Consider the following 144179-nt stretch of genomic DNA (forward strand, 5'->3'; position numbering starts at 1 on the left):
CAGTCAGAGGGGAACCAGTCAGAACCAGTCAGAGGAGAACCAGTCAGAATCAGTCAGAACCAGTCAGAGGAGAACCAGTCAGAGGAGAACCAGTCAGAGGATGTTTGCAATCTCTGTTTGGGTTTACTGATGCTCCAGCACATTTTCATTCCCAGGGTGTCAAACACCAAGGCTTTCTCAAAGCCGTCGGCGTTAGCGTCGTTATGAGACGTACCGGGCGTTGCATTAAAACACAAACCAATGATCTTTTTCTAACCTTAACCAAGTCGTTTTATTGCCTAAACCGAACTAATCGTTTCACAACGTTAACCACGTGGCATTGTGCATTTCTGCAAGCGTGATATGAGACTGAAATCTTTATGAGACTCATTTTTAGTTCAGAAACATCAACACTCAACGTGTCCACGGTTTGCAGAAACATGACCTTTCTTTCCTGGCGACTGGGTCGGTGATTCTGTATGAAGCTGTTCGTTGTGTTTCTTTTGTGTTTGAACTGAAAGTTTGCTTTTCTTTGTTAAAAACTGAGATTGATTTTAGTCTGCTCTGATATGAACTTCTCCAAAGTTATTCACAAACCCAATTGATGAAGGTTTTTTCTAGCTGAAAGAGTAACATTGGCTCAGGGCGGCTCATTCTTTACATTCTTTACAACATAACAAAGTTGGCGGTCTGATCCTGCTCCTCCTCTTCCTCCTCTTCCTCCTCTTCCTCTTCCTGTCTGCATGGTGAACCGTCCTTGAGCGAGACATTGAACCCTAAGTTGCTCACGACGGGCCGGCCGGCGCCTTGCATGGCAGCTCCACCACCATCAGTATGTGAATGAGTTTGAATGAAGTCTGTTGTTTTGATGTAACTTTTTCTTCTAACACAATAATAATAATAAGGTGCTAATATGAGTCATGTAGTCGGAGCAGCACACAGGATTAAAAACACAAAGAGTCATGAGGCTCTGCTGCTCACTCCACAACCTTCAACTGGGAACTTTTAGACTGAAATCAATTAATCTCAGCTCAGTCAGAGAAATCAGACGGAGTAAATCCATAATGAGCGTCTGCCTTTATTACAGAGAGATGGCAGGAAATAAAGGAGAGAGAGATATGCAACAAATGTCTCCGGTGTCACAGGGGTTGGTTCATCATTTATTATTTGTGATTGGTTGCCATGCTGCTGGAGGACGTTATATGAGGCAGGTCAGAGGTCAGACGCTGGAGAGACAAAGGAGAGCAGATATGGATGCATTAGAGAGACACAGTGTGCTGCACACAAATAAAAAGATCTTTTCATGGACACCGTGATGGATAATGTGAGATGTAAACGATGACCCTCATCCCTCAAGTATCCTGGTTTACTTTTTGTTTGTGTCTGTTACCTATATATATATATGTATATATATATATATATAACCGATATGAATCATAACCGACATCGAGCTCCGTGCACGGCTGTGAGAAGAAAACCAGAGCGGACCTGCCCGAGCCAATCTGACCACGCAGTCCAACGAGCAACACTGTGGGGAATACAGTCAAGCTCACCTGGGATTCATATAAGGCCTTCATCCTTCTCTGGTTGATTGATAACCACGGCTCTCAGGTTGTGTTGATAGTACCAGGACCAGGACCAGGACCAGGACCAGGACCAGGACCAGGACCAGGACCAGGACCAGGACCAGGACCAGGACCAGGACCGAGGGTGTTGTGGTTCGTGGCGGCCTCCGGACTTTAATAAACTTTTACGGAGAGTGTAGGGAGAATCATATTCCCAACTCGTCAAGTACTGCTGCTCGGTCAGCGGCCCTATGCTTCAAGCTCTGACGCTCTAGGTTCCCGTCTAGCATCCGTTTTGGACGTGTCAGTTTCCTCTCGCAGCCTGTTTTTGAACGAAAAGTCCTATGAAAGCCTCGATAACGCGCGAGGTATTTGACATGTAATAAGAATGCCTTTCTTGTTTTTGGCGTGTCATTTGTGCACATCAACATAAATATGCAACGCTCAGCGCTAGTTACGTAGAATAACAAAGCGAGAAAGCCCACTTATGGCGGTCCAGGTGGGGGGGTGGATGGGTCAAACAAACACACAACTCTTAACCCGGAGGCCGGTGTTTTGATTTAGTTAGTGACGTTTGTCACATGTTTTTTTGTACTTATGTTTTGTTGTTTCCGTACGTATTTTGCCTAATTTACATACTTATTTGAAGCTCAGACATGATGTTTTTCCTAAACCTAACTAAGTTGTTTTGTTGCCTAAACCTAACTGAGGATGTTATCATAGTTTCTGCTCATTACATGCATACAGTCTATTTTCAAAATGAACTTCCAACGTATGTTTACTTAGTTTTTAGGTTGACTTACACAACAAAACTACGTAATGATGTTTAGGCAGCAGAAGTACTTGGAGAAGATCATGGTTTGGGTTCAAATAAGTATGTCTGTTACGTAAGATAACTGTGCTTGTTACGCAAATGCCATTAGAAAAGGAAGTTACATAACAAATCTATGGTAAAATAAGTCAGTGTTGACTTGGCCTCTTGAACATCTGCCCGACGCGGACCTTCTCTGACCGTCTAACAATGATGCAGATGGGTTTACATTGAAAGCCTGGTGTGTCTCATACAGACACTAAAGGGTGCCTCAGTGGGTCAGTATACCAACATTGACAAAGCGTTGGTATTTGATGAGTCGGGAGTGAGAACCGGTTGGAGCTGTCACACGATGTCCAGTTGTCTATAATGCTCTGTGCTCTGCAGAGATGCTGCATTGTCTGCAGTCAGTTTGGGTCGGAGGTGCAACATTCCTTTGAGGAAACTTTGTTAACATACTTTCTTGTTGGCGACCGTGAGGAACTTCTTTTTCAAAGATGTGCAAATTATTTTTGCTGTGCTCAGAAATGTTTAAGTGGCTCTTCAGGAAGATAAAACTCTTAAAGTGCAACCTTCAAAAGAGACTCTTACAACTTACAGAAGGGTGACAAACTAAAGTAAAACCTCAACAAGTTTCTCAAGAACAGCTTCACTTCTTTGTGTCATTCTTCCTAAAGATGTGTATCCTCATTTGGTGTTTTGATGGTGGTGGTGGTGGAGAGAGCCGTCTCCTACAGGTGAGCAGGTGTGTTCATATGAATCATTTTCACACACATCAAACCTGTAATCTGTATGGAAACAGCTTGTTATGTTCCTACTGTGAAATAGTTGCTTTAAAACCTCCTTTGTCCGACACACAGACCTGCCAGGATATAAACGATCCCTTCACTGCTAACAGCCGTAATCACAGCCTTTGTGTGTGTGTGTGTGTGTGTGTGTCAGCGTCCAGCAGCAGCAGCACCTGTAGATCTGTGTGAGGTCTTGATGTCCTGTTAGTGGTTTGTCTTTGTAAGGTGTCTCTTAATGATGAGCTGCGGTGATGTGCTCGAGCGCTCATCTGAATCAATACGGCCTGGACCTTCCTGTGCTAATGATTAAAGCCGATCGCCCGACACATCCAGAAAAACACAGAGTGGCACAATAACTAACAGCGTATCGAACACTGAATCAAAGCGCTGTGACACGATGGATCCGCTCCGGTTGGCATTACACGCCGCCGTATCTTTCAGTGTGAGTAAATGTGATTGAATGTGTTTTCTCCCTTTCAGAGGCCATTAGCAGGCCGATAGTGATCAGTGGGGTTTACATCACGAGTGGTGGCTGCTGCTGCTTATCTAATGGCCCACAGGAAGAAGAAGCCATTAGCAAATTAGCAAGTCCATCCTCGTCAGGGCTATTAGCCCCGGCCTTTATTTCTCTGCTCACAAAGTTACTGAGAAACACTAGATGAAGACCGCTACGCTGGGACATAATGACGGGACTGCTCTTCATTTCCTAGACGGGTTCGTCTGACGGGAAATCTATGTTTGAAGATACGGCACTTCTAGTAGGTGTGAAAAAAATACCTAACCAAGCAATCACACATATTACAATAACCCCCACCACTCCTCTTAAAAACATCAGATGAAAGAACTTTTCTTTGCTGTGAATTTGAGAAGGATCCCTCACTGTGTAACTTCCTGTTTCAACAGGGATTACATCCTGTGAAGAAAGTAAAGAGGTAATTTCATGGTGCCTTCCAGTGTGCTGAGAGGAAATCCAGGGTCACTAGAAAGAAAGAAATGAAAAGCAAGTAATGTTCAGGGGTAGATTTCTATTCCTGGAAGGTTTCCCAACACATATACTTCATATAATACTCACTCAGAAAGAGCATGTGTTTGTGTAACAGGTATATCTGTACTTTTCCAGATGTGGATTTCAGATTCAGGAACATCCCTCCCCTCTCTAACCCTCATTGCATTAAAAGCTATACGTGCATGTGATCTGTATGAAATGTAATCTCATAGTTTTGTAATCTTTAAAGGAGCAATATGTAGTACTGATAGCTAGCGGTCCAAGCTGTGGCCCGTCCGCTCCTCTGGTGGGACTGATAGCGCAAGTTTTCACAATTTGAAGGTTACCTTCTAGACATGACCGCGTTAGCCTCTGGCTAGCAGTAGTCGGAATCACTTCGCCGGCTGTGTGTCTCGAATACTTGCTGCCTTCATAACCCCGCTGCTCACGGACCACAGAGAGGCTTCTCAGGTCGGGTAGAATCTAACGTTAACGTTATCTCTGTTGATCCAGTTCCTTAGCTTGCTTCCATGGCTGCAGACGGCTGTTTGTGAGCTTCACATGTGGTAACGGGGTGTTGGGATGAGCAGTGGACGGGATCACACCGGCCAAAACAAAAACAGACGCTCCGGACCGGAATGGAAATCTCAAAGGAGAACATGAAGGCTGTAGCATCGTATCGTATCAATTTAGCATGTTTCCTTAATCTCTGATGACATATAGTCATTTTATGATTTATTACAGTAAATATATTACATATTAGTCCTTTAAGAAACAGACATTGCAAGCTTCCAAATGAAATCCATGTATAATCCTGCAGAGCATGGGAGAAGAGCATGTGTTATATTCTACCTCCCCTGATGTGGAGGATGTTGACATCTGGCACAGAGAGCTGTTTTATGGTTGTACTGCTTCATGAGGCTCTCTGTAACTCATTACAGAACGCATTAAAGAGGAGAATCAATAGACAAATATTGTGTTTGTACTCTCTCATCCCTCTAGACAGTATCTGATTTTAAGTTGCCACGACAACCACATCCGAGTTTAACCGGAGGCGGACCAGAAGCCGGCGTTCAGGCGGTCTCGGCCTTGTTTAGTCAGCACCAGAGTTCAACTGGCAGATCTCATCAGCAGCTCTGAACAGGCTGCACCCTGAGAACTGTTGTAGCAGGAGGCCGGTTCTCCTCTCCGGTTCAACAACATGTACAAGTGATTCAATTAGACCGTGGGAAGACACTTTGGACTGTACAAATCCTTCTGTTATCCTTCTAATGAAGGGCTATGCATCAGGTTTCTATACATACAGCTTGATATGTTCTTTAGAAATGAGCCAATCAGTGTCACAGTTTATGAACAAGGATATAATGCTCCAAACATGGAACCAGCATCATAACTTTAGATGAAAAAAGGCCACATTATGTGCTTCATTGAAATACAGTTTATTAGTCCAGAGGTTCCCAATGTCCCAGTCCAGCCCGGTCTCATGGTATAGCGTGTAACAGACTCGCCTGTCCACCAGAACAAAGCATGGCATTGTCACGTTTTGTGTCGTGCAGAAGAAGGTGCAGTGTTGCAGAGTTATGTAGTATATAAAGTCCTCTTTATGGTGGGCGGGTGGGTCCAACAAACACAGGACTTTCAAGCGGGAAACCTCTGTTACATTTTGTAGTGACAGTTGTCCCGTGTTTTTCTGGACGTTCTGAAGGTTATCTGTGATGTGTTTTCCCTCCTTTGCACATCTACACACCTGCTCTGAATCAGCCTCGTTTGTTCATCTCCCCGCCCGTTCTACTGCCTCATCACCTCATTCCCCTCACCTGAGCTCCTCCACACCTGCACGTCATCCGCTCGTCAGATCACTTTGCATTTAAGTTCTGCTTTACAGCTCAGTCTTTGTTGGCTCCTTGATTTTGTTATGAGATGTTTCCTGCACCGAACCTTGAGTTCAAATGATTACTCAGAGTTCCTGTTGACTGTGTTCTCCTGCGTTTGGGTCCACCTGCTCAACTCTCCCAGTACCGGGCCTCAGAACATCTGCTATCAGGCTGCAAAGAAATGACACATTTTAGCAAAAAAAAAGATGAAAAAGAATGTATAGGTTTTTATAGCCTGTTTTGCCGTTATGACCTTATCTAGGCACATTGTGCACCATCTCCACCCCTCCATCTCCACCATCTCCACCCCTCCATCTCCACCCCTCCAACCCCTTTTGGAAAAGTATTGACAAAAAGTCTCGTGCTCTGAAAGAAGTCGCTCGCTTCTTAAAGTCCCAAACTTGACCCAACGATAAAGCTCAGAGGTGATCTGATCTGTTTCACACATCAAACTTTCTCCTCTCCCTCCTCTGAGTGGCTTATAAGAACAAAGTTGGTTCAGAGAGAAGAGGGACGCGAGGTCGTCACCTTCAACCTGATCTGATTGGCTGAACCGTTGGGCCTCGCAGCGGGTGGGCGGCCTGAGTGGCATCATCCTGCTCTCGGGGTCCCAGTGTGTCGGGTACATTTCCTGCGCTGCCCTTTGGCTCTCCCTGTCACCAGTGTGTGTGTGTTAGACGATGACAAACCAGAGCAATTAGGAACAGAAGAATATTCCTCTCCCAGTCACTCATCGATTTCTTTCTCTGTGTCGCAGCAGCAGGGCCACACGGAGACTTTTCAGGACCCGAAGCAGGATTACATTTGATGTCCCCCTGTATTAAAAAAGCTGTCAATCAATTCAGGAGCTGGTAGCAATCTTGTCTTTTAAATTTCAAAATGAACTCCCCGAGGCTACATCTGAGATTAAACAACTGAAGATGATTTTTCTTTTCTTTTATAGTGTGGTTGTTATTGATTTATTTCTCTGCTTTTTAGTTTCATCGCGCCGTGCCACTGAGTCACAAGCTCTCGCTGCACTGAAAAGCGACTTTGAAGGCGACACGTATTGGCATATGGTTAGGGATGGTTTAATTTAATTTGTGTGGTATCTTACAGGTCCCCTGATTACCACTGTTTGGGAGTTAATTGGTGTCGCTGAGCTCTCTGAGGAGAACAGAAGGCAAACTGACGCTGGCACACACACACCTCCAGCTCTTTTTGTTTTATTGAGCAGAGAAATGCATTGTCTCTTCATTCATCAAACGTGTCAGATCACCCCAAATTAAATCCAAGCGCTCCCCCTTTTTTCTTTTCATTGGGAACTCCAACTACCTGTTCTCCGACGCTGATGCAGGGAAATGTAGGCCAGGTCCGCCCGCCAACACAAACCTGCCCAGAACGCTGTTTACTGCTTTTCTTTCTTCTCCTTTTTGACTCGTCTCCAGTTGGTGTTTTCATTTGAAATTGAGTCGTCTTGGTTCAGAGTCAAACTGGCAGAAGAAAGCGTCGGTATTCGGCGGCCGGCGATCAAAAGTAAAAACGATGGCAGGACTCATTCATCACCGCGTGGCGCTGCTTTGAACGAGGTGGTCATCCAGGTCTGAAGTCACCGCCAGCCCATTAGTGAAAGAGGACGATCAGCAGATCCAAAAACTCCACTAATCACAAGCTGACCGCCGCCAAGAGAAGAAGCCTGATCTGAGTATACAAACATATGACTGCTGAGGAAGCAGGAAAAGGATCCAATCATAAAACTACTTCTGGTTACAAACATAGAAACCTTTTGCACAGAATAAAATGTCAGCGTAAGACTGCACAAACAAGCCGATGCACAGACGAGAGATGTGCACATGCATGATGAAACTCTGCTCCTCGATGCAAATTAAAACATACTGTGTGTTGCTGAATAAATGAAAACATGAGCAACCGCTTTTCTAACCTTGGATTATTTTCCTGTCCTGAGAGTCCTGCCAGAGGAAACGGATACCTCATTAAAATCAGCTGTAGCTTTCCAGCTTTAGCTGTCCTGCTGCTGAGCTTTAAGCTGCACTAATCAATAGTTATTCATCAATGGACCAAATGACTCTGTGGAAGGGGACAGGTGTCACCTGTAGTGATGATCCTACAGAAACTCTGCAGCTCTTCTCTGTTCTTATATGTCATATATATGAGTATTTCTCTCGTTTTCTTCCTGTAAAACCTTTTCATATTTTTATATTGAGGGGCAAAAGGGGCAACATTAACTTCAGTTTCCAGGCTATAGATAATAGCTAATAGAGTGATCCAGGGATGACGTATATCTGTAGTTTAACCAGGAAGTTAGCACCGCCCTGGTTCCCTCCACTATAACGAGGCTGTAAAGGAGGACGAGTCGACGTGATGACGTTTAGTCGTCTAATTTAGCCACTTTGTTAGCAACCGCCTTCTTTAAGACACTTACAAATGTACGAGTGGGTAGTAGTAGTAGTTACTGACGTATTTTAGATCGTAGAACAAAACGTTGAAGTCTTTTCTGCTTGTGTTAACCACAGACTTTACTTCAGGCATCTAACTAAAAACCCATTGACTTCCAGACGAGGGAACATATGCTGACTCATATTGGGGTTTTAGGACTCATTCCTGTAGCTCTCTATAGCTCGTTAGTTGTGGTTTAATAAACCAGCAGTCGCATAAAAAGGTGTATGAAAGACACGATAATGCACGAGGAATTTAGCGTGCAAAAAGAACGTCCTCATCCAAGTATGTGACGTAGTTTCCGTACTTATTTGAAGCCTAACCATGATGTTTTTCCTAAACCCAGCTCAGTGGTTTTGTTGCTTAAACATAGCAGCGGATGTTGCTGTAGTTTTGTTGCGTGGCGTACACATGACATGCAGAAAGCCTGTAATGCGTTCTCATGACACACAGAGAGAAGAGAGACTGGGTTGAATAGACAGCTTTAAAAAATGACCTGCAAATGTCACATCTCTCAGTTTAGATGATGGTGCGGTCTTTATTCTCCAGTAACGCTGTTATTAAAACCCCTCCGCTTGTAAGCTACAGTTAACAGAACCCGTGTGTCTGTGCTGCTGTCGACTCAGCTGTCAATCAAACACATGCACCAGCCCGCCCACTCAGAGGCTCGGAGGCAGAAGAAGAAGCATCTCTGATCTGATTCCCCCTGTTCTTTAAAAAGTACTAACCATACAAATGTTTGAAGGTCCAACTGAAATCACATAATCGTCCCTTTTTGCAGTCAGTGTACTTTAATTAAATGTCACTTTCCTGCTTTTGGTTTCCGTCCAACGTTTGGAGGCTGAAAGCTGAAGAGATGCAGCAGTTCTCTCCGTCAGACGGCCTGTCAGCGCTGATATTCAAACTGCTGCAGACAGACAGTAAGAAGGACGGACGGACTGACGGGCTGGTAGGCAGGCCTCAGTGCTGCCAGCTGCATCAACATGCAGAACGGCATTCTGGGAGGACAGGGGAAGAGAGAAGGGAGGCTTCAAATTGAAAGTGGCAGCCGTAGCTGAACTCCAGAGCTGTTTGTCTCAACAGGAGGTCAGAGGTCACCAGCGTCTGCAGGTCCTCTTCTCCTTGAGGTTTTACTCAAAGCTGAACCACAAAAGATGACGGCGGCGGCGGCAGCGCTGTGGTGACACGACTACTCTGACGTGATTCTCTTTGCACGCTTTTTATATCTTCCTGCATTTAAGAATTCATCTCATTATCGTCAAACCCCGGCGGGATTTAGATAACTTCCTGTCGTGTAGAGTCAACCTCCAGCTCATCCAGCGCCTCACTGTCACTCGCCTGCGTCCCTACATGTTTAATGCCGGTACAAGAGTTCTGCATTTACAGCGTTTGGCAGCACGCTGTGACACCAGGCGGTTATTACCCAGCTCCCTCCCGCCTCTCCGTTTGGCTGTAGTAAACATCCCCCGCCTCCCAGGCCTGCTCCGACGCCACTGTTTGTTTCTGTTTCCAGATTGTTGACACAGAAACAATTATGTTTCTACACTGTAAAAACCTCCATTATGAAGTCACTTTTAATCTCTAATTTCAGCCCAGTCTCACAGCAACATGTCCCCGACCCGCCTGGCCACCTGATGAGAGCGTGTCAGTGTCAGGAACGCAAATATTACACCGCTGCATGACGGTGTTTTCCGTATTGACGTTACGTTTCTGTACGTGTTTTTATTAATTCATATACTTATTTTAAGCCCAATCATGATGTTTTCCCATAACCTAAGTTTTTGTCTTGCCTAAACCTAAGTCAGTGGTTTTGTTGCCCCCTGCTGGTACTGCACATTAATACAGGCGTGTAATATTCACGCCTCTGTGACACACTGTCCTCTGGTGGAAAAACAGGTCTATTACATGCTTTGGCGTGATAACAGGTTAGTCATTTAGTCCTTAAAGTCTTTTTTCCTTTCTTTTCTGAGAATACTTCAACTTGTGTCCAACGTAAACCAAAATGTTTCAAGTATTTTTATATATATATATATATATATATATATATATAAATAATACATCAGAAAAAACCCCAGCATCTGTCATTTGTCAAACAATGAAAACAACTTGAGTTTTCCTGATCAGTGACCTCTTAAGGCCGTGTGGATGATGACTGTTGTCTCTGAGAAGCAAAGGTGGAACTAGTGTGATGTTTGTGATGCTGAAACCACAAGTTGGTCCCAAACTGTCCCTAACTTGTCAAAGTTTGAACTGGAACTAACAGTCATGTTAAACGTGTTAGTAACACAGTTTGAAAGCTCTGAAAAATAATGTTGTTCATTTGTGTTATTTTAGAAATCAGCTCTGAACAACCTGTTTGGGTGTTCAGCTTGAGGGACTTGTTGAATGTGTGAAATCATCAATATCAGCCAGCCGACTGTCGCGTCTCAGAGTTCGTAGCCTCTCATCAACACATAAATGCAGCGTTACAATGGTGTTCTGGGTAACAGCAGGGGTGCCAGCGTGCACACCTCCCAACTCATCGCGCAGGGTGTCGAGAGAGCTGATTGGTTCATCCAACTCCTGTTGAGTTAAGACTAAAAGAAACAATGAAAATGAGTTTTAAGACTTCACAGAATCATTTCATCGTCTTTGTGTCAATCGGCGGCTGCTGGAGCGGCAGACGTTTCTAAATGATTCACACTCCAGCACTTCAGCTGGATTACCTCACTGATAAGATCACTGATAAAAAATAAACCAAGCTGCATTCACTGTGATGGATCAGCCATCTGCAGCAAGTTTCTCTGCAGTCCTAGAAACTGAACTCAAATTAAATTAAACCAAAAACAAAAACACTTTGATGTGTAAAAAACACCAACTAGACTTGTGTGTTTCAGTGGACTGTAGCTGTGTTTTCTTTACAAGAATACTGAACATGTTATGTAAGAACAAACAATCTGTAATTTTCTGATAATCACATTCATCCTGTGCTTCTTCCTGAGGCTGGAGCCGGTTTCCAGCTTCCAGCTTCCAGCAGCAGCAGCAGCAGCAGCAGCAGCAGCAGCGATGATGAAGTGGAGCTGTGATAATTTTGCTGTCAGCGTTATAAACAGGGTCCACTGAGTCTGACCCGTGGCTCAACACACCGCCCATGAATCAGCCGAGCCCCGTAAACATTTGGGCAATAAATAACTATAATTAAAAAGTACTGGTTATTGCATAAATTAGGTAATCAATTAGGCGGCGTTTGGTATTCATGCGCTGCCTGCTCGGCCTGCAGTTTGACTTATTAGTCTCTCTGAGGCTCTGCTGAGGTTCACGGAGATTTGGGAGTTGGTATTTTTTCATGCCTGTGTGTGTTTGTGTGTGCTACACTGAGAGAGAGTAATACTGCTTCTGCTTCTTGCATTTACTGTGTAAACACGAGGAACAAATCTCCATGTTGACCAGATAGCTAGTTCATTACTGAGTCTTATTTTTGGTTGATGATGTGAGACTACTCGTTTTCACAGTTTACATTCTTACACCAACTCTTTTTTCCATTATTGAGATGCACACATATTGTTTTTTGACAACCCAGTCTAACAGGAAGGTGTATAAATACCAAGACATTCCATCATGAATACGCATTTTAGCCTTATGTGTCATTTGTACGCCAAGCTAACGTCCACAGTTAGGTTCAGGCAAGAAAACCACTTAGTTAGGGTAAGGGAAAACGTCGTGGTAGGGCTTAAAATAAGTACGTAAACTAAGTAAACTACAGTATGTACGGAAACAAACCTCAATAGAAAAGATGCGTCGATCATCACATGGAAAATGTTACTAACGTAACTTTAAAAAACAAAACGAAGGTCAAGACTGGTCTGCTGGTTAAAAGTCCTGTGTTTGTTGGACCCGTCCATTGTAAGTGGTCTTTCTCTCTTTTTATTCTACGTCACTAACTCTTATCGTAGTATTTATACGTGGATGTGTTTACATTATAGTCAGTTAAGGATTTATTGCACGCTAAACGCCCTGCGCATTATCGTGGCATTTATATGCCTTTTCACGTGAGCAGGCTGTTTGTTGGGTTAAGGGCAAACAAATCCCTGACTTAGGAACTATTTTGTGTCTATTATTGATTCTGTCAAGTCTTAAAATAAATGGGAAAAAATGCTATTTAAATGTATAATAACTCAAACTGTATAGATGAGAATGTACTTGTAATTTATATAGTCTGAAAAGTGCCTTCAATTGCTCGGCATGGAGGGTGTGTTGAAATATGCTATTGGGTTGCATTATGGGAAATGTAGGATCCAATGTTTTTGACCCATACTAGGGAGTTAAAGTCAGGATATCTCAGCTTTGCTGCACATATTTTGAGAATTCACTTCGCTAAAATCTGTCTCTTGTAAGACCCCCACCTTTATGGCAGTCTGATACTAAATCACTGGTTACCCCCGAGACAAACCAACTTGTTTGTTTAAGTATGTTTTGGAAAGTAGTGTCTTGAAACAAGACAGAAAATAATCCCACTACCCTGACAGACCCAATGAGGAAACTTAAACTCTAAAGTATGTGCTCAGGTGTGTCCACGTTTCCTTAAACTTAAAATTTTTCTCGATCTTAAACCTTTGAGACTTTTAATTTTCCTTTGAAATTTCCCATAAAGTGTCTTTAAAAATCCACCTTGTCTGATGTCTTATTATATATTGTGTATCATGTTGTTCCAGCTCTTCATTTGATGTTTACATGAGTGAAATATTTCACCATTTCAATTAAATTCATCCTGACACATCTCTCCATTAGGATTTAAATAGCGTTCTGTGGGTTTGAACGGAGCTGGGCTGCACAGCGTGGTTTTTGTAAAGATGGTTTGAAGGCTGAGGAACACGAGGCTGAATTAACTTGTTAAAATGAACTCTTGATTTTTGCAGTGTTTGCTTTTACTTCCCCTAAAATGCATCGCAAACAGGTTTCCATCGAGGTTTTTTCTCCCGCGCTCCTCTCCCATGGTGCACCTCACTTAGAGAACATGAATAGTTGATGGAGAAAAGAACAACAATTGTTACTTAAGTCTTCATATAATATTTAAAGGACAAGCGCGGCAGGTCTGCAGCGGCGGCCTTGTAACCGAAGGCACTGAGGAGTTTCGTGCAATTAACTGCCGGGGGGGGGGGGACTGGAAGCAGAAAAGGAACAAAGGAATTAAATGTGTTTTTTGGGTAAAAGAAGAAAAATAAATATATTAATGCATCATTCAAACTGCTCCCTTCCCCCCTTCATTTAACGGCAGCCTCGGAGAGCTCTGCTGAAATAAAAGTGGAGTCGATGAGCGTGTGCGGAGCCGACAGATTGCCTCATATCCATGCAGCGGGCTCAGCCCACATTAAGAATGGCCTCGGCGTCTTCTTCCTCCCTCTAAAGGCTGCTGGAGCCTTGGCAGCAGCTGCTTTTGTTTATTCTGCATCTAACATGTCCTCCCCCAAAAGTTTACCCTTGATCAACAAGCATATTAGGTTATGCTAATATTAGTCGTCATTAGAAACCTGCTCACGGCGCCGGTTCCCTATCCGCTCACTGACTCATTTGTTTTGATTACTCCGCGTTCCCTCCCAGCGAGATGTAGCGGGCGGTGGCTCCGCTGGGCAGCGTGGGCGCTGCTAACAGAGGTCAAGGGTTAAATTCTGCACATCTATATTATTCGTGTTAGCTTTCAGCTAATGTGCAACTCCCACCTTCAGCTCTTAAACATGACAGAGGTGCACTAATGGACAGCTGGAGGGCTTTAATGTACTGAAGAGCAGCGAGCAGCCGACAGCTCCGGCCTCCGTCTCTGCAGCAAAACACACACAGAGTGCAGAGCAACAGCAGCCAGAAAACAAACATATATAACCAATCTAACCCCTCGTTTAGGCTATTAGAGGCCCGCAAACAAGGCTTTCTTAGAAAAAACTCGTACGCAATGAAGAGAAGAAGGAAAGAGAGCATGATGCTTTTTCCTTCTCAAAATATTGACATATTTAAATTAACTTTGTGCAGAAAAATCAATCAACAAATTCAAATCAGTCACAATAAATGAAGCTCGTAAAACTGTTTCTCCATATCCACACAAATATATGATCCGTACACAAAATATAAGCTACTATCACTTCATTCAAAACTGAAATGATGACTAAACATTACCAGAGGAACCCTTATTACAATCTGTGGACTAAAGTCTACGTGGTAGTGATGTGACAGTGAGGACATTATCCCAGCGGTTAATAAACTTGTGACAAAAACGGTGTTACCGATTACACCGGACATTTTACAAGAAAAGATGACGCTCAATATCTGTACTTTGAGCTTCACCGTTGGATGGCGGTGTGTCTGGTCTCTCCGGTAGAGCTGTCGCTGCGGTGCTGTAGGTTTCCACCTGGCGCCGTGCAAAAAGCATTAACGTTACGGTTCCCTTATAGCAAATAGGCACTTTTGCTTTTTGCTTTGACACCAAATATCCTCCGCCATCGTCTCGTCTGTCAACTCTCTCTTGTCCTGTGTGTGAAATCTGACTCCTGCTGTACGGAGCAGACACTCACTGTCAGTTTGTAGCGTCCGTCATCCAGCTATGTATTGATAACACGGCGCTGATACAAAAACAATTAACTAAATGGGTTTTATTTCTATAAAAAAAGCAAAGCATCGATGTGGGCGGTGGGTGAGTAACGTAATTGTTGTGTGACTGAACACCATGTAACACCGGTAACACCGGTAACACCGTGTAACACCGGTAACTCCGTGTAACACCGTGTAACACCGGTAACTCAGTGTAACACCGTGTAACACCGGTAACACCGTGTAACACCGTGTAACACCGTGTAACACCGTGTAACTCCGTGTAACTCCGTGTAACACCGGTAACACCGTGTAACACCGTGTAACTCCGTGTAACACCGTGTAACACCGTGTAACACCGGTAACACCGTGTAACACCGTGTAACACCGTGTAACACCGTGTAACTCCGTGTAACACCGTGTAACACCGTGTAACACCGTGTAACACCGTGTAACTCCGTGTAACACCGGTAACACCGTGTAACACCGTGTAACTCCGTGTAACACCGGTAACACCGTGTAACACCGTGTAACACCGTGTAACTCCGTGTAACACCGGTAACACCGTGTAACACCGTGTAACACCGTGTAACACCGTGTAACACCGTGTAACTCCGTGTAACACCGGTAACACCGTGTAACACCGGTAACTCCGTGTAACACTGACTACTGTGGCAAGCCTAACATATGGCATTCCTTTCTACATACTTGAGTGTGCTTTAGATCTGGGACTGTTTGGATTTGAGCCACTCAGTTCTAATAAAGGAACATCTTAACGCTCCAGCATACAGGAACATGTTAGACAACTGTTTCCTGTTTCAACATGACCACGCCCCCGTGCTCAAAACACCAGTTCCATAAAGAAAAAGGTTTTCCTAGTTTGGTGTGGAAGAACTTGACCAGGCACAGAGACCTCACCTCAGGATGAATGCACAGGTGTCCACATACTTTTGGCCATGTAAGTGTAAAGGCTATTTGTTTCCACTTGTTCTAAAGAGAACTAGAAGACTCTAACACGACTCTGTTTGTCTAATAATGAGGTGACTTTTGCACCTTTTCCTTCAGGCGTCAATGTGATTTTGAATAAAGTTTTCTCACTTGTGGAACAGAACTTTGGTCTGAATGTGTCTTTCTCTCTTTCCAGCATTAAAATATTTAACTGATTCATATTTAAGACTCATTAAAAGTGAGGTTTTTGCATTTTGCAGCATCCTCCATAAAATGCAGAAGTGAAGAAGTTTTGTGGTCGTGGCCCCGACAGCTCGGCTCTGGAGCGACGGACTGAGAGCTGCTGGTTCACTCATTGTGTCCCTGCAGGCCTCTTCCTCTTCCTCTCTCTCTCTTCCTTTTCTCTCTCTCTTCCTCTCTCTCTCTTCCTCTCTCTCTCTCTCTCTCTCTCTGTGAGATTTTCACACAGTAAATCCTGAAAATCGCCGGCGAGCGGACACGGCAAAGACAGCGGACATCATCGATGTTCCGCTTCTCCCGCTAAGAACTAAATCCATCATACAATGTATTCCTCTCTCCCTGTTTTATTTGTCCCCCCCCACACACACACTAACGGAGGCAGACTGTCCGACCTCGTTCAGAGCTGTGAGGGATCAGCAGGTTTTCAGACGTCCTGTTATCAGCTTTTGTCTTCTTGAGAGTGTCAGATGGAGAACATAAGGACTGAACTGTGTGTGATCATTCAAAACACAAACACTCCACCACCTCCAGTACAGCACGGTGACAGCGTCGGGTTTAAACACACGTCTACAGGATGGATACTTGCACTGCAACAAAAGCCCTTAACTTTTAGTCTTAAATTTAGACTTTCTAAGCGCTTCTCCTGAACGCTGCGAGCAGCCAAGTAATCGACCCGCTCCGAACGGGCACTGCACTAGTACATCCAATTACATGATCCCTTCCTTAAACCCCTAGTCCACCAGGAGGCCTTAAAAAAATCGGCGCGGTTCTTGTAGCGGCGTATCCATCCGTGGAGATGTAGCAGTCAGGGGTCGCTGATCGCTGAAGAGAAAAGGATGCCAGGCAGTGCTAAACGCCGCCTTATATACTGAGGTAACGCACGCATTCGGTAGGCACGTCCTGATTGGCTGGCTACGTTCATGTAAATATCAGCGGGCGAACACGTGCGTTTGATTGGAGGAGAGTATTACTGGTAGAGTCCAGTACGGTGCAAAGCCTGTGGGATCTAAACCAAAATCCAGTAAATGACCTCCATTCACCACCTGTATACCCCCCGCCCCCTCCCCACCTCACCGTACTCAATGTCACGGAGTCTTTTGTGAAAAACCTTTTCGGTTTCTTTGATCCACAATCTCCCAGAAACCTGGAGTGGGCGTTCAGTTTGGCAATCATCCGGTCTGTTCTGTGCACATCGATCAGTCTGGTTTGGATCGACCGGCCCGCGGGTCAGGGACAGTCAGGACTGCAGAAAGAATCATTGGTACCAGCCTGCCCTCCATTCAGGCCCTGTACACCTCCAGAATCAGGAAACATCTGCAGACCCGTCCACAGCCTGGACACAAGCTATTCCACCTTCTGCCCTCTGGTGGGCGCTACAGAGGTTACTGTATGCTACTGTACACAAAGCATGAATTATATATTTATAGTGTAAAGCACACACTATGAATCATGCACTGTAGGTAGACGTGTATATGAGTATATATACTGTACATAAGCACCTACTTCATGTGTGTATATACAGTAACCCATTCCATTAGCCTTCCTCTCTGTATGCCAGCTCTCTTTGCACTCGGCTCTGCTGTATTCTCGTCTCGCCTGAAACGAGGACATCCTGTTAAAGTGCTACAGAAACACTCTCATAGCAAATATTATCTGATGTTCACAGAAGAAGAAAACCTCCAGGGTCAAACATGACGGCGTCTATCTGAGAGGTCCACTTCCTGTTCACCACCAGCGTAGTATCTGCAGGAAGCCTGGGCTTGACCCCCCCAGATTAAAAGCCTCCGTCGCTGCTCCGCATCCCTTCCACCTTCAGGGGAGAGAAAGTTGTTCACTCTCACAAATATTGATCTGTGTATCCGTGGATCACAGGCAGACAACACGCCGAAAACACACACATACACGCACGCACACACACACGCCCAGCGAGCAGGGCGGCTTTTTGCTTTATCTGGGATTTTCTCCCTGACAAAAGAGCTCATGGCGAGCTCGTTAAGGCGGCTTGTGGAATAAGGAGGGCGGCTTTGCTCGTCCCCGAGATGGAAGATGAATCTGAGCCTAATGACCTTCACTGACAGCCGTAATTCTATCAGGACCCAATCAGCTGCAGCAATTAGGTGCTCTTTGTGAGCCGGGGAAAGGGTGTGTGGATCCTAACCGGGGTCAATTAGAGAGTATAGAGCCGCCGCTCGACTCCCACTACATCACTCTGTCTGTCACCGGCCCAACAGCCTCCCCTTCCCCTTTAATCACATAATATAAATGTATCTCACTCGCCCTCCCTTCATCTCTCTTTCTCTCCCTCTCCGTCCCCAGGCAGCTCCATCTTGGTCAGACAGATTTTTTTTTTTAAATCAGTCTTTTCCTCGTTCTCTTTCCAGCTTCCTGTCGTGGCCCCGGAGGTTATCAGCCACTGCAGCAGTGAGTCGCCTCTGTTCACTTTCTCATTGTAGTCCATCTGTATGTTCATGCCTCTGTACGTTAATACATGCTTTCTGTTGTTCTGTCACATTTGCATATCAATGTTTAGTCTTCATGGCGAGCTGTGACCTCACATCGCTGCTGCTGACTTCAGTCTGAGGTCCTTCTGATGCTGCCAGTCCATCTCATTACACATGTTTGACTTTTACTACTGAAAAAAAGTAATGCAACCCGTCGCCACCTGGTGTCACAGCCCATTCATATGACAAGGCGTATGAATGCCACGGTAATGTGGAAGGCGTTTAGCGTGCAATAAGAACACCTTTCTTGATTTCTGCGTGTCATTTGTTCGCCATGGATCCTGTACTGACTGCAATCTAGACACATCTGCATATAAATGCTACGGTAAGAGTTAGAATAAAAAGAGAGAAAGACCACTGGTGGTTGTCGGGTCCAACAAACACTGAACTTTAAACCAGGAGAGCGGTGTTCCAGACCGCTGTTGACCAGGGCCTTGTTTTGTTTTGTAAGTGACATTTGTCACGTAGTTTTTATTGACATTTGTGACGTGTTTTCCGTGGGTGTGTTGAGTTGTTTCTGTGCATATTTACATATTTTAAGCCCAACCGTGACGTTTTACCTTACCCTAACTAAGTGGTTTTCTTGCCACACCTGAATCTAACTGAGAACGTCTGCGTGGCGTACAAATGACACTCGGAAAGGCTAAGATGCGTACTAATGACACATGGAATGTCGTGGTATTTATACGCCTTCCTGTGAGATCGGGTTGTGTATTAACATGTGACCTGTGAATGGATATCTTAAAAGGCAAAGATAAATATTAGACCCCATACAGCCACATGACTTCTCTTAACCTGGGACAGTTTATCTCATTTGCATATTTTTGGGCAGGAAAGCGAAAACAAAGCCACCGGACTCAGTCGAGACTGAAACATGTCATACACAAGACTCAAAAGTCAAAACATTGTGATTGATTCGATGATTTTTAAAGCTGGAATCTATTTTTTTTTTCCCCAAAACCACGAGCAAACTGTAGAAAACACAAACTGGGCTGTAAATGAGGATTGTTTTATAATCAAGTTAATACAGTTTGGGGTCATTCACGACTCAGCTTCAAAATTCAATTTGAATTCTACAATTTTGTTCTAAACTTTAATTAAATGTTTCAAATATGAAGCCTGAAACCTGTTCTGTGATTTCCTCTTATTGGTTATCTAAACTTTACTTTGTTTTATCTGATTCTGAAGACCAGGCAGACTTTTGTTCTCACTCTTTTTCATTTGGTAATTAACTCTTTTTTTGTATTCTTAAGAAAAAGATGGACAGTGGAGTTTTCACTGTTAACAGATTGTTTTTCATTTACACAAAATATATATATCCTTAAAGCCATTTTATTTCTCATAAAACCACATTGTTGACATTGACTTGTGTTGTCTCCTCATTTTAAAGACACATGACCATCACTAACGGTTACAGTCGACATAAATCAGCACGACATCACATCTGAGCTCAACACTACGACACATGTCGCCACTAGTACCCTTACGTTAATGATGATGCATTGTCCTGTCCAGAAGGATTGACGGTCCCTGAAGGCACCACGATGCTGAGAGGCAGCGTAATAATAAATTCCGGAGCTGCGTTCCTCTTCAGATCGCCACGTGTTCCCTGCAGGAACGCTCTTGTGCACGTTTCCATCTGCGACGATGGCGAGCGCATCACTCAGCTGGCTGCATGGGAGCACTTCAGGAGTAGAGAAGAAGAAGAGGAGGGGGAGGAGCCCGCCAGGGACGTCGCTACCCAACAACCACAATCACCAGCAGAGGAGCGTTCGGAGAATTCTATTATTTCTTCTCCTCAAAACGCGCGTTGAACCCATCTGCTGCTGTCAGGCACCTGACATGTGACACCTCCTGAAGTTTCTGACAGAAAGCAATATTACTCTCTGACACCACGTGTGGTTGCATTGTGAGAAGTTGGCGGCAAAAGACAATGTGTATGTTGTGGCGGACTGCGTTTACGTCGGGTCGGGTCACATGAGGGACCTTCAGCCGGTTTATCTCCAACGCTACGCCATCCAGCAGCTGAGGGATTTGAGTTGTGTGTGTGTGTGTGAGTGTGAGTGTTTTGTTTACCTGCAACCCTTCAAAAACAGCTAGCGTGCAGAGTGAGGTAAATACTAAAGAAGAGGTAATTGCACACAAGGGGACGAGTGTGTGTGTGTGTGTGTGTGTGTGATGGAGTGCAAATGAGAGCCGGTGTGTTTATCTGTGTGCAGCAGCGTGTTGAGCGTGTGCAGAGAGCTGTGTGTTTCACACCACCACAGAGTTGGCACAGGTGTCAGAAAAAGTCCGTAATTAGCAAACAAACAAACAAACAAAAGAGCGTGCAACTAAAGGAAGTGAAGGGAGTGAAGGGAGTGAAGGGAGTGGGCGAGGAGGAGACTGTCACCGGAGGAGGAATCACACGACTAAACACCGACAAGCACGAAGACGAGAGCGCGACGCTGATTTGAACTGTTTTTTATCTGATAATCAAACAAGGAGACTAAAGACTGCAGACAGCCCCGTGAGCTGAACGGAGGAGACGCTTATTGAGTTCCTGTCTGAGTTGTGAGGTGGGAGGTGTTATTTTGGGTGGATCTTGATGTAAAACACACATTTATGTTGTCAGAAACAATGAGAGGGGAGTGACAGGCGAAGCTCTTCAAGTCTTGGAAGAACATGGAACTCTCCTGGTTGAATCATCAGTTCAAAAGATGAATCCATCTGCGTTAGAAAATATCTTTGATAAGAAGTCAAAGGTACAAGAAGCAACTACGACTCCCAAGGTGCATTTCAGCACCAAACGTCCAGCTTAAGATACTGTTGATGCGCTTCGCTAACAGCGAGCTGAAGCTAACAATAACACTTTAAATGAAACATTCAGGTCCTCTTGTCTGCATGTCGACGAGTCCTTGAGCGAGTCACTGAACCCCAGGTTGCTCTGCGGGCGCTTTACAGCAGCTCACTGCTCCTGATGCTCAGGATGGGTTAGATGCACAAGTTGAATCTTGAGACGTCGAGCTGTGTGATGATATTAATGAAGTTTAAGTTTTAATTCTGGGTCCGTTTCAGATAAACTCAACAACTATGGAGACACTTTTTGTTCATAAATGCAAAGTCAGTCACTCATTCTGAGCATTTAGCTCTGATTCACCATGTCATACTGACAAAACCAACCATGAAATAATAAACGTATGAACCGTTAACTTCTCCTGTGTTTCTGTGTTGAGGAAAGAAAACTTAAAGAAAATACATGCCTTCAAACTCAATATATAAAAACTAAATTAAAACTAGCAGACACACTCTGAACTGAGTTCTGAGAAGATAGCTCCAGAAATAACCTCAAAGCGCTCCTGAGCACGCCCGCCCGCTCAGGCCCCGCCCACCCTGACCGCCCCGCTCTAACTGGGTCGGCGAGGTTGGCGAAAACTAATAGTGCATCATTTTTAATTGCCCCTGTATGCGATTTCCTGACAGATGCAATCACCGCTAATTAGTTACTGACAGCATTATCAAGTTCTCGTCTTGTACGGAAGGGGCCGGCCCCTCAACGCCACGCCGCCAAATTAAAGTGTTGTGAACTAACGAGCACGTAGAGGCGCCAATTAAAAGACGGCGAGCGGCTCGTGCTCCGGCTACGTCCCCGAGGTTTCACATGAAAGCCGGGCTCTGCTCCACGAGACGCCGCTGGAAGGAGGAAGAAGGCTCCGAGACAAGAGGCGACGAGGGGCCCTCTCAGCTCCGGACGGTTTCTCACTCAGAAATATTTCAAGACTAATTGGTGCATATAAACAATGTGTTTGAGACAAGGCCGTGAACGCCACACGGAGCTAAAGAAAGACTCATTTTCACACCTTCACGTCCCTGAGATGTGACCTGCACTCATCTGTTGATCGTTGCTGCTGGTTATCTGTGTTGCCACCTCTCTGGTTTATAGTCGCTAATAAACACAAGAGGTCGTTGAAGTTCATGTTGTAGACTTTCATACTTTAGACGACTACTGACTGGTCGCCATTAGCTACTCAAAGTCTCCAGTGGTGACTATTATTACTCTTTAGTCATGACTGTGAGGTAATCAGTAGAACTCCTGCAGGAATGTGTACCTGCACTTATTTGATTGTCTGCTGCAGCAAAAGTTGAGACAGGTTTAACTGTGTTATTGTTGCTGTAGCTGTCTGCATTGGCACTGAGCTAAGTCTGGTGTAGAGCTGAGCCTGACAAGCTTTGGATGTCCTAAATGAGATCACAGTACATTACTGTCACTTTTATTTTTTCTCTTCTGCTCCTGTGTTGTAGTACTCGAGGTTGGTCCGGTCTCAAGACAACGTCTTGAAGGTCTAAGTCTCGTCTCGGAATCATTTTTACTCAATCTTGTCTCAGGCAAAGAGGACTCAAGATTGTATTTCAAGATTGGTCGAGACCACAACTGAATCACTAAATTGCCTGAGCATTGTCTGATCAACCTATTTGTTAACATCATTACTGTGATTGGCTGTAAAACTTCCAGCTTCAAATTCAACCAATAACTTGGACTCATTTCTAATTTGAATTTTGTGTTACTGCTGTCAAGAAGGAGATATCAGCCAAGTCTCCAGTAATAAAATGTGGCTACCTAAAAACACACATCAGTACTAGGACTCTCACTGGTCTCGTCTTTGTCTCGACTCGGTGTCAAACCCTCAAAGTCTTGGTCTTGTCTCGGTCTCGATACACTTTGGTCTTGGTCATGAAGTAGTTTCAGTTTAGGTAGTCTTGACTGCAACACTGCAATTGTACTTCTGTTTTTACACATTAAAACCACCAAGAAAAAGTTAATTTCTTTGTATCCAACAAATAAATCATCCCGTTTAAATCTGTTTAATTTGCAGTTTCTGTTTCCTTGTTTTGGACGAGCATTCGGTTTCTTTTCCTCTTGAGTGTCTTTGCATGCGAGCATGACAATGTCAGCACGACAACATTGTCATCGGAGCATGCTACTGTAACATTAGCATCCAGCTGAGACTGAGGGAAGTTGAGCGTGACACGCTGAGTCTGAGATGTCCACCGTACAGAAGATAAACTCTTTTCATTCAGGGAACAAGCCTGGACAAGCCTCGGGTCAAACGTGCCCCTCTGGTGGAATCAAACAGCAGAGTTGTCTATCAGTCCTTCCTCCATCCTTAACCTTTCTGAGTCCACACTCTGTTCATGTTGTGAAAAGTCTCTGATTTGAAGCGTTCAGGGAGGCTGAGTCATTTGATTCAATGTTCATGCCAGAAATCTTGATGAATGTGGCTCTGACATCTGTGGAACATTTCAGAATCAAAGTTTAGCCCTCCCCACACACACACCTGAGTCATTAATAAATCTGGGCTCCTCTGACACTCTCCATAGTCATATAAACATCCACTGCTGCTGCATTCTTGTTCTCACTGCTTTTATCACACCAGTTTAATCACTCTGCTGTTTTATCACCGCGCAAATAGACCGAGCCCGAGTGGAACGAGGAGAACACAACGAGCCAGTGAATGCAGCGGCGAACGCTAACGGGCCTCTCACAGAGACCTTTAAATCTGAGGAAAAATACATGACTTCATCCATAAAATCATCCCTCACTCCTCTCAGCCGTAGCCATTAGCGGTAATTCAGCTCTCAGCTTCCCATCACAGCACACACTAACTGCACCTCCTGCCCCAGAGCTCGCAACTAAAACAAACACTCCGGGTTTACTGAAAAAAGAAAAGCCCTGAAAGCGGTGTGGCTGTCAGTCGGAGTATTTTGCATGATGTATGAGGCTGGGATGAGTGTGCACCTCGCTGTGACTCTAAATAATTAAGGGAAAAAATGAAAGCTTCAAACGTTGTCTTTACAGAGGTAGCGTGACTCAGCGGTTAATCAATGCTAACAGGGAGTGTCAGGGGACCAAACAGATCAATTCCCCTGACGGAGGGAGGGAAGCCGGCTTCAGGCGTGACACTCTGATAGACTGACAGCCAGCAGAGGGATGGAGGGATGGAGGGATGGAGACACACAGCTTCAATACAGGATGATGCAGATACAGGAGACAAGATGCACACGGATACGTCTGAAGCTGCATAATGTAAAAAGAAAAAGAGAATAAAAAGGAGAAACGGTGAAAGCTTGGAGGTAATTTCCGTGTCTGAACTGATAACTGCTCGTAGCTGATACAACATCTGCTGCAACACATTGTTTTGCTGTGTTATTATCTTGACGCATTTTTCCATTTTGGACAGACCCACCTGTGTAATTTAAAGGAGAAGGCTGGTATTATATGATGTGTGTCAGACAAATCCCATAAAAAGAGCCAAACAACAACGTGATAATCTGTCTCTCAATACTGTCTCACTTCCTGTCTGCCGCTCCAAATCCCCCTGGTTCCTACTGAAGATGTACATCTTTAAAAACACCTCGCATACATATATCCTTTCATTTATTTAAGGAAGGATAAACCGTTTCCTAAAGCAGCTGGTCACTGTAGTTTGTAGCAGCCGTGACTCAAACAGGAGGGAACAGTGCACTTATTGGGGACTATTTTCAGCAGTGGATTAACACACATTTGGTGCTCTAGTGAGTGTTTTTGGCAGCAGGACGATGTGTGAGGGATTGACCGAGCTCAAATTATACTTTCTGTGTCTGCTGAGCCACGATGGTCAGCATGAACCATCCAGCAGCTTTCAACTTGTTATTTTTTATTGCAACAAAGGACCATAAATCGATGTAGGCACGGCCATAATCAACTGTTTGACGCTCTATTCATTGAGTAGTTGTTTTTACAGTTTATAATGTTTCCTGAGGTAATAAATCAAGTGATAAGCAGGCTTCATTTTGAGGCCGGTCTGTTGTCAGGCTAATAAATAGGCGTAATGGGTCAAAAGGGTCTTAATACACCCACCAGCAGGTTTTATCATCTATTCACATGGTAGATCACAAAAAGAAGGTATAAAAGAACACAACAGAGACCTCTAGAGACCGTAGTAATTATAACAGGAACAGAAGAGGAAGTCAGGTGCTAAAAACACAAGATTTTCACCACGGAGACCGAAGTTCACATCCCGTGTGAAACCAACAATGTGTAGTTGTCTTTGTATTAGTAATTTTAACACAAAACACAAAGTTTCTCCCTAAACTTAACTGTTTTTGGTGCCTAAACCTAAAGATGTTGTAGTTCAGTTTATGTTTGTGGGATATGGTGCATATTGTGCATATAAACTAGTCCCAGGATCATATTTTTTCATTATGTTGCATAAATGCATTAATTGCAGCTCTTAATGGATTGACTAAACTGATTAAAGGATCCTTATATGCCCGATCCTCATGTGAATTACATCAGCTTAATACCCTTCATGATTTATCCTGTGAAGTTGCATCACACGAGTCTAACAGATTATCTTAAACTGAATCAATGTTTCCCATGTGACCTTTGGGATGAACTCTAAAACAAACCCACACTTTTATTCTTCCTTTAACATGTTCATCTCCACACGCTAACCACGCCGCCGCCGCGCTCCCCCTCCGACAGCCTTCCTCCGAGCCGTGAGAAACATCTTCTGAGCGGATCACCGGAGGGGCCGCTGAGCTCGCCTCTTAATTCCTCCGACAGCGGCGTCGCTGTGATACCTCTAAGAGGCGAATCCCCGTCTCTGTTCTCAAGCCCGACAATCTCCACGGCACCCCGCGTCTGACTCGAATACCATCTGAGAGTTTAGAACGAGGCCGGAGCGAAAGAGAGGAGAGAGAATCAGAGGCGTGTGGTATTTGTTTGACAGGTACATGTCTCTATAGGCCAGTGCCTTTCCAATTTAAGAGGCCCTTAAGCTGGGAGCAGCAGCTTAACATTATTCTCTGTGAAGAGGAAAAAAAAAACACTGCTCTCTTTTTTTTCCCCTCTCTCCTCGCCGCTTTCAGAACGGGCCCTGCCGACCCTTCAAGGACGCTTTGCTGCAAGTGTTTCATCATTTGGTTGAATTTTAATTATTTTCCAGGCTTGTTAAGTCCCGCAGCGGCGGCGTTGAGCATTCGCTGTGAAGGAAAAGGAAGCGAAGTGACAAAAGGTATGAAGGGAAGACCAGGGGGATGACGCGGGATGACAAAATATTTCATTAGCCTCTGAAATGTTGGCTCACTCAGACATCCAGAGCTCATCGGCCTCACCACCAGCGGCACCGTGTGAGGTTTGACCGAGGCGCGGACCTCGTCTCTGCAGGACAAATCTGCAGATAATTAGGAAACCCCAGCTGTTAATAAAGGATCACACTGGTGTTTAGTTTAACTAAAGATCTCGCCCACTTACCGCCGACCTTTCTCCTCGGCAACCATCGGTTCATTTACACACAAATCAACGAGCGCAGATTGAAATTCTCTGCAACAGGAACATCAAAGTTTTTCTTTTCATCTCGCTTTCTAATGAAAATGGAAAAAGACAAAATGTCTTCTGGCTCTGAGTGTCTGTAATGCTCATCACATGACTGTGAGTGTCTGTAATGCTCATCCATGACATGAAATCAGTTGTTGGGTAAATGATAACATGAAGGTACAAATTGACTTTTCTTACCACTAGTGGAGCAAACTATAACGTTTATCTTGAAGGCGATGGAAGAGGGTCAAATTGTGACCTTAATCAAAGGGTTAATCCTCTCTCTGCAAACATGGTTACAACTTTTAAATGTTAGCTGGAGCTTACGGTGCAAACTGATTAGCATTTGAGACTGCTAAAGCCAACAGGTAAACATGCTTACAGTGAGATAAATGTAAATGCATACAGCAAATCTCACTGTTTGACCAACTGAGCGGTTCCTCTGCTCTCCTAACATTAAAGTGTTTCCCTCTCTTCAGGATCTGAATATATAGTATATATTTGCACTTGAATTATATGCATGATTTACTTTATTTACTTTTACATTCACTCATAGAGTCGTTTTTTTTTAGGCTTGGCTGAAATAAGTTTGTAAAACCATATTTAATGTGATCTCTACATGTCCCACTAAAGGGTCCCAGTGTTACTGAGGTCTGGACCAGTCAGGATATGATGCTGGCCTGGAACAAGAAACCTGCTTTTGGTGTATGAATAAAACGCCAGTTCCTTCAGTCATTCTGTGTTATCACTATGCATTTTGGTTTTTTTTTGCATGTGATTTCAGCACAACCACAACAATATTAAATGTTAAGAGCAAGTGCTCCGGAATTCAGGTGACGTAGTATAAAGAGAGAGGAAGTGGACATATGGAGGAGGACGGGGTGGATGGGTGGGTCAAACAAACAGAGGGCTTTCACGCGCTGCTCATGTCAACGTTAACCACGCCTTTAAAACTGCGACTGTGCATCCGTGTGTGACGAGCTGGGAATGAGAACGGCACGTTAAATGACAAGACATGACAGAGGAAATGTTGTTAAAAAGTGTGGTAATATTCTTTCCCATAGTTCACGTTGGGTGGAGTTACTGCTTCAGCTTGTAATTTGTGTGTTGATGTGTCAGAGATGTTTCAGTATATTGTGTAGATGCTGTCTGTGTTTGGATAATAAGGGCTAATCCAGGCTTCTGTTTCACATAACTGATGTGATCCTGAATAAGGTGGCTGGTAGACTCTGTGGCCGGTAGACTCTGCAGGTGGATGTGTTCAGACTCGTTGACGTCACTCTGCGTTTGGACTTGAGCCCGCTGCTCTCCTCCTAACCCCGCTAATTACCACTCTTTAATTGTCGTTGCCAATTTACCCGTGACCACCCCCCACCCCCCACCCACCCCCCCCCTCTTCATTACCAAACCACCACTACCACCAGCAAGTTAGCCACTCTGAAATTAAAAGCCCTCCGTGACCAGAGCCGAGGGGTTCTTCCCAGAGGACTTAACTCCTTAAAGCCTCCAGAGTTTAATCCTCATGAAATGAGCTGCAAGCTCTGATATCTCACCCCCCCACCCCGGGGCGAGCCAATGGAGTGCTCCGTACGGCACCGGCCAGCCTCTCCCATCAGGTGACATCAGCATCAGAGAGGCCTGCGGCGGCCCGGCCCACCGGCGAGCAACGAGACGCCGGTTTGAGCCGCTTTTTCTGCCTCATTAACAGTCGGGTCACACCGCAGCCGAGCTGGACTCCGGCCATTAGCCCGGCCGCGATTAATGGCTACTTAGCTGAGGCAATTGAACATTACGGGACAAGAGAGGAGGTGTTGACTGCAGTGTATGAGTCTGTTATGTGGCACTATGAGCCTTCCAGATATACTTTACAATTATTTATTCTGTGAGAAGCGAGCTGCAGGGAGGAGAAATCTATCCGTCTCCTCAGATGATGAGTAATGCCGTATCAGCATTCTCCACACAGAACCTTATTTCATCTCTTCTTTTTTTTCATTTAAGGTCCCACATATCTATCTATCCATGCTGAGTAGACATCTCAAAATCTCAAAACCAATTTGGCATTATCTCCATCACGGGCGACCCCTTAAATTTGCATCAGTGGAGTGGGTTTGGCAAGCAATTACCCCGATGCAGGACATCGGTAATTTGACGAGAATCTGCTCTGACAAGTCTGGACGCAGCGGAGGAGGCGTCCCCCGGGGGAGACATGGAGGGAGGGAGGGAGGGCAGAGAGCCGGCCTGCAGATCTACCGGAGAAAACATGAGGACTAATGCAGCAGCGAGATAACAGAGAACGCCAGGAAGGCCTGCGAAAATCTCCTCGAGTCATAGATACATGCAAACATACAGCAGATCTGTCAAAACATACAGTGAGACGCCAGCTGAGCTCGCCGAGGTTTACAAGGTCGGTTACTCTGCTGAGTTTCTGCTCACATTCTACATTATTGTCCTGGAAGTCCACTCATACAGAGAGCCTTTTACAGCAACACTCATACAAACCTCTACATGAGATGTATTAAGTTAGTAAAATAATAATAAATATACAAGTTTTATACCTGTTTTGGTTGACGAAGGTTTTTCCAAAGTCAGGAAGGAGCACCTTTTTATGGCTACAGTTTTAAAGTGCATCAGTTTTAATTGTGCCTTCTACTTGTTGTCACTTTTAAACCATCATATTCACAAGGACATTCATATAATCCTCCCCATCATGCATCACAACAGTTAATGTATTCAGGACAACTTCAGGAGTAATATTTTGATCATGCATCCTTATTAAAATATCATCAATTTTGACTTCGTGCCCAAAGTTGATCTTCATTATTTGCTGTTGTTTATTGGACCCACTCAAAAAATAGATGATCCATCTCACATAGGCTATTTATCTAAAAGAATTAAGGCTGAGCCCTAAATGTTGATGATTCAGTTCATCAGTCAAAGAGCCCCCAATCCAAACCTCATGAACTGAATCATTTGCCTTTTATTTCCCATTGCATTATTGCACACTGAGTAGTGTAGCAGGAGAACAGCATGATGGGCTGCTAAGTTTTACAAACAGCCTCGACTCTAAATGACTTAACTGCAAACCAGACTGTGATTGAAATGCAGAAGCATGATTGTCCAGCTGGTTTGAATGTTATCAGGTCATTAACCGGGGTGTTATCAGTGGTTATCAGCCTCATAGATGTGGGTCAGAAGGGGCCTGCTACACCCACTAGTAGGTCTTATTATTGATTGACTTATTCTATTCCTTCTTCAGGGATCGACCAAGACGACAGCGAGCATAGTAATGATGACGGGAGCAGAGACGGATGTCAGGCGCTGTAGTGTAGACAACGTGATACACCGTCAAGGGTGGAGGTCGGGGGTGATGTTTTGTTTGTGTTCAAAACGTAACATTTCATTCAGTTCAGAATTGTAATGATGACGACTGATAATGCCCCTTTAATCAGCCGATAACATTTGAAATGGGAGGATTGAAACGAGATGCACGCTTTAGATGCACGCTTTTTTATTTCTCGTGCACATTAAATGTTTTCACATCACAGGTGAAGATCAAGACACTAAATTAAGAGCGTCGCAGGTCAATCATGAGATTCAAGTGGCTGCTCTGCTGCGCTGGACTTTAGTGAAACTGGGCAGAGACCATGAATAATATTATTAATAGTATTAATCAGAATTTGATATAATGCATGCTGTTGAAAATGAATCAGTTATAATGTTTAAGAACAAACAAAAAGGGAAATACGGACCAATAGCACATAACATGATGTGTCATGTGACTTCTACAGCGCTGTAGACTCAAAGAGAAAATTATGATTTCGGTAAATATATTTTTTAAATGAATCATTTAGTAAATTGCAAAAAATAAAGACATATCCATCAGCAGGTCCAAAGAGACATTCAGTTTGCAGTGATATGAAACAGAAAACATCTTCACATTATAGGAGCCAGAGGTTTTACTGCAGAGATGACCTGAGCTGTTTGAGGTCACTGCCAAAAGATGTTCAAATGAAACATGTTTGAAGGTGTAACATGTTGAAACCTGTCCACAGTGAGGTCTGTTGATCTTCCAGAATAACGGGGACATTGTTGTTGGAAAGACGCTGCTCATAACTATTCCTCTTCAATGCAATATCCCATTCACCTCCACTGTATCGGGGTAACGGCATTTCAAAACCTGCAGCACATAGAAGTGCAGCGGCCTGCATGAAGAGACAGCACCGTGGGTTAAGTGGTGAAATAGATGTTGTGTAATTTGGGTGAACTGACCCTTTAAATGTAAATGTAATCATGATGGAAGCGTCCTTTAAAGGCATCAGAGCAGCTTTACCTTCATCAGAGGTGACGTCCATCAACGCTGAATGGCTTCCTGTGAGCAGCGGCTGAGAGCTTTATGACCGAGCCGGAGACCTCGCTCAGCTGCAGGAGGAGGAGGAGGACGGGCTGCTGAGGAGCAAAGACACGAGACGCAACAACGAGACGGTCCAGACGGAGGGAGGGACGACCTGTATTTATAATAATACTTAACTGTATTATCACATACATAACAGGGTTAGAGTGCATTAAGTGCAGGACAACAAGAAATGAGTGTAGAGATGTGATATTGGATGAATTATAGATAGCAATAACTAGAAGGACACTCAGAGAGCACAGTCCTTCTCCAAGGCTGATTCGCTCCCTTCCACCAAGTTCCTCCCAGTTTCATGACAATCAGGTCAGTCGTTTTTTTCTGTAATCCAAACCAAAAACATGACCTCCATGGCGAAGGTAACGATGGCTGCAAAGACGTGCGTTTCAAATCTTCAGCTCAGAGAAATGCTCTGCTAAATGTTCTAAAACTCTGTGAATTAAAGTTATCATGTCATTGAGCTGTGACAAGCTTTGTTTTAGACGGAGCTCCTGAGGCCATGCTACTTTCAAATGATTCTAGCTTTCCAACATCGTCGACCCTATCTTTAAGGGGAAGTTCCAGTTTTGAACTCTTCTCCAGTGACCGTAGCTCCAAAAGACGCTAAAAGTTGCCAGATGGCATCAGACGCTCTTTTGCATATCGGTGAAGTCATCGTGCATCATTTGCATAAAGCTTAGTGGTTGTGTCGGCTGACTGTGCACGGCAGGGTGGTCAGATTTCCTCTGAAAGGAGTGGAGGAAAAGCTTAGAAGTCTATCATAATGGAAACACTCCACAGCCTCTACACTGAAGTACGGTTTTAAAACGGTTGCAGTCGTTAAACGGCCTTGTTGCTGACAGAGGAGACAAAGACAGTCAGAGGAGACAAAGACAGTCAGAGGAGACAAAGACAGTCAGAGGAGACAAAGACAGTCAGGACCACATGGACATATTTATTCTGACATATTTCCAACAAATGCCGTCCCTCAAACTGCAGCTCCGACGTGGCTCCCAGCTCGCTGTGTTTTGTGATTCTGGTTGTTTCTGCCGGAGCTCAGCGCTGCAGCAGCTCGTCCTCCTCCACTCTGCCTTTAACAGTTTTCTCTCTCCAGAGTTCAGATGCTCAGACAGGTAGAGAGTGGGATTCCTGCTGATAGCAGGTGCTGCTGTCCTCTCCTCGGCGCTAAGTGCCTCCTCCTCTGCTCTTCCATTTTCATATTTCCACGCATGGCCGCCTTGACATTTAGTACAGAGGAATTGACTGTTTTCAGGGACTCTCGGGGGAGCGCTGTATTACTTTGTCCTGTCAGAAAAAGATGTCACGGAAGGAAGGTGATGTCAGTTCCGCCGGGTTGTTTATTGAATTTACGGCGCCATTATTTCGCCACTCAGCATGATTGTATTCATATTATACCCCATCCCACCAAGGTCGCCGGCACGCCGCTCGCCTGGTGACCTTGCGCTCGGGGCCCCTGGGGGGCCGGGTTTAACCAGAGAGACAGGGACCCTTCAGCTTTCAGCTTTGATGGACAGTCAAATAAAGCTGGAGCTCAATGACACACCAATCAGCCCGTGTCAGAGCCGGAGGAGAGTGGCGGTGGCGCCGGCTGCTGCAGCGGCAACGACGAGGTGAAAACAGGCGCTTTAGACCGCCGACTCAACAAAGACTGACTGACTTATGCCCTCACAGGGCGGCCCTCGCTGAGGTCACGCTGCCTGGAATTGCGGCATTGATCAGCGGCGAGGGTGACAATGTGTTGTCGTTGTCTGACCACCAATCACAGCGAGGAGCTCCATCCTGCTGAGAGATGGAGGTGCCTTCAGGGTGAGGTCATGGTTCCTGTTTGACTCTGCAGCCGTGACACCAAGTCGGTGTCCCGGTTATGAGTCTGATCCTTGTTTTCATCATATTCAGGATCTGATGCTTACGTGAAGCACAGACGACCGGCTGCTTTATGTCCTGAACTCATCGACTGAGTTCGGTTTTAAATTAAAAAAGTTTACAATCACTTCATATCTTTATCTGCCAGTTTTAGTTGTTTTAAGACTCAATTATAGACAAAATATGACTTGATGAGGAGAATAGTCTTCATCCTTAGAGGTTATATTGTTTATAGTGGAGTTCAATATCAATGATATCATTTTAAAACATTAGCATGCATTTGTTTTTAATCAATCTCCATCACCTTTAAACATCTACCTCCAGTATGGTCCCACAGTAACCTCACAACTGATTCATCATAAAGAACATTACGTCTCTTATTTTCCTCACTAATGGAGAGAGCATCAACATTAATAATTCAATTTTATACAACATTAAAAACACTATAATTTTTATGAATGTGGTAAAATAAACAGAACGTTGATGAAAGAGCATCGGAGCTTTATTAAATAGAATCATGTAGCGTGACATTTTAATGACATTTAGCATCACATCTCATCTTTGTTCTTGGAGGTGATTCAGCCGGAGGTCAAAGAAACAGACCTTTTAAAGAGAAAGAGGAAAGAGATTCTGAATGGATGAATTAGGATCTGTAGTGTTTCTGTAGCTCAGATCTTCTCTCGTCTGGACTGCGGTTCAGAGAAGGTTTGGTGAGAAAATCAACATGAAATATAAAAAGTTGATACAGACAAAAAAAGGATTTTTAAATATTTTGAGTTTTCTTTGCTGTCCCTCCGGCAACCAGCGCCGTCAGTTCACGTGACAGTGACGTCGTTCAGGCTGGTTTCATACATCGTTCTTAGCTTTACCTACGAAAACTAAATGCACTGTAACTTGTGGATTTATCCCATAAAATCCATTTGTGTGTAATTCACGTAATCGTGAACTCGTTTTATAAAGAGTGCCAGACTTTTCGCCAGGAGACCGGCGTTCGTGTCCCGTCTGAAACCAGAAGTCAATGTTGACTCATTTGCCACATTACTGACGTTCTTATATAACGCCACTTCTGGAGTTATTTTAAGTGCATTAATTGGCTAACTAAGGATGCATTTGACACGGTTTTGGCTGACTCTGATCCAGCCGTATTTATTGGAGCCAGAGTAAACGACCGATGTAATGCAGCAGAGAGAGGCCGAGGCTGCGTCTGCAGCGGGGAGGAAATGAGCAGCGAGGACCCTCCAGGAGCCGGGCTGTCGAGAGCAAACATCGACTTTGCTCAAATCGTGCTCCGATTCTGCCGTAATGAATATCAGCGAGGGCAGATTTTGTACTGGAACAGAGGTGTGCTGGAGACCTTCTTCAGGATCCTGAAGATAATCTGGAAAAGACAACCGAGACCAGACGGGTATTTTTGTCACCTAACACTATTGATAGCTGTTTTGTTGAGTTGCCTCTTTGCTAAATGCTGAGTGAGTTTAAGTTGGGCTTTTATTGTGAAAGGTAAAAACGAGGAGTGCCGTTGACAATGTGGAAAATAATAAAGAGTTGTTGCCATCTTGGTTCATGCTGGTTCGGACTACAGAGCGTCCATGTTTCTATTTTATTACCTGCACAAGTAAAGTCGCAACTCTGCTACACTTTGGTCGGGCGTCAGTACGCAATGCATCCTGGTACATGTAGGCACTGTTGGCACAACATAGCATACACCGAGGACTTTATTGCTTCAGCTGACTACATTTACCAACAACACTGATTGGACATCCACATATAACGAGGCGATTTGTCCCTTTAACTTCTCCTTTTACAAGTTGAGAAAAGATGAACCGCTGGAGATCACACCGAAACACGAAAAGCATGTTTTAATTTGAATGTTGGTACTGGAGTTTTGATCCTTCGTGGATTTGTAGAAGAGGAACTTTTAGATAATTCCATGATGCATTATGGGAAGTGTAGTATCCAACATGTTGGGAGTTTGATTTATAATAGGAAATTAAATTCAGGTCATCTCAGCATCTGCAAGTTCGACCATGAAGTTTAGGATAAGCTCTGTCTCCTGTAAGTCCCCCAACTTTATAGAAGTACACCACTCAAACACCGGACTACTCCTTTAAACAGAGACAATAACAACCTGATAGGAGGGATGTTGTGGAGCTTCTGCAGCTGAAACCAAATCATGAAAATCACCAAATTTGGAGAAAAGTAGTTTCCAGCTAACAGCAGAGATATAAAGTCCACTCTCCAGCCTTAATGGTGTATTTTTTTGGTGCCAAAGCGCTGTGATGAATTGCTGCTCTGCTCTGTTCCAGCCACACACACTCGTGGTCGTGTTCTCCTCGACAAACCAGCGCGGACACATTATCAAATGGCAGCTATAGGCTGCAGTTATTTAAAGGTTGTCATGTAATTACTGCTCAGCGGCAGCCCTCATCTGAAGCCCTGGACGCTCTCAGGCTGCATTCAGGGTCAACATGAGAAAGCGGCGGCTGATTTTAGCGAGCGCTCTCAGTCCACTATCACACTGAAGCTAATGGGTTTTATGGAAGACACCTCTGTGCAGCAAAACAGCCAGGAAGCTTCAAAGAGTTCTCCATCTAATGCACTCATCCGCAGTAAAATGGTAACATGCAATTATCGATGCCAAAACGGCACCTCCATCCACTTCCATTTGTGGTTCACATCACACGGAGGATAACATCTATGTTTTGTAATTAGTATAATTAGCATTTCTCCTTGGCAGGTTGCGCCGTGTTGTGTTCAAAGTCGAGCTGACGCGTCGGTAATGATAACGGTGACGGATTTATCCCCTTGATGTTTCATCAATCACACCGAGATTTTCAAAAACACAAATGTCCTTCCAAAACTGGAGTTTTTATTCAGTGGAAAACAAGCCCCGCGCTGCCAGAAATCTACATTTAAGCACATTATTTATATGCTGTGTCCCAATTTATATATACTTAACACTATGAAGAACACACTTTTTAGTAATGTTGACTCATTTGGAAGTTAGTGTACAAGAACTGTGCTGCAGCATTTTGTCTTAACAGGAAAATACAGAATCAGAATGAGATGTTGGAACAAAACTGGGTTTTGCAAATTTGAAAAGTTAAACTGTAAGTTAAATGTTTACACAAAGATTTATTATTAATGTTTTCAGAAATGTCTGTAAAGTCATCACAACATCAAAGAAGTACAGTTACCTATATACTGATTTAATGTGGATACTCTAAATGTGTCATCTCGTCTTTTGAAACACTGAATTGAAAAAATACAATTTTGACCTTTGAAATAGAAGTTTGACTAAAAAGAAATAGCCGAAGGTTCTTCTCCGACTGTAGTACAAAATAAGCTCAGGAAAAAGCAAGTATGTCGACCTTGAGTTGAGTTTTCTTTTACTTTTTGTCAAACTGAACCAAGAAGCTCTTGTGACTACAATACTGCAAAGTGTTCTTATGTTACAGCCGTCTGACTCAAATGAATCTAATGAAACACAAACGACAGATCCTTGAGAGCTTTCGGATGTCGCCAATATTACCATCGGACGCTGAAGGCCGGAGTTCTCCTTTAGAAGGAGACAATAACAACCTCAGAGAAGGGAGATAGTTTGCAGTGAACACTGTGCGGCTGATTCCATGAACAGTTTGGATAACTTTACAAAATACAGTATTCATTCTTCATGGTTGATAAAAAGGTTTTTACACTTACGGGTAGCTCTAATTTCAAAATCAATCTGAAATTGACCTCAACACCTTCCTCTTTCAGCTTTAGTGTTGAGAGTAAATGTGAACACTGTGAACATAGAGTCACATCTAGTTTCCTGTTTAACCTGCTTAAAGTACCCAGTTTACTAATCCCAAATTCCATCATTTTAAAATCAATTTTCCTAAAAGTTCTTCCACTTTGATTCTCCATTCTTGTATATCTAAAGGAGCATAATGTAGCACTGACAGCTAGCGGTCCAAATTCAAAACATTGGAGCCGTGGTCCGTCTGCTCCTCCGATGTGACTGATAGCAGTCAGGGTGTGTTAGTTCACCGGCTGTGTTTCTCAAATACTCGCTGCCTTGATCCAACACCGTCTCACGACAGGTCGTGAAATAGCCACAAAATGTAATCTATTTGATTTCATAATGAGTTCATAGACACAAATTTTCCCTTTTTTTTTTGTGACGCTCAGCACGACTTTCAACAACCTGGACGCATGTGTCAATTTCTGCTACAGTCTTTTCAAAATAAAACTACTTAGTTAGGATTAGGAATGGATCAATTTAGTTGGGCTTAAAATAACATTTGATTTAATGCTGACAATCACGAAAAAAAGTGAAATTTGTGTCCATGTTCACGAATCAATAATTAAATTTGGTGACTATTTCAGGACCTTCTGCTGCTTGATAACACGGCTGCTCACCGACCACAGAGACACTTCGGAGGGTCGAGGTCGGGTAGAATCGAACGATAACGTTTGTTCGCTTGCTTCCACGTCTGCAGAATGCAAAAGTGTTTTGCGTGCCAATAGAGCGCTGCAGGGAGGACTGATTTTTGTCGGCCAAACAGGAAGTTAGAATCCCCCTGATTCCCTCCACGAACAGCCAATGGGATTGCTCCATTGGGTTTTGAATTATTGCAGAAAATCAGCTCTGTGGCAAACACAGGTTTATGATACTGACATGTTTTGTTCAGCAAGATAATCTCCAATAATGAACTCCACTTTATGATTTATGAAGAGTGATGCATTCAGCAGAAGTAAAAAGCGTACGTTAAGCTATAAACCAACTCCACCGCGGTCACAGCGAGGCTGTGAAGCAGGACGAGTCGGCGTGATGATGTTCAGTCGTCTCATTTAGACACTTGTTAGCAACCGCCTTTTTTAAGACACATAAAGGCTTCAAAATTCACCAGTGAGATATTTACTGACGTTAAAATCTCTTCAGCTGGTTTTAACCACAGACATCTAAATAAAACCCATCGACTTCCAGACGAGGGAACAGGAAGTGATCAAATACTAACTCTTACTCAGGTTTTAGGACTCGTTCCTGCAGCTCTCTATTAGTTCCATATGTGGCAGTGTATTCAGTAGTTCATTTAGCATGTTTCCCTAATCTGTGATGACATATCATGGTCATGTTATGATTTATTACACTAAATCTATTACTTATTGGTCCTTTAAGGGAAGAGACTGGATGATTTATTTCCTTGAAATGTTCTGCAGAGGAATAAATCTCTGTTTTCTTCATTTGTTTTCAGATCTTTGGTATTTTATGTTCTGCTCTGTTGTTTAGTTGTAGCTTATATTTATTTATTTATTTTCATTTAGCACATTTAGCTCTCCGTTTATAATTCCCAGCTGGAATGAGTGTTTGAGAAGGTTCTTGATTCCCTCCCTTTGAAAACTACACTGTTGTTTTATTAGTTCATCTTCCTGTGAAACAAGAAACAACATGTTCAGCTTCTCACTTTACTGGGAAAAGAAATATGTATTTCTAACTTATTTTAATTTAATATTTGGACCGGCAGACTTGCGTATTCATGTTTATCTGAACCAGGGTGTGTTTCTCTGTAGTAAGCGTGCCGATGGAGGTCAGGTGTGGCCGACGGAGGTCAGGTGTGGCCGACGGAGGTCAGGTGTGGCCGACGGAGGTCAGGTGTGGTTGTGTCATCAGTGAGCAATGTGAGGCAGCTGCTGCTGGTTGGACTCCACCAAGTTCAGCTGAAGTAGAAGGTTCTGGTTGGATTGTTGTGTAGTTGTTTAGTTAGGTTAGTTTAGTATAGTTTAGTCATCCCTTTCATTGACTCAGTTTTTTAGTATTGATTTAAGTTTAAGAAGACATTTAATCAGTGAAATGAGTAATGACTTTAAGCTTTATATGACCTTTTGTTAATTTAGTCTCCCCCAGTTGCGTCTGTTAATGGTACATTCCAGTTAGTATTAAAGCACAGGTTTTGAGCACCAGCAAGCTTTTGATTGAGGGCAGATAGGGGGGACCTCTACGATTTTATTCTTTTCTTTTCGATGAAGCCGTGGTGGAAATGAGCAGAAATAATCTCCTTCAAGCAGAGACCCAAACCAACATGTGTTAGTCTGTCTCTCAATACTCCCCTACTCTGTCTGTGGCTCTCAGCTCCGTCTCTCAATACTCCCCTACTCTGTCTGTGGCTCTCAGCTCCGTCTCTCAATACTCCCCTACTCTGTCTGTGGCTCTCAGCTCCGTCTCTCAATACTCCCCTACTCTGTCTGTGGCTCTCAGCGCCGTCTCTCAATACTCCCCTACTCTGTCTGTGGCTCTCAGCTCCGTCTCTCAATACTCCCCTACTCTGTCTGTGGCTCTCAGCGCCGTCTCTCAATACTCCCCTACTCTGTCTGTGGCTCTCAGCTCCGTCTCTCAATACTCCCCTACTCTGTCTGTGGCTCTCAGCTCCATCTCTCAATACTCCCCTACTCTGTCTGTGGCTCTCAGCTCCGTCTCTCAATACTCCCCTACTCTGTCTGTGGCTCTCAGCTCCATCTCTCAATACTCCCCTACTCTGTCTGTGGCTCTCAGCTCCGTCTCTCAATACTCCCCTACTCTGTCTGTGGCTCTCAGCTCCGTCTCTCAATACTCCCCTACTCTGTCTGTGGCTCTCAGCTCCGTCTCTCAATACTCCCCTACTCTGTCTGTGGCTCTCAGCCCTGCTATTGAAAGATGCAAATAATAATACTACTAATAAAAAGAATCTCACACATGTATAATTTCAGGGAAAAACCAACTATATGTGTGTTGATGGTGAAGGAAGATGTCACCCAGTGACCCGGTGAGGCTCACTGATGTGTTTTTGGCAACAACAATGGAGCTCTATGGCTCAGAGGAAGAAGAGCTATCAGGCTTTGATACTCACACAATACATCAACCGTTGGTTTTGATCTTTTCATGGGATTCAATGACAATAAAAAAATCTATAGAATCAATCAAACCTCAGCAGACATGTTCTTTGACTGATGGAAACGGCATGTGAAGACATCATCTTTGTCAACGCCGTGCTTCTGAAATGCTTCTACAACAGATCAACACAGTGTGATACTTTACACATATTATAGGAGGAGGGGGAGATGGGGGTGTAACACAAAATAAAACATGTTGCATTGTACATTTCTGCAAACCACGGATATGTTGAATGTTGATGTTTTTTGCATTTGGGCAGAGCAGGTGGCATCGTCCATACATCCAGTGAACGTTACTGCAAGTTACTGCAGTATAATATCACGAATCACTGTAAGATGTTTGTCAAATTAACAGGAACTTACTCGCAAAATTACCGTAAAACTAATTCAGTCTGGTCTCAAACACTGTTTGTAGTTATACTTACGAAATGTAAATGCACTGCAATTCATATATATAAATATATATATATATATATATATTATATATAAATATATATATATATATATTATATATAAATATATTATAATATATAATATATATATATAAATATATTATAATATATATATATATATATATATATATAAATATATATTATATATATATATTATATATATATATTATATATAAATATATATATTATAAATATATATATATATTATATAATATATATATAAATATATATATTATAAATATATATATATATATATATTATATAATATATATAAATATATATATTATAAATATATATATATATATTATATAATATATATATATATAAATATATATATTATAAATATATATATATATATTATATAATATATATATAATATATAAATATATATATATATATATTATATAATATATATAAATATATATATATATATATATATTATATAATATATATATAATATATAAATATATATTTATATATATATATATATATATATATTTATATATGTATATATTATATATTTATTTATATATATATATATTATATTTATATAATTAAATCACCATCTTTTCTTAAACCTAACCAAGTAGTTTTGGTCATAGAACTTCCGTACTTAAGTTACGCCACTTCCTGTGTGGCGTAACTTAACCACAATCTTTTGCTAAACCTTACTAAGTACTTTTTCTGCCTAAACCTAACCGAGTTGTTTCCTGTAAAGATGGAAAATTATTTTAGAAAAGCCCTGAGCGGTAATTGATAAAGACATTCTTAGGAGAATGCACGAAAAAAGAGGAATAGCTTTTCATAAGATATCATACGAACCGTTGTCTGAGAATATTTTGACTAACTACACTTTAAAATGAACCACAACATTAAACTGTTGTTTTCTGTGATTTATTTTACAGTGCTACTATAAAACCTCCCATACATACTGCTGTATATGTTACAATAACATACTGTTATTTAGCCGTTGATGTAAAATAGGAAAAAGGACAATTTGATAGACTTCCACCCAGAAGACCGCTGCTCGTGTCCCGTGTGAAACCAAAAGGAAATGTTAAATTTGCACTTATTATGCATGAAAGTCCACTAGAGGTGGCTATTTATTTATTTCTAAATTTCATTTAATTTCTAAATTTATTTCGAACATGTAAAATAAAAAATATATATATATATATTAAAAAAAAGAGATTGATCATACAAACAAGTGGACAGCCAGGAAAAAGTAGTTTTTACATACAATCAAAAGCTTAAGAAGTAAAAGAAATGGTCAAACACTCGATGCCTTGGTTTACATATTCCAAAAGGAGTGAGAAGAAGTAAATTTAAAGTTCCGTTGTTTTGATATTTTAAAACAAACCATGATTTGTATTGTCTTTAAAGGTTTATTTCATGAGTCTTCTTGTGTATTTGTGCGCATCTGAAGCTAGGTGTGTTTCTCTGTAATCAGCGTGCTGATGGAGGTCAGGTGTGTCTGTGTCATCAGTGAGCAACGTGAGGCAGCTGCTGCTGGTTTCATGTTGTTTCTAACCTTAACCAGTAGTTGTGTTGCCTAAACTGAACGTTAACAATGTGGCACAAGTGTGATACGAGGCTGATATGAAACGTGGACATTTAACATATCGGTGGTTTGCAGAAACATACCAACATGTGTTCAGGTGACTGTGTTGTAGAATCCGAGTGCACCTCCTCAGCCACCCAGGAAGAAGCTGCAGGGACTCTCACTTCCCTCAGAGATGGTTGATTAATTGGTAAATGGGCTGTCGACATTTTTAAGACCAATTTCGATTGATTTGTTTAGATGACATGACATACCGGGAACGGCTGCTCTCTTGTTTCCAGAAGATCCGACTTCAGGAGTCCATATTGTAAATGAGTTCAGATGGAGATTCGGTTGAATAGTTGAGTGGAAGCTGTGATGATTTGAAGAAAAATGTTTCCCTTCTGCTGATTTCTTATTTCCCCTGCAGGGGTAGAAAACATTAAAGTGTCTCAGCGAATGTTAACTCTTCAGCTTCCCGCTAATGTTCCACGACTGTGGAGAAAATTAACTTTCTAATGCGAGCTTTTACAATTCCACCAGTATGAATGAATGTTTCTTCATTAAGAAGTTAAAGCCTCCTTGGTATACATTATGTAAACCAGCACTCAATACACCTCAGGTGTGCACTTAATTCTGCTCTCCTCAAATCTCGCCGATAGCGTCATTAAAACCCCATTACGCATAATAAAGGAACGAGGACTCGCTCTGAATCGCTGAAAGCCAAAATATATGGAACACTTCTCTCAAGTGCTGCTGGGAAAAATAGACAAATCCTGAGTTTAACTCCCCACAAATGAAAACAAATGAAGAAATGCACATGGCAGCATTGTGTCAACACTGAACACAATTACTTGGATTTGGAGGCGGGACTCACTCAACATGAAATGATAGAATAAATGTGAATTGATGAAGAAAGACTGAATGAGTTTATTATTATATTGAATTACAGGTGGTGTCTTTAAGGTGTACACTGTGGCCCAAACTGAGAGACTGAACGTTGTGTAAAGCTGCAGTGTTGATGATGTTTCAGTGGGTTTCACTTTCCAGCCAAATGTTAAAATGGCAACATAAAAAAAAATAACACTTAATGGAGCTTTCACATGAATCGACCCTTCGCTGGCTATCGAGACCAACAATGAACTAAAGGAGCAACACTGGCTCTGTTTACACCTGGTGTTAACCTGCGTCCTCAGAGATCCCATCACTAGTGGACAGCTTTAAGTACAGGTGTGAACGCACTCAAGATGCATTGAGATCAGACCTTTCAGACCACATTCAGAGGTCAGAGGTGGTCTGGGCCACATATGACCTCAATCTTTCAGCAGTGTGTAGTGAATGTGTCCTGGGTCACATTAAGGACCTCCTACTCAACTGATGTCCAGCTGGGATCCGCGGAATCACACGGCAGGGAAGACACGGCCGCTTGTCACCATGGAAACGGCCTCTGTGCTCTACTGTATCATGTCGGTACAACTGTATTTTATTTTATTTTAATTTAAGAATATATCCCATCTATAGTCTCCATATCTCCAGACACCCTCCTGCCCGACCGCCTGCTCGCTCTCTCTTCTCCCCGGCTCTCTGGAGCTCTGTTCCCCACTGTTGTCTGGCAAAGGCCTCCGTGCCGGCGGCGTGGACGTCCCCGGGGACCGCCGGTACAATAACCTTTTATTTTGATGTCAATACCATGTACCAGAATTCAGCAATATGTAGGATATTACTACTGACATTCAGAATGTACTTCTTTACACTAGATACAAAGACAATAAAGGGAAGCATTTTGTTTTACTGGTCCGACCCACTGGACATCAGATTGAGCTGTATGTGGTCCATGAACTAAAATGAGTTTGACACCCCTGACTTAAATGAAAGGCAACGTGACACATCCACTCCACAATGCAGAGAGTAGGAGGAACCATGATGTCAGTAGGCCCCTTAGCGGGTTAATGAATAGTGGAGTAGCTGGTGAACCCTCTATAGTTAACACTTGATGTGTTTATCAGACGTCGGGCGCTGATCGAGTCCCGAACCGTCTGACCGGTGAGATAAATGAAGGTTGAATTGTCCAGAACATCGAGGAGGAGAGGAACTCATTAACCGTGACAGTGATGGTCATGTGAGATATTAATGACTATGATTGATGTTCACAGTGTTAAGAAACATAAATAATAAAAGCCAGAATATGCTTTTGGGGTTATTGCTTTCTGTCAAAACTCATCTTCCGCCTATAAAACCTTTACGAGCTGCAGAGAAACCTGGCAGGAGGCGCCGTCCTGGTGACAGCGAGCCGCTCTGAGGTCTGCGTTGCCGTATGGAAGAGGAGAGAAAAGTTGAATCCTGGATGAAATAGGATGTCCTTCACTTCCTCTCTTCCTACAGATAAAAAATAAATAACGCTTCAACTGCTCCGAGTCCGCTCAGAAAAACATGACTTCCTGTATCGCCGGGCGTGACAGACATGACAGGCGGAGCAGTTCTGCTGACACTCAGCCATCCTCTCTGTCATGTCGAGAGCAGGAGGAGGTCAGGCGTCCTGACAGCCGCCCGGACACGACGAGCCGCTCAGCCTGACGAGTCACCTTCCATCCACCTCGCTAAACTACCAACTTCCTGACATAACTTCCTGCTCGCCGCTGACGGACGCCGCTGCAGACGTCATCACGGCGATCTGCAGACAGCCGCTGTCAGGGAGGAAGGGGGTCGACACATGAAGGGAGACGGAGTCAATTAAAACTAATAGGAAACAAGAGAGCGCTCAGGGTCAGGCAGGACACGGGGTGTGTGTGTGTGTGTGTGTGTGTGTGTGTGTGTGTGTGTGTGTGTGTGTGTGTGGACCAATTACAGTTTCACAGCGACAGACATTTGGTCTGCTCCTGTGTTTTTGTTTGAGTACTACCGTTTTTAAGGCTCAGGTTTAGACTTAGATTTAATATACACAACTTTAAAAAAAACCTTAACACCCAGTTCCCCCCTTTATTTTCCCTCAAGTAGCTTTAAATCTACATTATCAATATTATTATATGAATATATCATAATAAAGAATTAAAGGGAACAACATGGCATCCTCTTCGGCTGAGCTGTAATGCTATAGTTCGATGGTGTTAGGTGAGAGATATGTGATATCTCCGACACTCTGCAACTCACACCGAAACAGTCTAGATGGATCAATAGCACTCCAGATTTTGGGGTGAACTGTCCCTTTAAGCTCCTAGTTTTCGTTTTACTGCACATTCCCTGTCTGGAAACCAGCAGTAAAGTAGAAGTGTCTGGCTGGTACATCTTTAACTTTATTTCATCTTTAGTGCTCCTGTAGACTCTTTGGTAGATGTTGATTAGACTCGTTGGTAGATGTTGATTAGACTCTTTGGTAGACGTTGATTAGCTCCGTTTCCATTGTGAGAAACAACAGACGACACACGGAGCTGCAGCCAAACTACTTGTTGTATTAATATTGTTTTATTGTGTCTCTGCAGCCACTTTAAAGCTTCTTCTTCTCTGACTTTGGGACATGATCAGTTTTCTGATTGGCCCAGGCATATATGAAAATGTATGCATTGTTAATCCTTTGTTGTTTCTTTCTACTATCCGACTCCGCTGGAATCTGAATCTGTTTTTCTTTCTACCCGTTTCTAGCAGTTGTGTTTTTATTGAACCCAGAGGGGAAATTGGTTTGTTAACAGCAGCAGTGAGGAGGAGTACAGATTACAGAGCAAACAGAGGAGGGTAAAAAAACAAGGTAATGAAGGGTGTGAATACAAATAAAATCATATTAAAGTGTGCGTCTTTATGATGGTAATAAAATATTAATGAAACCTTGTAAAAGTGTGGAAGAGAAGGATAAATGATTGACTCTAAGATGTGCTAGTTAAAGTCTGATGGTATGAAACTCACTCTGAATAAACAGACCTGAGCTTCCTCCTAATGATCCGCCATCTAATTACTGCAGGTAAATTAATAACAAGATTTAATGTTTGATTGGATATAATGATGTGTAACCTTTTAATACATTTTCAGTGCAGTAAAAGGAACGACATGCTTTACTTTGCAGTTTGAATCCACCTCAACACTCCTCTTTGTTTCCAGGTTCTCTTCTCTTTGTTGGTCAGTATGTTTCTGTTTTCATCAAGGGTTTCTAACATGTAGCTGAGGTTTCACACAATCAACAACAAAAATAAGTTTATTCAAGTATGCTATTAGTATACTTCTTGAACTTATATGGTATACTTTCCCTTGACCTTTTATACTTTATACTTCACAAAAGTATAGTTAAGTATACTTGGTTTATACTTGTAGGTAATATTTTGATAGATATGTACTTAAAGGCCTACAGAAAGGTTAACTTGTCTTGTAGTCGTGTGCACTTTTTGATACCAATACAGTTTGTAAATGGATGTTGTGTAATAAATTTACTTAAATTCTTCAATCATTTTAATGTTTTTGGTTTCTCTGTTCATCGTGGAGGCGAGGCGAGAAAAGACATTTTTATTATTATTTTTTTTTTAGTCAAATAGCAAAAGTCTCTTTATGTAACACATAAATCACTGACTAAGTACTATAAGTTAAATTATATAAAATGTACTTTCATAAACTAAAAAGTGGGCTACAAGTATATACAAGTATACTTGCAGTAAAAAAACTATTAACCTAGTAATTTACCGAGAGTACTCTAAAGTGTACTTTCATAAACTAATAAGTGTCCTCAGTGCACCCCAACCGCGTTGTGCCTCCAGGGCGGGGCTCGGCCCAAGTCTGTGGCGATGTCGGCAACCCACCCGACCCGTCTTCAAACACGGACCAAGGAGTCTAACGCACGCGTGAGTCAGAGGGTGCAAGCAAAACCCTGTGGCGCAATGAAAGTGAGGGCCGGTGCGCGCCGGCTGAGGTGGGATCCCGGCCCAGCGGGGTCTGGCGCACCACCGGCCCGTCTCACCCGCACCTTCGGGGAGGTGGAGCGCGTGATAGGACCCGAAAGATGGTGACGAGAGGTTAACGTCACGCTGCCGTAAAGTGGTATCGGTGCCGTTGTGTCGGAGTCGTGCGAGTACGAGTGCGGACCCGATACCCGATACCCGATACTGGTATTGGTATCGGTGCATCCCTTATTTTGGTCATTTAGTGAACAAGGGGGAGGCATCCCCCCTCAAATCACCTACTGCCTTTAAGGAAATGTTTGTGGAAATGGTCGGACTGTGTCACCGTACGTGACCCTGCTGGTTATTTTTAAACCAGATCTCTCCGTGGACAGCAGAGGAAGCTGATTGGTCCGTGTGTGTGAGCCATTATCTCACACTTCAGGACAAACACTGAGCACTGACTCACATTTCTTTCACCACCCCGCTGGATTCAACATGTTTCCAAATCCCTCACCAAAATGACTCGGCTTTGTGAGGTTACATAATCATAACAATGCTCCGACCGAGCCGGCTTCAATTTGGACAAAATACAAGAAAGACGGTGAATTTGTGGCTTTGAAACCTTTGAAATGATGTGGACTGACGGAGGTATTGTGACACTATTTGATATTCAGAGCTTCAGGGTCGACCTCATTGACTTCCATTCATTCTAACTGGGACTTTTGTCTGCCCCCCCCACACACACACACACACACACACACACACACACACACACACAGACACACAGCAGCCACATGCAAAAGAAGAAGTGGAGAGAGACAGTCAGCCACCATACCTCCACAATACCCTCCTCATTGAAAAGCACCTTGGGATAATGATGGAGGTGCTCCTAAGTGGCTCGGTGGTCAAGAGGAAGCGGGGCTTATCGCGGTTGCCACGGCAACCGGTGGAGGAGAACATCAGACAGACGCAGATGTCTTGTCTCACTCTCTGTGTGCTCGCCCGGCCTCGTTAGGAAACAATCTGCAGCGGTTTTCATTTGAGAGGGGAGGAAGGAAAAGAAAAAAAGGCAAGAGGAACATTGTGTCTGAGCTGATGATGGAGGAGAATATTTCTGCATCGGCTCGCGCTGAAGCAATTATTGGCAATTTCATCATCTATGAATTCATGAACTGTACTGAAATCCATTTGTCCCGCTGCCACAGAGGAGACAGAACAGGGTTTAATTGCCCTCCTGCGTCACGCACACGAGCATCGTTCCTGTTCTGGGCTTAAATAAAGGTGGGGAGGCTTCAACGCTTCCAGCTCATTCCGCCTTTATTATTTCAATTTGTGAGCACGGCTGACGACATTTGAACCAGAGACGGTCGTCGTCAGGTAGAGACGGCGACCCCGATCCGGTCCAGATGCTTCAGACACAAATGCTATTGCAATAAGTCAAATATGTAGCCAAAGATGCTGATGATCTGTGACGTATTTCAGAATAAAACTGAATATGCAGACAGGATCATTTCAAGAGGGAGTTGATCAAACCATTCAGGGATCTGATCGCTGAGCGCGGCTTCTCTGGAGAACCACCGTGATGTGGAGCTGTAGATGATCCACCCACACCTCCCTCAACCACACTGGAGGTTCTTTACATTCAAATGTGCAACGATCTCATCAAAGAGTGAGTAAAAAAAGACATCTGATGTCTGCTTTAAGTACCTGACCAACTCTATTAGACAGAAACCTCCTTATTGGAGAAGTCTTCCAAACACTGAAATACATTAAATGACAACAGAGCCAATGTTTCTAACATTCTTGATGTCTACAGTGTCTGCATATGGCCACTACAGGATGGCTAAAGGACACACTCCTTCCTGCATTGAATCTGTACAGTGGCGCCAGACGCACATCATGAGGTGCGGCATCGTCCAAAATAGATGGAATTACTGTGTATACTGTTCCATTTGAATCAGTGCTGCAGACACATTTCAATTGATATGAAAAATGGCAGGGCTATCAAACAAATAAAATATTTTAACACGATTAATTGCAAATTAATCGCACAATTTTATGTTTCAAAATGTACCTTAAAGGGAGATTCATCAAGTATTTAATACTCGTATCAACATGCATAAAACAATATGCTCCCATCATAACATGGAAAACTGCAGCCCAATAAGAATTAGTATGTAATTATGAATTAAATCTATGTATAATTCATCTTTTCATTCCTGCTGCCTGTTAGTGTTCTATGATGTTTGCTGTGGTTTATATTTGTCTTTGTGGCTCGTGCTGTGACCGGTTTCCTCTCACTTGGACTGTGAGAATAAATCCTGGATGTGTGACACTAAATAGGAATAAATCAAGACGTCAGAATGTAAATTCTTAAGTGCACACGGAGCTCCAGGGCGGAGGCATCGGGAGCAGTGATGGAGGCCATTAAGCAGCGATGTGGAAGTGATTATCCTCAAGACAATCAGACGATTGGCAGCTTGTGCTCTGAGGTTTGAATTTTAAAACGGGCCTGACCTGCTCTCTAAAGCGCCGCCGTCGCCACCATCACTTTTTTTCTGATCGTTTTCACTGGCGTATCATCATCTCCTGACAGGCTCTGATCTGAGAGCAGCCTGCGACTGCGTCTGTCATCTTAAAGAATGAAAAGGAAGGTAAAAAAGCATCGCTCTCAGTCCTCTAATGGGCCCAGATGACTGCTCACCTTTTGAGCTTAACGCAGCCTGAGAGCAGCAGGTACATTCCTCTTTCTCCCTTCTCTTTCATTCTCTTTCCCCTCACCTTTTTTTTTCCTCGCCGTCAGACTAACCTGCGAGCTGATAATGGCTTCTCCCATTGAGGATTCATCCCTCGTTCTATAACTTTCCCCCTAAATGCAAATACACTCCATCACATCTTTTTGACTCCCTCCTCCTCCCTCCTCCCTCCATCTCTCTCCGCTCCTCTTTCTGTTTTTTTCTGTAGAAGCATAGCAGAGGATTAGCAGCCATGCGTGACTGATGGGGAGAAGATACGCCATCAGAATAAGTTAGAAGACGAAGATCTCTCCTCCTCCTCTCTCCTCTTGGTTTCTTTGTGCATGAAAGAAATAGAGAGGAAAAGAGAGAGGGGGAGATGCTCTCTCGCTCTCTCTCTCTGAAGTGTCATCCTCTCTGCTCGTCTTATGAAACAGGAATAAGTGGCTGGTTGAAGTGGAAGGAGACTCTGTTGGGGTGAATCTAATCCGATGCATGTTTCTGTGGCTGGATGTGACGCCACATCACCTGCACCGCAGCCCGAGGCCCTCATTACTGTCAGCAGCTGACTCGCTCCGACTCTCTCTCTCTGAGTGTGTGTGTGTGTGTGTGGTTTTATACCCACATGTGGGAATGAAATGGTTATAAATTCCTCCAACACCTGTGCTCACAAAGTATGTGTCGATCTGAATGCTGCACAGGTTTTAAGCAAATGTCCAAAAAAAGCTGTTATTGTGTTTGTCCATCAGTGACTCAGGTAGACAGGTGTGTCGGTCCACTCGTCTGTGTTCTAGCACCTCAGGACCAAATGTCTAGGTCATACATGGCTGTTAGATTTAGCCCGGTTCTGGAGGTGCAGGACTTGATGTCAGCTGAGAATCAGTTTCTGGTGTTAGCAGCTGGAATATCAACATCTTGTACTTTGCACTGACGCCTTGTCAGACCCCTCGGCGTCACTTTTCGGTCGCAGTAAACTCACGGTTAATGTTGTAAATTAAACAAAAACACTTGTTGGGGTTTAGGAAAAAAACATTGTTGGGCTCCAAATGACTCCGATTGTTGAGTGAAAATGAAACCTGGATGAAAGACTTGTTTGTCGGCGCTTGACGCTGGCGGCGAGGCGTCAGTATTTGATGCCCCTGGACTAATGGGGTAAGGTTGAAATGATAACATGTTGTTTTGTTAAACAAATACTGTTGTACAGTTTGTATTTCTAGTCATCTTTTTTGACCTTTTTAATCCATTAAAAACGCCGTCTCCAGCTGACTTCACGGTTTTCAGCTGACTCGTTTATCAAATGAGAATGAGGCTAAATGTTCCCTGCACAGGGATACACATAAAGAAACAGCCTTGTTGTTGTAGTGCAGTGTAAAGCGGGTCAGATCTTGTATTATAAGAAGTATGAGGACGAGATCTGCTGATGTGATGAAACCTGGACATGTCCTTCTCTTTATCCACCTTCCATCTGAACATCTGGAGGCTCGTCGCTGCTGCTAATTTAAATGTACTGCACCCTCATTACCCAGAATGCCCTCTGTCACCCAGGACACTTTTAGTTTCTAGCCTCTTTTTTCTTCTTCTTCTTCTTCAAGATTAATAACCTCTCTGTCGGCGGTTGTGTTTTCCTTTCTCATCCAGGCCTGAACCAGGCTGGAAAAAAACACGTTTGATTGGTCGGCTGCTCTGGGATTGGGCCACGCTGTCACATGACCGGCTGAGTCAGCAGAGTTTTCTCACACACACACACACACACACGCACACGCACACACACACACACACACACACACACACACACACACACACACACACACACACACACACACACAGACACACACACACAGACACAGACAGAGCACTGATGACCTCTCCAGAGACGGGCCTGACCCCATTACAACACCACACACTGCTCTCTCTCTCTCTCGCACTCCAATTTAAAGTAACGAGTGAGTGCTGGTAAAGTTATTGATCAGTTCAATAATTATAAACCTACATCCAACAAAAACATTTTACAAGAACGTATAAAAAAGATAATCTGACGTATAATATTCTAAGTTGACGTGGTGAACGGTTTCTCATACACTGTCCGTAAATCTACCTACAAATACCACTTATATATATCACATAATCAATGTGTAATCCACGTAATGGAGAACCAAGGAAGGTTAAAAGAGGAGATGTCGCGGCATCATATCATTGGGGTACAACTCATGCGCAGCTTAAATCAGCCTCCATTCAGCAGCCTTGTGGTGGAGCGCTAGAGAGCGACAGATGCTGCATAGGGAGGAGGTCGGGGTAGAGACATTGACACACGTTGCTGGACATTCGTAAGAAAATGCATGAAAAATTAAGAATAACTTTTTATAAGATATCATACTAACCATCCAATGACGATGCATTGAACAGCTACAGAGCAACATGATGATTCATTTGGAGTCTTTGTGTTTGTGTCCACCTGATGAATCCTGGTCTAATACTCTGTCTCTTTAGATGCTGAATGCTCCGCTGCGTTCACCAGCTCGTCTGCTGCTGAGCAGGTAGCGTACAGTGCTGTTTTGGATCACTCTCTCATGACTCTCATGGTTTTGTTTTTGGAGGTTGGGCCGGACAGATAAACAATGAGCTGAGACTCGTTATAAATCTCCATAAAAAGAACTATAGCCATATGAACGAGTCCTTGCACTACTGTTAATGTGCAGAGGTTTAACCATAGACTGTATAGAAGAAGTGGAGGTAGCCCGTTGGTTTGTGGACGACAGTTTTGAAACCTCGAGTTTGACATTTTTGTTATCGGCATCTTGTTTTTTTACAACCAGAAGTGACACTAGAGGGTGGAGCTAAGTACAACTGAACGCTGAATAAGACATTTTTAGGCGACCAAAAATGTTCTAATTACCTTTGATGAAGTGAAAACACGCTGTGAAAGGGTTAAAGTTCTAAGACGAAAACATGGACAACTCCCAGACCGGACAACGCCGTGGTAGCGACCTGTCAATCACCAGGTAGCCCCGCCCTAAAGCATCCCCTGCTTTATGGTCTATCTGACTCTAAGTGGGACCATCATTTACTAAATGAACATCATGCTGTATTGAAGAAGACTTGAACCATAAACTCATGTTTACAATGTTTACTGAGGTCATACATCAAGAGACATCTATAGAAGGAGAGGAGTCGCCCCCTGCTGGCGGTTGGCCCGGGTGCAACACAGCAGGAGGCTCTACAGGAAACAAGACTTTGACTGTGACCTTTGACCTGCAGGTTTCGACTCTTTCTAAGCATCAGTTCAGGCTGACAGCAGTTCTCCCCTCAGAAGCTGGACCTTGTTCAACCATGTTCAGTACAACTCGTATTAAAAACTGCCACCTGGCTCATGACAGCAGCTGAAATGTACTTTAAAGCACTTTGAAGGCGCTGCCAGCTCTGAGTGGATCAAACCGTCGCTGGCCCGGGTTTGGCGACCGAAGCGCTGACGCCACCACCCCGGGAGAAATCAGCGGCTGGAAGCGGCCCCTGTAATTACCAGCCGCTCCGCTGCGCGCTGATTGATGCCTCTTGATGAAGTAGTTCAGTGATTGAAGAGTAACGACGCACCGGGAAAATCTATAAGAGGCCTTTAACTGCTGCTGGAGAGGAGCGCCGGGATTGGCCGTCCTCCATTCTGCTGGTTAATCAGACGGCGGTTTGGCCCCCCATCACACGGCGGGCCAACGATCATCCCGGCTCATCAATCAGATCGATCAATCACCTGATAGAAGGAGCACAAACAGGCGGGGTCGGAGCTCCTCACCTGCTGCGACTTCACTCTCGCCTCCCCCTCGGCTCTCTGATGACCTGGATTTATTCAGCGCCGTTAATGCCAGAGTGCTGCTGCTTTTATACTTTTATGCTTTCATATTTCCCCAGCTCTGTGTGGGAAAGTGCAGCTTTATATGGAGGGCTGAGGGTTGCTTTTACACAGAGCGCAGGGTCAAAACAGCCAAGAACCAGTGTTCTAATCGGCTTCCTGGTGTCAGACAGCAGCTCCATCAGCTTCCAGGAGAATCTGGAGAGAAAACATAAAGACAGATTGATGTAAAAAGGATTTGTCAACAAACTGCACGCTTTAAAACAAATGTATTCACACAGATATGTTGGTGAGATTCACTGTTTGCAAGAGGAAACGGTTTCATTTGTGTTCAATATCAAATTAAAGTGATCCTGAATCAAACTTACAGAGGCACACATTTACGTTTCCCTGCTTTGTTCTTTCTTTTTAATAAAATGTGCGACTGTAGGTGTGCCTGGTCAATCTGTGAAGCACAACGGAGCCACAGCGGACCACAAATACTGTTCAAAGTCCGCTGAATGAAGCACCAACATGTATCATGTTGCATTGCTTTTTCCAAGTCCTGGCGGACACCGAAACGGCCATTTGGAGACTCCAAAATGCCACTTACTGTAGTAACCAAATGATATCATGGGTCTTTAGAACAGTAAAATACCATGTATTTTGTAAATAAAACTAGATAAAAGAACTCATAAAAACTGTTTATTTTGTGGAAAATGTACAAAACAGAAAAACCAATATAGCTCTATTATATCAAATGTAATTAGATGGCATCTCTCCTCAGCAGTGCTGATGGTCAAAGGGTTCCTGCTGGCTTCCCTCTCTCTCTGTGTGCTCCTCCTTTACCTCCTCTGGCTCTCTTCTAGGTGTGAAAGCAGGAGCAGGGGGAAGTGATGGTCCTGGTGATGCTGGGGAAGTGATGGAGGATCAAATAGTGGAGCTGGGACGCTTTGCAGTATCTCCGTCATACTCGGAGGACAGTGACGGGAGCCAGAGATCTCTAGGGGCGCGTTCACATCAGGGATCCGAGTACACTGAAGTTTATTCTGAAAAGACTGTGTGCATGTAACGAGAGGAAATTAACTTTTTCTTAAGATATCCTACGAGCCGTTGTACGAGGATAAGCTGCTCTGCATTACAGTACGTAGTCGTAGTCGTCAGAAAGCTGAACACCCACTAAGTTGAATTTATTTGGCATAAAGCAGCTCAAGTTGTGGAGTCGTCACCTCCGTCAGATGAACATTTGGTATTATTTTAGCGCGATGTTTCACAGGAAGCTGCGCCCGTGCCGAGCGTCACCGCGGCCTCCCGCGTCCTCTCATCCTCGGCTTCTATAATCAACATGGCAGCCGTGTTTCTGCCTCCTCCCCTCCCTCTACTCCTTCCTCTCCTTGTCATTATCACATGCAAGACTTGCCGTGACAGGTAGGTATTTGCACGAGATTAGGGCTGTAATATTTTGGCATTAAGGTGAATTAATACAGAAATGAATATGGAAAATGCGGGTAATTACCAACTCTGAGGCGCTCTGAGACACTTTAGGGACATGTCAAAGGATTTTCTCTTCCCGCTGTCTTCTTTAGCTCCTCTCAGACTCCACCATGCCTTTTCTCCCCTGCTGTTTTCTTCTTCTCCTCCGTTAATAGCGGAGCGACCCCCGAGCTGGCAGAGAGCGAGCGTACGACTGGTTGAAAGCATTGATTATCACGGAGCAGTCCTTGATGGAGCTGTTTGGCTTGATGCGTGTAATTGTGGTGTAATTAAACATTGACACAGGGGCTTTAACGGAGGCCTGTCAAACTCTCTGACCTTCTCAGCGGCTCGGAGAGGTGAGCACGCCATTTATTCCTGCTGGAGGCAGACAAAAGAGGAGGTTTGCTCTCTGCGGCGGGTATGAGTTCACAGCAGAGACTCTACGATGTGGAGGAGAGGTCGTGTTCATGTATAGTCTCTCGTTCATGTTATCAAGATAGATACACTTCGGCTTTCAGACGCATCCTTTTCAGCTTTCTGTAGCTGAAGTTTAGGTCATCGTTGTTGCTCCAAATGTAAGAGCATCAAACATCAGAGACCATAAAAGATCATCAGCCACAAGTAAAGGACAGACGGCAATACTTCTACAATTTACAATTAATCTGTATTTTGACATTCAATATCAATACTCTTAATACAGAAAGTATGCAAATCATAAAATGTATTTAATCACAGCAGAGTCACTGTCCGTCTTCCTCGCACTTCCTCCTGACTTGTTTCTAAGTAGCTGTTGGTGACTTTCTTGCTGAACTTCGGATAACTATCCTCAGACGAGGTCTTCAGGGATTCCTTTAAGTGTCTTTTAATTTATGCGTTTGTTCTGCCACAGTTTCCTCTGCCCCAGCAGCAGAGAGAAAGACCTAGCTCCTCTGGGATCAACGGTTTCATCTTTAACAGAAGGTGAAGTAAAGCCATCCCTGCAGGGTTGTGTTCCAGAAGACCTTCCATCCTGTTCAGGGTCACGCAGAGTTAAAGCTGAGCTGAGCTCATATTGGGTGAGAGAGACGCTTCAACAGGTGGTTAGTTAAGGCTGGAGAAATAGTTCATTCAACCCAAACCACAATATTACCCTGCTGTTACAGAGCCATCTTCATCCTCCCTGTACACACTCTATAATGGTACACTATGTTGAGGAGGGTTACACCAGAAACACGCCAAGCAATGACAAAGTGCGGCTCGCCAAAACTGTTCCCTAAGATCTGTTTACTGATCAGCATACTTGCCAACCTTTCCGATTTTCCCGGGAGACTCCCCTTTTTCATCGCCCTCTCGGTTTCCTCCCGGGGTCACAATTCTCCCGTATTTCTTCCGATTTCTGGCTCTGTACGGCGTCTATAATCCCTACTGTTTCCACCCGGACGACATACAGCTACAACAACTGTCGTTTCCTGGTGGAAGAGAGCAGTCTATGCTCGCAACACAGCGCGGTTTCAGCTCATGTTAGAGCTGCGTTTTCGCCGCTGGGTTCAGCGCACATCACAGCGTGCAACGCCCAAAGTTGGCCGTTGCTCGATGTAGCAAAAAGCCGCTGTGACGCCGCACAAGCCGTTGCAAATAACGCGTTTCAGAGCGCAGTGGTGTCGTTGTCACGTTGTGTCTAAAAGGACCTTCAGTGAGTGAGAGAAATAGAAGAGAGGTCAAATTAGAAGTTTACCATGCAGTGTACTCATTATTTAGTTATTTTCATTGTTTTAAAGTCACCAGAATGCAGGAAACAGAGTCTCTGAAAATCAAACTGCGCTTTGGTTTTGAAATCCTCCCTGTTTTATTTTTAAGGTCTCAAGGTTGGCAAGTATGCTGATCTGCTGCAGGTCCTCTCTGGGCGCGCCAAAAGTGAAACTATCCCCAGCTTTTAGTTTGGCAGCACTTCACCGCCGCAGAATCAAACGGAAGCAGCTCGCTGAGCTCGGAGCGGCCGCCGCAGCTTTCCACAGACATTGCATGGCAGCTCCTCTGGTGTTCTAATTCTTATGAGTCATTATTGGTCTTTGTCTTGTCTCTTGAAGTCAACATGTACAGTAGTTGTTGGGCATTTGCTGAAAGAATGTTGTCATTTATTCTGGGAGGACAGTCTCCAATTCTGGGTGCAACTAACAGAACCTGCATGTCACCGGACTGTGAGAGGAACCCAGGAAACCTCATAGACACATGCAACTCATTAAAAATCACACTGACGTTAGACGATGAGGGTTGGGAAACAGCAAGATGGACCTTGTCGTGTAATTTCCTTTTGTCAACGGATGGCACATGTTTTTTTTGCAGGGGAAGCATCCTGACTGACATTAGAAGAGATTGTGGGTGGATCTCATGGATGTGGAAAAAACAGTTGCCGATATTGGCAATAGAAAAGTGAAAAAAAAGCATAGACAATAGACCGGGAAAAACATTTAAACATTTTCTGAGGTGCTAAAAAAAGCATCCAACTTCATATGTGGAGGAATAAATGGGCGACTTCTCCCTCTGAATGTTCCTCCTTCGGTTTCATCACGATCATATTCCTCCTCTTTTTTTTTTCGTCCACTGCGAGCATCACCTGAGGTGGAATTGAAATCTAAAATGTAAATGCATTTCCTTCTTAGGTGTGTGTGTGTGTGTGTGTGTGTGTGTGTGTGTGCGTGTGTGTGTTTTGCAGCATCAGAGCAAACACATCAGGAGGTAAAGAAGGTGCACGCCGCCTCGCTGTTGCTGCAGAATCATTTCGTTGTGCATTTACATGCAAATTCGGCCCTCTGCTGCCTCTCTGCAGCCACAATGGAGCTCAGCAAATCATTGTCTCATCACAGAGAGATGGATTTCATCCCCGGGCCTCGTGGATATGGAGGAGAAACCGGGCTGAATTCATATGTGGAAGCTCTCTGCGGCTCTGCCAGCGAGCCAGACTCCTCCATCACGGAGGAAGGCAAACAGCCCGGGCCCTTTTAGCATTTGTGCAAATGTCAGAGAAAAGGACAGATCTCAGGAATTAACAACAGCAGAGGTGGAGGAAGCTAAAAAAAAACCTTCTCCAGAACAAATGGATGGACTTGTGCTGCCAGCCGCTGGCTTCTCCTCCACAGAGAGGAATTAATCAGCGGAGGCTCAGAGCCCGACGCTCAACACAGTCATGAAGACCATAATGAGCTAAATATTCAGTTCATAAAGCATCCAGCACCATGAGCAAGCTCTACATTACAACTCATCCAACACCATGAGCAAGCTCTACATTACAACTCATCCAGCACCATGAGCAAGCTCTACATTACAACTCATCCAGCACCATGAGCAAGCTCTACATTACAACTCATCCAGCACCATGAGCAAGCTCTACATTACAACTCATCCAGCACCATGAGCAAGCTCTACATTACAACTCATCCAACACCATGAGCAAGCTCTACATTACAACTCATCCAGCACCATGAGCAAGCTCTACATTACAACTCATCCAGCACCATGAGCAAGCTCTACATTACAACTCATCCAGCACCATGAGCAAGCTCTACATTACAACTCATCCAGCACCATGAGCAAGCTCTACATTACAACTCATCCAGCACCATGAGCAAGCTCTACATTACAACTCATCCAACACCATGAGCAAGCTCTACATTACAACTCATCCAGCACCATGAGCAAGCTCTACATTACAACTCATCCAGCACCATGAGCAAGCTCTACATTACGACTCTGAAGGTGACTGATAGACATAAAGTAAAGATATGATTTGGTTCAAAATCTGTCCACTGCTTTTTTGTATAATTGCTGTAGGCCAGAGGTTCCCAACCTCTGTTCCTTGAAGCCCCCACCCACATCATCACCCTTAAAACACATTTATGAATCCTCAATTTGAACGAGGGGATTCAGTCTATTTAACGAGTCATCTTTCTTTAATGGATATAACTCGTCAGTGACGGATTCGCCAAGCAAATGCAGATATATAATATGATCTTTTTTTTAATTTACTATAATAGTGTTAGAGCCAAAATAGATGTTGTGTTGTTGTGGTTAAATAAATGGAATGTAATATGTGTTAGATTGCTGCTAGTCCGCCCTGTTAATACAGATGCAGGCCTCCCTTTGTGTGCAACAATAGTTTTTTTAGCGCAGTGAAAATGTTGTTTTTTAAAGACTAAACGCCGACAAATATGGATTGAAGCAGAATATTTGTTGGTTAAATAATGTTGTGGATTTTTGTAATGATTACATCTATCTTTCTGCAATAAATTTTGAGTTTACAATGCTCAACACACGAGTCACATATAAACCTACGCAGCCACCACTGGAATCTAATTCTACAAATATTATAATACTAATAATATCAGTGTATCCTGATCTTTATCTTAAGACGTCTGTTTCCACTCTCCAAATCTCCAAAATTGAGCTTGTGGAGTTAATATGAATATAATATATCAACTGGTTTTATAACCTCATAAGAACTGAGCCGACTCTGTGAGATGCTACAGACTGAGATGTGGTTGAAGAAGCAGTAACTGGATGTGTTCTTGTGAGATGTGGTTGAAGAAGCAGTAAAAGCAGTAGAAGTGTTTTTGTTGGTCAAATGATTAAAAAAAGAAAATAAGTTGTACTTTTAAAATGCGAGGCCTTCAGATGTCCCGGCTTCACAGTAACTTATTCTGTGCTTTAACCTTCATATCAGCGGTTCTGTTATCCGTTCCTTCAGATGCTGGAGAGTTAAAGTTTGAACCAAACTCCTAAAAGAGTTTTTATAGCTGAAGCTCAGTTTGTATTACGGGGGGGGAACAGGAGGTCAGCAGCGATGTCACATCTCACACTCCTACATGCAGGAACTGGAAAACCTTGAGAGGGTTAAAGTTGAACCTGAATGGAAGTTAGCCAGGTGCATCGTGGGGGAAACCAGCAGAGAAAACTCCAGCGAGAAGTCTGCTGCCAAGTTCCTGTCAAACTCTGACACTGATAACTGCTGCAGGAAAAAGAGCAGACAGCCAGCGCTTCTCTCTCATGTTCACAAAAATCCAGACCGGACCGCGTCTCCGCGGCGGTGTTGTTGGGAGAACCGAGCCCTCGCTAATCTTTGGCGACTTCAATGTTATCTTCAGCTGGGCGGGCGGGGCGTCTCGGCGGGGGGGGGAATCTCATTTTCTATTCAGTCTGCTGCTCTATTCAGAGTGGAAATGCCTCCTCATTAGGCCGACCGGCCACAGAACATCAAATCGTCACATATCAATGGGATTATGTTATCGTCCGAATTGGATTCTTGTTTGGCTCCAACCATAGAGTGTGAGGGTTTGACCCAGCGTGAAGCACAGCGAGCGGCACAAACCAGATGGGATCTGAGCTTCTGAACGCCTCCGTCCCGACCAATGACTGATGGCTTCTCTTAATTACTCTCCGTCTCCGTCTCTGTGTGTCTCTCTCCGCTTCTTTTGTCTCCCGTCTGACTGTTGACTTCTGAAGGTCTGCGTTTGCCCTTCAATCAGTCGCCTCCATTATCACTTTTCCATTAAAGTTGGGAAGGAGAGAAAAAAGAAGAAAAAAAAACAGCTGAAAAGAACTCAAATGAAGCTCCGGCACCAGAAAGCAACTAAATTGGATTCATCATTATCGGAACAAAAAACTTCCAAGGACTGAGGATTTAGAACAGAATACAAAAGAGCACGCGGTCACTTAAACAAAAGACCGACTCTTTGTCCTGTTGAAAGAAAACATTCACTTTCTGATGAATCTGATCTACATGTTCATAAAGGAGCTACGCAGCGGCAGCGTGATGAATCCAAACAAAGCGGCCTGCACAGCCCGTTATCTTTGCACGGCCGTCGGCGTTAGATACCGGCGCACAAGGAACCATTTTCGTGTCACAACGTCCTGTCACACAACGTGTTTACTGCGACCAAAAAGTGACGCTGAGGGGTCTGACAGAGCGTCAGTATGTGACGAGTTGGGCTGAGAACGTGTCGGTCTGCATCGTTTGGGTTGAGATGGAACCATTCTGGGAAATCTGGTGCATCATTTTGTTTTATTTTTCAGCCTAAAGGCCTTTACACACGTGCGTGCTATTTATACACATGCCAAAGTATTATCTTGAAATGTTGTCATGAGTACTTTCACACAGAACGTGAATATTACAACGGCAAAAAAAGCGGAACGAGGTTGATTGATCGTGCGGAACAGGTTGAGTTGGGCCTGTATTTATATTTCTGAACTTTATTACTCCTCTCAACCTTGACAAAACCAGATCCACTCATTACTTTCTTATCTTCTACAATAAAAGCACTAGACATAAAATATTCACCTGCGAGTATTTCACATTTCTGTGTTGTTTCTCCGTCGTGCCCCCGGTGTGTAAAGACCTTAAGACGTGCACATTTCTTTTCTGGCGTCTGTTTCATGAATTAACAGAGAAAACATTACATCATATAGCTCAGCGTCATTATTGGAATAATTGTTAAAAGTAAAGTTGTGTGTCCGCTGAACAAAGTTGGATCCGTGGTACTTCCCTCGAAAAAAAGATTTTTGATGCTTTTGATGCAGCTTCACTAAGAATTTATGTTTTAATCTGAACAAGACGATTTAAAGCTTTAAAACATCCTCCATCTTTGTCCACACAGGATGTGTTCAGGCACAGTACTGAGTGTAGGTCATGTGCATTTTAGCAGCACTAAGAGTCCAACACACAATCACATCGGTCAGTTCTATTTATTTATTTATGTAGAGATTTATATTTGTCTTTCATGTTATTTTAAAATGTCATAATTATGTGATTTTTTTTCATCATTCACATGATGTAAAAACATTTAGAAAGTAGAAATGGAGAAACACATGAAGAAGCTGTTTTTCAGCAGCAGCTACACGTTACAGTGAAGATAGCTGTTATTATCTTTCTATCTCTCGGGTCGATTTGTTACTTCGTGTTATTTGTTTTTGCTTCTGATAATTTCTTGAATGTTTTTTATGAAACTGCAGCAAACAGCTGCAGACACGACAATATTCAGACTCCTCCAAACTGAACCTGCAGCCCCAACTGTCCAGTTTGACCCGACGAGACTCCACTTTAATATTCATTCAGGAAGTCCCAGTGGGACCAACGTCGTCTCTGGGGCTTCAAACCAGACAGAGGAGGAGGAGGAGGAGGAGAGGATGAAGAGTGGTGGGAGAAGACAGGCACAGTCGAGGTGTTGGGAAAGGTACAGCAGAGGAGAGGAGGATGGAGAGAACAAAGGTGGAGGAAATCAACTACCTTTTTACCTATTTGAAATGCACAAAAACACCTGAAACCTGGAAACAGAAGACAAAGAGTGGAATGATGGGGGTCAGAAAGAGGAACAAGAAGAAGAAGAAGAAGAAGAAGAAGAAAGGGGAGAGTTTGAAGTAGATGACAGGTAAAGGAAGGAGTTAAGATCTGCAAAAGGAAAAAGGAGGAGATGCAGAGAATGAAAGGAAAAGACGGAAAGGAAGCAAGGAGGTGAGGAAGGAGAGGAGATATAAGATGGAAGAGTAGATGGGGAGGAGGTAAATAATGACCTTGTGGGAGGTGGAAAAGGAGAAAGGAAAGGAGGCAAGGAAGGAAAGAAGTGTAGGAGGTGGGCAATTTTCATTCCAGACGGCACCGACACACCGATGATCCTACATCTGTAATATGAAGCCTGGTTTTTCAAATGAAGAGTAGAGTGAATGTGAGCTGGCAGGTGGAGCAGAAGCAGGAAGCACTAATCGGGTTTCAGGTGTAGCTGCAGCAGCGTTAGCCGCTTCTCTGGGAGCTAATCATTCAGGCAGATTCAATAAGAAGTGACCTGGGAAACCTCAGACCTCTGACAGGACGCTTTATTTCATCTCCGTGTGTTCATCTCCTGAACTCTGCTGCTAATGCTCCTCTTCAGTTCCACCTCCACCCTGTTACACCTAATGCTCCTCTTCAGTTCCACCTCCACCCTGTTACACCCACGTTAACTCACTGTCAACTTAGAAATATTCATGTTCTTTATGATTCAGCATTTTAGTTTTTTGGTGTCCCACTTTATGAGGGACTGCACAGCATTTTCATCCCTTATTGTCCCACGTCCCACATATTGAGACAATGTCCCACAAATTGTCATCGGCTCTAGTTTTCAAAAGTCAAACCGCTGCAGGACAGACGCTTCTTTAAAATCTGTCTTTTATCCTGTTGGCTGTGTAGAAAGCAGGAAGTCTGTCATCATGGTTGCTGTCAAACTGAACACACAGGGGTCAAGAGCAGGTTAACATTTCACCGTCTTTGCTGCGCTATGTCCAACGGAGAAAATCCAGAGTCACCGCAAAGTCCCAAGCTCTGCAGATTTAGGCGGAATATGATGGAAACTAGCACAAAGAAAAGGAAGAGCAGCTACAACAAAGACTAGGAAACTATGTCTAAGAAGTTCTTATCCATTGTAAGGAGATTCTGAGTTCTCAGTTATTGTTCAATTTAACACGGAGGGGGAATACGACATGAAGCGACACAGTTCATGTGAGTCTCACAAGAAATGTGCAGCACTAAAAGACATTTTTCACTATTTTTTTTTCACATATTTTACCAATAATTTGCAGATATTTTTCATTAATAATCTGAGACTTGGCATAGTGAGTACTTTTACTTTTGATACTACAGTTCAGTACCACATATTTTTTTTTTACATATTTAAATAATATGTTTTAAACATTTTTGGGATATTTTTCATTATTTTTTTCACATATTTTACTCAGAAGAAACGTGCGGCTCATAAAGAGACGTACCGATCTCTGGATGCATTAAATCATCGAGATGTTTACGAGATAAGAGGCAGAATATAAATGTTTATTATTTAAGTTAGATAGACATTATATCAACATTATAGACTTCCTCTCAGCCTTGGTGACGTGTCCCACATTGTCCAACACAGACATACTCTTTGTCCCACATTAGGTTTGTTGGGATCTGTATGTGTTATGGCTGTTAAGAATCCCTCATTTCTATTGTTGTCTATTGTTTAATACTGTAATATTTATTATCAAATGTCGCCTGCATTGGTTAGGACTAGTACATAACTAACTTTTATAGTGTGATCGCTTTCATTTCTGATATTTTCCACGTATGATATGATGAATACTGTGGGCCTTCATACTTTAGTGTGATTAGAAGTTATACTGGCGTGCAAATGAGTTTCTATGTCCTATTCATCGTCTCAGTGTGCTTATATACCGCCATTATGAGAGAGGACCAACGTTAAGCTGCGCTACTCCTGGCGACTAAAGAAAAACACCATAAAGCATCCGTTTGGTTTGGTAAATGTTATTCATGTCATTCATTTATTTATAGTGGAACCTGTCATATGTGACACTTTTTAGAGTTTTCTTGGCAAACCTACAGTATATTCTACATTTATATATCCTATATTCACATCAACCCTTTCGTCAGATTCATTTAGCTCTGCTTATTCTGAAAAAATATCAAATCAAATGTGCACTAAAACAATATTTGACTTGGTATTCGTTTCACCGGTTGAGGCTGAAACCTTGTTGCTGCTTTTTAAAGGTCAAACGGCTCAATGACACACAAAGTCACTGTTGTTTTTTAGAAATCCCTCAAAACTCTTTTTTTATATTTGTAATTGTTCTTTATTATAAATTCATTCTGTTTCTCACCATTTTATTCAGCCATCTCTTACTATACTTTAAAGCACTTTGTAACATCACTTAGAAGTTTGCTGAATAAATAAATGTAATTATTTCTTGTCCTTGTCGCTCTCCTCTTCTCTTCCTCCTCATCCTGCCTCCTCTTAGCTCTCCTTCTGTTCCTCCCTTCCTTCTCTTCCCTCTCCTCTTCCTTTATCCCTTTAAAGTCAAAACAAAGTGCCTTAATCTGATTTAACTTTATTCCTTCCCTCCTTCCTTCCTCTCCTCTGTTCTGTCATCCTTATATTCCTCCGTCACCTTCTCTCCATGGCGGTAGGAGGAGGAGGAGGAGTGGATGATGATGGCAGAGGAGGTGGAGGAGGACGGACAGGTCGACACGCTGCCAGTCGTCAGCCATTAGAGCGCCGCTCCATCTTGGTCCTGCAGATCAATGGGCGGCATAATGAAAGCCAAGCGCTGCCTCGCTGTGACACCGTGAGGAGAGGAGAGGAGGGTAACAAGCAGCCAATGAGACGACGGCGTCGGCCATGTCCTGTGCATAAAGCTAATAATGCAGCTGATCGACGTGCGATGCTGATATTATTAACCTGATCCGCTCCGCTCCGATCGATTGAAGAACTAATCAATACAACACTGCAGGAGCTGATTAACCTGAGCGGACTCTAATGAAACACACTGATCACATTCCAGACACACACACGTATCATAATCACCCTAGTTCACTGGAGAAATGTATTTCTAGTCTCAGGATAGTTTAGTTTGAAGATATTAAATGAAATGTAAAATGTTGTGGACTTTAACAGGAATCAGCCTCCAAAAAATCAATCAAATCCTCGTTGGCAGTTTACAGAGAGTTTTATTTACTTCAGTCAGCGGCGGAGGAAGAAATCAAACTCTTTACTGGAGTAAAACTGGCCAAACCACAGTGGAGGAACACTTAATTAGGAGTTAAACATCTTCCAAACCGTACACGAGAACTGCCAGTAAAATGCACTGGAGTACCAACAGAAGAGATGCTCGTTGTAAATATTAACTACCAGACCTTTAATTTAGCATATTTACATGCTACCAGAAGAAAGGAAAGGAGAGTTAAATGAAGAAGGAAGGACGTATTGTACAGGTTCAGACAAAGATCATCTCTTTGCATCACTTTAAATTAACTTACAGCAGACATACATGTACAACAGAGGATGTGCAGTACTTCATTACATTAATAACATATTAACATATTAACTTTCACAAGTCTGCTCCAGATAATACACATTACTTGTGTCTGCGCTCTCAGAGACCTGAGCTGTTAAACATGCTTAAATACAATGGATTTCTGTCTGATCTATATCTACGTGGTGTTGACAGTTCTCTTTGCTCACTACGCCTCCCTAATCCCTCATTAGGCTGGTAGGATTTCAGTAAGGGTTACCACTTCACTACCTTACTACATACTGGGGTTTTCGTTGATGTTGTCAGTGAGTAGAGCTTTCTCTCCATGTTCCCTGTGAAACAACCTTTTGACTTCAGTTGACTTAGTTAACCTCTTCAGCCCTAGGGCTGCTGGAAGGTGTGGTTCTCCTAGACAGACAGACCCACAATAAATGAAGAGTAGCTCCACAACTAGCAGGTCTACCTGCATGATCCTGGTCTCTATGGATAGGTAAGACCTCAGAGTCCCCAGTGTCAGTAACATTGTGACTGGTTCATCACAGTTTACGCAGGCATAGTAACAAAGGAAACATTTACATTTTGTATCCTCTCAGTGGACAACAGCATTATATAAATGATGCCGTGCACAGAGACGCCTCTGAATTCATTCAGCAACTCCTCGACTACAACTGAGCCAAAGCAGATAGAAATAACACAAAGCACATAGATTCTATAAAGGTTTTAGTCAGGATAGGACCAGGAGGACTCTCCATCTGGACCACTGGGATACACAAAGTGTGCCAAATGGGTTTTCTACCTCTTGAAAGGAACTCTGGCTCTAAAATACTCCTGATATCCACTACAGGAGGCGACGTGACCACAATGGAGCCTTTAACCATGACATTCACCCTGTGCATCATCACATTCTATCATTGTGCATCATCACATTCTACCATTGTGCATCATCACATTCTACCATTCTGCATCATCACATTCTACCATTGTGCATCATCACATTCTACCATTGTGCATCATCACATTCTACCATTGTGCATCATCACATTCTATCATTGTGCATCATCACATTCTACCATTGTGCATCATCACATTCTACCATTGTGCATCATCATATTCTACCCTGTGCATCATCACATTCTACCATTGTGCATCATCACATTCTACCATTGTGCATCATCACATTCTACCCTGAGCATCATCACATTCTACCATTGTGCATCATCACATTCTACCATTGTGCATCATCACATTCTACCATTGTGCATCATCACATTCTACCCTGAGCATCATCACATTCTACCATTGTGCATCATCATATTCTACCCTGTGCATCATCACATTCTACCATTGTGCATCATCACATTCTACCATTGTGCATCATCACATTCTACCCTGTGCATCATCACATTCTACCGTTGTGCATCATCACATTCTGCCATTGTGCATCATCACATTCTACCATTGTGCATCATCACATTCTACCATTGTGCATCATCACATTCTACCCTGAGCATCATCACATTCTACCATTGTGCATCATCACATTCTACCATTGTGCATCATCACATTCTACCATTGTGCATCATCACATTCTACCCTGAGCATCATCACATTCTACCATTGTGCATCATCATATTCTACCCTGTGCATCATCACATTCTACCATTGTGCATCATCACATTCTACCATTGTGCATCATCATATTCTACCCTGTGCATCATCACATTCTACCGTTGTGCATCATCACATTCTGCCATTGTGCATCATCACATTCTACCATTGTGCATCATCACATTCTACCATTGTGCATCATCACATTCTACCCTGAGCATCATCACATTCTACCATTGTGCATCATCACATTCTACCGTTGTGCATCATCACATAATACCGTTGTGCATCATCACATTCTACCATTGTGCATCATCACATTCTACCATTGTGCATCATCACATTCTACCATTGTGCATCATCACATTCTACCCTGAGCATCATCACATTCTACCATTGTGCATCATCACATTCTACCATTGTGCATCATCACATTCTACCATTGTGCATCATCACATTCTACCCTGAGCATCATCACATTCTACCATTGTGCATCATCACATTCTACCCTGTGCATCATCACATTCTACCGTTGTGCATCATCACATTCTACCATTGTGCATCATCACATTCTACCATTGTGCATCATCACATTCTACCATTGTGCATCATCACATTCTACCATTGTGCATCATCACATTCTACCCTGAGCATCATCACATTCTACCATTGTGCATCATCACATTCTACCGTTGTGCATCATCACATAATACCGTTGTGCATCATCACATTCTACCATTGTGCATCATCACATTCTACCATTGTGCATCATCACATTCTACCATTGTGCATCATCACATTCTACCCTGAGCATCATCACATTCTACCATTGTGCATCATCACATTCTACCCTGAGCATCATCACATTCTACCATTGTGCATCATCACATTCTACCGTTGTGCATCATCACATAATACCGTTGTGCATCATCACATTCTACCATTGTGCATCATCACATTCTACCATTGTGCACAGTATAAAGTCAATAAAAAACAACTAACTTGTATAATTTTGACTCCAAATGGAGTAGTTCTATTATAATAATGAAATATGATCAAGTCGATAATAACAAATGAGATCAATAACAATGTAAAAAAAAAAGAATCCAAAGACAAGTATGTACATTCAATACAAAAATATTATAAAGTAAAAATATAATTTCTAGTGTGTTGATTTTGTGACTAAAATATTTAAATAATTGTCAAACAAACCTTGTTGGACTAAATCCACTCTGAGTGTTTTAGTCGCGTTAAGGTCTCGTCTTTTAGAAACTATTCAGAAAAAACATCGTCAGAGCATTTTATGAAGTTTTTAAAGGCAGTGTTTTAACACACAGCTCAGGTACAGGAGGTACAAGAGGTACAAGAGGTAAAAGAGGTACAAGAGGTAAAAGAGGTACAAGAGGTAAAAGAGGTACAGGAGGTACAAGAGGTACAAGAGGTAAAAGAGGTACAAGAGGTAAAAGAGGTACAAGAGGTACAGGAGGTACAAGAGGTAAAAGAGGTACAAGAGGTACAAGAGGTAAAAGAGGTTAACATGTGAGAAGAGAATACAGGGACACATTTATTGTGAAACTTTCGACTCAAACTTTCCATCAGACTCAGGCGACCCTGCAACCTGCTGCAGCTGCTCAATATACTCAGTTGGTCTTGGATGAACATGAGTCATCGGTACAAAAGATGAACTATGTTAGAAAATATCTGATAAACAGTCAAATGTAGGAGTCTGGGAACCTAAAAACTCCAAGGTTGCTTTTAAAGATCTAGCCACAGAGCTGAAATGTCTGGGCCTGGCAGTCAACATTTTATACAAGCTGTGACAGGAAGATGTCGAAGTCTGACCCAAATGAAAAATCTTAATAAAATCTATCACTTAATTTTTAGTCCATATTATGAGGCCTGAAATACCTGAGGATCAGCATTTCAGAGAAGCTGAACGTTGAGATATTTCCAGACAAAAAGCGCTGATGACACCTGATATCCTGCAGAAGACCAAACGAGGACACTGCAACAGAAACTTCTCCGACTCTCTCTCAGACTTCACTCTCTCTGTCTCTGCCGTATCAACACCTCCTGCCTTTCCTGTCTGAACCATCCAGCAGCAGCACAGGTTTAATTTTTCCCAACAGTTCCTGTGGGGCTGGAGCAGCAGCGGCAGTAAAGCAGGAAGGCCATAAAACCTGGGAAAGGACATTTCTGTAATTCACTGGAACGTTATGATTCCCAGCTGAGAGTCTGAGGAAGTTCTGTTTAACTGCTGGCTGCTGAGGTGTCTCCGCTGTCTGATTTACTCTCCTTCATCTATTCTGTTTGGTCTCTTAAATGTAAATCCAATAAATGAAACACTGAACCTTCACAGCTGAGACACTGCAGCTATATTTAATCAATCTGACCCGTTACATGCACTGAGATATGTGACCAAAAGGATCCTTCATCTACGGTCCGAATGCTCGTTGGATCATATCATCCACAGGCCCTTATAGACATTTTGTGATTGTTCATGTATTTATACGCAAACTGGAAAAAAAACAAAAAACTATCAAAGAGACAAGTTTATGTGCCATTGTTTAGATTTCCCAGATGTTTCACAATGATGTTGCTTCCTCAGAAGCAGAATGGAGGCAGCCAGAGCTGTATGTGGAGGGAGAAGACAGGAATCCCTCCCTGAGGGGTCAGGGCACGAGCACAAACTAAGCTGCTTATAAAACTTCTAAATGAGGCGTCGATGGGCCTTTCTACCCCCTGAACTCCGTCTGTCGTCACTCACAGCTGAATGAAGCATTCTCCTTTAAGGTGTACGGTATAAATACTGAAACTGGCATAACGTTAGCAACCATTTTGCCGTTTCGTAACCGACGAACCCGGTACCGGTAGTCACAAAATCATATTTTTACAGTATACTATTTTTGACTAATGAGTGAACAGGTGGTGGTTTACAGCTGCTCAACACATTCATCATTAACTACACACATCTGATGAAAAGAGAACGTTTGAGCTGAGTGGACCTGTTCTAATTAGCAGATTGGTTTACAGGAGTTCTAAATGTCTTCTTCGAGCCTTTCTGGGTCTTTTTCTAGATAATATCCTCATCAGACTAACTGGTGGATCAAGACGTCTTTATGAGCCGCAGTTATTAACAGCACCGCGTTCAAACCTGCGTCTGTCTACAAAAGCCCTCGCTCAGCTGCAAACAGGCTGCGCCGCCCCGCCTGTAATTTGCAGTGAGCTTAGTAAATCAAGCTGTTAAACGCTGTTTCAATGCGACTGGATGTGACCCATCTGTTGCACAGACGCAGAGAGGAGCTGAATGTGACTGAACTCAGAGGCCTCGGGTGGATCTCACCTTCGTCTTCTCTAGCGGCTCTTTCAGTGCAGTCTCTCTCTCGGAGTCCTGAAAGCTTCATGTTTATCCACATTTACAGAGACACTCCACCTTCAAGCTCGGCCACATTTATCCAGAATTACAGCTGCTGAAACAGATTCGACCTCACCGCTGGTGAATAGATGTCACTTCAGTATTCTTCACAGCATCTTAAAGATTTTTTTTTGTGAGTGTAAATAATGAAAAGGATGGAAGAAAAGTGGAGCAGAGATGTGACCTGTAAGTTTCTAAAGCAGGAGAAAGTATTATTTAATTTTTATCTGTTGAAAAGTGCTGCTAGTGTTTGTCTTTTCTTTCTAAATGAATCCAGTTTAGATGAGCCAGTGTGGCGCTTTGTTCAAGCTCATGTCCTGCCACTGTGATTTCTTTTTTTTTTCAGGTACTGCATTTACCAGCAGATAAAAAAACAACCTTCACTTTGTGTGTGTGTGTGTGTGCGTGCGTGCGTGCGTGCGTGTGCGTGCCTCCTTCTTTCTTCTCTCCGGCAGCAGCAGAGTGTCCTTGCAGAGCAGAGGACGACTCGCTGTTCATCTCCTCCATAAATCTTCAGGTATACGACGGAGCTCAATTAGCGACGGCGACGCCGCGCTCCCAAATGTCATCGTCTTTTGTTGCTGCCAGACAATTAGTGGCTATTAAATATCTTTTATTGTTGTTTGTGCGTGTGCGTGTGCGTGTGTGTGTGTGTGTGTGTGAGAGAGAGACAATTCTCATTCAGCATTCAAAAGCAAAGAAGTGCAGCCGGTGTCATTAAAGGAGCACTTCACCCCTCAAAATGATCATTTGTGTATCAATTACTCGAAGAAAACCGTTTTTCTCACATGCCTCCACGGTGAACGGAGAATCCAAAAACGGAGAAAATGATTGAGGAATTAAAGTAAGAACAGGATTCGGTACGGTTTTAGACGTAGTGAGCACACGACTGGATGAATGAGACTTTGATTCTAGTGCACGAGCTGTGTGAGAGTTTGTAAACGGATGTTTTGATATCGATTTGCTGTTAAACGCGGCCCCCATTGACTTCAATTCATCACGACTTTTCTCCTTTTTTGAAATGATAAAATAAAAGATCGACCTTTAACACAGTCGTGTGATCCATCAGTGATATGAAGATTTTGATTATTGTGGCTTTAAATGGTTTTATTTATCAAACAATTTTGAAATATATCTGTTTTCAAACAATATCTCTGAAGCTCCCTCTGTGTCTGAATACAGCAGTGTGTCATAATCCAGCCCGGTCTCACGGGAAAGGTCATTTGTACGCCACGCAAACATCCACAGAAAACCACTTAGTTAAGTTCTCTCCTTTTATCACTAACTCTTACCGGTGCGTTTACGTTGCAGTCAGTACAGGATACAAGGCGTACAAATGAAACGCAGAAATAAATAAAGATCTACTTATTGCACATTAAATGCATTATCATGGCATTGATACGCCGGCTGCGTAATCCCACTACAGTCTGACCTCTGACCCAAAGTGAGTAATGGGTTTCAGACAACACAGAGAAACCCTTTTTACCTGCAGACAGGCAGCAGCAGTTATCTGCCCCCAGTCCACATGAATCCACAAACACTATGAAGACACCAATTTTAGGAAATTTAGATGAATATAGATGTGCGGCACCTTCTGTCGCTCGCCGGCTCGTCCATTTGTCTCCATTAGAGTCTGCAGAGAGAATTAAGCCGTGCATCTGTTGCAGGTCATGTCTGGATCTGTCAGCGGCACGCAGCAGCATCACCGCTCGCCTCGGCACACGGAGAATGTACGGAGGTTCATCAGCGACAAAACTACAAGAGACACAAAGTCACTTCAATGCAAACTTTAGCTTGTTTGATAGCTAAACCACTGTGAAGCTGAAAGCAGGCTGCAGATCAGAACAGACGAGAAACAGACCAGACTGAACATTACAACTGTAAATAATCAGAGGAACACAGAAACAGCAACATGGGACACTTTCAAAACTTGTTTTAATTTTGCGAGACGTTGCTCGGATTAATTACTATGCAGACGTCATTCAGTGTGACCGATCAGTCAGTTACCTTTCTGACCGCTCACACAGGCGCAGAACGTACGAGGTAGTTGGCCGTCAGCTGTAATCTTTTAGCGGTGTGTTCGAGTGCAACTTTCTGGCTGAGACAAAGGTGACGTGAGGCGACTCAACGGGTGGCCTTCGTTACCGTGAGTTCTTTGATGTCGGCTCGGTGTGTCCCCAGCTTTTCCCTAAAGAATTTAGGTTGCGTTACCATCAAACTCCATTTATCCGTTTTTTTCCACACTAACACCAACTCGATCACTGACAACACAGAGATACCAACGTTGTTATACTGTTGGCTCACGAGCCTCGTTAGACGTCAGATATCTTCCATAGAGATTAACAAAACATTCATTTTGGATCATCCAAATCTTTTTTAAATAATTAAGATTTATCTTCATAATTTTCTAAAAGCTCTGTGAAGGTATTCTCTCTTTTTATTATTATTATTATTTGTGTACATACATTTTGTCATCTTTTTTTCAAATAAATGTGAGAAGTCTGCCGTAGGAAGTAGTCTGCTGTTACTTGAGTTTGTTTTGAAGATTATAAACAAAAAAAACAGCTTCCTCTAAAATCATCTTGTGGATTAAATAATTCTGTCACTTCAACTTTACATTTCCATTTTTTTGGAAAACACATTTACCAAAATATCTTGCCTTAACCTCAACATCTTGAACACACACATACATGGCAGCTCTTTTCTTTGCTATTTGACAGTAAAACCAACAATAATCATATATCGGTGCTGTTACTTCTCTTAAAATATGATCCTGTATGAGCGTTTGGTTTCCACAGGAGATAAAGTTCATGTGGCCCTCACCTCCAGATCGATTACAGCTCGTCTCGCTGCTCGTTCACTACTTCTGTCATCAATAAGCTTCCATATGGATTTGTCAGATAGCTGTGGATGGATAGAGAGAGGAGGGAGGAAATGCTGTGAACTCTGGGAAACGTGTCTCTTTGCTCAGCAGAGGCTGTCAGAGCGGAGAGAGAGAGAGTCGTTCTGCTTCGGCGACGGGAAAATGCCACCGAGCTGCTCCGCTTCCCCGCTCATAAATACTCTCAAGGACCGCGGCTTTACAACAAGTCAATAGCTTCTGTTAGCAACACACATACACACACACACTGGCGGAGAATTACACGCTCACAACCAGCAGCGTGCACGTACACACAAATAAAAACACGCACATCAGCAAAAATACGCAGATGCATGCTGTCAAAATATAAATCAACAATCACAGCACTACATAAACACAAGTGCCAGGCCAGCAGAAAGGGCTGCTGGGATAAATACGGAGGCCGGGGCTGACGGAGCGGGAGGTAAATCTGTCTGGAAGGAGGGGAGGAAGGAGGGATGGAGCACAGATTAAAACACGGATCTTCATTTAAAAGAACTCTGTTTCCTCACAGTGACGGCGGAAGAAAGAAAGAAAGAAAGAAAGAAAGAAAGAAAGAAAGATAGGAAGCTGCTGTCTGAAACTTTTCTGTCACAACTTCTTGAAACGTCCCGTCAGCAGAAGGGACGCCGCCGGTTGGCTCAAAGTACAACAGTACTGGTACGACTGGGATCAAATACAATCTAAAGCAGATGAAAAGTGAACGCTGATGTGTGTTCATTTAACCTCACCTGCAGCAGGGCTTCAAGATGTCCACGTTTATTTATCAGAGTCATTTAAATCACTGATCTCACTCCAGTTTTTTGTTTTTAGTGACCCCCGCCTTCATATAGCACCATCACCGGGCCATCAATCCCCTGAATATCACTCTACTGAATCATCAGTATGAGGTTCGGTTCTTAGACTAAATCCTTCTCTTCTTAAAAATGGATTCAGAGTTGGTGCATGTCTAACAATTTGTTTTCATTATTGATAAAGTTTCGTCTCAGAGGGCATTGTGATCTGTAGAACATTATGACAAGAAGAAAAAGAGGAGAGGAATCAGTGAAACAGAAAGAAAAGAAACAGGATGAGAGAACGGCAGACACGGAAACACACAAGTAAATGTATTTCTTGTAGATGTGGAGATGAATCCGTTATTCGGCAAAGCTCAAATAGTGTTTTTAACAAATATTTATTTCATACAAACATTTGAAGTGAGCACGGTGGATATTTGAGATCAGGCTATCGTCCTCCTGGTAGACTCATATCTTAGACTGAATTGTTGGCAGTGTAGTCGGAGCCTTTTAGCCTGTTATACCGTTGCTATGTATAACAGACCGTTGCTATGTATAGCAGACCGTTGATATATACATAGCAGACCGTTGCTATGTATAGCAGACTGTTGCTATGTATAACAGACCATTGCTATGTATAACAGACCGTTGCTATGTATATATGGCAGACCGTTGCTGTGTATAACAGACTGTTGCTATGTATAACAGACTGTTGCTATGTATAACAGACCGTTGCTATGTATAACAGACCGTTGCTATGTATATATGGCAGACCGTTGCTGTGTATAACAGACTGTTGCTATGTATAACAGACTGTTGCTATGTATAACAGACCGTTGCTATGTATAACAGGCCGTTGCTATGTATAACAGACCGTTGCTATGTATAACAGACTGTTGCTATGTATAGCAGACCGTTGCTATGTATAACAGACCGTTGCTATGTATAGCAGACCGTTGCTATGTATAGCAGACCGTTGCTATGGCCGCAGTTCTGATGTCGGACTCTGGCGGACCGTTTTTGTGTCTAATGATTGATTTCTTAAGTAAGTAGCCGTGTAATAAACCCTTCCGCTCCACGTCGACCTGTCGTGGTTTATTCCACAACAATGACCGGGTCGCTGTACATCATCCCTTACTTATTGAACAACACTTATATTAGAAGTAGAAGTGTAGAATGATTGTGTCTATTTCCACTTTTATTCCAATACAAATAATTGTGCTGCCTCAACAAAATACAAATTACAAATCCTGGGCTCTCTGCACATCCCTCATGTCACGTCTATAAGAGTGAAGGAAGGAAGAGAAGGACAGACGGATAAAAGAAAAAGAAAAGAAAAGACAGGAAGGAAACAAAGAAGGAAAGACATTTGTGCTGTTTCTGTTTTGTTGAATTCACTGAATATCAGTTTTTGAAAAGATTATTTTCATCTCTTCTTGACACAAAGGTCCCAGATGGTATTGAACAGTGACCGCTGCAGTGTTACGGTACTCGTATTGAACAGTGACCGCTGCAGTGTTACGGTACTCGTATTGAACAGTGACCGCTGCAGTGTCACGGTACTCGTATTGAACAGTGACCGCTGCAGCGTCACGGTACTCGTATTGAACAGTGACCGCTGCAGCGTTACGGTACTCGTATTGAACAGTGACCGCTGCAGCGTTACGGTACTCGTATTGAACAGTGACCGCTGCAGCGTTACGGTACTCGTATTGAACAGTGACCGCTGCAGTGTCACGGTACTCGTATTGAACAGTGACCGCTGCAGCGTTACGGTACTCGTATTGAACAGTGACCGCTGCAGCGTTACGGTACTCGTATTGAACAGTGACCGCTGCAGCGTCACGGTACTCGTATTGAACAGTGACCGCTGCAGTGTCACGGTACTCGTATTGAACAGTGACCGCTGCAGTGTCACGGTACTCGTATTGAACAGTGACCGCTGCAGTGTCACGGTACTCGTATTGAACAGTGACCGCTGCAGTGTCACGGTACTCGTATTGAACAGTGACCGCTGCAGTGTCACGGTACTCGTATTGAACAGTGACCGCTGCAGTGTCACGGTACTCGTATTGAACAGTGACCGCTGCAGTGTCACGGTACTCGTATTGAACAGTGACCGCTGCAGTGTCACGGTACTCGTATTGAACAGTGACCGCTGCAGTGTCACGGTACTCGTATCGAACAGTGACCGTTGCAGTGTTACGGTACTCGTATTGAACAGTGACCGCTGCAGTGTTACGCTACTCGTATTGAACAGTGACCGCTGCAGTGTCACGGTACTCGTATTGAACAGTGACCGCTGCAGTGTCACGGTACTCGTATTGAACAGTGACCGCTGCAGTGTCACGGTACTCGTATTGAACAGTGACCGCTGCAGTGTTACGGTACTCGTATTGAACAGTGACCGCTGCAGTGTCACGGTACTCGTATTGAACAGTGACCGCTGCAGTGTTACGGTACTCGTATTGAACAGTGACCGCTGCAGTGTTACGCTACTCGTATTGAACAGTGACCGCTGCAGTGTCACGGTACTCGTATTGAACAGTGACCGCTGCAGTGTTACGGTACTCGTATCGAACAGTGACCGTTGCAGTGTTACGCTACTCGTATTGAACAGTGACCGCTGCAGCGTTACGGTACTCGTATTGAACAGTGACTGCTGCAGTGTCACGGTACTCATCTTGCTGTGTGTGCAGGGTTGGGTTCTGATAGCCACTTCACATGCAGATCCAGCTTTTGATCGATGGATACGTGCGTTCACTGAGCCTCGAGACCGACGCCCTTCTTATCAAATCTTCTGTCGCTCATTCAGGTAGCCGGCTGCTCATTTTCAGTCGCTCAGCAGGTAATTACACATCTCGACTGTTCCTTTAAACTTTAGTGACTCACAGATGTTGAGAGGTGAACGTAACAGGATTTGATAAAAGGTTTAAAAGTGTTTGCACTTGATAAGCAGATTCAATAAAATGTTATGGAGCCCCATGCAGCCGTCGCTGTGCAGGAACTGATCTGGGATTTCATCCTCCTTTCTTTTTAAAGAGAATTCAATATTCAGTTTAAAGAAGTGATGAATCAACACGGTGTTACATCACTTTTTGGGGATGAAATTGCCGCTTGGTGGCAGTCGATTATCAGCGTCATCCCTCGTCACCGTCCTTCAGCTTGTCACCAGAAGCAGAGACGCGTCCGCCGAGGAACAAACCGCCGCTGGTTCGATTCCCTCGTCCCCGGCCGATCGCCTTCATCACAGCGTGGCCTCCGTATTGGTTTTATTTACAGCTCGGTCCGTCCCGGCGGTGTGGAGCTGCTGCTGCTGGGTGGAGGAGGGTGATGGTTGGATTTGAAGACAAAGAGAAAAAGACAAACCACTGCCTGACTCTGAATTCTGGGCGGCTGTTATTTTTAGCCAAAAGCAGCCATAATTACCCGGGCAACGTCTAACAAAATTGTTCAGGCTCGGCTGGGCAATTAGGCCAGGCGGAGCAGCTAATGGAGAGAGAATTACACAGACCTTTCCCCCATTAGCCCCCATTTACAGCAGGAAATTCACTGGGAGTGTATGGACCAGCCGTGACTTCCAAACCAGATTACTGCTCTGAAACCACTCTCCCTCTCTTCATCCCTCTCTTCCTCTCTTCCTCATCTGCACACAATGCAAATCCATTTCCACCAAACAAGAGGAAATCTAACAGAATAAAACCTGTTTCATCTGCAGCAGTGTTTCACCAACAGTTTCTCTGTCGTTACAAAGAGAGTCAGGAAATGAGTCTGAACTCAAATGAAAAGAAGGAAAGTAAATAAAAGATCGGTGAGGACGCACCTGACGGTCTCTTCTTCAGACGGTCTCTTCACTCGGTCTCCTCTTCTCCCACCAGGTCTAGATAACTTTACCTCACATTACAGTTTAACGTTGGCGTTGTTTGTTTTACACGTTTGGACAGAAGGTCATAGAGCTCACGGATGATTGTGGCCAAACATCTAAACAGCACCGGGATCCTACAACAGCTGTCTCTAAACTTTAGGACTACGAGCCAGCAGACACACAACCTGACAACGTCACATGAGGTCATACCATCCTGTTGTTTTTAGCGAGTCCCAAAGACCCTTCAGCGTGTCCTGTATGAGATGTACCGGGCTTTTGACTAACTCCAATGTAAACCCATTGCCTGTTGTTTTTATTTAATTCACAACATGAAGCAAGTGGTTCCTGTAGCCGTAAAGGGACGCCAAATGGTGTGACAAAGCGTCAGTATGTGACAAGTTGGGATGAGAATGTGTTGGTCATCTGTAGTTTCTGCAAAACACAGATCTAGATCATTCTGAACCGAAAATACGCTTCATATCAACATTTCTAGATCCGTGTATATAAACTTCTGTGACCGTTAGAGTTACTGTTTTAATCGCTTGTGCCGCTTTTACCATTCTGCATTCTGAATTAAGTTTAGGCAACAACACTACTTGGTTAGGTTTAGTAAAAGATGAGGTTAAATAAGTTCATTACTTTTGGTTTCACATGAGACACAAACAGTCTTCTGGGTGGAATCCGGGAGAATAAACGTGCCCTTAAATTCACAGATAATTGACGATGGCGTTTGGTTGGAACTTAAGTTTTAGGAGACCAGGCTGTATTATAACAATCTGCCTAAAGCTTCCGAACATCACACGTTTTAATGCTTCATGTGAACACATTCACATTCTGATTCTCACCTCGCCTCCTTGTTGTCTTCTGGATGTTGATTTTCTGAAATCACTAAAATATCGTTGTGCGCTGCCTTCATTGGAACTACAAGACCACAACTACACAAACTATATTTGTCTATAGAATAAGCATTGTCATTTAGTTTTATAAAATCCTAATGAACCGGTAACTTTAGCTGTCAAAAATGTAATTGTGTAAAAGGTGTACTTGCCAACCCTCCGGATTTTCCTGACTTCCCCTCCCTCTCCTGGTTTCCTCTCGGGGTCACAGTTCTCCTTGGCTCTATACAGCGTATAAAAGCTCTACTGTTTCCACCCGGACAACTATACAGCTACACCTAATGTTTTTAACTGGCGGAAGAGAGCTGCTCGCGACACAACGCGGTTTGAGCTGCACAAAGTTTGACTTTGCTCAACGCAGCGAAAAGCCCAAAAGAAATAATGGATTTCAGAGCGCTGTGGTGCCGTCGTCACGTTGTGTGTGAAAGGACCCGAAGTGAGTCGTTGACGATAAGAGAAATTGAGAGTACTACGAGAAAGAATACTCAAGTACGTCTAAACTTAACATAAAAATGCTGTTGCAGTGTACTTAATATCTTTAATATTTTCATTCAAAAGTCACCAGAATAAAATGTATTGAAGTCAAATTATAAAGTAGCAGAAGATGCAGTAAACCTGAAATGTTAATGTCTATTTTCTCAGTTATGTTCCACCGCTGGGTGTGTGCTGTGTTGTGTTGTTGTGGACAGCACTGTGTGCGTGCGTGTGTGTGTGCGTGTGTGTATGTGCGTGCGTGCGTGCGTGCGTGCGTGCGTGCGTGCGTGCGTGCGTGCGTGGCAGCAGACTGGGTCAGTAGCTCCAGGCTGATACCTGTGGATCTACAGAGCTGCTGCATTAATTATGAGAAACGGTACAAGATGGAGAAATGGAGGCGAGGTGAGGAAGAGGCTGCTTCTCCACAGGTGGAGAGGATGAATATGAAACACCGGCATGTGTAATCTACTGACACACACACACACTCTGCATCCACCCTCCCTTCCTCTTCCTCTTCTTCCTCTTCTTCTTCTTCTCTTGGTCGTAGAAATTTGCAGCTGAGGCTTAACAAAATATCAAAGGCACAAAAGAAAGTATTAACAAGGCAAAAGTTCTTGATCCCTTTTTATAAGATGATAAAAAAGGAAAAGCAAAAGCAAAGCAGCAGAGGAGATTTCCATTCCAACATTAATTCCAGCGCTGGTGAATTTCCAATGTCGGCAGCCATTAAGGCCTGTCAAATCAAATGTGACACCGGGGGAAGGAGAGAGAAATATTCAAATCATCTTTCAAATCTTTTTTTCCAGAGCTGCGTCTCTGAGAGCTGTTGCTCCCGCCGCTGACAGCTCTGACAATTAATTTATGTCTTACAGATTATTCCATAAACCGCTGCTGACCCCCCGAGGAAACGTGCACGTGCACCGGGAGCATAGCGAGACGCTGTAAACATGCGAAGCTCAGCCCAAACCTTGGGGGATCCGTGGGGGGGCATGCTCCCATTTACGGTAGCTTCATGCACTCGTTTCCAATCCTTTTGAGATCAGAGCATTCCTAAACATCTGCACATCATTTGGGAAAGCAACACGATAGATCTAATCGTTCTCCGACTGTCTGAAACTAGAACACAACACATGTTGAGGATGAGGAATTTTCACTCCTGACACCTAAAAAAAGATTATTATTCCTAATGTTTCGTGGGTTCACATGTCAGTTTTGTATCACTACATGCATATAGTCTTTTCAAAATAGACTACTTGTTTAGGTTTAGGAAAAAATTGTGTTTTGAGTTCAAATCAAAACGTATTACCTAAGTACGGTAATTACATGACAAATAAGTCAACGTTGACTTTTGGTTTCACACGGACGGGACACGAACAACGGTCTCCTCGGTGGAAGTCCGTTTTCTTTTCGATCCGCTCCGACGTCCTCCCTACGCGGCGTTTGTCACTCTTTATACTTCCTGGATCATGATTACATTGATTAAATACAAATTGATTTTGTGGTTTAATCGCTCTAAGAAAGAAATGTGTAGAAGAAAGTCACCAGGACATTATCTGTTATGTTTATGGACATTTTCTTCAACCCCTAAAATGGAAATGTTTCTGTATATTTACAGTATATCCTCCGTACCTGTAGCCAAACAGCAGACCCAACCTTTACATTCTGGAGGGAAAACAGACGCTAACGCTGCGTTTATACGTTACCTAACGGTCTCTGCGGACCGCCTGAAGCAAAAATTTAGAGCTAACTCCTGAAGTCTGAAATATAAGCTTTGGTAAAACGTTAATTCTAACATCAAACTAGCATTAGTCTCAAAATGAGTCAACAAAATATTCCTGGTAACGTTACCGGTCGACAACAACTGAACCAAACAATAAAACATCTTTCCAATCAAATGACACTGAGCCAACGTTAAGTCTTTAACATGAATCACTCTGGTTAGACATTAATGTTGATTTTTTACCACAGACGTGAGAGTAAGGTTTCTCCAAATCCCAGATTGTAACTAAACTTTGCCGTGTGATGGTCTCTGCCTCCTCCAACTTTTGCGCTAGCAGAGGTTCTTGTTCCCACAATGCAATGCGGTTTTTAAAAATACGAGTAAAACAGAAATTCCTTCATATTAACACATTAGCACATCGGCCCGTATTTTTACGGACTTTTCTTAGAGTGTATGAGACCGGCCTGGCCAAACACAGGCGAGCCACAAATACCTGCTGGAGAGGGCGGGACTCTCTCCCTCCAAGAGTCAGTCATGAAGAAAGAGCCAGCAGCTGACACGCCCCAAATAAAGACTTCAATCATTTGAGTTTTATTAGCTACTGAATAACTAATTGTGAAATTTAACAAGTACTGAATACGGAGGACTGTAACCCTACACCGTCCTGTGTGAGGGGGCGTGCCGAAGTCGTTCATTTGGTGTCCAGGCTTTGCTGGAGCACCTGTGGATACGAGGACGGATCAGAAAGAATAAATTACCATAGATTCTAGGTGAGCGTGTTGGAGGCCGTGATAATCTCCCCGTCATGACACACTGACAGTTTGGGAACCCTGTGGAGAGTTCTCCTCAGACATGCACACTTTTAAATATATAAATATATATAAATACAGCAGATCAAATATATACTGCCGAGAGCAGAGGATGTCTCATTTAAAGATAAATCAAAGGTTCACAAGGTTCAATTTATTCATCCATAACAACATGGAAATTACAGCGGTGCCACTCTAATCAACCAAAACACAGCAAATAACTACCCACTAAATAACAAAAACACAAAACCATATCCCATAATCAAACATTCATGTTTAAGGACATGTTGAACCTTCCTGCGGTCCCGATGTGTTACAGACGTAAGAGGAGGCGGTTTTATTGGATTTCACTAATTTAACTTCAGGTTTTTTCGTTGTAATTGTTAAAGTCAACTTTTTGAATATACATAACTTTAATGGACAAAATGGAAATTTCAAGAAATACGATAAATGAAATTTGAACAGCCTGTCTTTGCTTCCTCACACCCTCCTCCTCTTCCTCCTCCTCCTCCTCCTCCTCTGACAGGAGTTAATTTTTGTCGGGTTTGTTTTTTGAGCTTCATTAACCGGTGCCAGATTAGTCCTCGGTGGGACGGCGACGGGGGGACACGTGAGCGCCTCGCCTCCGACCTGCTGAGGTGCAAGCAATTAAGGAGCAGGAAGAAGGAGTCTGTCAAGAGCGCCAACGCAAAAGCTCAAGACACCTAACCCACTTAGACGCTTTCAGCTCTTTAATAAAGAAACTTCTGTAAACTGTCAAAATGATAATAGCCCGGGCCACCGCCGGTAATTGCAATTAGAGGAGGTAAAGTAGGATAGTGCTGCACACACACACACACACACACACACACCAACACACACACGCATCCCTCATGAAAAACCATAACCTAGTTTTTTTTTTATTCTTCTGAAATCACTCAGTGAAAACATGCCTTAAACACGACCGAACAATTAAAACTCAAGTCAGTAAATGTATTAAAATGCATTTACTAAAGTAACATGTAAAGAAAACAAGTATAAATGGAGGTTAGTCATCTTCTTGGTAAAACTCCAAATCAAAGTTGGTCTCTGTAAACTTTAAGAACTGGACAACAGTCAAGGAAGGAAGGGAAGGAAATAGACTGAAGTCTGAGGTAAAGGAAATGAAGACGGAAACAGAGGAAAAGAAGAAATGTAGAGATGGACAGAAAGGAACGTAGACAAAATGAAGAGAGGACGCAAGGAGACAGGGAAGGAAACAAGTAAAAACAGAATGGAAGAGAGGATGAAGTGAAGAGGGAAGGAGAAATGAAGGATAATAAGAAACAACGACGGAGTGAAAAAGAGAACCGACGACCCAACCCGGTCTCATGGGCAGGCGTTAAAATACCACTACATTACACGGATATTCCCCGTGTCACGAGTACACATTTATCCTTTCTCGTGTCACTTGTATGCCACGCAAACGTCCTCAGTTAGGTTCAGGCAGGAAAACTACTTAGTTAAGGAAAGGGAAAACGTCATGGTGTAAACTAAGTCAAATACATAAAAACTCTTACCGTAGCATTTATACACAAATCACACGCAGAAATCAAGAAAGGCATTCTTGTTGCACGTTAAACACCTTGAGCATTATTGTAGCATTTACACGCCTTTTTGTGCGAACAGGCTGAGAGACCGTCTTGTGATTGGATCACACCAGCCGGGACGCCGAATCGGACCCGAAGCGTAAAGTGTCCTCCTACCTCCAGTCACACCCATCTTCGGAATCGGCCATCAGTTTACACACCTGTAGAGTTTGTGACGCTAAAATCAGGCCGGGGGTGTAAAGTGGGAGCGTGAAGCCACCTTAGGAACTTGATCTTCATTTTGATCTCAACTACACACCTGTAAGGTTTCAGGACTGCACCTTGGACGGTTGTGACGCTATCACGCTGACAAAATCTGTCCACAGACGGATAAATATAAACTCCTGGTCACTCACAGAGTCAGCGGTGCGGTGGTGGCTGATAAGAGGGGAAGGAAGAAGTCATAGAAAGAAGGTAAAATGGAAGAACAGAAAGAGAAAAGGACATGAGAAGTAAAGACAGAACGTAGTAAAGAATCAAACCATGAAGGAAGAAAGATTCTTACGGAAGAGGGAGAAAACTGAGACAACGTCATGAAGGACAGAAGCAACGTACTCTAGGAAGGAAAAGAAAAGGAAAGAGAGACAGTCACAGAAAGAAAGAAGGAAACAGCTGATTCAAAGAGAAAAAGAAACACGGAAGGATTAAACAGAAATATGAAACTGAAACATAAAGATGAAAAACAAGGAAAGAAGTAAGAAGAATAAATCCTCCAAAATGTCTCTTCAATACAAACTTCATGTCTTCATCCCGTGACCTGAGTAACTTTGTTAAATCTAAATTCACTGGATGAAACGAGGCTGATTATGAACCCACAGCGGTCAGATTTGTCTCATCAGCTGTCAGATAAACAGAATTTATTCTGCAGATCTTCCAGAGTTTTTATCAGAATAACTCTGAAGTGCAGATCTGCAGAAGATGGGAAAATAAAAACACATCTTTCTCTCATAATTCATGTCGTCTGCGTGTTAATTTGACATCATTGACTTCCTGCTTCACATTCATCCTTCAGAGCAGCTCAGCCGGAGGATCTGTCTGAATCCGCTCGCTTCACATTTTCGAGTGCAGTCGACTTCCACATGTTAATGTAGCGGCAGTCAAATATTCCACATTCATATTCATACTCTATCTGATGGATGACAGCCATCAGCTGCTCTCCACGGCGCGGCGGCGAGGTCGAGGAAGGAACCGCCGCGTTTGATGTCTTATCTGCTGTTTGATATCGATCAGCTGATCGGAGTGGGTGTTTCCAGGTGTGATTTTCTCTGTTATCGCATAATCAATTTTAAATCTTTGTCCTATTGAACGTCGACACTCTGCGCCACACACACACACACACACACACACACACACACACACACACACACACACACACACACACACGCCGACCTGATGACAGGAAGTCATCTGAACGTTGTTGGAAACATCAGCGGAGTGACCGAATCAGCCCCGAGGATTGTTTGGCTTTTTGTGTTTCATAAATTCAACGAGGCTTTTATTGCCTGATTCAATATGCGGTATAAAAGGCCACAAAGACAATAAATGAAGATGGAGTTTTATTTGCATCTCTTCCTGCGGGGCTAAATTTAAAGGATCAGTGAATCAAATCATTAAAATAAAACCCCCTCTCTGCCAAGCGTGAAGGAAGGAGTTAATTACTCAGATTTAGTGGTTTTGGGGCGATTTTCCGTTTCCTATAGACGGTGGAACCGGAGCTCTTCTTCCGCACTGAAGGATCCATGGCTTGTTTGTGCATGGATTAACAGCAAAGGAAAGGCAAATCAAATAAAATTAAGTATTAATATGCAATATGCATAATTGACAAGCCATCGCTCGGAGTGCTGTTGAAAAACTTGCAACAAGGTAATAAAGTAAACAAGCAGAGCGATGAAATCCAGCTCACAGAGCCCCCCCCCCCCACACCGCCTCAACAACGAGGCGGATGGAGCGAGCGCCTCTATATTTTTTATTTTCACTGAATTTATCGTCTGTGGTTATGAATATGTAAAGCTGCAGGGGTGAGATTTACCTGTTGACAGACTGAATTATCATCCATGCATATAAATAAACTGTTACACAATGGAGGAGCTGAGTATCCAGGTGTTGCATTTAGAGGATTTACACATCGGGACCGAACGTGCCAAACTTCAACAGGCATTTCCATGATTTTACAAGCCAAATACATAAGTGAAAATAAAAAATAAAACCTTTCCAAGGTCAAGCAGCAGGATGTCCAGATGAGACCTGGTTACCTGCCAGAGCGGTTCAACTGAACAACAAACCTCAGCCAACTTTCTCTCAGCATCTGCCAGCAGCTGTGTGGACGGAGAACATGGATGCAGAAGGCTGCAGGTTTGGACCTGAACTCTGCTGAACTCCTAGTTTACCAGACATCTTAGTGCAAAGTCTAAACGCCTCAGTCCCAGCTGCTGAGGAGGACAGATCCAACAGACGTGATGCTGCTCAGCGGCTGACTCACCTGCACGTGAACGCACCATCACTCATTCATCTTACCTGTAAACTTTCACATTAGACGTAATCATTTCATCTATTACTATTATTAAAACATTGATCAGAGCAGCTTTAAGTAGCCTGATCTCCAGACTAGCTGGTGAACCCAGTGCAGCTAAAGAGACAGAGAGTTTTCTTAAGAGTTGGTGGAGACCAGAAACAGAGGTTACGGAGAGCGTCACTTGTTTCAAAGTTGTTGAATGTAGAAAATTGTGCACGTTTGCTGTTAGGGATCTTTAACTTCCCTGCAGGCAATTTTGAGTCAACAGTGAACCTGCATGTCTTTGGACTGTTGGAAGAAGCCGGAGAAGCCGGGGAAAATCCACGCTAACACAGGGAGAACATGCAAACTCCACCCGACAACTTGAACCTACAACTCTCTTGTTGTGAGGCGGCAGTGCTTCACCGTGCCCCCTACAATCTAGTTTAACCAAACAGTTCCATCCAGCTACAGTAACATGCCGTTCTCACTCCAAAGTTATCTGGCAGCTTGGTCAGCGGCCCTACGCGTCAAACTATGACGCTCTACGTGGCCGTAGTTATGGCAGGAGTAAAGGAGGAAGTCAGGTGACGTAGTATAAAGAGGGATAAAGTCCATGTAGGGAGGAGGTCAGGGTAGATTGATGAGTCACCGCTGTTCATGTCCGGAGTCAACCCAAAAGTCGCGTACATAATGTAGCCTACTTACGTGACAAACATACTTATTTATACCCGAACCACGCTCTTCCTAAATCTAACCCAGTAGTTTTCTGTGAACATGGACCTTTATTTTGAAAAGACTGTAACAAGCGGAAATCGACATGTGCAAAACATGTGCTAGGGGGGTAGTTTGAAGCGTAGGGCCGCTGAACAAGACAACAGCCAACAACCTGCTGATGGTCTCAGTTATCGGTTCTCTAGACGCTAGCGATACTGGTGCTGGAGCTACAGTATTCTATGGTGCTGTCGATGGAGGTGTTTCTAGCTTACCTTTGGTAGACTCTACCTTTTCAAAAAACTGTGTCAAACTGAAACCAACGTCTAATAAATTGGATCATATTCCTGCAAGGAAACAACCTGGAGATTGTCCACATTCATGGGAGGGACAACATGCTGGCAGACGTCCTCTCCGGCTCGTCAGTGGTAAAATACTGCCAAATGTAAAGTGCTTATTGTTGCTGAATTAACCGGCTGCCTAGTTCTACATCCTTCTCAGGGGATGAGGGATGTTATGTCCTGCGTAGTTCTGAGTTTCTGTGGAATGAATCTCCTGAAACAGTCAACTGATACAAAAAGCCCTTCCTCTGGTCCTCTGGTCCTCCGTCTCTCCTCCTCTGGTCCTCTGGTCCTCACTGGTCGGTGGTCGCAACCTCTCCGCCCACTGTGCTCCACCTCCAGCCCTCTGCAGGCTCCTCCTCCTCTTCCTCCTCTTCCTCCTCCTCCTCCTCCTCCTCCTCTTCCTCCTCACAGCTTCACTGAGACTCCATTAGCTCTGCTGTCCTTCTCCAGGCGGTGATAAGGGATTAGTCGGTCCTCAGAGGTCACTCTGCTTTCCTCTGTGAAGCTTCTCTGAACGCCGTCTCCTGACCTGCTGCTGCTTCACACAGATAGACTGAAACTAGTGGAACAAAGAGACTTCAGATACACATCGTCTGAGTTCTGACCCGTCTACATCTACTCCATCTTCAGTAGGACTCCTTCACTGAGCAGTCTGAGGAAATTAAGACTCTGTTCACTCCTGCTCCAAACTTTACTCTGACAGTCACAAGAGAATTCCTGAAATAGTTTGATTTGTTCTGGAAACAGGTTCAATATTCCATCCAGCGGTCTGATGTTTGAAATTGCATGAATATGAATAATAATAATAACCACAACAATGTGCATTGTCTGTGTGAGCCCACACACATCCTGCACTTTGACTTCTTCTGTGGTCTTGTAGCTCACTGTATCTCAACCAGTGGTTCATATAAACCTGTCCGGTCTGTGCTGGTGTTGCAGGGGGGGGTCGTGTGTCATTTGTACGCTACACAACAAAACGTCACTAAAAAACACGTCACAAACGTAGCTTACAAAACAAAACACCGGTCTCTTGATTAACAGTCCTGTGTTGCGGTCAGTACAGACTACATGTCTTAGGGGTCCGTTGTTTACACCAGGGATCAGCTGATGAGCCTCCGACGGCGCGGCGCGGCCGGCAGGAGACTCAAGGAGCTGAGGAGGAAATACCGGGGCTGCAGAGCGGGGAGGTGACGATGGCTCAGGAAGAGCAGATACCGACCGTATCTTCACTCTATCATCATGGGGAACGTAAGATCTCTGACAAATAAGATGGACGAGCTAACATCACTCACAAAGAGCGGGAGCGTGTTTCGTGAGGGCTCTGTTATGTGCTTCACTGAGACACGGCTGCATGGTGGCGTACCGGACTCTATCGGGACTCTATCGGGAGCGGCAAGAAGAAAGGAGGGCGAGTTGCTCTCTCAGTTTATTTTATACACTTCAACTCGTTGTAATTTTGTTGAGCAATCTCTGGCACAAGAATTTCCTTCAGGATTAATAAAGTTCTATCTTATCTTATCTTATTGCGTCCAAATGACACAGCAAAAGCAAGAACACTGTTCTTATTGGGCGCTTTTGCCTCGTGCGTATTACCGTGTCATTCATACGCCTTTCTCAGGCGAACGGGCCGGCATTCATTTCTCCAGACACAAACCAACAGGTTCCACAGCCTGGTACTCAGTTTACACCTCGTCTACAGCAGCTGTGGAGCTTCAGTCAGTGTCACACTGGATCCATCACAGTACTGCTGTGAACTCTGAGGCTCACAGCCGATACACGATCACTGTGTGTGTGTGTGTGTGTGTGTGTGTGTGTGTGTGTGTGTGCGTGCGTGCGTGCGTGCGTAAAACCGACCGAAGTAGACTTAAAATGAAGCTTCAAATGGCAGCTTCACGTGTAAAACATGCACCGTTACATGGCTCTGGTAGACAGCTGTATTAATCAAACATGAAACATATCTTTTCCTTTAGACATGAACGACATGGACAAGTGAACAATGTGACTGAAATGTGTCGTTCTCCTGGATGTTTCCACGTTGGGTTTTGTCGTGTCCCTGCTGTGGTTCCCACGTGCACTGGAAGTATTTCACCAGCAGACGGAACCTCAGCCGACAAGTCTTGTGGTATTTTATTCATTTTTCTATGTGCCTCTTACTGAATTCCCTTTCACACCTTCATTAACTGTGTTTCCATAGCGGTCTGAAGATTTGCAAATTGGTCTGTATGACAAAGCAACATGATATAGGATGAGGGCTGCTGGTGGTCACAGCAGTAACCACACTCACCACAGCTCAGAGTGCCTGTTTCATCTCAAAACCTGTTGGAAAAAAGAGATGAACTTTATTTTTAATGTTCTCAAACAAAGAGAAATTCTCTCCCCTCGTCCTGAAATGATCCTAAATCGATACTCGAGTACCTCCTTGTTTTATGGATGCGGGTCCTTAAAGCTTTATAAGGTCCAGTGCTCAAATAAGTTGAGAAGCACTGTTCTAGCTGTTCCAGTGAGAAGGAGCTAACATCTACAAGCCACAGCTTTATAAAGATAATATATATAAAAGAAGACATTTCTGTATCTGGAGGATTTTGCAGTTTAATGTGAAAGTTTTGTGATATGTTATTCTGTTAAAGATGATAAACCTGCTGCGTGAGACTTCCCCAAAGCTTCCCGTCAGCCTCGTGTGAGGAAGAAGTTCCTGTCGTTGGTTTTGAGTGTACAGCGGAGCCACCTGTCACCCCCCCGCCCATCTCACCTCCACCCACCGCCCACCTCTCCCCAGTGAGACACCTTCACTCTGATGCAGCGGACGGATCTGTGAGCCGCGCTGGCGGTAAAGTAGGCATGTTAAATGTTGCATGGATTCCCTTTGAAGTGTCAGGAGATAAAAAGGGAAGCTCACCCGTGATTTTGTGTGTTCATTGTGTGAAGAAGAGAAGAGGAAGAGGAGGCCAGGTACAGCTGGGCTATAATTTAAGATGAGTATAGAGTAGATAGAGCTGTAAAAAAAAATCCCCCTTTTGTTTTAGACTTTTGTTTTAGATAAAGTTTTCAAGCAGATTTTCTTCACATCTTCACTGTCAAAAACATCGAAAACATTAATCTCCAAGATCTCTGGAGAAAGAGTCCTCTGATCCGTCGTCTAGAGAGCCTTTTGCTTTGGTTGAGAGACGGACTAACACATTGTTGGTTTTGGTCTTTTCATGGGATGTGTTGGCAATAAGACAAATTAAATACACCAGATATAAACCACAAATGAAATGCAGACGATATTATATGATACATGTTTTCCTAAACTTTTAGTTTTAGGACTCACAAAGTTTAAATGATCTTAAATGATTACATATATTTGGACTTCAAAGAATCATCTGATTTCATGAGATAATTCCACCTGCTTCCCGTGCAGTCCTTCAGTTCACTAATCTTCTCCAGAAACAAATCCAAAAAGACAATAACTGTGCTGTGGTTTGAGAAAGTAAGATTTGATGGGACCACATTTTTTGGCAAACTTTAAGGAAAACGTTTTTTCTTTTTAAAAACTGTGACTAGATGACTTGTTAAGCACATAATGTGAGAGTTAAAGACTTGTTATTTGCAGTGTAGAGACGGCGTGTCTGCATCTTAAGCCTCCGTCCTTGATCATCGCTCGCTGCCTCTGAGATATTTCTGCAGGAAGAGGAAGTGACAACGACGTCAAAGGCCTGGAAGCAGAATGACACCCTGACACCCCCTCCTAAGTAAAAAGACCCCTCCCCCACCCCCAACCAAACCTCCCCACCTGAACTCACTGAGGGTTTGCATCCAGTTGCTGGATCGTTAGCTGGGGTATTAGGCGTCTTGCCTTGGACTTGCATCATCGCCTCTCGTCTCAAAGTTTTGACGCGCCGTCTTTCCCCCTCGTTTCCCCGTCTCTCGTTTTCTCTCTCTGGCATGTAGATTATTCTCATCAGCTTCCTTTGGAAGAAAACAAAAAGAAAGGATGGTGGGAGACGGAGAGAACGAACACCAGAGCCTGTCTTTTATTCCAGTGCAAGGTGACCCTGGTGAAGATGCAATCATATGCGACGCCGTCACAAAGCTCCTTGACCCAAAAGGATGCAAACAGAGAGGATTATGGGTGAATTATACCTGAGAGCCTGAAAAGAAAAAAAAATATATATTTCTGTAAAGTAACTGTTGGAAACATAAAAAACAACATAATCACTGCAGGATGATGTAGAGCAGCTGAATATCAGCTCAGAGCAACAGTCAAGGTCACACAGAGGTGGACTCACTCATATAATGTGTTCATAGTTACTCCACCCACACACAACACAAACACAACACCAACGTGGACATACTGAAGTTCTGCCCTATTGCATCAGAAACAGGACCTGAACGCTTCAGAACTAGACCCCGAACACAGCACTGATCAAGACCAACACAACAACGCCTTGTCCACAGACTAGAAGATCTCACCAACAGCTAACAAAGGAACAGTCCTCCAGTATCAGAAGACATCATCCTCGGCAGGACGTCCTGCACACGGAGGAGGTGAAAAGCAAAGAGCTGATGATGAGCCGAGCAGAGCTGGAGTTTCTCTAATGGCCGCTAGATGTTGATCAAAGAAAACCGACTTTATTGGAGTTTATTGGATTAATCTTCCCTCCGAACAGTGGCTCCCAACGTGGGGGCCGGGAAACCCACAAAGGGTCCCAAGATGAAAAACAGGACAGGGAAGTAAAAGAACATATTTCTGCTACCCAAAGTTGGGTTTATTTCTTGAGTGTGACGATCCTCTCTGAGCGGAGTCGACTCATCAGGGAGGTTCAGCTCACCTGGTCCGGCTGCTGGACGTTATAATGTGGAGTCAGTTAGTCAGTCTTTCTCTCCCCCGTCTTCCACCCCGTTTGGTTTTGTAACATTTACATTTTAGTTCTGTAAAATAAACTCAGATCTCTCCTCCTTTTAACCAATCATTTTGTAGAAGTTCCGGTATAGCAGCTGGGAGGAGCAGCAGCCTGCGATGGAAAGCGTTTGTTCATCCAATGCTGGGAAGCAAGGCAATCCCTCGCCATAAAAAACGCCCCTGTGGACACGTACCACTAGTGACGCAGAATAAAAAGCGAGAAAGACCACTGATGGTGGGCGGGTCCAACAAACACTGGACTTTTAACCAGGAGACCGTTGTCGACCGCTGTTTTGTTATGTAAGCTACGTTAGTGACGTTAGTGACGTTAGTGAACTTTAGTGACGTTAGTGACGTGACATTTGTAGTAGAAGTTTTAACTTACCCTGACGAAGTGGTTTTCTTGCCTATACCTAACTGCAGATGTTTGCGTGGCATACAAATGACACATGAAAAGGTTAAAATGCGTACTCATGACAGACGTAATGTCGTGGTATTTATACATTTGCCAGAAGATGTCTGTAAACGCAGCATTTAAAGTTAGCCACTCCCACACGGCCCGAGAGGGAGCGGCGTTAAGCGTGATTTGTGATTGCCGCATCCGAGACGTTTGCGAGGGTCCACACGGCCAAAGTGATGTCACACCATCGGACACGGCCCTCCGTGGGGGTTCTGTGCGGCAGGTTTTTGCCTGTACACGCACATCCAAATGTTTCTAACTACGCTGGACGCAGACGGGCGGAGAAGATGAAGAACTTTGAGGACATCTGTTTGCTGTGAGGAGAAACCCGCATCTAAAGATCTAAACATGTTCTCGTCACGATTCCACGTCAGCTGGTGTCCGTGTGGCCGTCCTTGCTGAAGGTACAACCGGAGCCTTAGTGAGAACAAAGCAGTGAATCGCAGAATTTTTTTTTATTTTCTGATTGTTTGACAGCGGTTACGTTCTAAAGAACAAATAAACACGACCACACCTCTGAACCCTGCAGGACGCTGCTGCGGTGCCACATTTTGATCGAACGCCATCAGCTTCATCCTGTCCTCTCTGCTCGGTGTGTGGGGGGGGGGCATCATTGATGATTGAGAGGGATTAGTTTTGTATGGGTCTATACAAAATGTTGCATATTATACCTTTAAGCACAAAGACAGCAAAATAGATGTTGTGCCATTTGTCCGCCTGTCACTCAGCTCTTTGCTGTCACTACTTCAGCTCCATCCAGCTCCACATCACCCTCTTTGTGACACTATACATCCATGTTTGAATGTCCTTTTGTGTTGTGGCCATCGCTGACCATGACGGGATGAAACCCAGCAGCCGTGTTGTGTTGTTTACTCTGAATCTCGCTCCAACAGACATGAATCGTATTCAGTGTGTGTTGTGCTGTAAGTCGGAGCGTCTCTGTAAGTCTGATTCTTGAACATTTACTGTAGTGGGAGAATAAAGTGGCTGTGATGGAGCATTGTGGAGCCGGGTGAGATAAAGCTTTCCTTTGATATGATGACAGTCGTGACTCTGTGGCTGCAGCGCTGCTTTGGGTCGTGTCTGCTGGGAAAAGACTTCTCTTTAATATCATTTCTAAAGAAATCACTCGCAGCTCCCGGCGGCTTCGCATATTTTGAGCGCTCCGGGCGCAAAGCAGCAGAGGTTAAATATATTTCAACTTTTTTTAAATGAAGAGTGCTGCTCCTGGAAAGTGTTTCCAGCAGTCACTCAGCAACAACAGCAGCTGTGACCGTCGCCGCCCTCAGCGCCGCCCGGCGGTGTCGGCAGACAGCGAGGGCCTTCAATGGAACATGACATCGCTTTGACTGACAGGTGACCGACATGGAAGACGTCCAGGCGGATTCGTACCTGCAACCTCTGTCACCCCCTGTCAGTCGGCTGCTGAAGAGCTGCTAGTAACTCCGGATATCACGGTGTTATTTTAAGGTGTGTGATTATTCAGTGGAGCTTTAAGAGACGCAGCAGACAGCTATTAGAATTAAGTGTTTTTACACTACAATTTTCTACATAAGTATAACCAACAGGCTGGATTCTGGTTGAAAATAGTTGTGAATGAAATGTGTCAACAGGTTTTTGTAATATAGAGTAACCAGGACGTTTCTTTTCAGTTCTTCAAACACATATTTATGACTTTTTTGAGAGCCACAAACACAACTTCATTCAACTTTACTATACCAACTTCAAAATAAAACATGTAATGTAAATGTATTTAATTCATGCCAGTTCTTATAAAACGGATTATCAACCCGTTCTCACTCCAAAGTCGTCAGATACCAACGCCTGGTCATAGCGACGCACGGAGGCACAGTTTAGTGTCTGTATGAGATGCACCAGGGTTCACTGAGTCCAATGTGAACCCATCCACGTCATTATTAGACGGTCAGAGCATCTGATGTAGTAGAGCAAGAAAGTCCGGTGACACGACAGTTTGTAGGTAATTTCGCTGGCAATAAGAACGCCGTTCTTGCTTTGAGCGTGTCGTGTAGCCTACGCCATGTAGTCTGTACTGACTGCAGTGTCTACGCGGATATGTTACGCTCCAAGCTGTAACATACTGTAACGTAACCGCGACTGTTTCACTGTAACAATGTGGCGTTTTAACGACGTATGAAAAGCCGTTTCTCAACGTTAACTGCGTGGTGTATAAATGACACGCTAAAAGTCTGAAATGTGTCATGACGCGCAGAATATCCGTTAAAATGTACTGCTATTTATATGCCTTCCCATGAGATCCGTGTTGGATGGGTCAAACAAACACAGGACTTTCACCCAGGAGACCGCTGATTGCAAGTCAATGTTGATTTATTTGACCGTACATAACGTATTTAACTGTTGGCAGTAACGTAACAAACAGACATATTTTGCATAAGAAACATACTTGTTTTTGTCTTTCAGGCGTCCCACTGACTTCATGTGGCCTGTCCATTGGTCCCTTTTCTTCTTTGGTCTCTTAACTTTCAGTCCAGATAGCAAAACAAGTCTTCAAACACAGCCCCGATAGATCCATGCAAAGTGACGTGTCCACTGTCCTCTCCACCAGAGGAGGTCATGTGACTCAATATGCTCACGGATCCATATTCTTCATACACTTTTACAATACATCTATAATTTAACTAAATTAAAGTCAGACGGCCATACACTGTTACACACTGTAGTAGGCTAGTCATGTTGTGATGCTGTTTTGCAATACAGTGTTTTTGAGTAGCAGTTGTTTGCATCCTCATGTCTTCAAATTAGCACAGTAATAACTTATTAATGTAAAAACAACACACATAGCACTTTAAATATTTGACAAGACATTTTGCAGAGATGAAGAGACGAGTTTGTCCGTTACGTGTTTGGGCTGATGGGAGACCTGTTCTTTTACCGTTTCTCTCGGAGGTGAATGTCTTTCCTCCGTTAGCTCACCGCTGAGTCGGGTAGAAACTCATGAATGGACAGAAAGCAAAAAGAAGAGCGAACAAACGGAGCTGAGTGTGACCCGAGGCAGCGAGACGGATCACAGACAACACAACCAAACCAAACCAAACACCACGGGCTCGTACTGGAACAGAGTCCACAACTTCTTCAAAGATGTCTGATCAAAAATGGATGTTAAACTTTCAAGTGCTGAGGAACCTCTAAGACGGAGAAACAGTGAGGTGTTTGATGTTAATTCTACTGTTAGTCTTTGAAAAGTGCTGGTGAGTTGTGTGAGAGGAGCCCCCACACAGACACATTAAAACAACTTTGAACTGCTAAATTGTTCTGAGCAACATGGCCGCAGGAAATGTTCTGCATTTGAAAGCGGCGTGAGCCTCAGCCGAGATAAACAGCGGCGATGTTAAATTTATGTCTAGTTTTACTTTGAAAGGGAATGGCATCAAAGGCACGAGGCAGAGCATCCCACAGCAGAAAGAAAATTAATGTCGAAGAATGTCTCTCTAAGCGTTTCGGTTTATAATAATTCAGAGCGAAGACAGTTTGCATCTGCAGCCCGAGCACCCCGAGCCAACAAGCATTTCCATAAAAGTGGTTCTGGTTTGGTTTCTGCTGAGGTGACAGATGGACGCCGAACGCTGCAGAGGACTCAGACAGACAGGAGACTGTTCAAAGACCAGCTTCATCTTTGACTTTCACCTCTTTCACCACTTTTATTGCCATAATACAACATGAACGAAATATGCCCAAACATTTACAATACGTGTCTCTAAATCTGGACAGATTGCAACACAGTTTTGGTACAGATACTCGTCGTCGCTATTTAATGAAGAATCAGATAACTAAGAACTTTGTTTTAAGCTTTGGGTCGCTAAGTTTTTTTAGATAACTCGAAGGACTTTTTAAAGTCGTAGATTTCTCTGAATCTACAAAGGTGAATTTAATAATTTAGAGTATCTGTGGCAGTGACACCATCCTCTCCAGAAGATTAACTCCTTTGACTTTTAGCATAATTTCTTGTCTCGTATTTTAGTCTATCATTTATGATTCCTCATTTCCTCCACATTTTATAAGCATATACTGTAGTTTTGTTCCTATAGACATTGTTGCCTTTATTTTGAAAAAAAAGACATCTAGGTGACAGGAAAGAGAGGAGGGAAGACATGACAAAGTTCCCCGGCTGGACTCAAAACCCAGGACGTTACGATCACCATGGAGGGATTACTGAACGGGCCTACCCCCCCTTTCTCGTGGTTGACTCTATGTTTAATGTAGCCCGTTCACACTAAAAGGATCATTAATGACGCGATAATGCTCAAGACGTTTAGCGTGCAATAAGAACGCCCTTCTTGGTTTGTGCGCAATGTATCCTGTACTGACTGAAATGTAAACGGATCCGTGTTTAAATGCTCCAGTAAGAGTTAGTGATGTAGCATAAAAAGAGAGAAAGACCGCTCACGGAAGACGGGTGGAGAGGTGGATGAGTCCAACAAACACCGGACTTTTAACCAGGAGACCCGTGTGTCAGACCGCCGTTAGTGATCAGACCGCCATTAGTGACATTCGTGACGTGATTATTATCTAGTTTCTTTATTGTGGTTTGTGAGGTGTTTTCTGTAGTTGTAATTTGCTTATTGTAAGCCCAACTATCATGTTGCCTTACCATAAGGACCATAACTAAGGGGTTTTCTTACCTAAATTTGACTGCAGATTTTTGCGTGCCGTTCAAATGACACACAAAAAGGCTAAATGGCGACACGCAGAATGTCTGTGTTATGTTGTGCTATTCTTACGCCTTCCTGTGAGACGGGGTTGGTTTAATGACGCCCGAACAAACTTCATATTTGTAACTCTTCAGGTTCTAACATGGATGTGTACATGAACTGTGGTCCAACATGGCGCCCATACCAACATATTGCTTCTCCTTGAATTATAAGAGTAATAAATGACCTTGTCAGCAGTTCTGCAGATATGTCTTTCCAGCCCGTTCTCATTCCGAGGGCGTCAAATACTGATGCTACGTCACGGCCACCGGCGTTCAATGTGTGGGGAGAACGATGGGTCAAACAAACACGAGGCTTTCATCCAGAAGACCGCTGTTTGTGTTCTGTGATTCACCTTACAATCAGCTGTTTTGTTCGTGTCACAATGTTCAGTCACATCTTCACTGTACAAACACAGCAGTTTTAAGACCAACCATGTTGTTCTTTGCTAAATCTAACCTTAGTGGTTTTGTTGCCTGATTCTAAAGGGGCGCCGAGGGGCGTGACAGAGCGGCGGTATGTGACGAGTTGGGATGAGAACGTGTGGAAAGTACAGTTCCCCTCCACGCTGTCCAGCTGTGATCCAGGATCATCATGATGTATCACGTCCTGGATGGATTTCAGATGGAACTCAGACCTCTCTCAGACATTTCCTCTCAGCGCTGTCTGTCACCGACCAGCAGCTCTTTAAACATTCAGCCCAGAACTAATTGTATGAATGCCTGAGTGACTGAAACGTCCCGGTTCTGCCGAAGCCATCCAGGTCTGTGAAACGTAGCATGACTATTAATGCAGCCACGGGCTCCAGGAGCGGCTGAATGATCAGTATGTAGTGCAGGGGTGGCCAAATATACGGAGTCACGGGCCAAATAATATATTCTCATACAGCGGTTCATATGATATATGAACCAACTTCCTGAGGTTCAGGAAAATAAGGGTGGTTTGGCTGAAAACCTCACTCAGGTAGTGCCGTTTCTTAACTACGGAAGTTACGTGACGAATAAATCAACGTTGACTTCTGGTTTCCCACGGGACACGAACGCCTGGGCCAAAGTCTGGTATTTTTTTTAACTACCCATCCACCCGACCTCCTCGAGACGCCGTGTTTGCCGCTATTTCCTGGTTCACGATTATGTTAATTACACACAAATGAATTCCGTGGGATCTATACGAATTACACTTACGCACGGTTTATGAGACCAGCCTGCTTAGAGTGACTTTATATGTCTGCTTTTTGTGGGTCTGTCAAACTATTGTTACAAACATAGTGTTTTGTTTTATTCCTTTTATTCACGGCTGATTGCATGTTTAGAACGAATAAATACAAAACTATATTAAAAGATGAGTGATTTCAATTGTAGATAATAGTTGTCTAGTTCATTTCCTCTCAGCTGCGAGCCGGAGGTCGTTATATTTCTATTCAAATGCATAAAGAAAACAGGTCAGTGTCATCTCTTAATCCTGTTGGATGTACGCGTCGCTGTGTTTCTCCTCCACAGACCCTCAGCCCACACAATGCATCCATTTAGACGTCTCTGCCACGGCCCCCTTTAATATTAATGACGGCGGGGGGGAAAGCATGTAAAAACAAAAGCTGCATTATTCCGGAGGAAATTCACAACATGAAATATTTAGTGTTGTTTTATTTGACTGAAATGCTGAAAGAAAAGAAACATGCAGCACAAATGCACACACATGCTTTCTCCTCCTCCCATGATTCCACCGGGGTCTCCTGCCACGCCGTCTTCTGGAGCGCTCTCCTTTCAGCCTGTGGCGCGTGGCCCGTCTGTGATAAAGGGATGTGGAGTGCAAAAGAAAGAAAAAAAAAAGCTTTTAAAGTTGTATTTGGCATCCCGGCGCTCCCCAGTCAGCAGGCAGCAGACTTCTTATGAGATTAGACCTTTTTAGGCAGCCAGTCAGTCGACTTCTCCGTCTCCTCTGTCTCCGTCTCCGCTCGGGCTAAGTTTGGCCGCCCTGACCCTCGCGGGGGTTTCAGAGCGCCCGGTCCCTCTCACTATCTGCCGCCGCCGCCGCTCTGAAGGCCGGCCAAAATGGGCTCAGCGGTGGTGGAGTGGTAAGTGAAGAAGAGGGTCAGTAGAAATAGCTGCTGCTTTAAAAGAGGCTCACAAAGACCTGGAGATGATTCTGCAGTATACGCTGCTGCCTAAGGGTGTTGGGCCTGTTTTCTTATATATGAAGGAATATATATATTTATATATTAACAATGGATCATATGACTACTTGTATTTAAAATAAGACTCATGCATAGTGATAAACCTGCAGAGATTTTATTGCTGCTCATTGGTTTCATATTACAGCAACAACTTTACCGTTTTAGTTCAGTCATCATCGTTGCAGCAGCAGTTTGCAGCAGAATTGTTCTATAAAAAGACACAGTTCACTACCTGCAAACAGCAGACACAGTTACAGACTAACATAGTGGAGCAATTAGCTGCTAAAGAGACACATATTTCCCTCAGGAGCTGTAGAGACCAAAACAGAGTTAAAAGGAGAGAGAATATTGGACATTGGGAATAGGAGACTGTTTGCTAACATGTCACAGTATCAACTTAAATGTGGTGAATATGTCCGTGTTGTATCAAACAGCTTGTTTCTGCTGCCCCCAGGTGGCCCCAAAGGCAGCATTAAATGTGCAGAAAAATACATTTTGGCCTGACGGTGCTCGAGAAAAGGTCTGTTCATCATCTAAATCATTAAAGCTGTTCTTATTCCCAGGGCGTCAAACACCGAGGCTTTATCACTGCCGCCTGTTAGATACCGCCGCACAAGGCACCCTTAAGCACCAGTATGAGACGCAGCAGGCGTTCCATTAACTACAATGTAAACCCGTCCGTGGCGACAGTAAACGCTCAGAGAAAGTGCTGTGGTGACGTAGTTTAATAGAACAAAAGACACACAGGACGAGTGGGAGGGTCTTTCATCCAGGAGAATGCTGTTCATGTTCCGTGTTCAGTCTCATCTTCACTGTAAAAACGTAGCAGTTTTAATGTTTAACGTTGTTTTTTCCTAAACCTAAATATAGTGGTTTTGTTGCCTGAACCTAAGCAAGTGTTTTTGTTAAATTCACAACATTAAGGACGTTTTTACTGCGACTGAAAAGTTGGCGACAAAGCAGTCAGTATGTGACGAGACTGGATGCTCTGGTAACACTGGATGTCTGTCTCCTACAGAATTACGTTCACATATGACTAAATTACTTTGTCAATTACGTTTCGAGGGAAACGTATGTTCTCCTGGATTACAGGTCACGGTTTTAACTGCGTGGTTAACGTTGTAAATTGAAACAAAACAGAACAAAAACGTGGTTAGGTTGAGTAAAACATTCCGGTTTGACTTCAAATAAGTATGTTTGTTACATAACTACAGTTACATATGAAATATTAATCGTTTAATGTAACGTTGAAATAAGTCAACATTGACTTTTGGTTTCAAACAGGACATGATCAACAGTATCTTGGGTCAAAGTCCTATGTTTGTTTCACCCATCCTTCCACCTAGATGTCCTCCCCGTGCAGACTTCTGCAGACTTTGATTAGAAACGTATTTGTGATACGTCAAAAACAAAAAGGTAATTCGGGAGAATATATGTTTCTAAATGCAGTTGACGATGCAGTTTCATTGTACGGGAACATAAGTTTTAAGATAGACCTTTAGGAGACCAGGCTGCAATTTCCACAAAAAAAACCTGAGTCTAATCTGAGCAGGAGTTGATGAGGCAGCCTCGACGAGATAATCACCGTCCTCGGGTCCTGCAAGAGAAAAAAAACAAAACCTTCTCGTTACAGAAAGTCTTCTGGCAGAAACTAAAGCTCATTTAGGTTATTAGTTACCTCTGGTGTAAGTAATCTATACGGCAAACTGCGCAGGGAGCCTACAGGTAGTCCATTAGCATGGCACCGGGGGGGAAGGGGAAGAGTTATGACCACTAACAACGTACGTGGCAAAAAGTCCAACTGCAGCCGCTCGCTGGATTTGAATAATACGGTTTTATTATAGAGAAAGAAAGAAAACAGAAGCAACCTACGTGTATCTAAATTCATCTTAATTTACCCTGCTTTCAAAACTCTGCCATTTCTGAAGAATAATGATCTGCATTTTGAGAAAACTGCAATTAAGATAAGGCTAAATTGCTGTAATTTCTTCCGAATATGAAGCCCTTTAATAGCTCTAGTATCACTGACCTGGATGTAAAACACGGAGCTCAGCACTGCCTGGACCTGAAAGTTAATGTCATTAAAACCTCATTAACTCCGTGCTCGGCATTGCTGCCTGCTGCTCTCTGTTTTTTTCAGAGCACAGCGGCGGCGCTCTGCTCTCCGTCCCGCCTCTCTCCGACCTCTCTGATTGGCCGGCCTTGCTTTGAAGCCTCTCCAATTAAATCCATTGTCCTGGCGGCGAGGGCACTCCCCCCTGTAGGTTAATTATGTCATTACCCGCTTGTTGGTGAGATTGTTTGATGAAATATGAGTGTAATAAAAATACATGGCCAAAGGCGATATTAAAATGAGGCCCAGAGCTCGGAGAGATCAGATCAGCTCCTCTACGCCGTCAGCTTCATCATTCACATCACGAGGTGAATGTTCGCGCTGATACGGGCGGGCGGGAACACAAATAAGATGCTCGGAGCGCTCAGACAGACAGAGCGGGACTGGAGGGGACCGCTCATTCATCCCAAAATGTTATTTCTATGCAAATGAAAGGGGCAGGAATTAGAGACAGGAAAGTGGAGATGGTCACGAGTCCCGCCCGTTGCCATGGGGACTGAAATCTCATATCATCAGAGTCAAGTGGGGCATGGAGCAGATGAGTAGAGAGCCAGCGAGGGCGGAGAGAGAAACGGGGTAGTTTTAAAAAGGAAGTAATCACAGTGAACAAAAACACCCACAAGTTTAAAGAACGTGTTTCACGTGATGTCAGACCGGCTGCTCTCGTACACTGATCCTAGTTATACCTACGAAAAGTAATGCACTGTATATCCCACTAAATCACGCTGCGTAGGGAGGAGGTCGGGGTGGATGGGTGGGTCAAACAATACCGGACGTTCACCAGGAGACCGACGTTCAGGTCCCGTGTGAAACCAGAAGTCAACGTTGATTTATTTGTCACATAAGTCACATACTTCAGTAACACCACTTCTCTAGTTATTTTAACCCAAACCACCATCCTTTTCCTAAAGCTAACCAAGTAGTCGTTGCCTAAACCTTCCTGTGAAGACGGAAGTTTATTTTGAAAAGACTGTATGCATGTAACGAGTGTAACACGTCTTGCTGGACGTTCCCGATCTGACTGTTATCAGGCTCAAGCAACACGTTCTAACACGCTGTAAAACGGAATGAAACAACTTCTACTTTAGGTTTAGGCAATACAAAAGGTTGGATAAGTTTAGGTAAAAAAACATCATGTTTGGGCTGAAAATAGCATTGTTGGTTTCACTGGGTGGGGGTCCTGTGTTTGTTTGACCTCTCCAACCTGCTCTGTGTAGCTGTTGTCTTCTTTTACACCTTCTTTCACTGATCAACCATCAGAACAGATGATAACACCTCATATTGGGTGTAGCAGGGCCCTACTGACCCTCATCTACACGGCTTATAGCCTCTGATAACGCCTATTTAAGAGCCTGTCAACAGTCGGCTGGACATTCGTAGGAAAAACAAATGAAAACTGTTTCGTCAGATATCATACGAACCGTTGTGTGAGGAAACGTTGTGTCAGAATACAATATGAGTTTATATTGTATATTTGTTCTGTTTATTATAGCCATATATAACATACTGGTGGCCCTAAAGATTCCTTCTGGTGTAACTATCAGAGCAACATTTCCACTTGTACAAATAGAAATATAATGGACAGATTTCTATTGAATATACTGACCATATTCCTGCTCCCCAGAGGATGAGGAGGTCGCAGTTTTAAACAAGCGGTTAACGTTGTAGGTTGACGCAAAACAAAACCAAAAAAACAACTCAACAAAACTACTTGGTTAGGTTTAGTTAAACATCGTGGTTTGTCTTAAAATAAGTATGTTTGTTACGTAAATTAAAATAATCAACGTTGACTTCTGGTTTCACACGGGACACAAACAGCGGTCTCCTCGGAGACAGTCCTGTGTTTGTTGGACCCGTCTACCACCCCGACCTCCTCCGTGTGTGGACTTTGCAGACTTTCATAGTCAGTTATTGATCCCACGAACGTAAACAAGAAGAAAATCCGTTCTCCGTTGAGTGTTGGGTGCAGGAGACCTCGGTGGAGTCACGCTGCAGGTTTCTTTATGTTCAACCTTTCAATCAAATTAAACACTAAATATTTCATGTTATGAATTTCCTCTGGAATAATGCAGCTTTTGTTTTTACACGCTCTCCCTACCGTCGTGTTTGAGCTCATTTTTTTTAGATAAGCCAACATTTATAGGTAAATCAAATGGCTGTTTTTCTTATATTGCACTTCCTTCCTACCAGGATTGTTTTATCATTACAGTGTATGTTGTTTGTATCCATACCATGTGACCATCTCCTCACTCTGAACTCTCTTCCTCCACTGTTCTAATGTGAATGATTACATAAAGACGTGTGTTGGATCCTCAGAGAGTCCGGCGGTGGCGCTGCTGCTCAGCGTTGTGTAACCGTGCGTAACGCCGTCATCCACTCAGAGGAAAAGCCTTCCTCCCCTCTCACCTCTTCACCCGCATCATCATCCCGGTGACATCAGCACATTCGCCAAGTATCTCTGTCAAACCGTTTGAACGCAGCTATTAAAATCATGAAACATTAACGGTGCTGAGAGCAATTACGTCTCTCCATAGCCAGAGGGCTTCGTTCATTTATTATGCATCTGTTGCTTCCCCCCCCCCCCCTCACGTCCGGCTTTCAAACTGCGGGGCAGGTTAGAGCCCGAGTGTTGCCGGCTGAGATCTTGCCACTATTAAGAGAATTAAATCCAGCTAAGAGGGCCTCTCAGAGAGAACATAAATTCTCCATTATCTCCCCTTCTTGGTGGCCTCCTCCATCCCTCCTCTCCAGCGGCGGCAGAAGCTGATTTTTACTGCCGTGTTCTCATTTCCCCTCAGAACTCGCCTGCTGGAGACTCTTAAAGCCCCGCAGGATGAAATAAGATCGGTTGAGTGAGCGCTTCAGTCTCTTTTTCTTCTTTTAATGTTTTGTTTGTGACACACAACTTAAAAAAAAAGCATTAACATAAAAGCCTGCTGTGACTGCAGAGGTCGACGATGCTGCAGCTGCAGGAAGTGATGCAGACAGATTAGTTCATATTCTTCATATTGTTTTATGGCTCTTGAACTGAAGTCTCTCTTTATATTTTACATGTGAGCACGGTTGATCTGTGTAAAGTGGCTTAAGCCCATATATGATATAAATAATGTATTAAATATGCCTTGATAATGCATTATGTTGTATTACAACAATACCTAACCTAAGTATGATCATCATCGTATGAGCTCAAATATAAAGTTCTTAATTACTGCATGCATTTTGCATTAGAAGTTAAAAAGGCATTAGATGGTGCAGCGTGGAGCTGTGATGGTTGAACAATGTGTTTGTCAGAATGCACCGTTATGCTCCTAACACCATGGTACATGTATACAGTTGGGTCAGTATACAGTGACACACAGTTTAAGCCATGACTCTCCACAAAGTCATACATACAGTATGTGTACTGTACGTACACCTGGACCTGTTTGATGAATCTCTCTCACTGTGACCCATGAGTGCACGTAGACACGCCCTTCATCATCAGTGATATAACTTGTTCTGAGCTCCTCTAACTCCAGTTCAGCACCGAGGACAGCGATCCTCCCCCTTAAGCTGTTTAAAGGGAGCGGGTCCTCTTCACGGAGCCGGCCGTCATGTTCCTACAGTAGCCCAGAGTGGACAACCCACTGTGTTAACCTTTCCTGCTCGGGCCGGAGTCGATAACGTTATTCGCTCCAGAGTTAAGACACAGGGAACCTCTGCAGCATTTATTTCTGCACAATCTGCAACTTCCACTGAACGTTCACTTGATATTCTCAAAGCTAAACTAACTCTGTCTTCTGCTCCATTGCAGACATTCACCACCGCCCTCTCTCCCTCTCTTGCTTCACTACTCACTTCCCACGTAGACAAACACTGGCTCTGCTATTCTCCAAATGAGCAACAACTAGCAAACAACAACTGGCTCTAGAGACGGCCATTTGCGTTTTCACGTCGGCCACCGTAGTTCCCCAACACGCTTGACACACTTCATTCTGCAGCCTCACCGCTAGATGCCGCCAGATACACAGTGCACCTTTAAAGCAGGAGTGATCTCCCGGCTAGATGTAGACGTGCACACGGGTCGCTGAGAGATGTTCTCTTTAGCCTTTGTTTTATACGCGTACTTTGACGTCAACGTTTATCTCTTATTGTCTCTAAAGATGGCAGTTGAAGTGCGTCAGCATATTTGTTGAAGTTGCTTGATTCTTGCAGGTTTGGGGTTGTGGTTGAATGCACCTTATTGTAAGTCACTCTGAATAAAAGCGTCTGCTACATTACATTTATTTAATCTCCGTTTCAAAGGCGCCTCCTGACTTGAGTTGAATCAATCAATCAACTCCCTCGCTCCTCTGCAGGCCTCTTTATGTGTGGAGGCTCTCAGGGACGTATACATGTGTCTTCTGGGAAGTACAACTCCGCCTTAAAATGCAGCGTGCACACCTGGTGGACTGATCTGACCGAGCGGGAACTAAAGCAGCTTCATATTTGATATAAATATGTAGAATAAAAACCCAATCCATGCCAGAATATGTGGTTCTTGAATCTGTAACGAACTCTTTGCAGTTCTTCTGCTCGTCTTTCGACCTCTCAACAACAACGAAGTGCAATCATCATCAGCAGGTTGGAGCTATTTATAGCTGCTGTGCAATCATTAATTCAACACATGTAGCTATAAACCGTCAGTCATCATCATCATCATCAATAAACATCAGCTAATCAATGCTTTATCTTTTATAGCACTCATATAAGTAAATATATTAGAAAGTGCTTCACGATTGAAGGACAACATTAGAAGAGCAAAGGCAATGGGAAATAAAACGTCTCTGAGATGAAACATAATGAATTGAGACAACATGTTTAAATGCACCTTCAGACTCCAACAAATCACATAAAGTGAAATTAGCAAGCTCAACAAATTCTGTTTTATCATTTGATTCATCCCTCTCATGTTTCTGCTTCACTATATCACACTCGGCACGCTCCACAAAACATTGTGCACATTTGGGAAATTGCATATGCATGATATATTTTTTTTTTTTGCTCACACATCATTTAGACGTCCGGCCCATGGATCTGACTTCTAATGTGTGCTGTTGGAGATTCATACTGGGCTTCAAGAAATACCGTTCTCCAGAGGTCCGTCATGGTCCTCCCTGTTGGGTGTTAGGTAGTAACCAGATGTATGGAAACAGCTGGGCGACGTTTGTGACATTCTTTAATGTCTTTCTTACTTCAGAGCCCCGTCAGGTTCATAACTCCTCTATAGCCTGTCATGAAAAATGGATTGAGTAATAATGAGCCACTGTAATACATGACCCTTTAAAGTATTATAATAGTCAAACTTACACCACTGCTAAGACATCATTATGCATTATTAAGACTTATAGCCACTCGTGGTACATTATGGATGGGCTGTAATGTCTTTTGCAGGTATCTATAGATACAGTACAACCATAAAAGGATGTGGACACCCAACCCGCTCTCATTCCCAGGGCGTCAAACACCGAGTCTCACGGCCATCGGCGTTCAATAATGCACCAAGCGTGACAATGTAAACCCGTCCGCGGCAACAGTAAAGGCTCCCAGAAATTGTGCCGGCACTGTTCGTGTCCCGTGTTCGCAACGTTCAGTTTCATTTTCACTGTACAAACGTAGTTTTAAGCCCAATCATGTAGTTCTTTCCTAAACCAAACTATAGTGGTTTTGTTGCCTGATCTTAAAGTGACGCCGAGGGGCAAGACAAAGCGGCGCTATGTGACGAGTTGGGATGAGAACGTGTTGGACACACGGCCAGATCTGTGCGATGTACACAAATCAACTAACCGACAGTTTGCAGAAATACATGCCCACCAAGTTTTAAACCTTATGAAAGGAGGGAAATTGAAGTTATTTAAAGGGCGAAGCCTTAGGATGTACGTCACAGGGGCGTTTTACGTTAAGCAGCGTATGCACGGCTGCATGTAAACGGGAATATTCATTTTCATTAGCCATGTAAACAGCTTAGTAGGAATACTGTCTGTGTCGGAGTAAGGGTGAAACCCGGAATATTCTGTGCATGTAAACGTAGTCATTGTAGAGTGATGCAGTACAGGCTGAATAAAACAAATTGCACATTTAATTGTACCATTATTTAAGGACATTTTGGCAAAACCAAAGGTGGACATGATGCAGTTGATAATCTACTCAACTCAGGTTCCGAGACACAGCCGGTAAAAACACACGTACTGATGTAGGAGTTTTAAGCTCGACCGAACTGCAGCGGTTCTGTTTACGAAGATAAAGTGTTGCCACGTGGGAGGCAGAATGTGACGAGTTGGGATACCACAAACGGAGGCCATTCTAGCAGCTCATTAACTGTCCAGATGTTCACATATTGTACATCATGTAGTGTGTATATTTATATATAAAGTAGATGTATTTTATCAAGGTATTTCTTGGTGTAAATGAGTCAAACGACAACAACAAGGTGATGCTCTGGAGGTTTGAGGCCTGCTGAGGCTGCTGATGATTTTTTCCAGGAAGTGATAATTGATTCATTACCTCTCTTTACCCCCCTCCGCTCTGACGCCACCCCCCCGCCCATCCTCCCTCCTCTCCCTCCTCTCCCTCCTCTCCCTCCTCCTGCAGGCCTGTACGAGCTCTAATGTGATATGAGAACAGATGAAGCAACCAGTGCTGCTGCAGATGGAGACGGAGCCGGGCTGTTTAAGGCGATTATGTTGGAAGTGAATTTCTCTCTCTCTCTCTCTCTCTCTCCTCTCATAACCTCTGTCGTCAGCCAGGCAGTCGGCAGGGGGAGACGGGAGGTTACAGGAAACACGAAGGGGCACAATGCTGATGATTAAGGATCAGCTGATTAGGCACTTGCTGTGTAATCTTAAATAAAAAAAGGATATGAAATCACTTGCTTTACAGCCGTGGAAGTGATTTTCCACACAATGGGGGCTACCTTCCGCTAATCAGCTTTGTGCCACAGAAAAGCCACTGCATATATTTGGCCCTTTGTACTGTGGTGATAATGTGAGCGAGGCGAAGCTCAGGATCCTTTGAATGCAACCCTCCCTCCTCTCTCTCTCTCTCTCTCTCTGTCTCTCTCTCTCCTCAGTTATCAGCTTCCTCAACAATTCCTCCTGTTTTTTTTTCTTCTTTCTTTCTGCAGCGGAGGAAACTCCTGCTTTTAATTTGTCCGGGGGTTATTTGACTGCGAGGTGTGCCGGAGAGGATTGATCGTGTCAAATCAAGACTATTGACTCCCCCCGTGCCAAAACACATTCATTCAACCCCGCTGCTGACTCCTTCCTTCCTCTGCCAGGCAGCAGACACTAACTGACACATCAGGAGGAGGAGGAGGAGGAGGAGGAGCTGAGGTCGGGGCGGTCGCCGTCCTGCCGTCCAATGGATCGGTCAGAGCGGCGTGTTTCTCTCTGCTGTGAGCTGCAGCAGCAGAAATCTGAGCACCGACAATTAATGAACTGTTGGGCAGTTGAGATGATCTACGCTGCCGACCTGGCTGGGGCCAAAGACCATATCGTTGCTGTCGAGCCAAAGACTGAGTCCCGGCTGCAGAGTTTCCCTTATATAGAATTTATTTGTGCCTGTGATGGCAGACGCCCAGATCCTCAAGTTAAAGTAGGAGAGCGGCGGTGGAAAAAAAGGAAAGTTATGCATTCAGAGTTTAAATTAAAGCTGTAAAAAGTCCACTTTAAAAAGCACTATGGTGAAGAAAAGTAGCTCCGTTGTTGGTGGAAAACTTTTATATCTTTTCGTTGTCGTTGAGGAGAGAAAGAAAGAAAGAAAGAAAGAAAGAGAAGAAAGAAGAGCGAGTGGCGGCAGAAGGCCGCAGAGGAAACTTTCAGCTTTCAGGGATGCTGTACTCTGTAACTCTTTAAATCAGAATAAATAATGAAAAGCATCCTGTGAGGAGGGAGATGACACAGATGGTGCAGTTGCAGCTGTGATAAACTCTCCCAGCATGCATCTGTTCTGTGTAAACTTTATCACTGCTGCTGAGCGGAGCAGCAACAAGCACTCACATCCTTCCCTGTTCCAGCCTACACAACCTCCAGCTTTACACGCTCATGCTGTGTGGTACAGTAAAGCTTTATTCAGACTTTATTTAGAATGATACTGATAGACTTTACGAAGTTAACAAGGAAACCGTTTTGGAGGAAATTTGTCCCATAACGGTGTGTCCATAACAACATGAAGTAAACATCAGACAGCTTCAATAAAGAGTTACTGATAGTGGAGATGTCAGGTTGGTCTCGCACAACATTCGTAGCTAAACCTACAAAAAAGAATTTACTGTAATTCATATATATCCCACGAAACCAAATAACATAATCGTGAAACAGGAAGTATAAAGAGCAGCAGATGCCGTGTAGGAAGAAAGGTGTGATGCGTCAAAAAAATACCAGACGTTCACCCAGGAGGCCGGCGTTCGTGTAACCGTGTGAAACCAGAAGTCAACATTAATTTATTTGTCATGTAACTTTCATACGGAGTTATCTTTTCCTGAACCTAACTAAGTTAGTCGTTTTTGTCACATAACTTCCGAACTTCTGGTGTGGTGCGGCGTAACTTAACTACGATCTTTTCCTAAACCTAACTAAGACGTTTTATTGCCTAAACCTAAGGAAGTTGGAATCGTGAACCAGGAAGTGACAAACGCCGCTTAGGGAGGAGGTCGGGGTGGATGGGTGGATCAAAAAATACCGGACGTTTTCCCAGGAGACCGGCGTTCATGTCGCCTGTGAAACCAGAAGTCAACGTTGATTTATTTGTCACATAAGTCACGTACTTAAGTAACGTCACTTCCAGAGTTATTTTAAGCCAAACCACCATCTTTTCCTAAACCTAACTAAGTAGCTTTATTGCCTAAACCTAAGGAAGTTGTTTCCTGTGAAGACGGAAGTTTATTTTGAAAAGACTGTATGCATGTAACATGTAACATGGACACGAGTTAGCTGGACATTTGTACGCACTAAAAATGAGGAATAACTTTTTGTCAGATATCATACGAACCGTTGTATGAGGATATGTTGAATAGAAACACAGGATGATATAAAAAGACACATGAACAGGCTTTATTCCAGTGATGACGACGGTAACGAGCTGCAGGGAGAAGTATCTCCATGAGGAGACGCTGAGACATTCATTAACATCATTAACTAGCGTACACCAACCTACCAAGACAACGTAGCAATGTAAAGTATGAGGGAGTGTAAAGAGTAAAGATGTGGAGCAGAACTAATGTTAAAGAGTAAACAGAGCAGCTCCAGATGAGCCCGATCTGTCGTCACATTCATTCACACAAACAAACAAACAGCGTTTTGTGTTTCGCTGCATTAAAGCAATAATTTAGTGGATGCAAAGTATGAAATCATCCTGAATCAGAAGTCAACATTAGTTCATTATTTTAAAACCTCAAATCCCAGTTTTCTCTGAAGGCTTTACTAAAATACCTCCCCTCTATCTTTACAGTTAAAACACTGTCATTAAAAAGCCGTCTCAGGAGAAATAATTCGATGTGGGTCGTGTTTGCCTGCAGGCGGAGCGTAAAGTAGCTGGAGTTAGCAGCACTGATGAGAACACTATCTTATCTCCTCTTGTTCAGCGTGTCCAGCTGCTCCGTGCCGGTCTCAGTAAAGTTGTTCTGTCCGAAGCTGAAGTATCGCAGCGCCGCTGTGCTGCTGCAGGAACACGTCTTTCTGCTCGCTCATTAGGACATTGGCACACAAGAAGCCCTTGGGCCTCTGGGTAATGAAGGACCCCACGGACTTGTGGGTAATTGGGCAGCTAGAGTGGAGTACAGGTGAAATGCTGGCTTGTCTGAGAGTTCTGGTTGGCCAATCAGCTGGCGCCTCCGCTTTCGCCAAGTGAACAGCGGGCGGCGGGCCTCCAGGGACCGAAAAGTGTGCGAGAACGCTGCAGGAAAGTTTTTGAAAGCAGTGATGCCAAACTGCTGCAAATAAAAAAAGTATCCATACCTGTCCTGTTTACTGCTGCTTTTTTTTTCCGCTAAACGCCCTTGTGCTTCACTCACAAAACAATAGGAAGCAGGAAAGTCTTACAGATGGTTGTTTTGTGAGAGAACAAGACTGACAGTGTTGCTGCCTCGCTGCTGCTGCTGCTGCTGCTGCTGCTTTGGTCGCGAGCCAGCTACTGATGTTGTTGTGGAAAGCCATAGCTGGCTAGCGCCACAGTTTGTTTAGCCTCGAGGGAACAGGCAGGGGTGAAACCAACCAGGAGCGCTCTGGGACTGAATACTCAATTAAGGCAGACTTGTCTAAAGAAATTGCTGCAGAGATCCCAACTGCTGACAAACTGGCCTCCCCACGGTGACAGCTTAATCATAGTTGTGCAGAAACTGTCCAACACTCTGGGTTGGTTCAGTCACGGATTTGGAGAGAGAGGACAGAGAGAGAGAGAGGACAGAGAGAGAGAGAGAGAGAGCTGTGGCGTGCTGGGAGTTTGTTGTGATTTGTCATCCTGCTGCTGCCAGTGTTTGGAGCTCGCTCTAATGACCGCGCGAGCCCCGTGACAGCGGCCCCCGTTTGAGCCGTGGCCGGGGATCCATCATTCTCTTCTTTGTGGCTCATTGGCTCGCTGCCCCCGTCCAGGACAAACTCCCCCACCGCCGACACTCCCGCCGAAAGGAGCAAATAAACGTGACAGCAGGTTTACGGGAGGCCAGGTCGCCCGGGAGGAGAGCTGACGGTAACGGACAACACGGAGCCTCTGGTGCAGTTTGTCTCCGCGCGACACCTGCAGCTGCAGCTCGGTGATGGTTTGATGTCCCACTTAGAGCCTCCGTCACCTCCGTCACACTGATCTACTGAAGGGCTTCCTACCGCTCAGCTGCTCAGGTTAAACATATGATCAGCTGACGCCCGCAGCAAGTCAACTCTGTTTGTACTCGCGAGGCACAATCACAACTTACATTGACAGGAAACATATATTATATCACATCTCTTACAAAGTCATATATTAACAAAAGGTATACATATGGATGACCTTCAGATGACAAAGAATAAAGGTTTATGCAATAAGTTCCTCTTCTAGTTCTATGTCAGACTCAGCGAGAGCAGCATGAAAGCTCTTTACTCACGTCAGTACGATTCAGACGGTAGACGATAAACCACGTCTGTTTAGAGGATGAGAGCGGGACAGTCAAATTAGCTGAGGCCGGCAGAGAGTACTGGCAACATCAACATGGCCGTCCTCTGTGACTGAGTTTACAACCGGATGGTATGTTCAGTAGCTCCCTCAAACAAGGACAAAGCGTTTCAAGTTTACAATAGAATATTAAGAGAAAGCTCTATTTTATAGCTACATGCATATCTAGAATAATTACAGAAAATAATAGACACAAAGCATCCATCCATCCATCCATCCATGGACTTGGACTTGGACTTGTATAGCGCTTTTCTAGTCTTCCGACCACTCAAAGCGCTTTACACTACATGTCAGTATTCACCCATTCACACACACATTCATACACTGATGGCAGAGGCTACTAAGGTGCCAACTTTGCCCATCAGGATTTAATCTAAATACTCATTCACACACCGATGGCTACGCCTCCGGGAGCAATTTGGGGTTAAGTGTCTTGCTCAAGGACACATCGACATGTGACCCGGAGCAGCCGGGGATCGAACCACCGACCTTCCGATTGGTGGACAACCTGCTCTACCCTCTGAGCCACAGCCTCAAAATCGATAAAGCTCCAGGGTTTTGTTGACGTGGTAAGCTGTTCAGATCCGGCTGCATCTTGTGTTGGGATCAATTTGGTTATTAAATGATGGCCTAAATATCCGCTATACTCTTTAAATATATTCTATCTGATGTGTGAAATAGCACCCTGCTCTTTTTCTCTGAAGGTTTCATTTATTTTGATATGATGTTAACGGAGGTGATTTTGTGGAAAGTCTGGATTCATCCAGGAAGACTTGAATAAAAGAGCTGCTTTTAAAGGTCTTGAATGAGACGGACGGAGACGTTTGTGTTCGTGTTGATGCTCTCCTCTCTTCTCCTCATCCCTCTCTTCTGTGGGAGATAATTATTCTGCCATTTCAGCCACACTCTCTGTCCAAAAAGAGATTTCCATCTCAAGAGACCATCACGGATGAATAAAAGGTCAAAAGTGACCAGAAAGCGTTCATGTGAAGCCAGATGGCAGGATTATCCTCCTCCTCCTCCTCCTCCTCGTGGGCTGAGATATTCACCGTCTGAAAGCGGAGTGAAGGATTGTGGGAGAGAAGCTGTAAATATGACGAGGTAATTCCTGAGAAAGCAAAAATGATAAGTTACCGGAGAGAGAGAGAGAACGAGATGGAGTGGCTAACAAAGCAGTAAAATATGGACAATGAGGAGGACCTGGTGAGCTGCGCCACATCCAGATATGCATGAGGCATAAATCAATATTTATTGCACATAAAGGAGCAATTTTTCCACCATGAATGATTAAACTTCCCAAAGACGGCTGCAGTCGGGCCGTATTATCGCGTTCTTATTCAAACTGATAAATAAGGAATTACACCGGCAGCCGTGTGGATGTGGATGCTGCGTCGTACGTGAGCGAATGTTTACAAACTGCAGGTTATTATTATCGTCATATCGCATTTCACCCAATCGTAGTTTGGCTCTGAATATATCATGTCCCAGCAAAGCATGCTGGGTGCGACAGAGGGAATGAGAGAGTGTATTTGTGGAGCGATTACTCCTCTCGGGAGGTTTCTTTTTGTCGAGCTGAATTTACAGCTGATTTTTCTGAAATTATAAATCGCTCACAGCCAAAACGCGTTGACTTGTTTATTCATTCAGAGATCATAAATCAGTTACTTATTGTTTCAACTTCCACGCTGGAGGAAACAGTTAAAAGATGATGGATGGAGCTCCGGCAGTTGGACCCGTCTGATTTCCTGCTCCAGTCTGAATAAACTAGCGGCTGCACAGTCAGCTTTAATGACTTCTTTTGAGTCTGTTTATGCTCCGGAGATGAATCAGGACTCTGGGATACACACAACATGTAAATATATGCACCGCCACACAACAAGAAGGATGTGTTGACCTGCAGGATTCTGGCCTGAGGCTTCCTCTTGTTTTCACTTATTCACCTCATATTTTATTGATTATTAAAATTGCATTGAGTTCAATCAGACGACTCCATGTGTATTAATATATAGTAGACAGAATAAAGTAAAACAAAATGAAAGTATTAGTATTCACAAAGATTACTGGTGTGTGGACGAACGCAGAGACGTATCGTACAGCAACACAAACGTTGTATAAGATTTAGTATCGACTGTCTAGATTCTGTACTGGTAGGTGAGCAAAGACTTAGAGACAGTAGAGACGGTCCTGAATTAAAACAAGCCAGTCTCATGGTTTTATTGATCAGTCTCGTGGTTTTATTGATCAGTCTCGTGGTTTTATTGATCAGTCTCGTGGTTTTATTGATCAGTCTCGTGGTTTTATTGATCATGGTTTTATTGATCAGTCTCGTGGTTTTATTGATCAGTCTCGTGGTTTTATTGATCATGGTTTTATTGATCAGTCTCGTGGTTTTATTGATCAGTCTCGTGGTTTTATTGATCATGGTTTTATTGATCAGTCTCGTGGTTTTATTGATCAGTCTCGTGGTTTTATTGATCAGTCTCGTGGTTTTATTGATCAGTCTCGTGGTTTTATTGATCAGTCTCGTGGTTTTATTGATCAGTCTCATGGTTTTATTGATCAGTCTCGTGGTTTTATTGATCAGTCTCATGGTTTTATTGATCAGTCTCGTGGTTTTATTGATCAGTCTCGTGGTTTTATTGATCAGTCTCATGGTTTTATTGATCAGTCTCGTGGTTTTATTGATCAGTCTCATGGTTTTATTGATCAGTCTCGTGGTTTTATTGATCATGGTTTTATTGATCAGTCTCGTGGTTTTATTGATCAGTCTCGTGGTTTTATTGATCAGTCTCGTGGTTTTATTGATCAGTCTCATGGTTTTATTGATCAGTCTCGTGGTTTTATTGATCAGTCTCATGGTTTTATTGATCAGTCTCGTGGTTTTATTGATCAGTCTCGTGGTTTTATTGATCAGTCTCGTGGTTTTATTGATCATGGTTTTATTGATCAGTCTCGTGGTTTTATTGATCAGTCTCGTGGTTTTATTGATCAGTCTCGTGGTTTTATTGATCAGTCTCGTGGTTTTATTGATCATGGTTTTATTGATCAGTCTCGTGGTTTTATTGATCAGTCTCGTGGTTTTATTGATCATGGTTTTATTGATCAGTCTCGTGGTTTTATTGATCAGTCTCGTGGTTTTATTGATCATGGTTTTATTGATCAGTCTCGTGGTTTTATTGATCAGTCTCGTGGTTTTATTGATCAGTCTCATGGTTTTATTGATCAGTCTCGTGGTTTTATTGATCAGTCTCGTGGTTTTATTGATCAGTCTCGTGGTTTTATTGATCAGTCTCGTGGTTTTATTGATCAGTCTCGTGGTTTTATTGATCAGTCTCATGGTTTTATTGATCAGTCTCGTGGTTTTATTGATCAGTCTCGTGGTTTTATTGATCAGTCTCGTGGTTTTATTGATCAGTCTCGTGGTTTTATTGATCAGTCTCGTGGTTTTATTGATCAGTCTCATGGTTTTATTGATCAGTCTCGTGGTTTTATTGATCAGTCTCATGGTTTTATTGATCAGTCTCGTGGTTTTATTGATCATGGTTTTATTGATCAGTCTCGTGGTTTTATTGATCAGTCTCGTGGTTTTATTGATCAGTCTCGTGGTTTTATTGATCAGTCTCATGGTTTTATTGATCAGTCTCGTGGTTTTATTGATCATGGTTTTATTGATCAGTCTCGTGGTTTTATTGATCAGTCTCGTGGTTTTATTGATCATGGTTTTATTGATCAGTCTCGTGGTTTTATTGATCAGTCTCATGGTTTTATTGATCAGTCTCGTGGTTTTATTGATCATGGTTTTATTGATCAGTCTCGTGGTTTTATTGATCAGTCTCGTGGTTTTATTGATCAGTCTCGTGGTTTTATTGATCAGTCTCGTGGTTTTATTGATCAGTCTCGTGGTTTTATTGATCATGGTTTTATTGATCAGTCTCGTGGTTTTATTGATCAGTCTCGTGGTTTTATTGATCAGTCTCGTGGTTTTATTGATCAGTCTCGTGGTTTTATTGATCAGTCTCGTGGTTTTATTGATCAGTCTCATGGTTTTATTGATCAGTCTTGTGGTTTTATTGATCAGTCTCGTGGTTTTATTGATCATGGTTTTATTGATCAGTCTCGTGGTTTTATTGATCAGTCTCGTGGTTTTATTGATCAGTCTCATGGTTTTATTGATCAGTCTCGTGGTTTTATTGATCAGTCTCGTGGTTTTATTGATCAGTCTCGTGGTTTTATTGATCAGTCTCATGGTTTTATTGATCAGTCTTGTGGTTTTATTGATCAGTCTCATGGTTTTATTGATCAGTCTCGTGGTTTTATTGATCAGTCTCGTGGTTTTATTGATCAGTCTCATGGTTTTATTGATCAGTCTCGTGGTTTTATTGATCAGTCTCATGGTTTTATTGATCAGTCTCGTGGTGTGTGAGTGAACCACTGAACTGGGATTAAGAAGCTGCCACTTCCCTGAAACAATGATCATTGTTAGCATCCATCTATCCATTATTTATATATCCTGATATTTCATATCTGGCGCCAACGGGAACGACCATTCACACTCACAATCACACCTCTGGGCAATTTAGTGTTGCCAGTCAACTTTACCAACACATCCTCACTCCCAACTCATCGAATACCGCCGCTCGCTCAGCGCCCCTCGGCATCGGAGACCGCCTCACGGGGTACCCCTCTAGCGTTACTTTTGGACGGCGTGTCGATATACGCTCGTTACATGCATAGTGTCCTTCCGTTTTCACAGGAAGTGAGGTTTAGGCAACACAACCACTTAGGTTAGAAACAGTCGTGGTTGATGTTAACTTCACTGACGTCTCATGTGACTCACGATACGACAGAGTCACGTGACTAACGACTGATGAGACAAAATAAGTCAACATTAAGAAACATACATAAAGAAAGCAGAAGGTTTTTGTGTTTTGAACGGTTGTATGTGAAACTTTATGTTCACAAAATAAACCAGGAGTCTTCAGCCATGCTGGCAGCTCTGTGAGGCTGTACTGAGAAACAGCGGTGCTTTGGGCTAACATGCTATCAGGTATGATGTTTACCAGGTCTACTGTCTACATCTAGTGTCTTAGCATGCTAACAGTTACTAACTAGCACTAAACACAGCTGAGGCTGATGGTAATAGCATTAGTTTCAAGGTATTTGGTCATTTATCAACGACAAATTAAAATTGTGACCTGATGGTGGCGCTAGATAAGAAGTGAGGAGATCACCGAAGTTATTACGGTTTATCCTGAAGGCCCTGGCACACCAAGCCGACGGTCGACCGATGGAAAGGAATCAGTGCACGAGAAGAGAAACGGAAGTGAGGAAAGAAAGCCAACGAGTAAAGTCAAGAGGAAACACAGAGAAGACTCTTCTCATTTTCATCTTCATCAAGTGAAAGTGGTGTGAAAATGGTCGGTAAAGCCGCTGTATCTCATGTACGTATCATAACAACGTCTTGTATATCCGCCGTCCTCGGTCTTCCTGTTTCCATTTTTTGAATGATGAATACAGACTACCACCGCCTGCTGGTGTGGAGAGGTATTTCCTCTCATGCAGGCGCAGATATACGTGCTAACTGGCCATCGGCTGTCGTCTTTGCGGTGTGTTCAAGTGCAACTTGTCGGCCAAGACAAAGGTGACCTTCGTCGCCGCTAGTTCTCTGATGTGGGGTTGGTGTGTTCCCAGCTTAAAGGGGAAATGTATGTTGATTCAAATTTCGTGGCAATCCATCAGGTGATGTTGAGATGTTTGTCCGGACCACCTCACTAGTGTGGCTAACAGAAGAGTGGGGATCATTTATTGAGGCTCCGCTCTCGATGGTTGTGGATTGACACATTTATTGAAATGGAAGTGTATCTGTTCTTGGAGATGGATGACTTCAGACAACAGCCAGCGTGTAGTCACAGCCCGTGTCCATGTAGTCAAACAGTGTGAGAGAGTTATTAAGTGAACTGACAGGCAGAGCAGCCGCTTTGAGTGAGGCCACATGGATGTAAAAAAAAAAAAAAAAAAGGCTGATGCTGTGCTTAATTCCCCCTCTGGGAAAATAAAAAAAAAAGAAATCCCCTAATGATGCAATCATCCAGGAGTCTGCCTCCCGCCAATCACCTGTCACATTATGAAAAGCGCTGTTTGTGGTTTTAATCTCGCTGAATGCCATTCAACAATTTTCTATGCAGAACATTAGAGCGTAAGATGAATTAATCAGAGGGAGAAGAAATCAATCGAGTCCTGACATTTCGAACCGCGCGGCACAACTCCTCAAACACACACACCTACACACACACACACACACACACACACACACACACACACACACACACACACACACACACAAAGCCAGGCCCGGCTCATTCTGGCTGATTTGATTACGATCCTACAGACGGGATGCAGAGACCGGCAGGACTTTGCAGCAGTGAAGTGGTCGATGCCGTATGAGGCGTTCACAGACCGATAGATGCTGTCCAACACTGTCACGGCAGGGACAGACACAGACAGGAGTTTCCCCTCATCAAACAGCAGTATACACTACTACAACTTTATTTTATCAAGTAAACTGAAGTATATTTCCCAAGTATATTTTATGCAGTAAGCATACTAATATCAATGTACTAATAGTATACTTGTAAGTGTACTATTCCAATACTTCTTGGGACTAAATTGGCCCATTATAAGTAGTTAGTATAGTATATTATATTTAATATAAAACTAGTAAACTATTAGTACAATACTTACACTTAAAGTATACTTTTATAAACTAAAAAGTGGGCAAATTTAGTCCCAAGAAGTATTGAAGTAGTACACAAACACTGGTAAACTATCTGTATACTTGTAGTATAGTTGCAGTACAAAATAAGACTTAAATGTAAACTAGTTGTGTACTCAAAGTTTACTACATTTAAAGTACACTTAAAAGTATACTTTTATAAACGTAAAAGTATTAAAGCAGTACACTTACAAGTATAGTACTAGTTCATAGATATTAGTATACTTACTACTTAAAGTATACTGTAATATACTGTACTTAAGTATACTTCATGAAATAAACTTAAAGTATCCTCCTTTTTCGTAATGAATGTTTGACATATTGAATGTTTAATGTGTGTTGAAATAATCATCTTTGTTCCATGGCCAGGTCGGTGTTAGCTCGGCTGTTAGCCACCCTGTGACTCAACAAACAAGGCCGTTAGCGTTAGCCGTTAGCCGCAGTAATTGTTTCCTTTGAGCATGCGGCCCTGTAAAGAGAACCTGATGTCCTTGTCAAGATGATGTCAAAATGATATTCATCAGTAAGTGAAGGCCGGCGAGGCCTTTAAATATTCATTTATTTGTTCATTTTTCATCTTTTGCGACGCAGCTCCGAGTTGTTTGATATGGAAGATAACTGATTCTCTGCTTTTAGTCCTCCGGAGTGCGTCCCTGATGGATGTGTGTACATGCATGCAGCAGCAGCAGCAGCGTATGAGTCTAGAATCATGATGGATGGTGGGGTGAAGAGCAAAGAGCATGAGACTGTGTACAGCAGGACTCCATACATCTCCATCCATCTCCTGTTAATGCAGCAGCCACTGCACTGAGGCTCTGGGACACTTTGTTGACGTCCCAATGAATCCTGGGTGATTTTTCATGTCGAGCCTCAGAGTTCAGGTCCTGCATGTATGCCATAACTCCATCTTCATTTTTCTTCTTTCTTTCCTTCTCTTCTCCATTGATTTGTACTTCTTTTGCCACTTCTTGTTTCACTCTCCTTCTTTCCCATCTTATCTTTCCCCCCTCCTCTTCTTTTATTACATTATTCCCCTCCGTCTCTTTAGGCTTCTCTCAATCTACCATCTTGCCTGTTCTTGTGAGACGTCAGTCACGTCCCAAGTCCTATTCCAATTTGAAATTTAGCCCAGTACAGTTGAAGTGCACTGACATTTCTGTACGTATGCAGGCTGCTTTGGGAGTTCACTTCTACATACAAATTTGCTCTGACGTTTTTTTAGTGATGTAAAGGATTCCCACCAGTCCGTCATCTCAGAAGCTTCGGATAGCTTCCTGCTGGCTGGTCAGCGTCCATGTTCAACCCGGGGACAATTCACCAGCGGCTCTGATGTGTCTGTAGCGCTTTAAACATTAGATTCCTTTTGGATTATAATCGTTGGTCTCAGAGCTGAAAGTTAATATTTGTTGCTGCCACGTTATTTAGTCTGAAGGTAAAGTTAATGTTTGTGTTTTTATCGGACGGTTACCGTCAAACAACAGTGCTGCATCTGTGGATGTTTGGCTCCTTATATGTGCAGATCAGGCAATAAAAATATAGGATTGGAGTCGGACCAGTGGGCAACTTCCGGGTTGGAAACCTGCATCCTCTCTACCAGCCAGCAGGGGGCGACTCCTCTGATTGTATAGAAGTCTATGAGAAAATGAGCCTACTTCTCTCTTGATTTATTCCCTCAGTAAACATTGTAAACATGAGTTTATGGTCTCAATCTCTAGTTTCAAGTCTTCTTCAATACAGCATGATGTTCATTTAGTAAATGATGGTCCCATTTAGATTCAGATAGACCATAAAGCAGGGGATGCTTTAGGGCGGGGCTACCTGGTGATTGACAGGTCGCTACCACGACGTTGTCCGGTCTGGGAGTTGTCCGTGTTTTCGTCTTAGAGCTTTAACCCTTTCACAGTGTGTTCTCAATTCATCAAAGTTAATTGTAACATTTTGGTCGCCTAAAAACATCTCATTCAGCGTTCAGTTATAGCTCCACCCTCTGGTGTCACTTCTGGTTGCAAAACAAACCAAGATGGCGACGGCCAAAACGCCGAACTCGAGGCTTCAAAACCGTAGTCCATAAAGCAATGGGTGACGTCACGGTGACTACGTCCACTTCTTATATATACAGTCTATGAGTTGGATAGAGGCAGTGTGTCATTTTGTATATTGTAAATATACATATCATATATCATGATCAAAACGGTTTAAAAAAAGTGAGTTCAGTGGACCTTTGACTTAATATTATTTACAGTATATTGAAGTTAAATCACCTGAATTCTGCTGTCCCACCTGCAAACTGATCGTACCCTACAGCGTCCTCAGGAGTTTCAACTCCTGAACTCATATCGACAAATTTATGCAAGTTCAACTTGGCATACTCTGCTAGTCTTCCTTGTGTTCCTCTCTTCTTCTTCTTGCCTTTTTGTTCTCTTAAGCTAAGTTTACACTACACCACTTTCATAGTCGACAATCGCGGTAAGTAGTCTTGCTTCATGATGTAGTCGTTGGCACACATGTTCACACGTCTTTACTATTTATAGCCTGAGTCTTCGAGGTGCAACAACAACTTTGGTCCGTGTTTTGAATGCAACACATACAGTAGCCTAAAGTTGAAGCGACTCTTCCGCCAGATTTCCCCTCTACCTATATCCGGCGCTCTCGTTGGCTGTAGCTCTCCCCGACAGGTCCAGATATTTAGCCTGCTAGATATCTGGGATGCGTCGGCGAACCTCTCGGCTCGCGTCTTTGATCACGGATCATGGATTTGTCTCTGATCTGGGGCTTTTGTCGGGAAGCTCCAAAAACTGTCAGCGAGTTGAAACCGGGGCTAAAGTCGTGTAGTGTGAACCAGGCATTACTTTGTTCCCTTGTACTGTAATTCACTTTGGTCTGCCCTTGTTCACCGTCATATTTTAATTATTTGCTTCTAGCCTTCTATTCTCTCCTCTTTGCTTTCTTCCATCTGTCTTTTTATTTGTCTTTTCCTTTCTTTCAAAATACTACAATCTCTTTTCAGTTCACAAAGCTTTTCTTTCCTTTACGAGTCAGAAATGCAGTTATGAAGTTTCTGCCTTTATGTACAAAGCAAAGACCTCCCCCCCCCCCTCGTCTCCCCCGCAGTACATACTGTACCGTCCCTCAGTGGCAGCACCATGCCGTCGTCATGCAGATGAAATTCATGCATGAACATTTAATGCCACAACACATAAATAATTTAAATTTTGTAGATATTTGGGCGGCGCTGGATGAGCTGCAGCAGTGAAGCTTGATGAAAAGAATATAAAAGTAAAAACCAGGCAGCAGTAAACACGCCGTCCCCCCCGTCTGGGCCAATCACTGACAAATATGACTTCTTGTTTTGAGCTTGTAGCTGCTGTCCCCCACTGGGCCAATCAGAGTCATTTTAGATGCTGGAATTCAGCTAAAATGAGATGCATCAACTCCCTGAATTCGTCAAAATCGGATCTCTGGGACGCTGCAAAAAAATGTGTATCTTACTGGATCATATTCCTTCATCTCAACATGTCAATTTGTCCAATATAGAGCCCCTAAAAAATCCAATTTTCTAGTGGAAAAACCTGCTCATGGAGGGAAATTATTTCAACCTGTTTCCAGTTGAACTTGTTTGGAGACGGAGAAGTGTCGGCATCTGGAGACGAGACAGAATAAGATAACCGCACCAGAACCAAGAAAAATTAATGTTTTAATCCGATCAGTGTCCGTGAGATATCGTGCGTGACAGATGGACAAACAACGTTAAATGTGTTGTCTTTCAACCAATTTCATCATGACACTGGAAACCCACAGAGGTTCTCCTGCATATTTCAGCGAGCTTCATCTGTTGCTGAAGGAGAGGACTCAGAAACACAGTCGGTGACTGACGGGGATAAAGAGTCTTTGGACAATGCGACAATCACAATGCAAGTGTTTTTTAGGGGAGAAAGCCGAGGTATGAATTACACAGTTCGGTCTCAACAAATGGCGTATGAATGACACAACAATTTGTAAGACATTGAGAGTCAGAGAAAGACTGCTGATGGTCCAACAAACACAGGACTTTCCACCAGGAGACGGTGTTTGTGTCCCAAAGGGTTGTTATTTTGAAGTTAATTTGTGACGTGATGTTATATTGTTTATGTACGTATTTTACTTAGTTAACAAACTTATTTTAAGCCCAACCATGATGTTTTTCCTAAACCTAAGTAGAGGTTTTGTTGCCTGAACATAACTGCGGTCGTCACCGTAGTTTTTGTTGCGTAAACAGAACTGCAACAGTATCGCGGTAACAATGTGGTGTTAAATGACAAGCAAAAAGCAGTTTCACAACATTAAGCCCGTGGTGTGAAACATGAAAAGCCTAAAATGTGTTATCATGATATCATATTTATACGCCTTCCCATGAGATCTGGTTTCAACAAAGGTCCTCGTTACAATTTTATTTATTATTTTATTTTAAATTATTTTCTTATCAAGAAATTTGCTTCTCATTTGAATCCTAAAAAGCTTATCTTCTTAACAATAAATATATAATAAATAGCTAATGCAGTTAAATATTTCAACCGGTTTCCAGGACAAATCAACTTCCTCTTCCAAGACTTTCAGAACAACAGAGAGTGTTGCTGCACAAGAACCCAGAAAAATGAAACTAGTTCATCCTCAGTGATGTGAATGGGGTGGACAAAATATTGGAAACACCTGTTGGATTCAACAGAAGCACAAACTCCAGCCGCTAAACAGCCTCTAAACAGCCTCTAATCAGCCTCTAGTCAGCCCTCTAAACAGCCTCTAAACAGCCCTCTAAACAGCCTCTAAACAGCCTCTAGTCAGCCCTCTAAATAGCCTCTAAACAGCCTCTAGTCAGCCCTCTAAACAGCCTCTAATCAGCCTCTAAACAGCCCTCTAAACAGCCTCTAGTCAGCCCTCTAAATAGCCTATAAATAGCCTCTAAACAGCCTCTAAACAGCCTCTAGTCAGCCCTCTAAACAGCCCTCTAAACAGCCTCTAATCAGCCTCTAAACAGCCCTCTAAACAGCCTCTAGTCAGCCCTCTAAATAGCCTCTAAACAGCCTGTAATCAGCCTGTAAACAGTCTCTAAACGGCCTCTGAACAGCCTCTAATCAGCTGTCTGTGGAAGTGGGCGTGGTTGGCATTCAGCTGCAGGTGAGCTTGGCTGTTTTCGAAACCGCATACTGCATACTACTGAGGAGCGCAGTATGCAGTATACAGTACATACTGTATACTGCGTTCCTCAGTAGTATGCAGTATGTGACAGTTAAAGTGATGTATTTAGCAGTATGCTAGACGAGGCTTAAGCCTTCAAACCAGCTCTTAAAGCACAGGACAAAAAAACTAACTTGTACCACTATTACAATATTATCAAAAAATACAACTTTGATTTTGTTGTTTATGTTGTGCTTGTTTACTTTATAAGATACTGCAGGTTTAAACTATTTATTCTGACAGCTCATAAAGAAGTCCGACAAACAGGATCATCAACGAGGAGAGACGGGAAATATAAAACATTCATCCACAACGTTTACTTTACTCAAACTGCTTTTTCAGTTACAGCAAAAGGACTGATCTCCCTCCAGATATTAGAGACATGTTGTCTCATCAGGAACCTCTCTGCCCCGTCAGAAGCTGCTCTTTCCCTCTCCTCTTCTCTCTCCTCTTCTCTCTCCTCTCCTCTCTCCTCTCCTCTCTCCTCTTCTCTCTCCTCTCCTCTTCTCTCTCCTCTCCTCTTCTCTCTCCTCTCCTCTCCTCTTCTCTCTCCTCTCCTCTCCTCTTCTCTCTCCTCTTCTCTCTCCTCTCCTCTTCTCTCTCCTCTCCTCTCCTCTTCTCTCTCCTCTTCTCTCTCCTCTCCTCTTCTCTCTCCTCTTCCTCTCCTCTCATCTTCTCTCGCCACTCTGCTGCTCTGCAGCCGCTCTGTGAGCGTCACTGGCCGGCTCTCCAGCGAGCTACGCCCGCGGGTGATTGTGGAGCTTTTTAACTCCAAAAAGGCAGATAAACACAGTTTCCTGTTAATTTATAATGGACATCTGTGTTGTGATATTTAAACAAACTATCCGTCAACAAGGAAATCAAAGCCTCTCGTCTACAGACCGGTCTCTAGAGAGCTCCAGCAGCTCATAGCGGTCTCTGAGCGTGACTACCCGGCTTGCTGGCAGCGACCCGGGCAGGCGCTCGCTGGCTGTCACGGTATTCTGTGGAGCTTCTAAACTCCGACAACGGTGGAACAAATGTTCGATTCGCCATCTAACTTCGTAAAACTGCCGATATTAATAATCTACACAGTTGATTTCTCGCCTCAAAAACGTTCAGAAGTGAATTTAGTGATGAAATGGCTACAGAAAACGTAAAAAAAGAGCAGCTTCTGGCTGCTGTTTTTATACCCGTAGCCTGTGCTGTTCCGGCGCTTTGCATTGTGGGATACAGTAGGCGAGATAGACTGGTCCGATGCAGACTGGAGAATGTTTCCAAATCAGTACGTCATCCGGGTATTTCTGGCATACTGGAGATTTTGCTTTTGTTCGCATACTGCATACTACATACTACATTTTGGCCAAATCAGTACGTACTACTAGTATAGTATGCGGTTTCGAAAACAGCCAGAGAGAGAGGTGTGGGGGGGGACAGTACCAGGTGAGTTGATTGGCCCGGCTGGTGCTCATTGTTTAATCAGACTCTTCCTTTAAATGCAGCAGCATGCTGGACCTCAGATGACAGACGTTCGCAATCACGTTCGCAATCAGAGAAGACGGCCGTCGGTTATCTTAGAACGGAGGACTGGAAGCGCTGTTTTGCAACCAGAGGCTCACCGTCTAGAGACTTAGAGTTAGACGTCTGTGTGATCGGTCATTAGTGTAAAAGAGTTATTGTTAGCAGCAGTCTGTCCTGTCTGTGGCAGCAGTCTGTCCTGTCTGTGGCAGCAGTCTGTCCTGTCTGTGGCAGCAGTCCTGCTACACCCTCTAAAAGACTTCCAACATGATAACCTTCATGAAGGAGGATTTATTGCCGGTATTACACTGCGTTTAGCTAGGTGTGCCAAATAAACTCATATCTTCAGCTTGTTGCCCTGCCTTGAAAAAAATAAATGTAAGACTTAATATAAAATGAAGTAGATGTTTTGATGAATCATTTTCTTTAATTGTACGTACATGTGGGTTTCAAATTTGAATTCCTTGAAAGGATAGCCCCTTGAGATGTAGCATCTCATTTTGGAGGGGTCCTAAAGCCACAAATACAAAACATATAGAGACAAAACAGCATTACATAACCAACATCCACTGCAAATACACATCTCCCACCAGCACCCCCAGACCTCTGCTGTTATGCAAGAACAAGTAGATACAGTAACCAGATTTTAAATCAATTACATCAGCATAAAGAAGCAGTTTGTCTTCAGTTTCTATGTAGCAACAGATAACTTGTTCTGGTGTATCTTTATGCAAACCACAAATGATCTAATCATATGCCGATAACTGCATTTGTATGTTTTGGTCTCGTTAGTATCCAAACAAATCTAAAAGCATCTGTAAACGTCTGATCTGCTGATGTTTGACGTTCCGTGTGTGACTCCGATTGAACCGATCAACACGGAGCGAAAAGGTCAAGTCTTTGGAATCAACCTGTTGCTTCAAGTCGCAGCGAAGAAGAAGCGAAGAGGACGTCGTCGTTAACGACAGGCGGCTAAAGTGGAGCAATTAGGGCTAATAAAACATCATTCTCCTTTACACAAATGATGGGAAAGGTCAGCGGGCCGGGCGGATGTAATCGATCAGATCGTGGTTCCCCCCTCAGCGTGAAGGTTAGCTGATGCTGACATTTGTTAGGATCATTTCCAGCCGTGGATTAGAGCTGTACAGTGACATTTTACATTTGTCTGAGTTATTTTACCCCGACTTGCTCTGAATACACAACAGGAGGAATCTTCTGCCCATTTATCGATCCACTGTGGGGGAGTTTTACCTTCCATTCATTCACAGAAAGATGTGTCACAAACAAAGACGTGAATGTTCCACATTTATACAGACATTCATGGTCCTCAGAGGATGAATCATGATGACGTTAATGGCCTTTCCACAGGCACCACCATGAGGTTTTACAGTATATCACGATCAAAAGATTAAGTTAGACTTTACTGTATACTTGTCTGTATAAGGTAAATATACTTAAGTATATCTCTGATAAGTAAACTGAAAGTATACTCTTTTATTTTAAGTTTAAAGTTTCTTATTGATACAGTATTTATTACAAATGTTCCAAGCTTTCTCCCGCTGTACATTCTCAAATAAAGAAGAACAAAAACATGTAGATGAAGGGACAGAAACAGAACTGAATGTGTTCCTAATGTGTTTGTTAGAGCACTTCTCTTTCACTATATTAGCACCTCTAATTATATATATACTCCACACAATCTTCTGCATTGAAAGTTTGATCAACAGTACCAGGGTTTTGTATAAAGCATAAGGACACTTTCTGGTGTTGTTTAGCTCAAAGTACGGCTTCAGAGAGCTGTTAGCATGACTATATTTAAAAAATAAAAGTCTGTGTAGTTTAAGCCGTCACAAGCAGAGACATTCTGGATCCATTGGCTTATAAAATGGACAGAAAACCCCCCGTATCATGTTTAAGCTTTCCAGCAAGCCTGTACTTTCTGAGGGATTGTGTCTTTCGTCATACTGGAAAAGAAGCCGGCTGAAGGATTGTGGATCTGTATAAACGCTGGAACCAAAGGTAACAACACAGAAAACTGTATTTTTCACTATGTGGGACGTTTAAGAAGCTGCTGTTGTTGAAAGAGAGCAGAGCAGCGCCGGTATCTTCCCTCCTGCACACCGACACCAGCAGAGCGGGGGTGTTTCTGCATGATGAACTGCATGTGTCCGTCTCCGCAGGGAGGAGGACGAGGAGGAAGGAGGAAGGAGGAAGGAGGGGGGGTGTTCTCCTCATCCAGAAATAATCCAATTCCACGGGAGGATGAACCAAACCTCCACCCTGCCGCTCTCAACTTCACCACCATGAAAAGAGCTTTAGAGTCAGAGGTTGGTGAGGAGAGACCCCAGAGACCGACTCTGTGTGCGTGTGTGTGTGTGTGTGTGTGTGTGTGTGTGTGTGTGTGCGTGTGTGTGTGTGTGTGAGAGTGTGTGTGTGTGTGTGTGTGTGTGTGAGAGAGAGAGAGAGAGAGAGAGAGAGAGAGAGAGAGAGAGAGAGAGAGAGAGAGAGAGAGAGAGAGAGAGAGAGAGAGCCTCTATTTCTCTATTTAAAAAGGGAACACGGGATGCTGGACAGTTTGTGTTGTCTCATTGATATTCTCCAACACCAACACACAGATGAGCAAACTGATGCAACAGCTTGTTATGACTCAATAAAAAAAAAAAAAATTCAGGAAACAACAATTTCATGTCTCTCCAGACTGTCTGCTTTGAATAACCCAAAAATGAGATTTTCTGCAGCTCTTTCACACCAAAACACAATTAAGTTATTTACTAAAGAGTGTAAACACCTCCCGTCATAAATGATCACATTAATATGCAACGTTCACCTCCGTCATTCTGCTAATATGCTCTCGTAGACGGTGTTGGATACGAAGTCACCTGAAGCTCCTCCATCCTTTAGAGGAAGGGGCCTTCACTGGAGAGTCCTCTCAGTTTAACAAAGACCTCCATTCAGTCTAATCAGACAGGACGGCGTCCCCCGCTGGGACTGTCCTTAGGTCATTTTTGGATTGTCTTTTTTTTGTAAGTTAATTTCTTTGTCAGTCCAGGTGGGTTTTCTATGGGTCTACTTCAGAACAGGTCCTGTGAAGACCTCCAGCCTGCACGCTGACAAAAACTAAAAAAGACTCTTTAAATGTAAAAATGTAATACATTAAATATGCAAAGGGTGATAAAGTGTAGAAAAAGTGAATGTTTCTATCAAAAGACATTTGTCTCTTGCTTCGGTAAAGGAGGTAAGAAAAACAGAAACCATCCATCCATCTAGTTGACTAAGGGTGGTTTAGTCTGAATCGGAGTGAAATGGATAATTTTGGTTGGTTTTCTATATCGTCTGGTTTGGTTTGACGGTGCACAAATTAAAACGGACCAAATAAAACCAATGATTTGCTGAGGGGCGTGTACGAAAGAGCAAGGCCAGAGTTTGTTATCACTCTGACTCGGCGCAGATCTGCTGTGAGCAAGAATCCCTTCTCCTCCAGTTTATCTCCAATGACTTTATAAACGTCACCATTTTTGCGGACTTTATTTATCATATTCTTTGTTTTCTCTTCGGCCCAGATGTCAAGCAAACATCTGTCAGTCGTTTACCTGTGTCCATCTCAACAAACACCCACACAGGCAGCCTGCGTTTTGGTTCACTTCCTACAACCGGGTCAGATTATGTTCTCACTGCAATCGAACTGCACTGGGGGTTTCCTTGGAAACGGTCCGAGACCACCTCCTGCAACGGTCTCGGACCGCTTATCTTGATCCGCACCAGAGTACGATTATTGCACTCACAACTGCCCAAACGACCCGCACCAGAGTTTGATTAAAACAGATTAAATATTGGCTTGTGAAAGCGCCCTAAATCCCCCAAACCACAGCTTTCCACTAACTGAAACCTGGACCTGTAAAGTGTTGTACTTTAGATTGTTTTAATGGCTTTCACAATGTAAAACCACCCACAAAGTTCCAAAAAGTCAAACTCAGCTTGACTTACCCCCCCCATGTGTGTCACCTTAGCAGTTATTCCAAGGTGGTGAAGTGCAGGTTAAAAAGTTAAAAACAGCACAACAAACAGTCATCGTTACTGCGGCTAATTAGCAGGTTCCCCTTAAAAAAAAATATTGAATGAGACGAATGGCTGCCTGCGGGCCTGTCGTCGGGGGTGATGGATGGATGACACCGACTCCCTGCGGCAATGGCAGACACTGAGCTGAGCCGAGCGGAGAGGAGGGAGGGGGTTAGTGTCGTCCCGAGGACAGCGGGATGGTAAACAGGTCTGTAGGACGGCGATGGCCTCTGGTTCTGCTAATGTAAGTCCCCACTGAGTCGGATATATGGAGCACAGAGCGTCACCTCTGGATCCGCTCCGCCGCCTGGGAACAACCGGGATGCTTTTAAAGTCTGTGCCGGGGGGGCGGAGTGTTTGAAGGTACGGACAGGAAGTTCTAAAACTTTATTAAGTATTAAGGATTTCACTCCAAAATAATAAATGTATAGTTTGAGTGTATAGTAGAGTGAATTCCTTCCTTATACAGACTGACATGGTGTTCATGTTTCTAACCATGTTTCTAAAGTAAAAGTTTACATTACAACCATTTTCAGGTAAACTTGCGTCTTCCTCTTCCTTCGCTACAGTTCTTGGCACGTTACCGCCAACATCTGTCACACAGCAGCAGTACAGTTTATAACCAGCCGCAAGAATGTGTACTGTGTCGCCGGCGTGTCGGAGCAGGTGAATGTGCGTGCTCGCGTGTGTGCACGTCGCTAACAAGACAGGGACCCTCTCATAAAGACATTGCTCCGAGTGTTTAAAGATGTCACAGATTACCTTTTTATTGAAGTATCCACAGAAGCTGCTGTGGTGATTTTTAGTAGCAGTTAACTTAACGTTCGTCATGTTGGACAAAGAAAAGAGACGTCCACATTCATCCCACAAAGATCGGATTGGCTCAGTTGTTTTTCCAACCAGGGAAACGGCACAATGCAACTCCAACAATGGTTCACTTCATTTAGTTCTTTTTCAGGCGTTGTCCTACGAATGTCCAGCAGCACTAGCGATCAATGTGTCTGTAGAAGCTCCTGCTGTGTTTAGGCAACGAAACTACTTGTTTAAGTTTAGGAAAAGATTGTGGTTTGGGTTGAAATAACTTCGTAAGTGGCGTTAACTTCAGAACGGGAGTTACGGGACAAAGTAAAGGTTTACTTCTGGTTTCATGAACAGCATGTGGCTCCTTCAAAAACTCCTTTAGCTCCTCTCCCTCTCCTTCCAGTTGATTATGTAGCGCTCTCACTTCAACAGACGGGCCTAATTTGCTCTCTTTCACAGCCAATCGAGAGGGTATTTGTTTAGTTTTCAGAGAGAGGCTCTTCGCCGCTCCTCTGCTGCATCAAAGTCTTCAGCATCGCGACCGCAGGAGCGCGTTGGCGACGGCGATGGCGGCGACTCAAATTACCCCTCCATTCAAGAAACACGGCAGGTCCCGCTTCCCCCAACACCAGGGCCACCGAGGCCCCGTTTGAAGAGCAGCAGAGGAACAGCCTTTGAAAATGATTGCTTTTATGCTAAAGGCCTCTAAACGGCGTGATGGGCAAGCGGTGATCGTCTGCTCTGGTCTGAAGCTCGGGGCAAGGCATCAATAAACAATGAGGGCTGGATGTGAGGAAGCTGAGCGGCTGGAGGAGCTCTTCATTAGCTGTCACAGCAGCAGCCTCCACTTCCCTCTTTTATCTCAGATGAGTCACTCTCCATCTCTGGGTGTTTCAATCCGACGGGTCGGCCGAGTTATCCTCCTCCCCCTCCCCGTCTCCCTGCCTTTCATGTTTTGAATCCACACTCTTGTTCTCTATGTGTCACCTCCAGTCATTCTCTGGCTTTTTTTCAACCAACTCTCCCTCTCAATTAAACCTCCTCCTCCTCCTCCTCCTCCTCCTCCTCCTCCCCTTCTTCTTCTCCAGGCCCGGCACAAAATCAAATGAGCAAAAGTGTAGGAGAATTAAATCCAAATGTGTCTCGCATATTATCCCAGACACATGAGAGCCGAGCGGAGATGACCTGCTGGAGCCAATTAAAAGGCAAAGAGTCGTCTCCCTTGATGTGCACTATCACTGATGTGCCATCTTACCTTCAGGCTGTGTGATATTGGCTGTTTGATGGGACAATTGAGCTGATCTCCGCTCATCTTTGTCATGTCGGAGGTAAGATGTGACGAGTCCAAGTGAGCCAAGTTCACTTCTTACGGTAACGTTCTCCTCACAAATCTTACTTTATTTGTTTTGTCATTGATAGTTGATGCCAACTTCTCCTTGTATTCTCTCATAATGTAAATATATGCTCTAATTTTACATATTTAGAGAAAAAAAATCAAAAGAGTTGGTTCCGATGTACAGTATGTCATTCTATAAACGCTCCGTTGACGTTGATGTCGAGTGTTTCAAAGACCTAAGTCAAGCTAGTTGTTGTTAGCTCATACATGCTAAACTTAGCCTAGAGGAGCTAAAGGTAACTATTATTATAATAATATAATAATTAATGAGCATCTCACGCAACATTAACTAACTCTTGATTTAAACTGGATTCTGCTGTTAATCCTGTTGGAGGTATCATACGAGCCGTTGCATGAGAACACGTTGACCGACTCACTGCCAGGCTCCTTCCTGAGCTTTCTGGATGTGGATGAAACCCTCAGGAACACCAGCATCACTTGTCAGTGCACCCAATTTGAGCAAAAGAAGACTGTAGATTCAAGGACAACAGAAGTCTGGTGAAATCTGCGGCTGGAGCTGACTCTCTGGAGGTGCACAGACAGTCAACAGACCGGCCTTGACCTTCAGGCCCTTTTGTTGATTTGATGAATTGTGGATGTAAACTTGGTGTACTCTGGACTTGCAAGAAATGAGATTCAATATGAAGCACAAGAGACAGATGGCTGTACTTTTGCTTTTATAAAACATCATCATCATAACTTGGACCTAGATTGACAAATGAAGTCCTGATGTTTAAAGGTTGTGACCAGTTTTCTTCCTATAAGTTGTGCTTTTGTTTCAGTAAATGGATCTGGTGATCCAGAGTCACTGAGTGCTTTAGAAATATAAAACAAGGTATCATCTGCATAGTTGAAAATCAATTCCATATTATAAAACATTATTCACTGGCAGTATGCAAAACATATATAAATACATCTCCCACAGAGCTGCTTAGTCATCATTACACCACCGAAGCTTCTGTACAAGCACTTACTCATCACTACACCCACTCACATACTGTACACAGACACCTGGCTGCCATGCATACATACATATAGATATGTACAGCATATACATAGAAACTAGGTCTCTGTTTCAATGATCTCATGATTTCCTAACTAAATAGTTTCCAGATGCATTTGAAAGATGTATTTTAGAACTCTTGCTACCCGTTTACTCAACTTTGTAGTAGCACCTGACTAACAGAAATGCATGTATGATCAGTTGTCATCGATTTCTGGGAAATGATTCTAGCCTGCACAACATTAGGGCGATTTCAATTTCCAAACAATTTGTACATATTGATCTGGACCCAGGATGGTTAAACGTGATGTAAACCATCAGATTTCATTCTGTTGTGAATGTGTGCAGATTGGCCTGGACTGATGTTAGATTTGTGGCATGAACTATCCCAGTCCGGCTCTGGTTTCACATCTAGATTCAGCGCCCAGTTTGAACAGATCCACTCTTTACTGCTGTATGAACTTGATGAGGATGTTTGCGTTTGTTTTCCCAGTGTAGAGCGGAAATAGAAATAAAAAGGATGAAACTCAATGATGAAAATGCGGAGAGAAGAGATGCAGAAAAACAATTAAAGAGGTCAGAAACTCCTCTTCCCCTCCATGACTGGAGGAGCAATCAGACATTCAGCAGCTCACATGATTAAATTATGAAAGCTTGTACTTGTAGGTGGGCATGTTCAAAGCTATTTCATCACTTTACTTTTTAAAATTTTGCTTCCCAGGGTATTCACACAAACATAAAACCCACCAGTGAAAGGAAAAATAGATCAAAGTTGGTTTCCAGTCGTTCTCCTGACTGTATAATTCATGTACCTGCAACTTTTTTAATCACCATCCTCATCTGTTATTAATACCATACCCATAAAAATCATGGTCATTATCATTACTGTCGTCGTGTCAGAGCAGCCTTAACATTCACGACCAACTGCACGCCGTCGCTGCCGATGCCAATAAAGCAGCGAGACATCAGGACGGGGGGCTTGTATCTGTGAAGACATGGACATCTGGCTCGGTTTCAGAGCCCGTCCTCGGCAGCAGAGCCGGGGAGGGGAAATCTCCCGTGACAATACATCAGTGGAAGATCCTCTGCAGCCATATGCTGCCTTTAAAAGCTGCCTCTTTTCCCCACTTTGCATCACGATGGGATGTTTAAAGAGGGCTGGCAGGGTACTTAAAGTGCTCATTAACAGAGACACGTCCAACATGTTGGGGAAGGTCCTGCATTTCCACACCGGGACCTTAAATTACTTCTCCTCCTCTTCACCTCCTCCCTCCTCCTCTTCCCAAACTGCTGACCGCAGGCTCCCTCGTCGTTTTTCTCCTCTCTGACATTTTGAAGAGTTGTGTCGCCGCCATTAACTGGCGGCCGCTTTATGACAACGGGGGAAAAAAGACGCCACATCTGCAGAAAAACGACAAGAGCCAATCCTCATTAGTGTCTGGATGAGTGCCAACGTTAAATGAAAGGAGGAGGAGGAGGAGGGCAAAGCAATCAGATGGCACCTTTTTCCTGATGGTGATGGATGGCGAGGGAGAGGCGGCGTTCCGGTAACACTCGTCCCCTCGGGGGTTTCCCCTCTGCGGCTGCTGATGTAAAAGTTTCACTGCACTTCAGAGATGTTGTAGATATCACGTTGGGGAAGACACGTTCTGGCGGTGACAGATGTTGACAAGTTGAGTGATGTTCCTTCAGGGCCGACAGCTGAGCACGCTCACGTGACTCAACTGTTGAGCTGCTCGTAGCGAGGCCCGAGGACGCCGATGTCAGTTGGTCCTTCCAGAGTGAGATAACCTCCACTGCTTCCTGTCAGTACAGTACGGGTATTTGGGGTCCCCAGAGGATGATTCCTGGCATATTTTGACCCTTCCTCTCGCCCCACCTTCAGATTAACATTTTCACCCTGATCAGCACTTTTGTCCACGACAAGTTATTTCAAAACTTGCTGAAAATTCTTTTATGGAAGTCCATGAGTCTGGTGATCCCTTAAACTTTATTTAACCGTCACATACATACATACATGAAATGTGACCTCTGCATTTAACCCATCCTCAGCATCCGGAGCAGTGGGCTGCTGTAAAGCACCCGGGGAGCAACTGGGGGTTCAGTGTCTCGCTCAAGGACACGTCGACATGTAGACAGTAGGAGCCGGGATCAAACCGCCAACCCTTGTGATTAAAGGACAACCCGCTCTACCCCCTGAGCCACAGCTGCCCCCCACTGACCTTCCAGACCTGCTGCCAGGGGTCAAACTCTGTATGCAAAGAAAGTATTACAATCTGATGAGCAGCTTGTAACGTCGTGTATTGAACCTCAATACTTCTCTGGTACTGACTGAACTGTGCAGTATTCACAGAGTACTAAACAAACTACAAAAAGACATCACATAATGTCTCGTCCATCCATCCATCCATCCATCCATCCATTTTCTTGCTCTAGCTGTGCCATTCTTTATTTTTTTGGGGGTATTTTTCCTACAATTCAAATGTGCACAACTGCAATTTGCACTTGACTGGTGACAGCATTAAAATCCTTCATTTGGTTTCAGCATTGAAGCACAAATATCGAAAGTATTACTAGTATCAAACAATGTGACTCGATATGCAACCCTAGTAGCAGGCCACAAAAGCTTCTGATGACATTCATGTTCCCTGGAGGATGGTACTTTCCTCTAGCGCCACCCTCAGGCCAAAACACAAGATATTGCATAATCTAAGCCATATTTTTCCACCACTATGATTTTATTGACCTGATGACCTTTCCTCTATAGCGTCTGTACAGTGTTACACACAACCTCAGTTAGGTTTGAACCCCAGCCACCCATCAAAAAACCACAGGATCCATCTGCACCACCACAAGCATAACCCTCCAAATGTGCATTATTTAACCCAAACAAAAGGGTGAACAGGGTTCAAACCGCTCAGTCATCGGGTGAGGAGGGAGGGAGGGAGGGAGTGTCAAGGTTGAACTGAGCCTGAGATGCAACACTAAACATCCTCAGCCTCCAGATTTCTTTCAGCAGGGCTGAAAGTACATTTATGAAAATGCAGCCGGCCAGTGTTCAAGCTACCTTCTCACGCTGGAGAAGTGAACGTGATGGGGATTCATTTGATAGTGATCACCAACATTATAAGGAATCATCTGTGGGTCATTGTCTAAAGTTAGATACAGCTTTATCTCTCCAGAGATGATGTACGAACGGTTGGTCACCTGAGAAGAAGCTTCAACCGTTCAACCTCTGACCTTTTGACCCCAACACGATGTTATCAATGGAAGTGGACACGGACAGACTCACTTTAAGGACTTTATCCATATAAACCAGTGGATCTACCCAAAACTAACAACGCATTTGGCTCAAAGGAGCGGTGGCAGGGATTTAATGGAAGCCAAACAGAGTTCAGCTCATCATTTTAATGCCGAGCTCTATCGCCTTTTGTAGTAAAAAAAGGATTTAAGTACTGCGGTTCAATACGCTGGTGCAAAACTGGTGCAATTTCTCATGAAAAATGAATTCCCAGCACTCCACTGAAGTCTTTTCAGTTTCCATTCGACTCTGGCCATCTCTTTCTGTGGTAAATAGTCTTCCCCGGTGCTTTCTGGACCAAAACACTTTGCTCGCCCATCGACTCGGCCTCTTCTCTTTTCTCCTCCAATTCTATAACCTCCCTCTCTCCTTCCCATCCTCTCCATCCCATCAATTGGAAATCTCTCAGCATCACACCTCAGACACCCAATCCCGGGCAGACAACTCCACCGAGTATTAAACAAACATAAGCAGAGAATGGAGTGGCTGCTGCAGAGGTAGATGGTCGGGGTGATAGGATTGCCAGACAGAAGGAGTGGAGAATCACAAGTGCTCTGAATTGTAGGTCTGGAACTGCCAGAGAGAAAGAAAAAAAAAGACCTCAACATGATGACACTGAAGCAGCGAGACATCTTGGAGTGTGAACAAAATAATGGCTGCAGAAATAGAAAACAAAAAAGGGAGAGGAGGAAGGACAGACAGCTCCTCCGGTCTGTTTAAGTTCAGTGAAATTGGAATTACTAAATCATGAAAAGAATTAACTGAAAACATTCCCCCTCTGTTGCCGGATGATGAAAATGTTTCAGTGACTTGACATCATCGTTGTTAAGCCGGTGTCGTTCCCCCGCGGTTCGGCGGGTTTACCTTCAGACGGGCTCGGCTGGACTATCGACACGGGAGAATTTCTGCAGAGGCCCGAGATATCAAAGGCGGGCCGGGTGTAAATAATGGAGATTTAAAAGTCGAAAAATGTTCTCTGCCTGCGTCCGCTGCATACCGCTCCTTCATTAAGCCAGCGGAATCTATTTTCCAAGAGGTCTTGTTGAGTTTCTGTTGATGAAATTGTTCTCACAAGAGGGCAAACTGAGGCAGACATGCTGCTTTTAACCACATGCTGCGAACCTCCCACCCAGGGAATTTCCCTCCGACTGCACCGCTGAATTTCAGCAAAGGCTTTAAACAAGCAGCAAAACTGAGTTTCAGCCGTCAGGTATGTTTTCCCTTCGTCCTCACACTGTTCACCTTGACGTATATCTCTGACTCACAACGCAGCCGTCAGGATAACTGGACACACAACAAAGATCACAGTCTTGTTTTTAGCATCATTTTTATTTTTTTACTTTTATAGGCTTCCGATATACGTGTTTCTGTTGTTCGCCTCCTTATGTATCTAAAGGTAAAGAAAGCTTGATGCTTCCAAAGTCAAGATTTCACATCAGAAGTGTATTGTGTTAAGTCCCCCTGACCTCTGTAAGCAACCATAAACCATAAATACAATACATTTACCAAATTAAAAGCATCATTATTATGGATGCAGTGAAGATCAGCTGGTTTTAGATCCTCCTCCGTGTTTTAATTTGTGTTCGTGGTTATATAAGGTTATGTAAGACTAACTGCTAACAGAACCTGTAGCATCAGTACTGTTGCTATGGTTACCTGCAGTTGAGCACTGATTTAGAACCTGTTGACTTCAACTAAGTTTGAAGGCGTTAAAACATATCAGGAGTATTATGTCAAAGATGCCTTCAAACGGACACATTGACAGTCTGAAGTTATCTGAGTCCTCCCAGCTCGTCAAATAGTGCAGCTTGGTCACTAACTCCAATGTAAACCGACCCGCGTCATTATTACGCTCGGGGCCAGACTGCCCTTCATGAGCATAATAATAATAATAATAATAATGTTCATGTTGCTGCTCTGAGAAGATGTTTACTTCAACATGCTCCGTCTTTACAAACACATTTCTCAGCGGAGCATTGTGTAAAACCTGTTGAAGGACTTTATTTCAGATTCCACTGAAGGTCCAGAGGTTTCCAAGGATGTGTCTTAGACAGATGGAGCCATAGAGATCTTTCACTCAGAAGAGCTCCAATACAGGGCTCTGATTCACAGCATATATGAGATCATTAGGGAATTCATATTGTAAGGGATTAAAAGAGACCATAGACCACATGATTATTGTAGTGTTTCTAGGCGTGTTAGCTGTAGATGAAACAGGTCCGTGCGCTGTGCAGGAATCTGTTGCTCTCGCTGTATTGTAGAGCTCCACTGAGGCTGACTGCGAGAAATGACAGTGAGAGCCTGCTGAGAGATTTTCCGGGCGTATGGGTCCATTTTCTGGTTCAGATCAGGTTAGCGCTGTTGTAAAATTGAGTTTATTTGGGCGTAAAAACTCCAAACATGAGCCTATGAAGGCAGCACATCCCTCTGCTTGTGTATCGAGCGGCTCTTGCCGGGAGCGTCCCGACGTCTTCTGCTCCGGCTTCTGTGGTTTCTTTAGATTTGGCTGGTGTTCGGAGGTATTGATTAAAGCGCCCTCAGCCAGGAGGATATGTGAATTCTTAAATGAAGCATCAAATGTCTTTAAGGGTTTCTGTGTTAATTCATCCACGCTTTCACTCCGGGTTCACATGGGGCCACGTTTTGCTTCTCATTATCTTTCGCTGTGTATAAATACTTTCTAAGTGCAATCTGAGGCAGGCCGTTAAATGTTTTATGAGTTAAACCTCTGTGTAGTTCCCATCTCGACTCCGGCTGATATGCATTTGTGCAGAGCTGTCAGAGTCGGGGCACTTAGCTCTCAGTCAGCCTCCTGCTAACATGGCGGTATCTGCTTTAGATACGGCAAATAATGAAAGGGGGAGCCGGCCGTCTTTCAAAGAGCACTTCAGAACATTTTTCTTTTACAAAATGGCTCTCTCTAACTCTTCGCTGAATACAATTGCTTCTGGGGCTACAATGAAAATGTTCTTCCCTCAGCGCCGGTGACCTCGCTCGTCTCACATCCACGTTCCAAAGTCACAGCTCATCACTGAGCGAGAGATAGAGTCCAGAAAGTTCTTCTCTTACAGCGGCTGTGATTCTTTCATACTTTCAGAGATGGACAAGTGCACGCTGCAAAAGATTGAGTGCATCCAGCGTTCCAGTGTGAAGAGGCATTCGAGTTAATCAGAATCAGAATACACTCGTACACATGGCAGAATCCTTTTGCATGATATTTACACTGGTGTACTAAAAAGATAAGAACTGTGATTGATTGAGACTGTCTATAAGAGCTGCAACAATTAGTCAAATTATCGATTAGTCCATCGGCAGAAAAATAATCACCAAGTATAATCGATTAAAGTATTTTTTCATGCAAAAATGTCAGAAACTGGGATGAACATTTTCACTATTATCTGACCCTTTATGAACCAAACAAGGGTTTATAACCATCGTTAGAAATAATTGGCAGATGAATTGATAATGAAAATGATCGTTAGTTGCAGCCTTACTGTCTGTATCATGAAAATGGCCACTTTATTGACCATATTTGCATCATAACTTATCATTTTGCAAACCATGCTGCTGTACACATTTGAATTTCCATGCCTACCTTTGCGAGAAGCCATCGGTTTCTATTAATTTAATCTCCATTCACATGAAGTCTGCATTGATTGGACAGTTATATCATCATTATGAGCTAACACAATGCAGTCTTTTAAAATCAATCTGCATTTAAACTGTGTTACAACACAACGAGTAAGTTGGAAAGAATTAATGTAGTTTATGTAAAAAAACAAAACAGGTTGATTTGTGAAATAATCTCATGCGATTGGATGATTTATTCACTACATGAAAATAAGATATTGAGTTCATAACAGAATAAATGAATTGTTAAGATGGAGATTTTTTGGAGTGTACCTTCAGCTGTCAGCTCCTCCTCCTCCTCCTCCTCCTCTTCTTTCCATCATCCTCTATCAGTGCATCGAGCCTTGCCCAAATCACAGAAAAGGGGACCCACTGCTGTTTAATTTCAACCTGCGATCAATCTCCAATCAACAGCACTATATAGGTAATCACCAGAATCTTCTGAAGGAGAAGAAAGCCAATTTTCGCGGCCTATATATCAGTGTGCGGGATCCCCTCATTGATTGGTGTGTGAATACAGGCCTGAAGCAGCAGCACGGCGAGGCGAGCGAGGCGAGGCGAGGCGAAGGCAGACTGTGTTTGTTTATGAGGATCAGGTATTTTCTGCAGCAGATGGCAGTCAGAGGGGCTCAATTTCACATCAGGCCGAGTGCTCGGAGCTGTCGTGTCCAGGCCAAAGTGTCCAACTGTACATCATAATCAGCATGGATACGTCAGCGCTGTTCGCCACGCGCTTCTGTTTTCTACAAATGCCTAATTAAAAGGAGAACTCTGACATTTTGGGAAATGCCGATGTTTGTTGTCCTGCCCAGAGTCAGATGAGAAGATCGATATCAGTTTCATCTCTCTTTGTCAAGATCAGAGATGGCCTTATTGTCCTGTCACTACTGGCCAAGTTGGCAAAGTTGGTTCTAAAACTTATTCAATGAGCCAGTAAATGAGTTTGTTTGTCTCTATTTTAGCCACTTAACTTCATTAATGCGGCGCTGGCTCATGATCATTTATAATTTGTGGTGTCAGAGCAGGAAGATTAGAGAAGAAACAGATGATTCATAAACTCAGGAGTGACATTTAAAATGTGGGTTAAACTAGCTTTTCAAGAGAACAGTGTTATTAGGGTTGTGAGTTTTTATTTTTCATTGGATGAATTTGTCTCTTTCAATCATAGACTGTATATAGAGATGGACAATGCGTCTCCACTTCCTCCCATCATAGACTGTATATAGAGATGGACAATGCGTCTCCACTTCCTCCCATTGTACAGAAGTAAAGACAAAATATTCCGGATACGGGCGCTGTCATCTTGAGATTTTGATGTCATTTCCAGCCAGAGTTTGCGCAGTAGTGATCGTAGTAGTAGTAGTGACCTGCCCGATCCCATCGCGAGCCGAGCACGCAGTCAATCATGACGTCTCACCCCCTTTTTTATAGCATCAAATAACTGATTAAAACCAAACTGATCAGAAAAATGAACACTTGAACAAACTTCAGCGTGATCAGAACTACCTGAAATGACAGAAAACATCTTTGGGAAAACTTTGGGATGTATCCTTTGACTTTTTAGTTTCACCCATGTCCCATCAACTAACATGGAGGAGGCGGGGTTTATGAGCTATACTGCAGCCAGCCACCAGGGAGGGGCAGGCGATCCAGATGTTTTGGCTTCACTTTTGAGGAGCTGTCATGTCGTCCATCTTCAGTCTATGCTTCCAAACCACATAGACGGACGACACTATCAGTATCACCGACAGTTAAAGAAAGGATCACAATCGACACATTCTTCTTCCTTGTCAAATCGTGGCGCCTACATTACCCACAATGCAACTGGACCTAATTCAAGAGTGCTATTAGTATACTTTTTTTAAACTTAAAATAAGAGATTAAACTTTCAGTTTACTTTTTATGTACTCATCAGAGATATGCTTAACAAAAGTATACTTAAGTACACTTGGCTCATACTGACAAGTATACAGAAAAGTCTAAGTATATTCGGCTTATACTTATAATAGTAGTACTTATAATAATAAAACCAGTTTCAAGTCAAGTGTCAAGTCACTGTGTGTACGACTAAAGTGAGACTCGAGTCCAAGTCGCAGACTCGAGTCTCCATCTCTGCTACAAGTATACTTGCAGTATAAATACTAAACTAGTGGTTTACTAAAACTAGTAAACTATCAGTATACTTATAGTATAGTTGCAATACAAAATAAAACGCAGGTGTAAACTAGTTGTGTACTCAAAGTTTACTATTCTTATAAACTTATAAACTTAAAAGTGAGCCAATTTACTCCCAAGAAGTATAAGTAGAAAAGTTAAACAAGTATACTACTAGTACATTGATATTAGTATTCTTACTATATAAAGTATATACTTGAACTTTACTTTAAGTATACTAGTTTTCCGTCCGGCTCTGTCAGTCGTGTGTGAGGTTGTGATGTGTTAAGCTAGTTAGCAGCAGAGATGAGCAGCGCTACAGAGGTCTCACTTCGTTAAAACTCCACACCTCCGGATTTGTTTCAGTTTCAAACTTGTAGTCTTCAACCGACGCCGACTCAAGAGACATCACTTGAGGACGTTTATCAGCCTTCACACAGCAGCAGCTCCCTCTGGAGACACTAAAGGCTTAAAAACACACTTTTTAAGTTCCCCTTAAAGAGAATAAGACATTGTTTTCCAAGATGGCACACAATTTATTCCAATGAAGTGGGGTTACTTGAGTTGCTCAGTAATACCTAAGAACTATCTGCTTTAAAATATTAATCCCTGTAAACTGACTGAGGTGATGTATGAATAAAATACTAGTACAAACCTTCAGCCAAATGAGGGAATCTGCTCATGCTTTCAGAGTATTTTCCAAATAGAAGGCAGCAATACTGTTAATTATAAGTGCAGACCCTGAAGGATGCTTCATTAAAATCACTGCAAATGAAATTAACCAAAGCTGTCCAGCAAGATGAATGTGACTCACACAGAGCTGTTTGTTCTGACTGGTCAATAAGAAGAAGAAGAAGAAGGAAAAGAGGAATAATGTGCATGTGTTCAACCCCCCAAAAACCTACTCAGGCAGAATGTGGATGACAATACCTGCTGTTTACATAGAAATGAGATATAACAGAATAAATTAGCCTCTCCTGGAAGCTCGCAGCTCCATGAACACGAGGCTGTCTCTCCGAGTCTGACTCATTAACCCGTCTGAAACTGAAAGCACGAAATCAACCGGCGAAGCTCCCTTTGAAACTCTTCCCAAAACACACAACAGTGCACACACAGTAATCTCCCCTCCATGAATTAGAGATGGGCTTATGAACTTATAATGTGAGCAGTGACATCGTTAATGAGGAGGGGGGGTTGAATCAGGACTGGACCGTGTACTACAGCATCAACACCATGCTGGCATCGCTCTGCGCTACACAAAGTCTGCAGGAAGGAATCGTGTTGGAGGGAAACAACAACAACTGTTGGAAGTTAGTGAGGAATGAAGTGAGTTAGAC

This window comes from Sebastes fasciatus, chromosome 10 (genome assembly GCF_043250625.1).
Source record: "Sebastes fasciatus isolate fSebFas1 chromosome 10, fSebFas1.pri, whole genome shotgun sequence".
In the NCBI taxonomy this organism is placed as follows: Eukaryota; Metazoa; Chordata; class Actinopteri; order Perciformes; family Sebastidae; genus Sebastes; species Sebastes fasciatus.